Source organism: Pinus tabuliformis, chromosome 5_1 (genome assembly GCF_031772625.1).
Source record: "Pinus tabuliformis cultivar Carrire ecotype Pingquan chromosome 5_1, CPIR1, whole genome shotgun sequence".
NCBI lineage: Eukaryota > Viridiplantae > Streptophyta > Pinopsida > Pinales > Pinaceae > Pinus > Pinus tabuliformis.
In genome coordinates this window covers 847800527-847944705 of record NC_142305.1, presented here as the reverse complement: position 1 = coordinate 847944705, position 144179 = coordinate 847800527, and positions in this window count along the sequence as shown.

Sequence of the window (144179 nt, the reverse complement as noted above, 5' to 3'; positions counted from 1 at the left end):
CAAAATGAATGTTATTCAGGAATTCTTAAATGCTCCTAACTAATGTTTCCACTATTCCCCATATTAGTTTACTGAAAGATCCTTAGTTGCCTTTCACTCCCTGATTTCATCCCATCATATTACAGATTCGAAAAATTGTTCCATAGACACTTGTCTGGCTCTGTAGCATAACTTTTTCTTCAAAACAGACATTTCAAGCAATTAAACATCATGGACTCCATGCCCAATGGCCTAGATCACCCTGCAAAAACATACCTGTTCTGACTGAAATCATCATTCCAACAAGCTTCAAAACAAAACCTTGTGCATCATAACTAGCCTAAAACCTCACCAAAAAAAAGATAAATCAGTAAGAGAGAGCCCTCTCTGGTTACAGGTAGGCTAGGACCTGTGACCAAAAGATTGATTAGTGGTTACCTCGGCTGTATTCCATCGGGAGTCAAAGGGAACAACCTGAGTGCTAACAACTGGCTTGGTTTGAACAATGATCCCCATTATGGAGAATGCTTTTCCTCAAAGACTGGTTACCTTGACAAAAGAATTGTGCTGGTAGGGTTTTGCTAAGTGGCGAAAGGAAAGAGTGGCTATGAAAGTTCATAGGAGTGTAAGAATAGGTGGATTATAATAAGAGTTATAAGAATGAATCAAACTATTGGGCACATTTAAAATGATGATTCGGTAATTACTTCAGCAGATTTTGAATGAGGACATGACATGACTTTTAACTAGTGGATTATGATGTTTTGTTAGGTGACCATCACCCTTAAATTGTTATTATTTCATTTCAAATTTTGATAGTACTATGTATTCTTAGTCATATATGTAATATATCAATCCCTATTGCTAAATTAAAGTAGCACATACCTGTGATCCGCTTTTCTAACCTTGTTTGTTGTTCTAAGATTTCTTGTAGGTGCTTTTCTCTGTCAATTGTCGTTCAATTCAAATCACCAAGTGTCCTTGTAGGCTAAAAAAAAATTATTAGGCTGCAAAAACGTCTCGTAGCTATAGAAACTTGTCCGAGCTGTGGAAAGTTACTGATTCTGTAGTTGAAAAAAAAACTTTTTAATAAAGGAACTTTATTATTTTCTTTTTGAAAGGAAAATTTGAAGTGCCACCAAAAATTGGTTTTCACTCTAAATTTTCTGTATAAACCTGCCAACAACATGTTGTTTTTCATGTTTATACCTTTTATTATTATTATTATTATTATTATTATTATTATTATATATATACATATAATTTACTTATTATTATTATTATTATTTATAGAGAGTAAACTAAGTAAAAATTTGTAAGGTGGAAAATAAGAAGAATTCTTCTTGATCATTTTCAGTTCTGAATTATCTTGGAACATTTTAACAAACTCCTCTTTTGTCAATGGCTTCTGGTACAATCTGAGTCAATGTATTTACTAATAGAGGAATTTTCTCTTCATCAATAGTCTTGATTCTAACTAGACCATTATCAAAAATACTTTCAACCCCATAAGGTCCAAGCAAGTGGGTTTGGAATTTCCCTTGAAAATTCTTGAATTTTGAATCAAAGAGTAACGCCCAATCTCCTGAATGAAATTCCCTTTCTTTAATGTACTTATCATGCCATCTAGATCTCTATTGTTGAACTAGGCTAGTTCTTTGGAGGGCTTCTTGGTTGATTTCATCAAGTTCATTTAGTTGTCTCATCCTTTGTTTCTGTGCTTCTGATTAGTCAAGATTGAACTGGACTAATGTCTTATAGGTCTGGATCTAGAACTCTATCGAAAGTAAGGTTTTCTTCCCATAAAAAATTTCATAGGGAATATCTCCTGTAGTATTTCTCCATGTAGTTCTATAGGCCCATAAAGATTCTAGAAGATTTTCTACCCAGTTCTGTGTAGATGTACAGTCCTAGTAAGGATTTCTTCAATCACCTTATTTGTGGACTCAACTTTTCCATTGGGTTGTGGATGGTATGGAGTGGACTTACGATGTTTGATTTTGTATTGATCCACAAGTTTGTCCACTAATCTGGATGTGAACTGTGTTCCTTGATCTATTACAATTTCTCTTGGAACACCAAAATGAGTAAAAATATCCTCAAAAAGAAATGAAACTACAACATTTTCAGTAGCAAAAGGAAGTGCTTTAGCTTCTACCCATTTAGTGACATAATCAGTACACACCAGAATATATTTCTTTTTCTTTGAAGGTGGGCTAATTGGTCCAACAAAATCTAGTGCCCACTTCTGAAATGGTTCGATGAGTATGGTGGTTGTAGTGGCATTCCATTTGAAAGAGTGGGTTTCCCCATTCTTTGAAAATTGTCGTATCTTTTAACATATTCTTTTGTTTCCCTGAAAATGGAAGGCCAATAATATCCTAAAAGCAAAATTTTGTAAGCAGTCCTTCTATCAGAAAAATGTCCCCCACATGTCTCATCGTGGCAAGCTCTAAGTATTTCTAGTATTTCATCCTCTCGAACACATCTTCTGATGATGAGATTCAGTCCTGTCTTGTATAACTCTTCGTTTATCCACGAATTAGATGTGATATTATGGACTATTCTTTGCTTTTCTCTAGGAGATAAATGAAATGGAATTTTTCATGTAGCTAAATAGTTAGCAATATCTACATACCAAGGTGAACAATGTAAACTTTGAAACGGGAACTGTAAACTAAAAATGAGAACTCTAGCCAAAAAACCCCTTAAAAACATCAAAAACAGTCCTAAAAACAAAAAGTGTTGATGCTGGAATAACACTTTCTTTTTTTTAGGGTAAATTTTTAGTGTGTTTTAAAAATGGCGGTGAAAACCAATTTTTTATGCAAAAATTGTCCCAAAAATGCCCTCAAAACAAAAAGTGTTAACGTTGGAATAACACTTTTTTTTCCCTTTTTTTTCAAGGGTAGTATTTCAACATTTCGAAATAATAGCGTAAAATATTTTATGATGATCCTGAAAAAGATTAAAATTTCAAACAAATAATGAAGACATAAAATAAAATTAAAAATTAAAACAATGAAAAAACACAAAACAATTTTTTTTTTAAAATTAACAAAACATAAATTCAAGCATATACTAAAAAAAGAACATAAAAAAAAAAACAAAAAGAAAAAAATCAATCATAAAAATGTCATAAAAAACTAAATTATAAAAACTAAAAAACAGTGAAAAATTATAAACAAATAAATAATAAAAAAACATTTAAAGGAATGGGAAAAAAAAATAATAATTAAAAATATAAAAAATCCGTAAACAATAAAAAACATTGTCAAAAGAAAAGAAAAGAAACTATATATATATATGGAAAAGAAAAAAAAAAATATAAACTATAAAATTTAGGTAAAAAAAAAAAAAAAATTTAAAACATTATCAAAAAACTCAAAAAAACAAATGAAAATTAAAAACAAACTAAATTTAATAAAGACATAGAAAATTAACAAAAATAAAAATAAAAACTATTAAAACAAACTAGATTTAAAAAAAAAAAAACATAGAAAATCCACCAAATTAAAAATAAAAAACTAGCGAAATTAACATCATAAACATTTAAAAAAAACTAAAAAAATAACAATACACTGAAATTAAAACAAAAAAAATTTAAAAATATGTCTTTTCAAATTTAAAAAAAAAAAACCAAAAAATTCAAAATTTTTAAAGAAACATTTATTTCTCTATTTAAAAAAAAAAATTAATTTTTTTAATACATATCATTTTTTTTAATTTAAAAAAGTATATCTTAAATTTTTTTAAAATTAATTGATAAACAAATTTGGGCTTTTTATTATTATTTAAAAAAAACAATTATTAAAAACTTTATTTTTTTTAAACAATGTTTTTTGTTTTTTATTTTAATATTTATAAAAAAAACAATTATTAAAAACTTTATTTTTTTTAAACAATGTTTTTTGTTTTTTATTTTAATATTTATAAAAAAACAATGATTAAAAAATTTATTATTTAAAAAAAAAACGGATTTTTTCTTATTTAAAATGTGTAAATTTAATTTTTTTTATTTAAAAAAAATTATTAAAAAAAAAAAATTCTTTGCCCCCCGGGCGGCGCGACCCCGGGCGGAGGTCCCGCGTGCACGCCTCCGCCCTGGGTCGTGCCGCCGCGGGCCGCCCGGTGGGCGGAGGGTCGATTCCGGGAATCGACCTTCTGCCCACCGGGCGGCCCGCGGCGGCGTGGCCCAGGGCGGAGGGCCTGCACGCACGCCTCCGCCCTGGGCCGCGACGCCGCGGGCCGCGCGGGGGGCAAATAATTTTTTTTTTTAATAATTAAAAAAAATAAATAAATTTAAAAAAAAAAAAAAAAATTTGTGTTTAAAAATAAATTTTTGTTTTCAAAAATAAATTTTAGTTTTTAATTTTTATTTTAGTTTTTTTTTTTTTAAATAATTTTTTTAATCATTGTTTTTTAATAAATATTAAAATAAAAAACATAAATGGTGTTTAAAAAAAATTAATAATTTAATAATTGTTTTTTTTAAATAATAAAAAAAAACAAATTTGTTTATAAATATCAAATTTGTATAAAATTTTTTATATTTTTTGGGGTGTTTTAAATAAAAAAAAAGGTAAGTTTAAAAAATTTTAAATTTTCTTCAATTTTTTTTTTTTTTTTTTTGTGTTTTTGTGTTTAATCAATTTTGTTTTTTATTTTTTAAATAGAAAATACATAATTCTTGGAAATTTTAATTTTTAATTTTAAATACTAGTTTTTTTATTTATTTATTTTTTTTTTTAAACATATATTTCTAAAATTTATATATTTCAATGGTTTTTTTTTGTAAATTTCAGTGTATTTTTGTTTTTTTAGTTGTTTTTTTTAAATATTTTTAATGTTAATTTTACTAGTTTTTTATTTTTATTTTTGTTAATTTTCTATTTTTTTTTAATCTAGTTTGTTTTCATTTATTTTTTATTTTTTTCTTCTTGTTTTTATTAATGTTTTTTTATTTTTTCTATTTTGACTTACTTAATTATATATATATATATATATATATATATATATATATATATTTAAATTATGTTTTTTTTTTTTGCCAAATTCTTTTATAGTTTATGAAATAATTTTTTTTTTTATTAACATTTTTATTTTGTCTTATTTTATATATGTTTTTATATGACTTTCTTGAAGTAATAAACATTTAAAAAAATAAAAATAAAACAACTTAAAAATTCTTTAAGTAATCATAATTAAAAAAAAAATGGACATAATAAATTTTAAAGTGTGAAAAATAAGTCCTCTAAGAAAAAAAGTATGATGTCTAAAGACGTTTCAAAATCAACATAAAAATCACTAACATTTAAAAACGAATATTTATATTTGATACATGAGAATATTTAAATTGTCAAAAATATGCTCCAAAAAATAATTATTGTATTCTGCATCACCACTTTTTAAAATCGGGTCATGTTTTTACCTCCTCTATGAAACGGGTAATCTTATAGATTATTTAAGGTTATTTAAAGTGCCAAAAACTATGTTCTAAAAAAAATATGTGTATTCTGCATCGCCCCTTTTTAAAATCGAGTCATGGTTTTACTACCTCTATGAAACGGGTAATCGTATCGGTTATTTAAGGTTATTTAAAGTGCCAAAAACTATGTTCTAAAAAAAATATGTGTATTCTGCATCGCCCCTTTTCAAAATCGAGTCAATTTTTTGCTATCTCTACGAAATGGGTAACAATATTAGTTCCCGTTTCAAAGTTTACAGTGTTGGTGATTTACTAGATAGCGCAAAAAGATATTCATCAGGAAAATTATCCTCTATGGGTTGATCATTTTTTTCATTTTCTATTCTAGATAAAATGTCACAATTGTACTCTACTTTCCTGGCCTACCTAGAATGGTTATGCTGAATTCTTGTAACTATAAGAGCCATGTGGTTATTCCTCCATTAGTGATTGGTTTATTCATTAGGTATCTAATAGTAGAATGGTTTGTGTGAACAAAAGTTTCATAGCCAGTTATGTAATGTATGAATTTGTTAATGGCATGAACTACAGCTAAAAAGTCTTTTTCAATTACAGTATAATGTAACTCTATAGGAGTTAAATTTTTACTGGTATAATAAATTGCATAAGGAGTAAGATATTTTTTCCCAACACAACTCCTAAGGTTGAATCTAAAGCATCTATTGAGATATGGAAAGGCAATTTCCAGTTAGGTCCTTTTAAGATAGGTGCTTCAGAAATTCTTCTTTTCAAAGTTTCAAAGGCAGCTTGACATTCAGAATCCCAAATGAGTTCATAGTCCTTGGTGAGCAATTTAAAAGGTGGGGATGCAATTTTTGTGAATTTTTCTATCATTCTTTTATAATATCTACGAAAACTGAGAAAAATTCTAACATCTTTTTGACAACTTGGCACTGATAACTTAGAAATGACTTCAACTTTAGATGAGTCTACCTTGATTCCATCTCCTGAAATATGATGACCTAAAACAATTCCTTCGTTAAACATCATGAAACAATTTTCATGCCTTAATTAGAGATTTGTTTCTTTACATGTTATTAATAGTTTTTCCAAATTCTCTAGTGATTCATTGAGAGAATCTCCATAAACTGTGAAATCATCTATGTACACTTCGACGCAATCATGAATAAGATCAGAGAAAATTCTGAGGACTTCTCTTTGGAATGTTGTTGGAGCATTTCATAATCTGAAGGGAAGTACTAAATAAGCATAAGCTCCCCATGGACAAGTGAAAGTGGGTTTATCTTGATCTTCAGGGGCTACTTGAATCTGGTTGTATCGATTGAACTTGTCCAAGAAGGAAAAATATTATTTTCCTGCTAATGTGTCTAATACCTGATCTATAAAGGGTAGCAGAAATTGGTCTTTTAATTTTTCTTTATTTAGTTCCCTGTAATTGATTCATACTCTCCATTTTCAATTTTTCTTAGGAACGATTACTAGGAGTGAAACCCATTGACTGTCAGATATCGGGTAGATGAAATTTACATTTAACAATTTATGCAGCTTCTCCTTAACAATTTCTTTTAAATTTGGGTTCATTCTTCATTGAGGATGCCTAACCAATCTTGCATTCTGTTCAATATAGATATGGTGTATGCAAGTTTTAGGATCAATCCCTCTCATGTTAGTTTATTCCCATGCAAAAGAAGAAGAATGTTTCTGTAAAATTTCTATCAATTGATTGTTTTGCAGTTCTTCGAGGTTTTCTTTAACATTCAAGGCTTTTCCTGGAAGGAGTTCTATCGAGGAATTCCCAAATTTTCCATAGAGAGCAATGATACATGTTTAGATGAGAGATACTCATTGCGACTATCATCATAATGTGAGGAAGATTCATTATTTTCCAGTAGATTTAAAATTTGGTCTTCCTATCTTACTCATTTAGTAGTAAAAATTGGTTGTATATCGTCTTCATCTTCTATCCAATCTTCAGTTTATGTATCTATTGTTGTTCTTGCAGGAAGATACAATGTAAATTTCTTTGTAGAATTTCTATTTGAGATAAACATGTCACATGATCTACAACCGATCAAAGTATCAGTTGTACCTAACCAAGGTCTTCCTAGAATTAATGGTGAAATCAATAGGATATTACCAAGAATCTATGGATACACAAACATCTTCCAACACACCATCAGGTTTAATCACAGACCTATCTGCTAAATGCAATAAGGTTGGTGTGTATCGAAGGTTAGGAAGCCTAAGTGTGTCCATAACTTGTTTACTCGTTATGTTTATGGTTGCTCCTAGAACAATCAATGTGTTTGGTATTTTAGTGCCATTGCTGTGAAGTTTTACAACGGGGCTTCCTGGATCTAAGTATTTTTGAATTTTCATCTTCCCCATCATAATGTTTGTAATTTTTCCAACTAACTGAATTCTTTTTATGTCTTTTCTTTTCCTTCTTGATTTTTTTGTACTTAGTTCCTTAATTGTTTATTGCAAAAAATTCTATTTCTTTTATTTCTTGTAATAAAGGAATCTTAATACAAACATTTCTCAATTAATCCATCATATTGTAATCAGGCAAGATAATTTGTTTCTCTACTCCTTCATCTTTTTTCAACCATTCAGGGAAAGGTGTTCTAATTGATACCGAGGGTTGCTCTATCATGGGAGTGTTTATCGGAACATCTTTTTTTTGTTTATTATCCTTCTGGGGGAGAGAGGTCTCCCCTTCTTCTTATTGGTTTTTGTGTTTTTGAAGATCAAATCTTGCTTCTTGAATGACAACAACGGTTTTTCTTGGTAACACTCTTCCAATCCTTGATTGGACATTATTTACGTCTAGTGGAGTTATTACATAAGTTTGAGGATTCTTCCCCTCCATGTCCTACACAGGTTGTTGTGGTATTTTATTATTAGGATTTGGAATTGGGTGAGTGGGTAATTGATTTGGTTTTTGTGGAAATGGTAGGGAGAGCTGTGGGTTTTAATTCTAAACTAGAATTTGTGGTAATTGGTTAGCTTGGGGAATTTGATTAGATGGTGGTAGAAATTGTGGTGGAAGGTAGGATGGTGAGTATTGTTGATATTGAGCATAGGATCCATAAGGATTTTTCCATCCTTGATTCCAAGTTTGTGACTATGGTAGAGCCCAAGGTTGTCAGGCCAAATTCAAATTATTTTGTGAAGACTGAGCAAATTGTTGTGGTCTAAATCCTTGTGATTGATTTGGTTGGGGATTTTTTCATGGTGTTTTGGCTATAAAGTAGAGAGATTCTACTAGTTTTGATATTCCTTCATCATTAAATATAGCCTTGAGACGTGGTAAGGATGGAAATTCCTTCGTATCATGATTATCTACACATATGACACAAGTTTCTATGGCTTTTGAATCTAAGGGACACTCTCTTAGAGCATGTTTCCTTCGACATTTGGGATAGAAGATGGATAATGCAACATTTTCAGAATTTTTCTTGTTTGTCTTTAAGGGTGTCTATCTACTCACTTAGGCTCCCTAAAATATCAGTTTTGAAGGGATCAAGCAAATTTCATAATTCTTCCCTGCTGACCATCCTAGCTACAGATTTATTAACTCTTGACAAGAGAAGGTCCCTAGGACCCCTTCCAACTTGTGCTTTACCCCTTGAGATATGTACACATAAATCACAAATATCTGCAAATGGTAGTTGGGAAATATCTTCCTTCCCAGTTAGGTTAAGAATATCGATCGATCATCTTTAATATCTTTGAGTAAGAGGGATTTTAAGGTTTCTTCATCCAAATTATCCATTTTTTCTCTTTTAACATTGTAAACAAACCTTTCTACTAAATCTTCAAGATTTTCATCTTCTTTTTATGTCATTTTGAAGACTTCATTTTTAAGGTTACTAGGTATACAATAATCTCTATATTTGCCTAAGAAAGCCTCTTTCATTTGTCCCCATGTTGTTATAGAATTCACTCCTAGACTCATGAACCATTTTAATGCTGAGACTTTTAATGTAGTAGGGAACAATTTTAACTTTTTAGCATCATGCAGATAGTCATATGGTCTACATCTTACTTGAAATTTGAAGAGAAATGTCTTTGTGTCTTCGTTTCTTTTTTCGTGGAAATTAGGAAGAATTGAGGGTGATATATTTTTCATTGTGAGGGTTGTATCTTCATCAAGAATAGGAAATCTAGAAGGGTATTGGTTTCCTCTACCTCTACCACCTCCTCTATTCCTATCTCCACCTCTACCTCTATTCCTTCCTCCAATCCTATTTTCCTCTCCATGGACATTGTGTACCTTCCCCTTCTTCAGCCATGATATATTCTTTGGAGCTAATATAGTGTTCTTCTGATCTCTATGGTTCCTCTATCAATGGTTGTTCAATATAAGTTTACCATTCCTCTACTTCAGTATGAACTTCTAACTTTTCTCCCAAAATTTTCTCACCAGTGGAGGATAGAAAAATTACTCATGTAGTTGGGGATGTATGTTGGAAATAATACTGAGAGGGGGGGGGTGAATCAGTATTATCTAATTCTTTTAATGAACCTTCCTTATTTGATCTTTGAATTATATTTGCATGTCAGTACCATAAAATAATGTGCATGAACAAAGAAAACAGATAGTCACACCAAAGAACACAAGATGTAAGGTGGAAACCCAATGTGGGTGAAAACCACCTGTTGCAATATGTCTCTATCTTCTTTCAAATTAGAAACTTCTTTTACAATGGTTTTGTACTGGTGCAGTCCTTTACCAGTACGCAGGCTGCAACCTGCAGAGAGCTACAACTCTCTCTCGTTTTCCAGTCTCTCTTGGAAGGGAGCTCCAACCCCCTACTTCTTTTCTTAGAAGGACCACTTTTCATAAATTTTCAAACTGGATCCATAAGCATCAATTGATCATCAAGTCTGAGAGAATCACCCAATCAACTGTAGTAACTAGATCAACAGTAATAGGACCAAACCCAGAACACAACAATGATAAACAAAGATTTTAAGAGAAGGAAGCACCCTGCTCCACTGCTAGCCTGCTTCCGGACTCACCCTGCTCAACTGCTAGCCTGCTTCCCGAACTCACCCTCCTCAACTGCTAGCCTGCTTCCCGGACTCACCTTGCTCAACTGCTAGGCTGCTTCCCGGACTCACCCTGCTCAACTGCTAGCCTGCGTCCCGGACGCACCTTGCTCAACTGATAGCCTGCGTCCCTCGCTCTGAGTCTATTGAACTGCCTGCGTCCCGACGCACCTGAACCCTTCTGCGCCTGCGTCCCGACGCACCTGAACCCTTCTGCGCCAGCGTCCCGACGCACCTGAACCCTTCTGCGCCTACGTCCCGACGCACCTAAACCCTTCTGCGCCTGCGTCCCGGCGCACCTGAACCCTTACTGCACCTGCGTCCTTCCGGGCATAGATGATTTCAAGACTTCAGAAGTAACCCAGACAGTCAGATCTATAGATCTGAACATGCGCCGAAGAGATCTCGGTCCATCAGTAGATTCACCTTGTTTAGATCTAGACCAGATCTAGCCCTCATAAGATATTCAACCAAAACCATGCTTAAACCAAATGATCTCCTTTGCTTTATATAGGAAAGCTCCTCCTCAAATCATGGAACAATACCACGAGCCGACACCATAATAACACAATACCGTCGGCTAGATACCAAGAGTAAAACACAAGAAACCCCCACGTGAGCTTTTCTCTGCCTTGAAATGTGTGCACTGGGTGGACGCACCTCCTGAATGGCTGGCCTGCGTCTCTGGACGCAGTCCCTGCAAGGTGTACCTGCGGGTACGCACCTTCTGAACTGATATCCTGCGTCCTTCTTATTTTTCAATAAAATGAGAGCCTTGTCATGGGAGTTGCCATCAAGTACAACATCTGTAACATATAGCCATACCAGAGAAAATAATGCCAACAATCTCCCCATTTGGACTTGATGGCAACCTTACAATCTTCAGCTTCATTCTCCCCCTTTGACATCAAGGGCAAAGGGGTATGCTCCCCCTAAGATCATGCTCCTCCTGAAAATGAACCAGATCTGCAACAAAGAACCATAATCCACCATGAAAGAGATAGAGACATATTGCAGCAAGATCTCCTTCTGACTATCCTCCATAATGCCAACAATGCATTATATGCTCCCCCTGAACCTGTGACCTAACCATGACTGAACCATTTCCTGAGTCTGTTCTGCTCCCCCTGAGCCTGAGCCAACCATGACTGAACCTGAGTCTGTTCTGCTACCCTTTCTTCATATACGCGACTTTGCAGCCTGTAACTCGCGTATATACGCGACTTGTCTTCATTATATCAGCATATGCAAGATGGAATACTGAATTTCATCACTTTCAGATTCCCCTGTGTCTGTTATGTCCGCTGTCTGAATTATGCCACACCTTTCTGTCTCTGTCTTCTTCAATTCCTGCAACTATGATGATGTATGGTCCTTTTGTTTTGAATTTTGAAATCTGCTCCTGCATTCCCTTGCTTTATGCCCATAGTTGTTGCATGTATAACATCTTACATTTTTCATGTTCCTTCTATCACAATCAATTGCTTTGTGTCCATATGCATTGCAGGCAAAACAATATCCTCTGAAATACCTGGGATGCGATGATCTGTCTTGAACCATTCTACTTCTACATCTGGCTGCAACATGTCCAAGATTATGACATACATAACATTCAACATTTTTTAGTGGAGGAAATAATCGTCTATCATAGTTAGGAGTAAAGGATCTTCCTTGAGGAATTCCTTTCCTTAGTTGTTCCTCATTGAGCATTTCAGATTTCTCATTAGAGTTTCTTGCCTCACCTTGTGAACTAGATTCACCTTCAACATATTCATGAAAACCAAGACCAGTCTTGATAGCAGGAGACCTTTGACTATTAAGAATATCATCCAAGACTTTAGTACTATCTTGAGATCATAAAAGCTTATCCTTTTCTTCTATTTTACCTTTCAAGATATTTACCTCAACTTGATGTTGTTCTTCCTTTTTCAGATATTGATTCCTTAGGTCTTCTTCAGCTTTTCTTCCTTCTTCCACTTGTCGCTTTAGTTTGATCACTTCATGTTCTTGATCTTCAAGATCTTCTCTATTCTGTTCTCTTGATTTTTTAAGATCTTCTTTTAGAGAGAGGATCCTTGATTCAAGTTTTTGAATAGTTGTACTCTGATCCTTTACTATATCCTGCAATTGCTCCCTTACCCTGATTTCTGTCTCCAATTGTTCTTTTAATTTGTCAACTTCTTCAGTTTCTGCATTCTTCTCTTCATGTGCCATGAGACTTTTAATATCTTCACTATTATTGGATGAAGCATTCTTCTTCTTATGTGCCATGAGACTTCTAATATCTTCACTATCATTGAATGAACTTTTAATATGGGTATAATAGCTTCTACCATCTTCTTCAGATATCTTTCCTTTGTTATGAGGACATCTAGCAGCATAGTGACCAACTCTACCACATAGAAAACATTTGAAAGGTAGCTTACCTTTGAACCATCCAGTTCCCCGTTCAAGATTGTTGACAAAATTTACCTCATCTTCTTCCTCTGATACTTCGAATGCAGCCTCTGGTGGTACCTCTTGTCTCATTTCAAAAGCAGTTAAGATCCCATGAAGTTGTGACATGGTGATTTTCTGCACATTCTCCTTTTCTTCTATGGCAGATACTTTAGAGTCAAATTTAGCAGACAGAGATCTCAAAACTTTTTCAACTAAGACAACTTCCTCAAATTCTTCACCCAGATCCCTCATACAATTCACAATCTCATCCATACACAGGAAATAATTAGCTATGCTTTCATTATTACGCATCTTAAGAGTTTCATACCAGATTCTGAGAGTTTGAAGCTTTGCTCTTTTTACCTGATCATCTCCTTCGTAGCTTGTGACGATTTTGTCCCATATTTCCTTAGCTGATTTGAAATGCATGATCTTCATAAATTTTGATTGAGTCAAACTACTCAATAGGACAGTAACAGCTTTGGCATTGAGCTCATATTTTTTTTCTCTGCTGGATCTGTAGGAGTTGCTGATGGGAATTTGTATCCTCCTTCTACGATTCCCCAAACTTCTGCTCCAAGTGATTGTAGATATGCAGTGGTTCTTATCTTCCAGTGAGTAAAATTTTTTCCCGTCAAAGACTGGTGGCCTGATGTGTGCCTCTCTTTCTGGATTAGCCATTCTGATGGATCTTTTCCTTCAAGCGATCAAGCTTCCTCAGAAGGACCTGCTCCGATACCAATTGTTGGAAATAATACTGAGAGGGGGGGGTGAATCAATATTATCTAATTCTTTTAATGAACCTTCCTTATTTGATCTTTGAATTATATTTGCATGTCAGTACCATAAAATAATGTGCATGAACAAAGAAAACAGATAGCCACACCAAAGAACACAAGATGTAAGGTGGAAACCCAATGTGGGTGAAAACCACCTGCTGCAATATGTCTCTATCTTCTTTCAAATTAGAAACTTCTTTTACAATGGTTTTGTACTGGTGCAGTCCTTTACCAGTACGCAGGCTGCAACCTGCAGAGAGCTACAACTCTCTCTCGTTTTCCAGTCTCTCCTGGAAGGGAGCTCCAACCCCCTATTTCTTTTCTTACAAGGACCACTTTTCATAAATTTTCAAACTGGATCCATAAGCATCAATTGATCATCAAGTATGAGAGAATCACCCAATCAACTGTAGTAACTAGATCAACAGTAATAGGACCAAACCCAGAACACAACAATGATAAACAAAGATTTTAAGAGAAGGAAGCACCCTGCTCCACTGCTAGCCTGCTTCCGGACTCACCCTGCTCAACTGCTAGCCTGCTTCCTGGACTCACCCTGCTCAACTGCTAGCCTGCTTCCCGGACTCACCCTGCTCAACTGCTAGGCTGCTTCCTGGACTCACCTTGCTCAACTGCTAGCCTGCGTCCCGGACGCACCTTGCTCAACTGATAGCCTGCGTCCCTCGCTCTGAGTCTATTGAATTGTCTGCGTCCCGACGCACCTGAACCCTTCTGCGCCTGCGTCCCGACGCACCAGAACCCTTCTGCGCCAGTGTCCCGATGCACCTGAACCCTTCTGTGCCTACGTCGCGATGCACCTGAACCCTTCTGCGCCTGCGTCCCGGCGCACCTGAACCCTTACTGCACCTGCGTCCTTCCGGGCATAGATGATTTCAAGACTTCAGAAGTAACCCAGACAGTCAGATCTATAGATCTGAACATGCGTCGAAGAGATCTCGGTCCATCAGTAGATTCACCTTGTTTAGATCTAGACCAGATCTAGCCCTCATAAGATATTCAACCAAAACCATGCTTAAACCAAATGATCTCTTTTGCTTTATATAGGCAAGCTCCTCCTCAAATCATGGAACAATACCATGAGCCGACACCATAATAACATAATACCGTCGGCTAGATACCAAGAGTAAAACACAAGAAACCCCCACGTGAGCTTTTCTCTGCCTTGAAATGTGTGCACTGGGTGGACGCACCTCCTGAATGGCTGGCCTACGTCTCTGGACGCGGTCCCTGCAAGGTGTACCTGCGGGTACGCACCTTCTGAACTGATATCCTGCGTCCTTCTTATTTTCCAATAAAATGAGAGCCTTGTCATGGGAGTTGCCATCAAGTACAACATCTGTAACATATAGCCATACTAGAGAACATAATGCCAACAATGTAGGATTTTCTTCAATTATAGATTCAGTAGAGGAAGTGGGTGAAGTTCTAGATTGGATTTTTGATCTCAAGATTTCAAGAAGCCTTTTTCAACCTCTAAACGGAAATTAGGTTTGAGTAGGTGGTGTGTATTCTTGAAATCGAGGTGAAGTGAGTGGATTTCTACGAATTAAACTTCTTCCTCACCCTACAAATCTACCTCTAGACTCTCTATCCCTATGCATATCATGTTTTGTTTTTTTTTTTTTAACTTCTATTTTTACCTCCCTCGCAACGGTGCCAAAATGTTTGGCTAGTTTAATGTCTTTAAATTTTCAATCATAAATTGTCAATTGTGGTACATATACTGATGAAGTACAGGTGAACTATATGTGCTAGAAGTTATTTCTTATGTCGTTATGTTATTGTTAGTGTCTAAACTTAATATTAGTATGGAGAAGGTGTCATTAATTATGTTAATGTCTCAATCTCTAAAGTTATCAACTAATTTATTAGGAGTTATTCTCTATTGAATCACTTTATGGATGATATGAGAGTGATTCTAGATTATACTTGTGTTAGACTATTTTGGGTTTTTGTCTTGAATTTTTATGTTGCAACTCAAATTTACTAAGTGAAACAGAAATATATTCTATCAAACTATAAAGGAATATTGTTCCAATTCAATTGTTAAGGACAAGACTCTCATTCTTTTACTTATTCAATTTCATCCAAACAAGATATTCTGAACAACAACTATACTATGAAGTAAACACAGTTGGATTACACTAGATAAAAAGAAAATTAAATAACCATGTTGTACCATATAAGAAGCAATTCAAATAATAGATTAAACTATGTATAAAGCAAAGGGAAGTGCTCATGCATATAACGATTCATGGGAGAACTCATCATACTACATTTCTTCACACAAAAACTGAGTATTCAAGGAATGAAAAGAAATCCAATTGCAATTGCTTAAAGACCTATCACTAGTCATAGGGGCCCTCCATGAATCAGTCCATAATCTCCAATAAATGCAGTGCATACACACATAAAGCCAATTCTATTACTTGCAAAACAAGTCTTAATAAATTATTTCAAAAATTACATCATCCGACGTGCAACAAATCACAGTACAGCCAAAGTTTTTATAATGAGTCTTTGGCATAACATTGTGAGCATTTTAATACTAAATATCTTTATTTCAACTAAAATATATCTAAACCTTCTATTTGCTATTATGAAAGAAAATCGATATGGTTTTGATGAAACTCATATTCTATTCCAGCGACAATACTGTAGTTGAATTTGGGGTTTGATCGTGGTATTCTGTGATCATCTTGATGAATTGGTTCAAGGGGATCGGAAGGAATCCTTTAGGGGACCATTCCTTTTCCATCTGTATCCTTCATCGCTGAGCTGGAGCTTCTGAACCTTGCAAACAATGGAGGAAATTGCAGAAATCTAGATTAGCTACGAAAACAGACCAATTATGTAGCCAAATGCATTCTTTAACAAAACAATAGGATATATAGTCAAACATGAAGAAGAAGACAAATTATTCCTTACCTTTAACAAAACCTTGTGTCTATGGCATTATTTAGGTGGTAAGTATAGGAGAAAAGAGGAAATATAGGCAAAAAGGGATGCCAAGGTAAGACAATCTTTGGACTCTACAAGCTCTAGGATTGCGCAATCCTGCTTGCCAACACTCCCATTTGGATTTTTGCAGATTTCCTCAGCAAGGCTGCTCAGCCTAGAATTTTCACAAATATGGGCAACAATTAGCTACTCAGCCAAGAATTCGTGCAAATCTCTTGGGAATCGAACCCAACTCCCAGCCACAAATGTGCATTTTTCTCCAGCGGTTGAGCAGTCTCTTGCATGTGCAGCTGAGTTGACCAACTCCCTCCGAGACTGAGAAAAATAGACTTGCATGCATGGGCTACTTCTCCCAAGGTAGCATGCAAGTGCATCCCTTGTTTCAGGGATCTATGTTTAATAGTCGGAGGTTACATGCAAGGAGAAATTCTAAAACCTCCCACCAAGTGTCGCTTCCCCTAGATTCATGGCATGTGTGTCACAACCTTGATGTTACCAAAACTCATTAACCGTACATTGCAAATCTAATTCCACACATCAACCTTGTAGCTCTGACATCCCACATCACATTTAGGAGTAGTCGGCACATTTAGCTCAGATGTTTTGGTGTAAGCCTGCTTCCCATGCCTTGTCCTGCATTTCTATCACTTTTGTGTTTTCTCTTGTGGGAGTATTGTTTGCTTGATTTATTTGAACGCTTGCTTTTGTTTACATATATACTAGCTTGTCCTAGCTCTGTTTTAGTTTTCTTTCCTATCTCACTATTGTCGCATGCATGAAATTGTTTTGCACAGACATTCACCCAACCAAAGAATTGCCCCACCCACATGCATGTTGATCTGTTTGCTGCATCTTTCATTCATGTTTTGCATATGTTGTCAATCACTTCTACTATCACTTAGTTTTGGCATGCATTTACTGTCTTAGTTTCTTTCAGTTGCTCGTCATCAAGTCAGGCCAACCTTGGCCCGGACTTTGTCTTCACCAAGGCTGCATTGCACAATCTGGGGAAGGAAGGCTCACATTCCTCTCCAGATTTCAACATTCCTTCCTATCACTAGCCTCCAGGATTTTGTGCATTTATGGAGGATAGTGGCTACGTGGCCCAAGAAATTGCACAAATTTGTCCCTCAGCCAATAGTTCTTCTGAGCTGGAATCACGCATTACGCAATCCCAACATTCAGTAGTGAGAATGGACTATGCATTGCATGGTTCCAATAGTGAGTCAACCTCCCAGCAGTCTTGGCAGTTGGTCTCCTGACTTCTAGGCCAAAATTGCACAACATTCATGATCATTCACTGAGGTATGTTGCAAGTTAGTGCTCATGTTCATTTTGGTTTTTGACTGACAAATTGCTTTCCATGAGTGTTTCCATGTCTTCAGGTATCACAGGTGTTCATCTGCCTCTCAACAGTACCAGTACAATGGTTTCCAGGAGAGCAGAGATGAAGACACCATTCATAGCACACTTGGAGATGGAATCGATCAAGTGTCTATGGACTTGCCTACCCACGAAGACATCAAGTTTTTCATAGACAATGACATCAAGATATGATAGTAGCAACATCACAGCAAGTAGCATCATGAACATAAACTAAAGACAACATACGAAATGCAATGAATGCAAGAGGATGGTTGTTGACAACACGGAGGCAAAACAAGGTTGCAAGATCAAGTAGATCCATTTATGATGAAAGAAACTTTGGAGAATCTGGCTATGAGGTGATGACACGACATGAAGATCTTGCAAAGACAGAGAATGGAACAAAGAAGGAGTTGCATGTGCTGAAGCAACAACTCAAGGAAGAACATGAAGTTGCGTAGATAGACGAATGTGATGTAGCAAGGTCAGCAATAGTAGTGGGCACATCGTGCACTCATGGATGAAACTATGCCCGTATAAGTTAAAGATCCATCCTAGAAACTAAAACGAAGAAAACATGGTGAGCAGTGTTTTTGATCACATGCAAGGGATTCAGCAGCATGCATGTCATTGTGCGCACGCATGCAATCTAACCCATTCAACACACTCACCAAGGTAAATACAAGAAGAAAGTCCAATTGGAGCTAAACCTGATCTTCAGCAAGTTGATGTGCATGGCCACCACCAAACACTTGAAGATCAGCATAGACACTATGCATCAATGTGTTGCTGGTTGAGCTGCACCCAAGAAGACCATGCACATGTTGGTAGATGAGTTGGATGAAAGGGTTGAACCAATGTAGCAGTTGAAATGGAGGCAAGAGTTAGCTTCATCAAGATGTCACCATGAGGTGCATACACACCACCATAGATGACCAAGCTTGGCATCAACTCGTCACCTTCACTATCACAAGCATGTCAAAGTGTTTGTCTCTTCACAGCGAACCGAGTGTCAGTGATGTCTTCCAAGGCTTGCTCAAGCCATTTTGTCTTACATGAGTACATGTGCATTGTAATGTTGAGTCATGTCAAGTGTAATTCAAGTGTCAATGGTTGGATGTAACAGTCATAGAGTAGGTGAAGAGTCATGAGGGTATTTGAACTATCACAAAGGGGAATTTCAAGGGTCACCCCACCTTTTGCTATAAAGAGTCCCTCATAACTCATTGTATGGGATTTTGGTCAGCCAAGCTTCTACTAAGGCTATCTTGAAGAAGGCTTGGACAATATTATAACGCACCTTGGCCTCTCTACTTCACGAAGCTAGTACATCTCTTTGGAGGAGCAGGCGGATGTGGCTGTAACATTCGACTATTGGGGCTAGCAGGTTTACATGGATGTATTGTATGATTGAGACTTACACTTCTTTATATAATAACAGCCAACACATTTTCATGAATATGTTGTTATTGTAGTTGGACTGCTCTGGTTTCCTTAATGATATATGTTGCTTAACTTACGTACTTGTGTATGAACTGATTCACATGAAATTATATGAACCTCGTTGTTACTGTGTTGTATATGTTGTTAATGTTGTCAGTGTCTGTGTCGACTACTCTGTTGGACATCAACCAGAACTTTCACATGAACCTTGTTGTAACAACCATAACACTCATCTTATATTGATCTGTGAGTGACGTACATGTTATCCTATCTTGTATGATGTGACCGCCACATCCAAGTGGACTGCTCTGCCAAAAGTTGTGCATGTCCTTTTGTGTTGTGTGTTCCTAGCCGAGTTGGGATTGATTCCTTTCAACCTAGAACTGACCTTCACCTTCTTCTCCCTTCGAAGTGTTAGAACCTCTCATACACCTCCCTTGACTCACTGCATCAGTCACAACCCTCCTACTGATAGAATTATCTTACCTGCCTTTGTGCGACATTGTGGTCAAGGAATTACCTTACGACGCACTACTAGGACTCCTACACCAAACGGTCTAGGGTCTAATTGTGACTTCTTACTGGGGAGATCCCCTTGACATGTTGGTGGGTCCAGCACCATCAACATTTCTGGCACTAAAAGGAGGGCATGATGACAAGATGTATCCTCTCATCCAGTTTTGAACCTTTCCATATCTTTCATGGATTCTTACACTCTTCTTCCCCTGAGGTTTTTTTCGAATCGTGAAGATGTCTCCAGCTTGGCGAAGCTTTTTGATCTCTTGTCCACTAACACATATGATGGTGAAGGAAAAGTGGCATGGCCTAAGCACTTATATAACTTTATTTTCATGATTTACGAGTAATATGAGTTTTCTAACGAACAAGCCAGTTTGTTGCTTGCATACACACTTTGTGAATCTCCATTCCGTTGGGTGCTTAGCCTACTAGCTGACACCGTGCACTCATTTGAGAACTTCTATGATCTCATTGGAGACACGTTCTATCATTTTGATCGAGACTATCTTGATCGGAAATTGTTACAGCAATGGAGGGCTCCACATGAATCCATTATTGATTTTTGGTAGCACTTCCATGACTTGCCGTTTCAAGCTCTGAAGAGCTAGATGAAATTTTTTTATCTTTAGGACTGGTTTGAGTATTGCCTTACGAAATCTGCCCATCCCAAGAGGAAGCTTGATATCAAGCCTCACTCAACATTCTTCATTGATGGAACTGTGCAATCTCATGTGGGAGTGAGAACTGTCTCAACTGACTATTTGCCTCCCTCTCATTCAGCAGCTCCACCACTACCAAATGATGTTGACGATCATGCCCACACACCTATTCATCCTTCACATTCTCCCAACATCACTCCACTCAATTTTTCACAAATTTGGCTGTGATTCCTTCGAGTTCTCATATGAATTCTTTTCTACGACCTTCGTCTTTGCACCTGGGTTTTCCTCTGGATGATGTTGTCTTATGTTTGTCCATTCCAGACCCTTCACTTGTTGTGAACAAGGAACAACCCACTGACGTAGTTGGTGTTGCACAACCAACATGCATTGTCATTCATGAATAGTATGAGTGGGATCTTGAGCATCAACACTCAATGAAGGATGACTACCTTCTATCCAGGCCCCCTCTATTATTTCCTAACATCGTCCGTGAAATTTCCATCCATGATTTCGCATGTGAGTCTTCATCCACGGATGCACCCATTGTTCATATTACGCAAGACATACCGTATGTTAGCCCATTATCCAACAATGGAGAGGAAACATCATTCATTGGAAATCCACTTGATCTTTGATCTGTTTTTTCTAGAAATGTTGAGGGTGAACATCCTTCCTCCTCATATACTCCTCTGTGTAATTCATCAAACCATGAGGATGTCGACGAACATCCTGAGTTTTCTGATCTTGGTTGTCACGATCTCTTCACCTCATCATCCGATCACGACGTTGATTCACTTGTTGTTAATCCGTCTAAGCCACTATGTTGTGGGGAAAAATGCCTATGCAGGACGATCCTATCCACCTAAGGTGTGATAGTGCCTTAGCAACAAATAGAAACAGCTATTCTAGTATTCTTCCTTTATGAATTAAGAATGAAGAGAGATGGATGGACTAACCGGTGTCTTCCGTTTGTCCCTCGATCCGGTTTCTCTTCTCTTTGAGAGTTCCCAGCTACTTGCCTTCTCGCTCGCCCAGCTTCAAGAGGTTTCTGCAAGATCACAAGAAGAGAACACTACACAAGACATGGATTCATAATCATAACTAGTTCAGGATTAGAAATAAACTAAACATACTAATGCAATCATACATCAAAGATACATCAGTATATAGGAGAAACCAAGATAGCTTTATTGATGAATAACAAGGTTCAGGAAGGGATACAACCCAGAGGGCTCCAATCCAGCATCTCCTTCCCAGCAAATGAAATTCCTATCTTCACCTTCCCTCAAAGCATTAAGCACCCAATGATTCCAATCTCAAACCAACAGCAATTCTTTGCAATAACAAAATTCCAGCCTCCAGATCTCATGGAGGAGAGATCCATATATAGATGTTTGGAGAGAGGATGAGTCAGCTTGAGATCTGACTAGTGTCCTCTCCCTCTGTCAGTTCTTGATTCCACTTGGAGGTTCTTGCTTCCACTTGGAGATTGAGAACCTCTAACTCATCAGTAGTCGAATTCACTGAGGCAAGTGTCATTGAGGAAGATTCTGGAAGCTTCCTGGGTCTTGACACCTCTTGGAATGAACTTGTCATTTGTCAATTCCCACTCAGCGCACCCTGGTAGTGCTTCTACCTGCGTTGCAGTGCAGGTAGCCAGTGTTGACTTTGCATTTCAGCGCAGACAGCTAGTGGAGCCACTGAATTGATCCTGAATTGACTTGTTTTTGAGCAGTTTCTGGTGGAGAACTTCTGTGAATTGCTGTGGTTTGTTAGCCTTGTTCCTCTAGGGGTAGGAACAACATGTTTAGGGACTTTGGATCCCTTAGATTATGGACATTTCATGCTTATAGCTGTAAGGCACAAAAATTTCTATAACAGTTGCCCCCTAAAGTATGAGGCCGTTTATCGGGTGAAATGCTTTATCAGGAGGATCCGAAGTTCATTCATTGCTGGGAGGAGACCTGTAATACAATTCAATACAATAAATTATTTTTCATACTGCTTTAATGATCTAGCTGAGGCAGGCATTCCCATGCTCAGCTTTATAAATTCATTTTTCTGTACATAGAACAGACAATCGTCTGATGGTAGACTGATAATTTTGATGAAATTATCATCCTCTAGGTAGGATGATTATCTGCTGCAATGATGTACATGTCAATGTCTTTATCTTTCCTGAATATATATCACAGCTCGGATGGATGAAACTAGATCCGGGGTCTTCAAACTCGTTTGATCTTCACTCTAAGTACAAGTCGATCCATGTGAGAAATGTTCTGAAGTCGAACATGGGAAGACATCGCTTGATTACCCGTCAATGAGGTAAACCGTTAACAAGGGCGAGAGGAATCACCGATAATGATAATGACCCTCAAGGTACTGTAGTACAATTCACGTGGTGTGAATAAAGGACTTGGCGTCGAACACCATGCAAAATCTTTCGGTCGAAGGTCATTGATGTATACCTATCGCTGGAACTGAGAAACTTGCCATTGAGGCATGCAAGCTTCAAAGTACTGAAGGGGTTGTTCCTAGATCAACTTCTTGGATAATGAACTGATGTCGACAAGAAGCAGTCCATCAAAGGAGGGCCTTAATGAATCCCACATCAATGACACGGAACGGAGCTAATGATTTTGATGGAGGTGAAAACGATCTGTGACATATGATTCAGGGTGGCGGTCATGAAAGGATGAAGGATAATGTACGGCAGTCGATGGGACACGGTTGACTTTTTTGAACGACTTCTCTTGAACATATGGCGACACTGATGCGATGGATCGGTAGCATTACCCCAAATATGGATGGTATGGCAAGACCATGGTGATATGACCGGTGAATGAAACAACCCAACCCGATTGTGGTACGGAGGAAAAGTGTCATGTTGAAGAGCGACTTGCTACCATCAAAGTTTTCTTGAGTTTCTCCCAATTTTCCGTACCTCTTTATTTTTGTCAAGCTTGAGGAGGATAACATATGCTTGTTCTATAACTTGCCCTTCGGGCAAGCCCATCGCTATGTTTTAACGAGCCTAGCGATAGTGAAACTCGTTCTCGTCTAAAGACAAGTTTGTCGCTATTTAATGATTTTAACGAGTCTAACGACAAAGATAACTCGGTCCTTTTCATTTTTAGAGAGTCTGAAAAGGTACATAAAGTTAACTCCAAAAGTCCTTTTTCGTCATCTAATCCCTTAGGTCCGAAAAAGTATAAAACAATACAGAAGGGATGAGTTTTCGATAGTTTTAACGAGCCGAATAAAACAAGCGCTCGATCGTTTTGTGCAATAATCCCTCAGGTCCAAAAAGATTAAAATCTAGAGGAGGGATAGTGATTCCTGTCCCTTTAACGAGCTGGAAGGCCAAGGACTCGGCAATCTTTTCATATTTTACGAGTCAGATGAAAAGAGCTTAAAGAAGACTCGTCTTTTGAGGAACGAGTGATGAAACAGGTTAGCAACTGATTCCAGGTACAGGTTGAAATTTTCCAATCACGGCAGTGTCACAAGGATGGGTAGTGAAATCACTCTTCGCAGCTGTTCCTCAAAATGGGTAAATAAACATATGGAGGTGAACGATCGGCCAATGGAAAAGTGGAGGTGACGGTGCAAACATGACCAAGGCTTTAATGGCTGATAATGTTACATTCATGGTGGTTATTTACCAGAAGATAGTTCATTTTTTAACGAGCTTAAACGCAGGTGGAAACATTTGCTCGGATCTGTTTATTTTTTAACGAGTCATGAACTATGGGCTAAAACTGCTCGGATCTGTTTATTTTTTAACGAGCATGAACTATGGACTAAAACTGCTCGATCAATCCAGTCATATGATAAGAATGTCTCATGTAAGATTACATTTTTTATGGAGCTTGCGCCTTACCAAAGCTATGCCCCGCATCCTTTCGTTATGCATGTTCGGAAACGACTAATCCTATGAGTTTAAAGGGTTAGACCTACAGGTTTAAAGGGAGGACCTAAAAATTTAAAAAATAAATAGCCGCCCCTTGCTTGCACTCCGAAAGGTTTGCATGCCCCCAGGTATAAAACAGAGTTTCAAGGTTACCCCTACTTTAGTCCGGCAAAACGATTGCTTTACCGAGAGAGGCCTACCTCTTTCAGGTTACCAAAGATTGCTCCATTCGTGGCCACGAATAAAACAATTCTTCAGCGATGTCTACCGAGATAAACAAAGGTGAGCGACGATGCCCGCCAACTCACATAACTTTGACAAAAGAATCTTATTCTAGAACAACCCCTCTTCCACTCACGGACGGGGTACAGACTAGTCATATTCTCCCGCGGAAACCTACCCTATACCCAAAGTTTTCCTGCCGAAGCAGACCAGGATGCATGCCCCCTGGGTTCCATTCATATCCTCCCGGATTACTCGCGCTCACCAGGAGGACGGATCATGGGTTGAGACACTTCTTACGTGAAGAGACCATTTAGGGATGGTACATGACTATTTGCGATGTGTGATCCGGGAAATGAAAGTTGGTCCACGAGCTTGACCACTCTTCCTTCATGCGGAAAACACATTACTCTAAAGAGTGAGGAGACGATGGCTCCCATGCAATATATATAGTCTCGTCCAAGGAGTAGGTTATAATCCAAGGGTCCTTGAATGACCATCACGTTCATTTGAACGGTCTTCCCTTTCAATGTTATGGGCACATTGGGGAGGATCCCTAAAGGTCAACTGGTTCCTTTATCAAAGCCTTATAGATTTCTCATTTCAGGCAAAAGCACTGGCGAACCAAGCACTTTCCAAGCAATAGAGGAAAGGATACTCACAGATGCCCCTTCATCAATGATAGTGCCAGCCATTACCATTCTGTATATTTGAACGATAATCCTGAATGGTATGCTTGCTGGCAAACGGGGTCTGCCTAGTTGGTTCCAGTCGAACGAGACAACTAGGTTTCTTGGTGGTGGGACCGAATAGACAGCCGGGTATGACTCTAACGAAGTTCCTTCCTGCGATAAAGGAATGGGAAAATTGCCCCCTTGTTCGTCGGAGTCTATGTTGATGAAGAGAATTTGGACGGTGTCGTCTTTATTCTCCTCTGTGATGGTATCATTCGAAGATAGAACCTCTGAAGGTAAAACCGGGTCAACTGCCCCCTCAACCTTTTGACTTTTGTCAGGTATGGATTCAGACGGTTCATCCTCAATGATAGGTGCTTTGGCTGACCACCTGAGCGGGCCAGCCGGGTTCTCAACTGGTGAAGGACTTGGCAGGAGTTTTTGATATCCAGGAGGAAGTTGCACTGGTAAAACCAGGCGATCTTCCACAACTCTTTTAGCCTCGTCTAAGAAGGGACAACGGTGGATGGCATGGTCGCATTCACATAGTTTGTAGGGAAGTCTAGCTTTCCCTCTCTGTCTTGTGACTTCACTTTCACTAGTTGACGGTGAGCTGTCAACATGGCTATCAGAGGTTGACGCCACCGAATTGTGCAAACGGGGAGACCAGTCCCTTAGTATCTGAGGGATGCAGGGACAATCTCTATGGAAGTGGTCTCCCTTGCATATGACACATGGCGATTTAGGCCTAGTCAGTGCTGTGTGTGGATTTTTGTCAGACGCCACTTGTTTGCCCCCAGTCGCTTTTGGCTCCTTCTTCTTCTTCTCTTTCTTCTTCTTTTTCTTCTTCTCCTTAGGAACTTGGTTTTTTGTTTTACCAGTTCCGTCAAGCGAAGAGGAAGGAGGAGAGGGAGAATTAGATGAAGTAGAAGGCTGGTGGGTAACTTTGGTCTGGTCTAACTGTTGATTCGACTGTTCAGGAATGGTGGTGTTCTGAATGACATTGGTTGAAAAGAGCCAGACCGGTAGGCCAATTGTCAGTCCTGGAAGCGACAATGTGTCCATATTGGGCGCACCAACATCTCCCCAAGAGGAGAAGGGATTAGGATTTCCACCAAGGGGAATTCCTTGGTTGGTGTGCTCCATTTTCTCAACCTAAAGATCAACGCAGGAATAGGGGTGATTGTTCCGTTTAAAATAAATTTTAACGACGCTTTAGACACAACTTGCTTTTTCACTTTTAAAGAGTCGAGAAAAAGCTAAAGATGACTCTAGTCTCCTTTGATGTTTTAACGAGCCCGAACTGACAAATGCTCGGATGGACTTTTTCTGTTATAGAGTCTGAAAAAGGCCAAAAGGAACTGCTCTGGAGTTCTAGGTAGAGGGTGTGCCAAACTTTTCGCAAAACCGCAGAATACTTTTTAAGGTACGGGCGGTCGATCTTCCTGAATGCTGTGTTCAATGCATTGCGATCAGTAGGGCGGCTGACACGGCTTCCTAAGGATAAAGGTTTTATGCCTATAGGGGTCTCCCAATATATACGCGACGGTACGTGGGAGCACAATCCGTACTGGCGCTATCGTCCCTCAGGAGGAATCACCCACCATCAACGAGATCGACAGTCACCAGGCTTTACGACGCCGGAACACGTCTCTAGCCTAGACCTCTGTGTTGTGCGTTATGTTGCAAAGCATTGTTAAGTTAATTCAATTTATTTTAGGTTGATCTTTTTAGAAGTTTTCCTTTTGAGGTTCACCACGAGATGTATGATACAATTCCTAAATGCAGTCTAAAGATGATAAGCAAGCTTTATATCTTTTCAACTTTGAAAATCCTAGCTACAAAGGGAAAAGAAAGGCACCATCTTTTCTCAAAGAGCAATCAGCACACTCTAATGCACTTTTCCTAAATCAAACATGCAAACTATCAAGATGCAAATGCACAATGCAGGTGTTTGTTTTCCGCTTTCTTAGTATTGATGCCTACAAAGAAAGCTTTTTGTACAACTTTGAATTTGCTTTTAAATGACAAATACAAACAAGTTTACTTTTTCGAAATCAGAGAGGGTAGAAGAGATTACAACACTTAACGATTTTCGAAATGAATACTTGTTTCGACACTTAAAAGAGACAAACTCAAACCAAAAGCAAAAGTAAATGTATAATCAACTGTAAACAGCCAATGAACTCTCTCCTAAGATCACAATCAGCAGATCTGAATCAAGGGCTACAAGATGACTATTTCACTCTTGCAAAGGAAAACTGTAAATGACGCCACAAACACATAAAAACACTCACAGTCTTTTTGTACAAAAGGAGGCGGAATTTAAGCAAAGAAAAGGAGTTATCAGACAGGTACCTATGCTGGTTACAGGCTGCAAAAATCAGAGATCAAAACAAGGCAAAATAGAGCAGAGAACCCCAGCTGCACAAGGCCTAGCTGGATCAGCGCACCCTCAACACAGAGGTTTTGACATTCAGCACAGGTAGCCTTCACGGGACCTGCGTTGAAATGCAGAACCTCTTCACAGGGTCTGCACTGAAGGAGAAATGAGAGTTTCTCACTGGATTCTGGGTCACAATTTGCTATTTAATCTACAGTTTCAGGCCAAATCAAAGCAACAAGTAAGGTACAATCAAAGGGATGCTTTGAGGAAGGGCTAAGATCTATCACAAAGGATCATCAAATCATTTGTAAGTCCATTGTTCAGATCATAGACAAATCCAGTGATTGGATCAAAGCAGCAGTTGTCTACTTTGCATCTGAGAATAGCAGATGCAGTTCGATTGTTGCTGTTGAGTCTATGAAACAAACAATGATAGATACACAAATAAAATGACTAAACGGATCTCCCCAGTGGAGTCGCCAATTTGTTGTGGGGAAAAATGCCTATGCAGGACGATTCTATCCACCTAAGGTGTGATAGTGCCTTAGCAACAAACAGAAACAGCTATTCTAGTATTCTTCCTTTATGAATTAAGAATGAAGAGAGATGGATGGACTAACCGGTGTCTTCCGTTTGTCCCTCGATCCGGTTTCTCTTCTCTTTGAGAGTTCCCAGCTACATGCCTTCTCGCTCGCCCAGATTCAAGAGGTTTTTGCAAGATCACAAGAAGAGAACACTACACAAGACATGGATTCATATTCATAACTAGTTCAGGATTAGAAATAAACTAAACATACTAATGCAATCATACATCAAATATACATCAGTATATAGGAGAAACCAAGATAGCTTCATTGATGAATAAAAAGGTTTAGGAAGGGATACAACCCAGAGGGCTCCAATCCAGCATCTCCTTCCAAGCAAATGAAATTCCTATCTTCACCTTCCCTCAAAGCATTAAGCACCCAATGATTCCAATCTCAAACCAACAGCAATTCTTTGCAATAACAAAATTCCAGCCTCCAGATCTCATGGAGGAGAGATCCATATATAGATGTTTGGAGAGAGGATGAGTCAGCTTGAGATCTGACTAGTGTCCTCTCCCTCTGTCAGTTCTTGATTCCACTTGGAGGTTCTTGCTTCCACTTGGAGATTGGGAACCTCTTACTCATCAGTAGTCGAATTCACTGAGGCAAGTGTCATTGAGGAAGATTCTGGAAGCTTCCTGGGTCTTGACACCTCTTGGAATGAACTTTCCATTTGTCAATTCCCGCTCAATGCACCCTGGTAGTGCTTCTACCTGCGTTGCAGTGCAGGTAGCCAGTGTTGACTTTGCATTTCAGCGCAGACAGTTAGTGGAGCCACTGAATTGATCCTGAATTGACTTGTTTTTTAGCAGTTTCTGGTGGAGAACTTCTGTGAATTGTTGTGGTTTGTTAGCCTTGTTCCTCTAGGGGTAGGAACAACATGTTTAGGGACTTTGGATCCCTTAGATTATGGACATGTCATGCTTATAGCTGTGAGGCACAAGAATGTCTATAACACACTAGTCTACGAAGATCCATTTGTCAATGAATTTGAAACCCCACAGACCATTGAGGCACTTCAGCCCGAGCTGGTGGTTATGTTAGGCCCTCTTTGTCCCAAGGTTGGTTTCGCTTCCAATTAGGAAATTTTTCAAACAATCAAGGGTCCTCATCACTCATTTGTATGCACTCAGGATCAATCCAACACTCAGATTTTACTTCCTCCACTTGAACTACACAATCCCATTGCTCATGCATTGGAGGAGTCTTACATTGCAACCACTCGTGCATGATGCAAGTTATCTTTGTTTCTTTCATTTACTTGCATGTTATAGTCAAGAGTGTGCTTATGCTACAAAGATCCACGTAGTGTCACACAACATCATGATAAGTCTGTGGACTGCCTGTCATGCACATGCACTCACTTATGTTCCATGGGCACTTTGAATCACGAGGTGTGGTTGTCTTCATTGTTATATATTTCTTGCTTGGTGTTTCACACAACTGAATTGCTCGCAGACCAAACCTTCACCAAGATGGGTCTACCAATGCATGGGTGGCTGCATTGGAAGTATCACTTCGTGTGATTAGGCCCATGTACCGTTACTGTAGGAGTAGGAGTAGTTTTTCCTTTCAGGTTTTTGCTTGCATGCTTGTTTCCTTACGTGCTTTGTTTGCTTGTTTGTTTTCTTTCTTGTTTGTTCACTTCCTTCTCTTTCATTTTTTCATATGCTCTTACTTTGCTTTGTTGATTGTTAGTTTTTTCACTTGTTTCGTTCATAGGTTACTTTTTCATGAAGCCATGTATGGCTCTTGAAGTGAGTTGTGTCAAGTATAAGAGGGCTTGTACAGCTATCACTACTTGGTTAACTGTCATCTTGCCTTTGTATGATGAGAATGTTACTCTTATTCCATGATACGTCAAAGGAAACTATGTACTGTTCGAAGTGAAACTTGGTGTAAACACAATGCTTGCATGCTAACTAGTGTCACCTTCTCTAGTGGATTGTTTTCGCTTAACCCTTGTCAGCCCATTCAAGTAGAGTAAGGTAAGGCAGAAAACCTTAACAGGCACGTTAGAGATACAATAAACTACTTGTCTGCTATAACAACCACTTCTTCTCTCAATAATTCGATGTCCCTCTTCCTCCTCTAAAATGAATAAGTGTTATGCACAATGAAAAGTGAAAAAATTAAATGTCAAAAATTAAAAATGAAAAATGAATAAGGCAAAAGAAGAGAAAGGCTTTCTACATAGGGAGGTGACGCAAGTAACTCTGTCGAGGTACCGACCAGGCTCGCTGGCAGTGGAGCCATGCTTGTGTTCCTATGTGGCTCCACCGAGGTACTGTCCAAGCCTGCTGGTAGTGGAGCAACACGAGAGATTAAACTAAGACTCTGGCAACTATACTGCTTGTGCACCTATATACCTCTTAACCCCAATCGAAACAACTATATTTCCTTGGATTGGAATATGTGTTAATCAACCAAGGGTTTGGCAGATGCTACATCTTACAATCAAGTTAGTGTGAAACCAATATGAGTCGAAAATTGAACAATACTTTCAGAGGTGTTAGACTTTCTTTTCACAAACAAGGTCCATTCAGAGAGCTGGAGTTCTACTAGTGTGTTACCAAGTGTTGTAACAACTACAACTACCCTCCAAAACTTTTCCTTAGCCTCTTTTGGAGCCTCCTTTGCAACATTTACAATAGCTTTCCTTGCTTCATTAAGTTCATAAGCTTTAGTGGCTTTATCGCACAAAATCAACCTATCAGTCACAGCTTGGTCCATTCCGCTCATAGGTTGTTCACCCGCACTTGGTCTAGCTCCAGGATGAGTAGCTTCCCCTTTAAAATTGGGCATTTTTGGACACCAACCAGCCTTCCCTCCAGGAATTGTGTAATCCTCTTTGGCAGCCTACTGGGCTCTAGGATTGCACAATCCTCCCTACCAACACTCCTAGCAATATTTGCACAAATTTCCCTAGGAATGCTACTCAGCCTAAATTTTTTGCAAATCTAGGAAGAAATCAGCTGATCGGCCCTTAAATTACGCAAATCTCCTAGGTATCCAACCCAGCTCCGAGCCTGAAATGCATATTTATCTCCAGCAGTCGAGCAGTCTCTTGCAGGTGTAGCTGAGTTGACTGGTTCCCTCAGGGACTGAGAAAAATAGACTTCCATGCATGGGCTGCTTCTCCCAAGGTAGCATGCAAAGGCATCCCTTTTTTTAGGGATCTATGTTTAGTAGTTGGAGGTTACATGCAAGGAGAAATTATGAAACCTCCCACCAAGTGTCTATTCCCCTAGATTCGTGGAATGCATGTCACAACCTCGATGTTATCAAAAATCATCAATCGTATGCTGCAAAGCTCATTCCTCACATCAACCTTGTAGCTCTAACATCCCACATCACATCTAGGAGTAGTCGGCACATTGAGCTCAGTTGTTTTGGGGTAAGCCCGCTTCCCATTTGTTGTGCTGCATTTCTATCACTTTTTGTGCTTTCACTTGTGGGAGTATTTTTTTCTTGATTTATTTCAATGTCTGTTGTTATTTACATATAAACTGGATTTTCCTCACTCAATTTCAGTTTTCGTTGCTATGTCACTGCTATCGCATGCATGAAACTATTTTTCACAGACATATGCCCAACCAGCGAACTGCCTCACCCACATGCATGTTGATCTATTTACTGAATATTTCATTCATTTTTTGCATGTTTTTTCAATAACTTCTACTATCACTTAGTGTTTCCATGCATTCATTGTCTTAGATGCTTTCAGTTGCCCATCGGCGAGTCGCGCCAACCTTGGCCCCTTCACCAAGGCTACATTCTACAATCTAGGGAAAGAAGGTTCACCTTCCTCTCCAAATTTGCTCATTCTTACCTAACACTGGCCTCAAGGACTGTTTTGCACATTTCAGGAGGAGAGTGGCTACTTGACCCAAGAAATTGTGCAAATCTACCCCTAGGCCAATACTCCTTCCCAACTAGAATTGTGCATTACACAATCCCAATAGTCAGTAGCTAGAATGGGCTGTGCATTGCACACTTCCAATATTCAGTTAGTCTCCCAACAATCCAGACTGTGCCTTGTGTAGTCTTGGCAGTCGATCTCCTAACCTCCTGGTCGAAATTGTGGAACCTTCATGATCATTCACCCAAGTATGTTGCAAGTTAGCTCTCATGTTCATTTTGGTTTTCGAGTGACATATTTCTTGTCATGAGTGTTGCCATGTCTCCAGGTATCGTAGGTGTTCATATACCTCTCAGCAGTACTTGTACAATGGTTTCCAAGAGAGTAGAGACGAAAACACCATTCAAAGAATGCTCGGGGATGCAGTCGATCAAGTGTCTATGCAGTTGCCTACCCATGAAGACATCAAGTTTTTTGTAGACAATGACATAAAGATATGATATCAGCAATATCACAGTGAGCAACATCATGAATAGCAACTGAAGATAGCATACCAAATGCAACGAATGCAAGAGGAGGGTTGTTGACAACATGAAGGCGGAATAAGATTGCAAGCTCAAGTAGATTCATTAATGATGAAAGCAACTTCAGAGACTCTGGCTATGAGGTGACGACATGACATGAAGATCATGCGAAGATAGAGAAATGAACAAAGAAGGAGTTGCATGTGCTAAAGTAGCAACTCAAGGAAAAACATGAAGCTGCATAGATAGATGAATGTGTTGCATCAGGATCAGGATTAGTAATGGGTGCATCATGCACTCACAGATGAAACTGCACCCGTATAAGTTAAAGATCCATTCTAGCATATAACAGAGAGTAGACACGGTGAACAATGCTGGTAACAACATGCAAGGGATTCAACAATATTCATGTCATTTTGCGCACACATGCAATCCAACCCATTCAACGCACTCACCAAGGCAAAGACTTGAAGCAAGTCCAGCTCGAGCTAAACATGTACTTTGGGAAGTTAATGTGCATGACCACTAGCACACACTTGAAGATCAACATGGACACTATGCATCAGTGTGTTTTTGGTTCAACTGCACCTAAGAAGACCATGCGCATGTTAGCATATGAGTTGGATGAAAGGGCTAAAGCAATGTAATAGTTGCAACGGAGGTAAGATTTTGCTTCAAAAATATGTCACCATGAGGTGCATACACACCACCATAGATTACCAAGCCTGGCATTAGCTCACCACTTTCACCATCACAAGCATGTCAAAGAGTTGGTCTCATCATAGTGGATCGAGTATCAGTGATTTCTTGCAAGGCTTGCTCAAGGAATTTTGTCTCACATGAGTACATTTTCATTGTAATGTTGAGTCATGTCAAGTGTAATTCAAGTGTCAATGGTTGCATGTAACAGTCATAGACTAGGTGAAGAGTCATGAGGGTAGTTGAACTATCACAAAGGGGAATGTCAAGGGTAACCCCACCCTTTTCTATAAATAGTCCTCATAACTCATTGCATGGGCTTTTGGTCAACCAAGCCTCTACTAAGACTATCTTGAAGAAGGCTTGGATAGTATTGTAACACGCCTTCGCTTCTCCACTACATGGAGCTAGTACATCTCTTTGGAGGAGTAGGTGGATGTGGCTGTAACATTCCACTATTGGGGCTAGCAGTTTTACATGGATGTATTGTATGATTGAGACTTACACTTCCTTATATAATAAGAGGCAACACATTTTCATACATATGTTGTTATTGTAGTTGGACTGCTCTAGTTTCCTTAATGATATATTTGGTTTAATTTACGTACTTGTGTATGAACTGATTCACATGACATTACATGAATCTTGTTGTTAATGTGTTGTATATGTTGTTAATTCTATCACCGTCCATGTCGATTTCTCTGCCGCACATGAGACATAACGTTCACATGAACATTCTCGTAACAGTCGTCGCACTCGTCTTAGACTGATCCATGAGTGTTGTATGTGTTATCTCACCTTGTATGATGTGACTTTCGCATATGAGTGGACTACTCCACCAGAAGTTGTGCGTGTCCTTTTGTGTTGTGTGTTCCTATCTGAGTTGGGACTGATCCATTTCAATCTGGAGCTCATCTTCACCTTATTCTTCCTTCGAAGTGTTAGAACCTCTCATACATCTTCCTTGACTCACTGCATCAGTCAAGCCCTTGCTACTGATAGATTTATATTACTTCCCTCTATGCGACATCGTTGTCAAGGCATTACCTTACGACCCACTGCTGGGACTCCTACACCAAACAATCTAACGTCTAATTGGGAATTCTTACCGAAGGCATCCCCTTGACATGTTGGCAGGCCCAACACCATCAACAGGTTTCTATACCTTGGGTTTTATAATTTTTATCCCTTGGGTTTATAATTTTTATCCCTTGGGTTTACTATTTCCTTAGGATTATAATATCAATCCCTTGGATTTATAATATCAATCCCTTGGGTTTATTAATATAAGGATTTATATTCCTAATGTAACGCCCTCCTCCCACATCCATCGAAGTAACCATGCCAACCAAGGTAAACATGAGATGAGAGGCTACTATGATTAGATTTGACCTCCTATGTGACCTTAAGGAAGTGGAATCAAAGTAACATCACACACAGTCATCCAACATGAGAAACAAAACCCTCAGGAGATAGGTCATCCACTCAGACAACCTATCCCTGGGTCCCACTGTTGTTCTGGACCTCTTAGGCCATAACCACTCTCATGCTATGTGCAAGGGAATGACCAAGAACCTAAAGTCGCCCTCATGAGCCTGCCTGCCAGTGACCAAAGACCAAAATTGTCAATTCTGTGCCAATGACCCAAGGATCTAAGCCATTTTTTCAAGCCCAGAGTCCAGGCCACTACCCAAAATGAAGTGATAGATTAGAATCAGTAAAAATAAAGGGAAACAATGATAAGAAAATAATAAACTGAACAAGACCATAATTGGACCCCTACTAGCCATGACAGGAATTTTGTTAAACACATCATCAACATGTAATCTACAGGTGTAAACAACATAATTAAGTGTAGGGATATCATAATTATATGAGAATCGCTATGAACCATTCTTTCCTAATGTCAATTATTGCATTATCCTCTACTAGGTCATAGACACATTATCCATTCATATACAAGTAAAAATGTGCTGAGAGCCATACATAGTTGTTGTCATAAAAATGCATATAACAAACATAATAGGAATAGAAATACCATAAACATATCAACCATAAAGATCCACACATACATCATTACATTTAAACATGAAAATTAAGGGAATGAATCTCTCGTCAATGAATGCAATGAACCAATCGGAGATGGGACTACCACATTCCACCTAACCATAGATTGGTTGAGCCAAGTCTCTCTTTAGCCAATCATCCCTATGCCATATTCCAAAAAGGAATTTGGGACTCATAGAACACACCAAAACCACTAATCAACATGGATTCCACCGGAGTTCTTTGCCTGCAACGTGAGGAATTTTATTGCTTCTTGTTCGCTCAGGCTTTACTATGCCTCCATAGTCCGATCCAAGGATCACTAGGCCCTACACTAAGACATACTCTCTAGGATTTACCGTGCATCCCATCCCAGGATCACTAGGCCCAACAGAGATAAAATTCACCTATTGGCTTTACCATATATCCCACCATTCATCAACAAGGATTCGTAGGCCCACCGAGGCACACAGTCTAGCTTTACCGCAACCCACAATTTGGTTCAGGGGTTACTAGGCTGGTGGCTTTGTGATCCACATTCTGTTTTAGGGACTAATAGACTATATGCTTTTCAATTCGTAGATCCACCCCACTTAGCTTCGAACGCAATCCATCCATCCCACATAAACCGTATGATAGAACCCATCTCATTTAAGCTATCAGGAAATGGAAAGCCCAGGTTGAAAATATGGTCACACCAGGAAAAACCCATGCCATGGTAGAAAATAACTGCATGCAATCCCATGCATGCAAAATCTATGAAGGAAAATACACATGCAAGTTGAAACCTACAATGAAGCCTGTTGTTGCTTCTTGATCCTACCTTTGCCTGCTTGATCTTTTCTTCCTCTTGTCTTCTTTGCCTTTCTTGCTCGAATGTCAAAGTGCTCCAAGAAAACTCCAAGTGTCTAAGGCTATGAGAGAGAGAAAGAATAATTAGTGATCTCCAAATATAAATTGACCAAGCCTTGCACACCTATTCTCAGAAGCCTTTTTATCAATGAGGCCTCTATTTTCTTCATTTTCCATTATTTTCCTTCAATTTCTACCTGACATGGAGCCTATGGCCTATGGTCTTCCTTTTCTCCTTTATTCTCATATATAAAATGCCAATAAATTATGCATGCCTTTCCAAATCCTTAACCATTGTGTTTGCCAATTTATTTAGCCATAAACAACCAAATGAACACCCATAGTAGGATGTCTTACCCAACATTCAGCTTTGAATAAGTGTCCCATCAATTGTGGTCTTATATATTTTTACATGGATTTTTTACCAAGGTTGTTATAAAACCCTCCTCTTTGGGGGAACACAATCCTTGATGTTCAATGAAACTTATAACCAGCAAGACTGCTGAAAACAAAGCATAGTTCCCATGGAGCTTTGTAACACAGTGTGTTGCAGTATTTACAATGACCACTGCTAAAACATGAAAACATATCGTTTGCAAGAGCTTTATTACACAACTCATTATAGTAATTACAATAACCACATATACACATACACATTTTATTCAACTAGAAAATAACCATACTCTCTATGGAGCTTTATAAATCTAGCTCGATACAGTATTTACAATAATACACACATATGCACATTTGCTCAACCAACAAATAAAAAGATACTATGTCTTCATCTGTAATAATGGAGTCTATAGGATCAAACTTCCACACTCAATGTAATACCAGGATTCACCTCCTTCCCAGGAATTCCAATGTCAAATCTGCATCCAATGTCTAGTGCTACAATATCGTGCCACTTGTCCTGTTAGTGACCAGTTACTGGCTCATTGTCCCACGGAACACTCGCAATGTGCATCTGATTCCCTCTGGCAATGCTAATGACCAAAACAAATCCATCCCTGGCCTTCCCTTCTCTAATACATAGTTCTTTTGGCAATCTGGTCAACCCCTTCCATGTAGTCAGTCACCTTCCAAGTTCTTTTAACACACCCATCTCAAGCAATCCATCCCTTGGAAAGGCTTCCTCGCATCAGACTATACAAAACCCAAGGCATGTGCCTGCTTCAAACCATCAAACCAGTCATAACATGATCATTGCAATCAGTGGATACTATTGGGTACTAATGTCCCACAATGGCCCTACACTTGAAGTGCATTACCAACATACTGCCACATGTTCTAATTTATTTTTCTATTACTTCTAAAAAATGTATTCATTTTCGACCACCCAACCAGGAATGTTCATGCAATCCTTTGCTAATCACATAACTTCCATTAGATTTAAAATAAACTAAAATAAGTCCACAACATACCTCATTGGTAGCTTGTCAATAAGGTAGACTTGCAATTTTGTCTGCTTCCTATCACAACAAGTCAAACTAACTGTTTGATCAAAACATCATGTATAAATGTACACATCCGGTTATCTAAAAACACAACCATCATAGACATGATAAATCACATGTAACCATCATAAACTAGAACCATAGATCACGTATAGTCATCATATACCATAATCATAAATCACATGCATAGTAAAACTGAAATAATATACCAATACTTATCCTTTAATCGATCCTTACTTATTCCTTTGTTCTTTCTATACACATACCGGTTGATTTCCGCACCCGAAAACACTTAGTGTTTTCTCCTCAACCGTGTACACACACATGTAGTCTACATTACACCTGTATGATCCACACATTACATACAACACCATGCAATACGTGCATCCACACCTGACATACAACGCATAAACCTACACCCAGTGCACAACGCAATACATACACCTACACTGAGTGCACAACACAAAAAATACACCTACACCTAGTGCATAACACAACACAATACATACTCCTACATAAGGTGTATGACACAACACAAGACATATACATACGCAATGTACCTCACAAGACATACATCTACACACAACATGAGACACCACAAAATGCATACACATACACCTGATATACAACACAATTCATATGTCTATACCCGATGTACAACACCACAAAATACATGTATCCATATAGGGTAGAACACAACAAATACACATTTCATGTTACTGTGACTACCAATGCACATACATAATACCATATGCCCACAGCACAACATGTACAACATGCACTCAATCCCACACGTATGTCAATGCTAAATGTACCAAGAAGCACTTGCACAATGTATGCACAACATCACATGTACACGGCACCACCTACACAATGTGAACACAACTCCATATGTACATTGCACCATTGTACAATGTGTACATAATACGGTATGTACACAGTACCACACGCACGACATGTACACGACACGAAATGTACACAATGCCACATGCATGACATGTACAGAGCACCACTTGCACATAGTGCCACTTGTACAACATGTACACAACACCACATGCACACAACACCACTTGGAAAATCATGCACACCACACCATATGTACATAGCACCACATGTACAGCATGCACACAACACCACATGTCCATAACATTGCATATCCAACACATACATAGCATCATCTGTATACAACACTGCATATCCCCCATTTGTAGAGCACCATATGCATACAACATCGCATATATATCATGCACATAATATAATATATGCACAACACTGTATATCCAACATGTACATAACACCATCTATACCCAGCACTCAATATGCAACATTTATACAACATTCTCTGTACCAACACCCTGTACATAACATTGAATAAATAGCATATGCACACATTAAATATACACCACACCGCATGCACACAACATCACAAATGCAACATGTACAACATATACAACATATGCACAACAATAGTACCTCACATCCAAAACCACACTAACTCTACCAAGCAACCCTACTTCCAATGTCTTATCCATGTTTGTCTTAGTATGCCACAGACCACACTGCTTTCCTTTTGTTGTTGTATCCCTCAGTATAACCTGTCCATAACATAAGCATATGAATTATACAAGCATACAATATAAATCCATATTCACATGATATTAACCTCATATATTTGTCATGACTACTCTTCCCACTTGATTCCTCATAGCCAGGAACTTCCTCATGCCATTCTCCTACACAGGCAATCATTTTTCCACTAGAATGATCCTTGAAAACCCTGTGAGATAGTGACATAGATACATAGACACATACATGCATGTACATAAACATTAGCATAAAAAAATATTGGTCCATGACGACCGTATCAGATAACAACTTACATACATACATATATGCATATAATCATTATCGTAAAGCAATCATGATCACAACATAAATACTAGATATCGAGGTCAAGGTTAAGATAACTTCCTTTATTCATACAAGACATATGAAACATTAGGAATTGTTGTTCCTAAAATAGCAAAGGAATATGACACCTCAAATCCATTTACTTTACCTTTTTGGTTACCTTTCTCATGTCTATACTGCCATTGCCCATTTACACTAGTGGAACAAACAAATCTAATTGATTTTCATAGTATTACCTTCTATTGTGCTTACTCATCCACAGAGCTTCATCTAAATATCACATTACCTGTTGGCTACCACACAATTCTCCCTGAGCTCCATCAACTTTCCTCCTTCCTAACTAATTCCCAAGACACAAAACATAAAAAATCAAGACAAGAACAACAAAAAAGAAAACCATGAAGTCCAATAATAATATGACACCACAACAAAGTGGTATGGCCATACACTAGACATAAGCAAAGCCAAAAATCAAGCACAATAAATCACTAAATACGAAAATCACAAGATTGACAAAAAACACCATGACTCAATCCCCATGGTTCCCAAGGAAAGCTCAACCTAAGCCTTCTTCAGAATTTCATGGCAACCTCTCTTGTCATGCAACTCCCTGCATCATGTTGTCATGAAGACATAACTGTTAGTGCATAAATAAACATAAAAATACACCAGTTACCACATCTTGTTGTGCCAAGCACATTTCTTGCAACTGGACACATCCACACCATCTCTTAAGGGACTCCAATCCTTTGACAAATTCACCTGTAACTAAAGACCAGCTAATATAGTTGTCAAGTACATGTTCATGAATATAACATGTATCCACATAATATCAGACAATATTAAGGTTAGGAATACTTCTTGTATGCAAATCACTCATTCATTTGGAATTAGGGTTTTGAAACATAACCAAAGGAGTTCTCACTCAATTCCTTTCTTTTACCTTTACCCTATTTCAATTGAGTCTTACTATGTATTGTCATGTCACTCAATTGTTAATTATATAAACATATGAATTATTACTTCCTCGCGCTAATACTAAGCATGTCTCCTGCAATTGCTCACACATGTCAACCACATGTTCCAAATATCAAGAAAATCATATCTATCACTTTGAAATCAACATTTACCAAGACTAGCAATCATGTCATAATCCATAGTCAAATCATAACCATTAAACATAATGAAACAACTGTCACCCAGTACACTCAAGTACATATCAACTGTTTCAACACACATGTTAGTATTGTCATCATAAAACAAGATCATTTGAACACATACTCATACTATGAATAAATCAAACATTGAACAAACTTGCAAACATACCATGTTACCTAAATTAACTAGATGACCTAATCAAACAGTCAAGCACAAAATATATGACATAAGAAAACTTGTAACTTAATGTATCTCAGGGGAGGCTATCTTGTCTGAATAATCAAGCTAGTTATAATGATATAACTTCTCAACACATTAGCTTAAAACTAAGATCATGATATCCATAACAATCTATAACTAACATGTTCACATCCTAACTCATAAACATTGGTCGTTCATAAATATCAATCAGATATGAAAATTCAATCCAGATTAGTACAACACCATATCAAAAATATGTCGGCTCATACCTAAATATCATAACCATAACCATCTGCATAGGCCAATCCAACTCAGTGTGATACATATAACATCAGAATATAAAATTTATAACCCTAATCATCAAGATAACTATCATTTAACAATAACAAGTTAACCTATAAGAGATTTCCTCAACAACATATAACATAATCATCAGGTTATCTAATATTAAAAAAACAATAGAAATGCATAGAACTAGAGCTTACTATGATTATTGACTATCTGCCACATGTGCATATAACTACACTAATCAACTAACATCTATCATGAATTTAACCATAACATAAACCTAATGTATGTATACCTAATGCATATAACAATCCTTCACTTACATACTTGCATGCCAAACATACAATACTTGTATGTTGATCTTCTCTTAACCCAAAGTCCAATGCTACAACCTCATTGTGATGATCCCCATCTCCTGCTCTGTCTTAGCCAACATATTAGCATCATAATAGCCAATAGAACCATGATGACCTAACTTGCATACCATGACTTCCCAAGGCATGTTTGACCTACTATTCATACATATTATAACCAAGACCATACATGCATAACGAAGGCATATATAGACATATAACCCGTGAGTAAAAAATCATATACACATCATTCTAGCTAGAGTCTAGTCATCAATGCAGGGCCATATCGACTTCACAAACCATGACCTCATGCATGACAAAAACCATTACTCCAACATATGCATTGCCACATGTAACCAACAACATGCATAAGCAATTCATAATCTGCTACACATATGCATAAACGCATGTAGTTGAGAATAAGCGATCAATTCTTGTAATCAAACTATAGGAATGATACATGTAATCAAAATATTAAATAATGTAACCTAACATACAAGGATGTAGGTAGGAGACATAAAATAAATATGTAAGTGACATATAAGCATATACAACCAGTCACATACTCATGACACATGCATTCCACAAAATAAATATCAAATTCTCCATGATAACCATACTATAACCAGAACCAATCATCAAGAAATTGAAACAAGCACTTGAAATGCAAGTGTAAGAGACACACATGCAACTGACATGCATGCATGACCAACCCACATCGCCCATCTACTCCGATGGTTGAACCATTCTCTGATACTCCTATGTGGTATCAAATATAACCCACAAGGAGCACAACCCACTCTGATACCACTATGTAACACCCTCCTCCCACATCCACCAAGTAACCATGCCAACTGGGGTAAACATGAGATAAGAGGCTACCATGATCATATTTTACCTCCTATGTGAGCTTAAGGAAGTGGAACTGTTAGAACATCACACGCAATCATCTGACATCAACAACAAGACCCTCAATATCTAATTCAACCACTCAAACAACCTGTCCCTGGGTCCCACTATTCTTCTGGACCTGTTAGGCCATATTCACTCTCATGCTATGGGCAAGAGAGTGACCAGAATCCTAAAGTCACTCTCATAGGCTTACTTGCCAGCAACCAAAGACTAAAATTGTTAGTTTTGTGCTAGTGACCCTAGGATTTAAGCCACTTTTTTAGGCCTAGAGCCTAGGCCACTGCCCATAATAGAGTGACGGCTTAGAATTAGTAAAAATATGGGGAAAAACTGATGCAAAAGTAATAAACTAAACAAGACCATAACCAGACCCCTACTAGCCGTGATATGCATTTCGTCAAACACATCAAAAACATGTAACCTACATCTGTAAACAATATAATTAAGTGTAGGGATATCATACTTATCTAAGAACCACTATGAACCATTTTTCCCTCATGTCAGTCACTGCATTATCGTCTATTAGGTCATAGACACATTATTGATTCATATACAAGTAAAAACATGTTGAGAGCCATACATAGATGTTGTCACAAAACATGCATATAACCAGCATAATAGGAACAAAAGGACCATAAACATAGCAATCATCAAGATCCACATATACATCAGTACATCTACACATGAAAATCAAGGAAATTAATTTCTCATTAATGAATGTAAGGAACCAAGTGAAGACCGAACTACCATGGTCCACCCAACCATAGATTAGTTGAGCCAAGTCTCTCCTCAGTCAATCACCCCCATGCCATATTCCAAGCATGAATGTGGACTCATACAACACAACAAAAACACCAATCAACATGGATGCCACCAAAGTTCTCCACCTACACCATGAATAATTTGAGTGCCTCCTAGTCTCTTAGGCTTTACGATGCATCCACATTCTAATCTAGGGATCACTACGCCCTACACTGAGACATACTCTCCAGGCTCTATGTTGGGTGTGGAGCATGATTATCTTCCTTATTCAGAGGTATCACCGCACTCTAACCCATTATTATTTATACACGCTACCAAGGGGGTCCAGGGTGGGGTGACGATGATTCTTTAGAGCCCCCTCCTAGCGAAGGATCGGGGGTAGCACCCCTGAAGCTAAAAATAGATGTAAAATTGCATTGTAAAATGTTGTAATTTTGTAGTCAATCTCGGTCGTTCATTAGGTAGAAATATGACAGTAGAAGTTATGTTTAATCTATGGTTTTTTTCCCTAGAAGGAAACCCCTCGCTATTTATGAGGGAATTGTATTGCGACTATGTATATTAGTATTCTGAGCGAGACAGGCAGAGGAGATTGTGTGAGAACGAAGAGTGAATTACAGTGGATCTGTTGTAGGTTGTATCTCTTCATTTTGTTGGATAATATAAAACGAAGGACTGGTTGTTTCTCTGTCAACGTAGCCCAAATTGGGTGAACTAGGTATATCTGTTTCTCTCTTGTTTTATGCATTTTTCTGTGTTTATATTTGTGCAATATTTTATGTGTTCCCTTTCTATGTAATATGCAATTTTCTGACACTTTACCGTGCATCCCATCCCATAATCACTAGGCCCAATGGAGAGAAAATCCACCTCTAGGCTTTACCGTATATCCCGCCATTCACCAGCAAAGATTCTAGGCCTACTGAGGCACAAAATTTGGCTTTACTGCAACCAACAGCCTTCAGGGGTTACTATGATAGTGGCTTCATGATCCAAAGTCTGGTTCAGGGACCACTAGGCCATGTGTTTTATAATGTGGAGATCCACCCCACTCAACTTTGAATCCAATCTGACCATCCCACATAAACCATATCAGAGAACCCATATCATTATATCTATCATGAAATGGAAAGGCTAGGTTGAAAATACTGTCACACCTAGCAAAACCCATGCCATGGTAGAAAATAACCACATGCAATCCCATGCATGACAAATATAACAGGGAAAATACACAAGCAAGTTGGTACCTGCAATGAAGTTTGTTGTAGCTTCTTGATCTTTTCTTTCCCTACTAGATCATTGCTTCCTCTTGTCTTCTTTACCTTTATTTCTCCAATGGCAAAGTGCTCCAAGAAAACTCTAAGTGTCCAAGAGTATGAGAGAGAGAGAGAATAATGAGAGAGCTCTAAAGCTAAACTCACCAAGTCTTCCACATTGATCCTCATAATCCTTTTTTATCAATGAGACTTATATTTTCTTCATTTTCCATTATTTTCCTTAAATTTCCTCCTCACATGCAACCTATGACATTTCATCTTCTCTCCTAATTTCCTTTATTTTCATAAATAAAATGCCAATAAATGCCTCATGGACTTCCAAAACCTTAGCCATTTCCTTTGCCAATTTCCTTAGCCATAAACAACCAAATGAACACCCATACCCAAATGTTCATTCCAATATTTAGCTTGGAATATGCATCCCATCAAACTTACTCTTATATATTTTTACATGGAATTTTTACAAGGGTTGTTACACCTAGGGTTTAATATTATTCCGTCGGGTTTATAAACCCTTGGGTTTTTAGTATTAACCAGTAAGGTTTATTATTCCGTTGGGTTTATAATATTAATCATGGTGAACCATGTTTTATAAATTCAATTGTTGTCAACCATGGTCAAATGTTGGATTGTAACAAATATTGTCTCAATATGAGAATCAACCATGGTCAACCATGTTTTATAAATTCAATCATTGGCATCCATAGTTAATCATGGTCAACCATGTTTTGTAAAATCAAACATGGTCATCCATGGTCAATCATGGTCAACCAATATCGAATGTTGCATTGTCACAAAGTTATATCGATATGAAAATTATCCATGGTTAAGCATGCTCAACCATGGTCCAACATCACATTGTGACAAGAATTGTCTCATTATGAAAACCAACCATGGTCAACAATTTTTATTTGAGAGTTTATAATATTTATATTAAGGTTTATATACCTTGGCTTTATAATATTAGTCCCTTGGGTTTAATACTATACCCTTGGGTTCATAATCTCTTAGGGTTTTAGTATTCATCCCTCGGGTTTATAATATCAATCCCTTGGTTTTATTATTCCCTAGGGTGTATTATTGCCTGAGACTATAATATTAATCCCTTGGGTTTATAATATCAATCGCTTGGATTTATAATAACAATCATGTTCAACCATGGTCTATCATATCCAACCATGGCCAACCATGCTCAAATATAGTCAACTGTGGTTAATCATGGTCAATCACAGTCCAATGTCGCATTGTGGCAAATATTGTCTCAATGTGAAAATCAATCATTGTCTCAACTATGCTCTAATGTCGGATTATGACAAAGAATGTCTCAATATGATAATCATGGTCAACCATGCTCAACCATGGTCAACCTTGGTACCATGGTCAATAATTTTTTATAAAAGCAAACATTGACATCCATGCTTAATCATGGTCAACCATGGTCAAATGTCACATTATGACAAAGATTGGCTTGATATTAAAACCAATCATTGCTAAACATGGTCAACCATGGTCCAACGTTGCATTGTGACAATGATTGTCTCAATATGAAAATCAACCATGGTCAACCATCTTTATTTTTTTGTTTATAATATTTATCTTAGGGTTTATATACCTTGGGTTTATAATATTGATTCCTTGGGTTTAATAATATAGCTTCATAATCACTTGGAGTTTTGGTATTAATCCCTTGGGTTTATTAATCTAAGGGTTCAACCATGGTCCAACATGGTCCAGCATGGTCCAACATCGCATTGTGACAAATATTGTCTCATTATGAAAATCAACCATGGTCAACCATGTAAATTTAAAGGTTTATAATATTTATCTTAAGATTTAATTATGCAATGAATGAATTAATTATGAATGAAATAAAAATGAATTATTTAATGAGTTTACAATATTTATATTTAATATTTAGCAATATTAATATATATTTTTAATTAAATATTGTTATATTATATTGATATTTATATTAATATTTATTAATATGCATATATAACAATATTTATATTTAACTAATAATATTTATATTAATAAAACATTAATAATAATAACAATTTTGTTATTATTATTATTTATTAATTAACTCTGAATAAATTCATTAATAACAATGAATTATTTATTTATTTATTTATTTAATTATTTAATAAATTAACTAATAACCATTCAATTAATTATTATTATTATATCACTAACATTATTATTAATATTGAAAATTTTATTATTATTAATAATATTATAAATAATTATTATTATAGAAAGAAACTATGTTAATAAATAGTAGTATATATTATATTAATAGTGTTTGAGTGGGTCTAATGGTTAAGAGCATGTGTTTCCTCTTAAGAGTTCATACGTTTAAAACCATAGGGGGTAGAGTATGTATGCCTTTGTAGATTTAGTAGTCAAATCGTTGCGTGAATGTGTGTCCCTTGTCCCACAAACAAAAGTGTCTCTCTCACCTCCTTGTCTGACAAACAAGAGTTTCTCGCTTGACCGTGACCTTAAAATTAGATAATAATAATAATAATTAATATTTGTTAATATAATTTTTTTAATATATATTTGATATATCAATGACAATTATATTTTTGAGCTAAGACTTCTGTGATTCATAATATAATTAACAACATCTTTCGGAAAAAATCACATAAGATAGCACTCTAGCAACAAGAGCGATTCGTATTTCAGATCATGATAATTTTGAACAAGAGAAGAACCACCTCTTGGATGTTTTCAAGAAGAATGGATACAAGAGATACCAAGGGATCAAGGCTTTCAAGAAGGTTGAAAATTCCATGAACAAACATCATAGGGATGATTACACTGGTACAGTTCACCTTCCTTACATTCTAGGCACTACTGATAAAATTTCTCACATCTTGAGAAAGAATAACATAAAAACCACCTTCAAACCTTTGAAAACAATTAACAGATGCCTCAAATCTGTCAAAGCTCCTATTGAACCTAAGCACCACAAAGGGGTCTACATGGTCCCTTGTTCATGTGGAAAGACATACATTGGTGAAACCGGCCGATCTATATTAACTAGGATTCAAGAACATGCTGCTGACATTAACCATAACCGCTCCAAAACCTCAGCCTTGGCTGAGCACTCTAGTAAAACCAATCATCACATTTGCATCGAAGACTCCTATGTTATGGCCAAAATTGAGCATTACCACCATAGGAAATTCAGAGAAGCAATTGAAATAAGAAAACACCCTGATAACCTAAATCGTGATGACGGTTGGAAGATAAGTGACAATTGGATTCCCACGATAACAGATGATTCCACCACTTCCTAGTCCTCCTGTCCCCCTGCGCCCCCCCCTAAATCCCTGAGTCAGATTTATCCCCTTCACTTTCACAATTTAAAGAACCTTCTCTATATCAAATTAAATTAAATCCATAATTAAATAAAATCATAATAAATTAAACCAAACAATATATATATATATACATATATATATATATATATATATATATATATATATATATATATATATATATATATATAAATTATGAATTCAAATTTATAACCAAAGCATGATTAGGTTAAATTCATGCTCTAGTTATAAATATAAATTCAAATAAAAATGAAATTATGATAAATTCTAAATTAAAATTAAATTAATTCAATCCTAACTTAATTAATAAACCTCTCCTTAAATCAAGAACTTGTCGGCTCCTCACACTTCCCATCTTAACATTTATTTATTCATCTTCACCCCTCTCTGACTTCTTCACAAATTCTAATCCTGATGATGAACCACAGAGGATGGTTCGAAACGTTGATGCACAAAAACAATAGATGCGATGAATCCGGAAGACACAACCACACAGATATATTATTATCGACGCATTTTGAACCAGCCAGTGTGGTTCATCTTCAGGATAAGATGAGGAACCAAATCCGGGCAATGAAATAAATAGATGTAGAGAGTTGTTTACTAGTTGTTAGCGAGTAATAGCTAGTTTGCGTGGAGGTGGGTCCCTTGTCCCACAAATAAAGGTGTCTCCCTCACCTCCTTGTCCCACAAACAAGGGTGTCTGGCTTGAGCGTGACCTTAAAATTAGTTAGTAATTATTATTGTTATGTATTAACATAATTTTTTTAATATATGTCTAATATATCAATCATATTTATAGTAATATGACTGTGACTGTGCTAGTTATTTCAGAAAATAAATCACCATTAACCTTTGCCTTGACTATAAATATTTTCAAATCTATTCCAATTTAATAACTTATTCCATACAATAATACATTTAATTGCTTGTTTAACTTTTAAATTATTATAATTTGATTATTTTACACTTTTAAACAATAATAATTATAAATTATATATTTAATGTGAGTTTAAATAAACAAAATGGAAGTGAAAAACTGTTAAATCGGGAGAAAATTAGTAAATATCCGTCCATGAATATAGGGAATTACCATCTTCTCAGTTGGCTTAATCACTTAGACCATATGTTTGCCACCCAAAGCACATTCTCTTAACAAACCATTCGCTCACCATTCTACTTCGTCTGACACAAACTTTTTTGCCTTAGGGGGTAGAGTATGTATGCATTTGTAGATTTACTAGTCAAATTGTTGTGCAGAGGTGTGTCCGTTGTCCCACAAACAAAGGTGTCTGATGGAAGTGGGTCCCTTGTCCCACAAATAAAAGTGTCTCGCTCACCACCTTGTCCCACAAAGAAGGATGTTTGGCTTGACCATGACCTTAAAATTAGATGATAATAATAATAATAATAATTATTATTATTATTATTATTTATTGATATAATCTTTTTAATATGTGTCTAATATATCAATCACATTTATATTAATATCACTGTGACTCTGCTAATTATTTTGGAAAATAAATCACCATTATACCTTGACCTTGACTCTAAATATTTTCAAATCTATTCGAATTTAATAACTTATTCCATACAAACTTACAAGAATTCAAGGCACAGGAGTTAGGAGATCTTGTGAACCATGGCAGACTGGGGTTTCTGACAAACCCTACCATAGCAGGAGCACAGGTGCGGCAGGCTTCCAGTGCAGCGACGTAGTCTTTTGAACACTGGCTTAGATGCACTGATAGATGCTACATAATGAATATTCAGATGGGGGAGGCCACAGGGCCTCCCCCCACAGATAACAACGATAACCGAAATAACAATTGGAATAATGATGAAACTGAAAAGCCATCGTCTGGAACAATGCTATAGTAGCAGAATCAATTGGCCCAGCAGTAGGAGGCAGAATATCTGAACAAAGGGAAGGAGAAGACCTCCACTGGAAATGCAGAACCCATGAAGGTGACGTCGTCCACATGCAAGCCCATAGCAACAGATTACCCCAAGATTGACTTACCAAGCCATTGAATCAATGCCCAAATATAGTTTATGAAGGATCATGTGCTTATAGGTAAGTTCATTAGTTTCTGGCCCACCGAGAAAGTCTTGTGTTGAAGCCCCGAAAATCGGGTCTACAACAAGTGGGATACCCCCCCAGTCCGGACCTTGGTTGGCAGCTCCTTTTCAATTTGGTATAGCGGGTCCGACTGGGGATGTGGGACCAGTTTCCCAATTTCGGTGTGTGTGTGAGAAAGATGAATATTTCTATTTTTAACAGTTTCTAAATGGAATACTTCTACTCTAATTCTAGTTTAATAATAAGGAAACTGTATTCTAATAACAGGAATATGTAAATCTACACTAACCCGAGGTGTGATTTTTCTTCTATGCGATCTAAAATGATTTCAAACAACAACTGGTAATAAAGATCATTCAGCTGTTATGAGAAAAGAATTCAGTACAGATAAACTACTTCGTATAAAAAGTTAGACGAAACGGTTGTGTAAAAACATATTGCATAATGAGCTATTCATACACTAAGCATAAATAAATAGCTATCACCGTACAAAAGTGCCAAATGGTAACTTGGGCATCCATACATTAATATATGAATAAATGAACTGGAAATCAATTTAACACAAGGCAGAAGTAGTTAAGAGATAGAAATACCATTTATAACTAGTCCTACTCATGAGCTTCAAGTGATCACGATTTATTTCTCCTTGATCAAATATCTACTAACAATACAAAAGTGCAACATCAATAGCAGATATCAAATGCAAACATTAATAAATCTTGTTCCATTCATTCATCAAAACCTCCTCAGAGGGTACAAAAGTGCATGTTCTGGGGATAAGTTTTTGATAAATTTCAGGACCCTTCTCTAAATGCATGAGAAAGGTTTAAATACTACTAAACTAATTCTAAAAATAAACTATTACAAAAAAGTAGGATGCGGTTTAAATGACCGTCCTCTTTTCAGGAAAATAAAACAAAATTAAAGCTAAAATTAAACCTAATATTAAACTACTTCTGTATTTGGTCCTTGAAATCGCACGCATGCAGCATCTGTTTGAGCAGAGTCGACTGGCTGACTTCCGCTTTTAGCTGAGTTGAGAAAACAGAATCAACTAGATCTGGCGTCATTTTTTCGGCCGAATTGATGATACACTTAACAGTCATCCATTGGCTATGTGGCTTTACCAAGTAAGCCCAGTAATAATCCCATTTCAACCTGGTTAAACCTTGGATTGCTTGTGCCTTTTCTTGAGCTCTCCATTTCCAATCTGCCTGTAGTTTTACTTTCTTGCGTTTTTCGGGACCTGTAGGTGACTGGACAAGTAGCAGCTTTCCTTTTCTAGAAATTTTTCTCAGCGATGTGCGATTAGCGCTAGGCGCTAATCGCGCATTGGAAACTACCTCTGTTTCTTGATCCAGGTTTCCTTGATGCGTTTTTTGCCTTTTGCGCTTTTTACTTCCAACAAATATAAAGTTCAAAATTTGTAAAAATAACACTTCTGTGAACTCTTGACCTTGAGTCTTAAACTATTTGTTTCTGATTTCTACGCTATCCAATATCCATTTGACCATGTCCATGTATGGGAGGATTTTTGGCCTTGCTGCTATCCTGTGTAAGAATGAGCAGGCTAGTTCTGAAAGGGATGCTTCTGAAGAACCATTTGAGCCCGCAGTAGCAACTACTTCCAATACTCTGGGATTTTCCTCTTCGAGAAGATTATACATGCCTTCCCACGTAGCTATTCCTACGTCTCTATTACAGGCCGTGTCTATATATAAGGGCACCATTTCCTTTTCTTCTGAGCTCCGGGCTTTGCCTTTCTTTCCCATTTCAACTTGTGTAATGATTTGTATCAGCCTCTGTCCTCCATTCCTGCAATTCACAAGTGAAGTGAAAATGAATGACAGGGAAGGGTGATGGGAAAAGTTTTAAATTCTGCAGACATATCAAGCATACCACCTTATGTGAAATGATTCTTTCGATAAGCACGCACCCATAATCCATTATAACTGGAAAGCTACCTCATTTATTAGCATTAAAGCGCATAACTAGGTGTCAGCTTAAGGAAAATACTTTTCTTGAATAACGCGCCCGAAAAATCTGCGATGAGGCGATTTTGCAATTTGCTTCGCAACATCGCAAAATCGATCACTCGTCACATCGTATTATAGTATTAACGCCGCATGGCGAAATCGCAATATCGCAAATCGCAAAAATGTTATGTATGACAGACTTCGTTAACCTATTTCCTGCGAGATGCGATCTTGTGATCGGTGTTATTGCATATCGGCAAATTTTAAAGTATTTCAACGTGAATTGTGTCGAATGCGATGTGATATTTGTTTATTATCGCATATCATGATCTCGCAAATGTTGGAAGTGTTCTTGTAAGGTGGCGTCCCGCTATCTTATGCGATGCGATATTTCCTAAGGAAAGATTTTATCGTACCTTATCATAAAACTTAGCTTTTTTGGATTTTCCAAGAGGGTTTCCTAAGCTTATGATGGTAATTTTATTTAAAAAGGAAATTTAGACACTATTTTAATTTTTTATATTTTTAACTAAGGGTCCCCACTTATTTAGTGTTAGGAATAACACTAAATAAAAAGGGGGGTTATTGTTGGCCACAACAATTGGCGATTCGCTTGGAAGAACCAGTTATCTCTGCTGCTTTTTGAATTTTCAAAACTTCCAAAACAGAAAATTTTCTAGAAAGTTAAACTTTATTATAGAAAGATAAAGTACATTATATTCTAACCTGTCAATGACATTTTTTTTCAACTTTTTCAACTTTGATTATTTGCTGCCTCAAGCTAATCCTTGTATTTACATCAATCATTACTTGGATTGTAAAGATAAAACAAAGTCTTCTCTGTAAACTAGTTTTAAATATGCTCATTTTTCTTAGGTAGAGCCTCATCTGCCAGCAGGCGTTTATAGCCTCGACAGGGTTACCTGTTACCCAGCAATGATCCTGTATCCTACTTAAAGAAACCCACAATTATCAAAGAAGAATCCATATCCACACTTTATACTTTCATTTTTCTTTTTATTCTTACAGAGCAATGTCTTGGTTTGATAGCGAATTTATGACACAGTCATTCATTGATTTATAACTTTGTTGAACAAGCTGGCTCGTGATGAGACCCCTTGCCTTTTGATTTCAACAATATTGAGTCTTTTCCCTGTTGTGGTATGCAGTATTGGCAAAGTCGGCAAGTTATAATATCTGTGATTATGATAAGTCAGCTCGTGATGAGACCTCTCATTCTTTAAGATAAAGTGTATCCTTTGATTGTTCCTCTGAAAGTTGTGATTTCCTTAGTAGGGAGGAAGTCATTGTTTCCTTATGATAGCTTTGGATGACAATAGTAGAGTTTTTGGAAATAGCTGTTCTACAGAGAATCTTTATTTTGTTATTGATACTTTTCATTGCACTGATATAAAACAATTTCTCACCAAAGGTTGTTTTTATCAAATTTTATGAAGTTGAAACTAGTATCATATCTAGGCTAGAGTCTTTAACTCTTTCTTTCAATAATAAATATCAATTTTCCAAAAGATTTGCTATTTATACAAGCGAAAGATCAAAATTTGAAAGAGAATTGGTGTCTTTTTCATAAATCCCTAACGTAACCATTCACAACTGGTCTTATTATGAAAAGAAAAACAACTATTCTACAAAAATAGAAGACCGATCTTCTATGGAAAATATTTCTTGAGAATTTGACCATTAACAAGTAAAGAATCCCTCTTCCCTGCTAAATCTTGTAACATGAAGGTTGATGGACCTATGATTTCTACAATTTGAAAAGGAACAAGCCACATTCTTTGAAATTTTGTTTGTTTTCCCTTTTCCTCATGATCCTTGTCCCATTTTAAAACTAAATCTCCTATTTGAAAATATTTTCTGGATACCATATTGGAATCAAAAGAGGCTTTCACCAATGCTTGATGATGAGTGTGAGTAACCTTAGCCCTTTCTCGTTGTTCTTCTAATTTAATTAATTCCAACTACCTAAGTTGTAAAGAAGAAGTTGGTACTTCATCAATGTACTGAACTAAGGCTAAAGAGGGAATTGCCAGATGTGTTGGAAGAACCACTTCTTTCCCATAAACTAAATTAAAGGGAGAAGTGCCGATAGAGGCTTTCTGTGTTATTCGGTCTGCCCATAAAGCATATATTAAAGACTTATGCCAATTTTTATGATTTTGGTCAATGGTTCGCTTGATGATTCTAATTAAGTTCTTATTTGTGGATTCAGCTAACCCATTCCCTTGTGGATAATAATTGGCCGAGTATTTAAGTTTGAAACCTCTTTTGAGTGCAAACTCAGTCATTGCATTACCAGAAAAGTATGATGCATTATCAAACATTAAAGCGGAAGGCAATCCAAACCTGGTGATTATGAACTGATCTATGAATTCAATGATATTTTCAGCATTAGCCATCTTGAGTGGAACTGCTTCTACCCATTTAGTAAAGTAATCTGTCGCTGTGAGGATGTATCTATGTTGTTTAGAAGAGTGAGGAACGATCTCACCTATTATGTCTAATCCCCATTGATTGAAAGGTTGTTCGATGGTAACTGGTTGCAGTGGCAAGGATGGTTTCTTTTGTCTTCCGACAGAAGTTTGACAGACTTGACATTTTCTTACGTAGTTATATGCGTCTTTGAATAATGTGGGCCAGTAATAGCCTACGCGTAAGATCTTATGAGCAGTTGCATCTCTAGCGTAGTGTCCACCTACTGGCCCATCATGGAGTTCCTGCATAACTTTTTCAACTTCAGATTTCTCAAGACATCTAAGTACAACAGAATCATAATTTATTCTGAAAAGAACGTCATTTACAAGTTGATATTGTTTGGATTTTAACCTCAGGGCTCTTTTCTTGGTCTGATCAAGGTTTGGAGGAGCATATCCATTTTTTAAATAATAAATAATATTAGCATATAATGACTTAGCATCGTTTAGGCTTACCTCGTATACTTGTACCTCTTTAGATGGATTTTTGGGCATTAGCGATGCTCCTGCCAACAATTTGCAAAAGCCTTGACCTTTTACAATGTTTGTTGGTTTGACTTCTACGTCGTATTCTTGTAAGGCAGTAACCCAATTTTCCCTTTTATCACCCACATCCTTGTGTACTAGAAGACTTCTTACCACTGGAAACAGTACTATGATCTTGGTATGTGTCTTGAGTAAGAAAGGTCTGAAATATTTAATTACTTTAAAAACATCATAGGCTTGTTTCTCCACATTTGAAGAATTCAATTCAGCACCTTGTAAAGTGGAACTAAAAAAAGCAATTTGGGCTTCCACCTTCTCTTGATTTGCTTGAGTGAGTATCGTAGCATATGATCTATCTGGGGCAAAGGTATACAAAATAAAAGGATTGGAAAAATTTTGAGTTGCTAATGATGGAGCATTGATAATGGCTTGTTTGATCAGATTGAAAGCCTCATGTTCATCTTGGCCCCATTTAAAGTTTGCATTCTTTTTAATCATGGCTTGTAGAGGAGACACGGTTCTAGAAAAATCTGGAATGAATCTCTTTACAAAGTTGATCTGGCCGAGGAAAGATTGCATGGCTTTCTTATTATGAGGTAGGGGAACTGCAAAAATTTCTTTGATTCTGTTAGGATCAATGTGAATTCCAGATTTTGGCACTATGAATCCTAGAAGCTTTCCTTCACTTAATGCGAAAAAGGATTTTTTGGGTTAAGTGAAATTCCATACCTTAAACAATGTTGGAAGATTTGTTTTAAATCCCTGAGGTGGTTTTTTCGTTTCTTGGAATAAACAGTAATATCATACAAATAGATTACTACTAACTTATTAACGAATCCTTTGAATGTGATGTCCATGGCTCTTTGAAATGTGCCACCCACGTTAATCAAACCAAATGGCATCTTTTGGTATGCGTATGTGCCCCATTTAGTTCTGAATGTAGTTTTCAACTGATCCTCGGGATGTAGGAGCACTTGGTTATATCCTGAGAACCCATCCAAGAATGACATTACTCTGAGCCTGAAACTGCCTGTAGTATTTGTTCCATGGGAGGTAAAGGAAAATTATCCTTTTGGTAGGCCTTGTTAAGGTTTCGAAATTCAATGCAGATTCTGATATCTCCATTTTTCTTTCTAACAGGTACCATATTGAAGACCCATTTAGAATGTCTAATGGGAAAGATTATCTTGGCTTTCAATAACTTGTTAAGTTCAGTTTTAATCTGATTTTCTAAATTTGGACAGATCTTTCTCAACTTCTGTTGGACAGGTTTTTCATTATCAATCATTGGGATAGTATGTTGGATGATGGAGGTGTCGTATGTTTTGATTTCATCGTAATTCCAAGCAAAGACACCTTTTTATTGTTTCAAGAGACGAATATATGCTAATTTCTCTTCAGGGGCTAGGCCAAGCCCTAAGTTGATGTTCTGTGGTTTTGCATCAGTTCTTAGATTTACTAATTCATAATTCAAAGTTGAACTTTGGAATTTTGAATTAGTAGATCTTTTGAATCGATCTTTCAAATCATAAAGGTCCTCTAATTTGATTACCGATTTAGGTATAGCATTGTTAGTACTATCCTGTTGCAATTGTTGGTCATGTTGGTCTTCGTCAATTATTTGATTGGTGTAGGATCCTTCAGATGTGAGAAAAATCACGATATCAGGATCGTCATTGAAAATCCTCCAATTGGTGATGTTATCAGGAATAGCTGGTCTAAAAATTAACTCAATTGAAAATCAGTCGGGGCTAAAATCTTCTGAAGGAATGAGGTTGGAAGCTATGTTGGCTAAGAGGTCTGTGCTAGCATTCTGGAGTCTGGGAATTGACGAGATATTAAATGCTATAGAATGTTCAGTCAGATCTTGAACTAAAGATTGGTAATGATTTAAATGACATGATAAATAGTGTATAGTATTGCGTACCTGTCTAATTATTATTTTAGAATCTCCGAAAACTTGCACGTATTTGACGCCTAATCCGATTTCCTTGTACAGGCCTTGGACTAGAGCTTCGTATTATGCAGTATTGTTGGTACACTCGAATTCGAGTCTACAAGTTGACATGGTTTTATCTCCCTCTGGGCTTACTAACACACATCCTGCTCCTGCTCCTTCGTTAGACTTATAACCATCAAAAAATAATTTCCAAAACAAAGATTTATTTACAGGACTATCTATAAAATTAATGCATTTAGAACTATCTGTTTGAGAAAAAATTTCTACTTGAGACAAAACAGAATGTTCTAAGTAAGGTGAAGTATGAGCATTAAAATTTCCTAAGAAAGAATATACTGAATAGTTGCCAATAATGTTAGAATTATATGATGCTGGTTCATTTTCTCCCTCGAGTTCTGTTACTATGCATTTCTGATGTCGTTCATGTTCAACTTTTATTTGGTTTGGTTTACCATTATAAGGCAGCCACATATGTGACTAGTCAGTTGCAAAGTATCCATGAAGTTTTTCTGATCAATCTCTGTTAAGGATTAAGCCATAAAATTCAGGAATATCAGCAACCAAAATGTCGATAACTTGACATACCTTTGGATTGGATGACAGCCTTATGGTAACCTAGTTTAACTCACCAATCACTTCAACTTGTGATCGATCTAGTTGAACTATGTGCACAGTAGATTTTTGTGGTTGAACATTCAATTTTGCACAAATTGATCTTGGAAAAATATTTGATGAAGCTCCAGAATCCACTAAGCAATTATGCACATTTTTATTGAAGATTTCATAAGTAAGGAGAAATGGGGGAGTATGTGATCTCGATCTTCCTCCAATTAATGCGATATCATTTGGATCAACTTTATTTATCGTATTAGTTGGAGGTCTTCCCATATCATGGGAAGCTTGAGAGGTTACAGCAGCTGGTGGGCTCCAGTATTGTAGCAATAATGCTACAACTCTTGGAACTCCCTTCTTTAATTTTATCAACCTGGTAGTTCGTAACAAACTTGGAAGCGACGGTGCTGTATGCACAAGTACTAGCTCTTGTCGCAGCTGTCACTTGGTCAGCTGGCACAAGTCCGCTAGGGCTCAAGCCAACTTCTATATGTTCTCAGAAGAAGCTTTCTAGATGATGAACGAAGACTATCTGAAAGGAAATTAACCTACTTTGCAAGAATGAACTGAAAGCCAACAGAACATGGAAACCCTAGTAAACCCTAATCTGACTAGTCTAATCTCTATGATGCAATGGTGGGAGTGCAAACTTCTAGAAATGATGCCATTACTTCTAGTGATATGAGATGCATGAATTTAAACTACTTCTACTGAAAAGAACATTGTTTTTGTATTTTTGCTTAAGTGGTTGGAGTTATTATGAGTTTGTTTCTTATTAGGGTTTGACTGTGCAGGGGTAGTTCGAAGGGAAAGAAAGCTTGGGAAAGGTCAGGAGGGCTAGGAGAGGTTCTAGGGGATCCAAAACATCATTCCACAAAAGTCCACAACGTTCAGGTGCTCAGCAACCGAGTTTGCAGGCTTCTACAGGATGTCTGCAGGGGATCCTACAGGATGTTCAGAGATTTCTACAGGATGTTCTGAAATGGGATTTTGGAGCATGGGTGAATGAGGGAAGATGCATGAGTGGATATGGAGGTAGGATAGGGGTCTGAGGTGGCCTAGGAACTGATGGATGGAGCTAAGGAATGGCGAGGATGGTTCAATTTGTTCAAGGGAGAGTGAAGCAATGTTGCACAAAAAATTAGGGTTTTGGGAGCGAATGGGAAACGTGAAGCAAGGGTTCTAAGTAGAGGGTGGAGTGGATGGTGCTGATGGAGAATAAGCAGATGAAGGAGTGGTATAGGCACTCTGCAAGTCGTTTTTCCAATCTGAACCAACAAAGACTTATGAATTCAAAGACCTAGTTACGTTGACCTAATTTGCTAGCTGTTAGTAAAGAGAATGAACAGAAGTGTGACCTGCAATGAAACCATGTATTTTAACTCATGAAAATAAGAAAATGAAAGTTTGAACTTGTAACCAACTTCTACACATGAAAATCAAACACTAGTGATTGCATGGCAAAGCAAAATCAGTGTTTTTGTGGGCAGCAAAGTCATCCTAGTCACAGCTCCTGATCCCACTGAGGGAGAGGTGAAACCACAGATGTTTGTTGGCCCTTTTCTTGAAGCTTTTTCTGTTAACAACCTATCAACTAAATCTGAGCATGAAAAGCGGTTTTACTCATCAAGAAAAACAAACTAAATAAAAAAACGAGATTTAGCTCTAAATAACAGAGTTATTCTAAGAATGCAGCAGAACACATAAAGATAATCAAAGGAGGTATTGGGCACTTGAGATGGGCCCAACCCTAAGAGCTACAACCTCCTAAGAGAGATTTAGAGCTGGTGCAAAGCTGGATTCATCTTTATTGATCAAGAAATGAAGAGTTACATCAAAACTGTCCACAAGGAGAACTTTAAAATGAGCTGAAAGAAAAGCTAATCTATTGCCTCAAAATCGAAATACAAACTAGCTAACTTCTGCCTACAAAAATGACTAACCATTGGCTAACTACTAGCTACAAAATTACTAACCACTAGCTACTATCTACTAGCTAAAACAAAATGACTAACTGGCTAACCCAAATGAGGCCCTAAGCCTTCTTATTTATACAAATTGAGGACCCAATAGTCCTCCTAAACTTTAGGGACTCGGCTGCCCAAAACTTAGAGTTAACAGCAGTCCAACTTGACTTGCTTGGCTGCCCTTGTGCTGATTGATTCGGTGGCCCTTGAACTCTGAGCTGATGGTGGAGAATTCGAGGTAAGGGCCCATAAATGAAGGGGACACCTTCCTAGAAATCCTCTAGCTTGTTCTCCCACGAATTTGGCTGCCAAGTGCTCATTAAGACCTTCAATTTTGTCTCCAAATTGACCACAAAGGCTACACAAAGCACCCATTAGACTTGTTGGCATAATGACTAACCAAATTCACTCTATTAACATAAATATAATCAAAAACATGCAATAAACCAATGAGAATGATGGATTAAGTCAACTTAGGAGGTTGAATGAGCCCAAATAATTGTCCTTTTTTGGGGCTCATCATCACCCCCCTACTGAAAGTGTTGCTCATCCTCTGAGCAACCAATCTCTCTCCTCATATTTGATGGCCCTCGTGGCTTCTTTGGCTAACATCTCGGCTGATTTCTCCTTTGGCTTCCCTCTTTTCAAACTTCCTGTAGAAACAGTTCTCTATCTTCCTGTAGAAACAGTCTGCTAACAGTTCTCTGTCTTCCTGTAGAAACAGTCTGCTAACAGTTCTCTGTCTTCCTGTAGAAACAGTCTGCTAACAGTTCTTTGTCTTCTTGTAGAAACAGTTGGCACTGTCTTGGTCTGCGTGGCTGGGGGTGTCTTCCCTTTTGATTTTGGTGCGGTTGCCTTGGTTTTGTCTTCACTTGTTTGGACTTTTTCAGTCCTCTCTGCCCTGCTTTGCAATTGTTTCTTCCGGGGTGTTTGTGTCTTTATTTCACCTGCAGCTTTGGTCTCAACAGCTGGTCCTTTTTCTTGCTTTTTCTGTGGCTTCTCCTGTGATTTTTCATGTGATGGTCTGCCTTGGGTTTCCTTACCCTTATCTTTCTTCCCCTCTATTTTCCTCTCTTCCTCGATGTGCTCCTTGTCCTCGCTGCTGGGTGAGGTGAATTCTTTGGCCAGAGACTAGATGTCATCACCCTTGGACATATTGTGGAAAACCTCCCAAGAAATAGGGACAGTATAAGTATGGAGGGCATCTTCTACAAGGATCTTGATAAGCCCATGATGGGCCAGCTGGTCTGGTGCTCCCTCCTTCAATTTCGTGCTACACTCAACTAATGACTATAGGAGGAAGTATGGAATGCTCAATTTTTTTGTTTTGAGGGAAAATACATTGTGTGCCTGAGCTCTGTTAACAAGCGGAAGTGATAACCATACACAATGCTAAATCGCCCATCACAGGTAATATACTTCATAATTTGAAGGCTGACCTTGCTACAAAAAGGATGTAGGATGGTTGGTCTGGTTTGGTGAGAGTGCCCTGTTTCAATGCTCTGAGAAGAAAGGGACTGCTTTTTTATGCTTTCCTCTTTTGATCCTCAGGACAAGATTTCTCAGGTGTTTGTATTTCAACTTTGCACCAATTCCCTGGTTATAATGCTTTTGCTGCCCAAACCCGACTGTCAAAAGGGAATCAGGATCCCACAGACAAAGTGTACAGCTTCATCCTCAGCATGCATACAATCACATAAAATTCATATTCCTCATGCGTAGGTTAACCCTCATAGTGGTTTATCATTTCTAGCAGAGGAATTTCTTAACATGAACTGTGGAAGAGAATTTGACGCAGAACCAACTAAAACATTCCATGTAACACACAGGAAAACTACTATTCTGGATTCACAAGCAGACTTGTTTCATACATTCTTATTCAAAACAATTTAATTCACCACCTTCCGAAATATCATGCATGGGAATGGTGTTTTCCAGCCTACCTTTCTTCAATCTCCAACTGGATGAAGAAAAACTCGGGCTTTTCTACTCTCGACGACTTTGCTATACTTTCCTGTAGGACGTCTTCCTGTAGAAACGCCTGTAGAGTGCCCCTGCGCCTCTGAGTGAGCCCGATACACTGGAGAATTGTGAACCAGGCCACAAATCTCAATGGAGGACGATGTGTTAATCATTTTGTGGAAGCAAAGGATGCATACTTCAGTTGAAAATGTTGCAAGTGCAAGTTAACAGTAGTTTGTGAGTTTCAGCTGAGCGTTCGTTAATTGCTGCGTGATTCACGTGAGAGAGTGAAGTGGCCAAGTGTACGTGGCCACATGCAACTGGAAGTGTTGTTCCCGAACTGCATGTTTTACCCCTGTAATCACTGTCGTGAATTGAACTGAAGTTTAAATGGCCGACACTCCTGGTTGCTTTAATTTTTGACGTAAGTCAGCTGTCCATGTGTACTGCGTGACTTCCAGCTTAGTGCTAGAGAAGGAAATTGACTTAAACTTGCTATATTCGTGGCTTAATTCCACCATTCCATCAATTCATGCAGTTTTCAAATTAAATTTATGCAATAGAAGAATGAGTTTGTCACATACCTCGAAGTTGAATGGCTGCCGTGAGCTGATGTGGCCTGTCATTGCTGCATGCATTGGTTTTTCTGATTGCATGTGGCTTGGCTGCTAATATTTGATTTCTTTTCCTTGTGCAGGTGTCCTTTGGCCAGATCTGAGCTGCATGCAATTGTTTCCACGTTCAGATCTGCACCTTCAAGCTGTTGCTGCTGCATGGTCACAAAACCAGAACTTGTTTTCGCCATTTCTCTCAAACGGTAAAGAGGATCGATCGGAAACTTGCTGAGCATGTTTCTATCATCATTATGCATCTCCCATAGCAAAATCATGATCAATGGATGCACGGATTTCGAGAAAAATGGAAAATGGCTGAAGATTTCAGAGCTCGATTTCTCGGAAACTGTGCATCGGAATCGGCTGAAACTGCTTGGGTAGGTTACCATCACTCATATGCATATCCCCATGAAACATGTTTTGAAACGGATGCACGGATATGGAGAAAATGCAAAAATGGCTGATGGTGATGGAGGCTGATTTCTTGGAAACCGTGCACCAGAATTGCATGGAACTGCTCAGGCATGTTTCCATCAACCTTGTACAATTCCCCATAAAACGGTTTGTCAAATGGATGCATGTTTTTCAAGTTATGGCAAAAACAAATTTTGTTCTATGTGTTTTTGCTTCAAGGCACTTTGCATGTGTTTGCATGGAAGGGAAAACTGAGCTTGGGCTGTGATGCAGGTATGGAGATGGTGGAGGAGGAGTTGGAAGATTGCATGAGGGCTTATGAGCCCTTGAGGAAGCTACAATGCTTGCCAAACCACTTTTTGAAATCCATGTCTAGTTTCCCACAATTTCTACAGGAAGTTCCTGTAGAAGCACAATGAGAAGCACAAGGAGGTGGAAAAAATGATGGATGAAGGCAAGGGATGGACACACAAGTGCTTGTAGGCCTAATCAACAGATTCCCACCATTAGATTCACTTTTGAAATTGGATTTGGCTTGTCCAAAGGTTCTATAGGATGTTTCCTGTAGAAATACAGAGCTTCCTGTAGAAGCACAATGAGAAATTCCTTTGATCTTGATTTGAGTGCTCCTCCTGTCATGAAACGTCCTTCTTGCAACCTGCAATTATCCAATGGAAATTAGTTTTATTTTTCTTTTTCTTTTTCTCTTTTTTTTTTTTGAAAAACAACTAGGGCGCCTCATGGAGGTTTTCACCCTAATTGCCTGCCCTGGGCGCCTCCAAGGGAGGTTTTCACCCAGAGATCTTATTCTCTTTTCTCTTTTTTTTTCCAACCCATTTACCGCCTCATGGAGGTTTTCAATCAATGAGCCAATCTAAGGCGCCTCCGAGGAGGTTTTCACCTTAGATTTCTATTTTCCTCTTTTTTTCATTTTTTTCTTTTTCTTTTTTTCTTTTTTTTTTCTTTTTTTTTCTTTTTTCTACCCTACCCTACTTGAAACACAAAATCATTTTCAAGTATAAGAATACTTCCAATGGAACCATGTGCACATCGAGATTAGAGACAAGATGATGTGAAGGCTCGAAATGCATGCTTGGATAGGTATCCAGATCTCAGAGACCAAATGATCTGGCTTTGAAGGGATCAAACATAACTGAGGAAGAAAGTACCGCTGCAACTTAGTGACCTTCTGAAACCATATCTCAATATAGCTTTGATATCCTTGGTCATCTTCCTGATTTGGATCATTCTTCATGTCACCTTCTATCATGACCTTCTGATCTTCCTCTTTTTGTTGATCTTTCTCTTGAGTACATGGAGGATTTGATGATAACCATGAGGGAACTCTCTCGATCTCTAATTTAGATCTCTTCTCTTCATCAAGTGCAGCCCATGGTTCTTTGATATCCTCTTTGGAACCTTCTTTTTCCTTTGGTCCTTCAATGTTGTCAATAGATTCTCTCTTTTGCAACACTCTTCCTGAGCTTTGGTGAACATCATTGAGCTCAAAAGGAGTCATTTGCACATGTTATGCCTCAGCTTTGCAACTGGGTTGAGCTACTCCATTGTATGGCTTTAGAAATGGTAGGGGTAGTTGAGTGGAGGTGTGAAATTGAGATGGAGATGGATGGCATTGTGGTTGGGTAGGCATTTGGGGTTGCCTTGGTGGAGGAGGAGGTGATGGCTGTGAATGAGCAGGTGGTGGAGGAAAATGAGCAGGATGAGAGTTGTATTGGGGCCTCCACTCATGATAAGGTGCATTCCACTGAGGCTGTGGCTGAGCATAAGAGTGAAACGAATGAGCAGCTGGTTGGGTATAATATGGATCTATGAAGGAACAAGGAGGATATGACCAAGGAGGAGGTAGAGACCAGGAAGGATGAGCAGGGGGACCCCAAGAAGGCATGAAAGTGGCTTGATAGGGGTCATAATAGGTCTCGGATGTCCCTTGCACTTCCTGCTGATAAGATCTAGGTTCATGTGGCCAACTTTGGTTCATGTAATAGAGTGATTCAGTGGTTCCTTTGGCTCTCTGATATGCAGCTTTGAATCTGGGTAAGGAAGGGCACTGATCTGTAGGATGGTATTCTTCACATATGAAACACACTTCTAGGGAGTGCATTGGACATTCGTTCCTAGGATGCTTTCTAGTGCACCTAGGACAAAAAATGGCCAAAGCCCTCTTGGCTTCTTCTTGCTTCTTTTGGATCCGCAAGGTATCCAGTTGCATGGCAAGAAACTGCCTCATATCACTCTTGAAATCTTCGATCTGATTTTCAAATTCATCTTTGGACAAGATGTTGCTCCCAACATTTCTGCTTGTAGCCATTTGCTCCAGAGGAATGGTTTCTTCTTCTTCTTCCCTATAGGTTCTTTAAATATGCCTTGATGTCCACCCAGGGGTTCTTTAATCACAGCCATCGAAGAAGAGATAACGTTGGCTGTGTGAAGCAGTGGGGGTGTTGTGCAATCATTTTTCTAACTTATCTCTACTCCTACAAGGCATGAAATGAAATATTTTTGGTTGATTTTTGCTTTTTTCTACTTCTACTTGCAAAACTGAAATAGATTGAACTGCAACTAACTATCTTGCTAAAATGAAAATGCGGAATTGAAATGAAAGCAGGAAAAGACTAATCTATTTTGCTCAAATGAAATTGCAGGAATGAAATGCTAGTCTACGCTTGCGGAATTGAAATGCTAATCTACGCTTGCAGAAATGAAATTGCGGAATTGAAATGCTAATCTATGAAAGCAGGAAATGCTAATCTATGAAAGCAGGAAATGCTAATCTAGGAAAGCAGGAAATGTCTATGCTACTTTTGCAGAATGGAAATGAAATAAACTACTTAGCAGAAGATTGTAGTGGAAAATAGAAGAAAAGCGACAATCACCAATACTCTGACGCTTCCCCGGCAATGACGCAAAAAAAATGGTGGGCTCCAGTATTGTAGCAATAATGCTACAACTCCTGGAACTCCCTTCTTTAATTTTATCAACCCGGTAGTTCGTAACAAACTTGGAAGCGACGGTGTTGTATGCACAAGTACTAGCTCTTGTCGCAGCTGTCACTTGGTCAGCTGGCACAAGTCTGCTAGGGCTCAAGCCAACTTCTATATGTTCTCAGAAGAAGCTTTCTAGATGATGAACGAAGACTATCTGAAAGGAAATTAACCTACTTTGCAAGAATGAATTGAAAGCCAACAGAACATGGAAACCCTAGTAAACCCTAATCTGACTAGTCTAATCTCTATGATGCAATGGTGGAAGTGAAAACTTCTAGAAATGATGCCATTACTTCTAGTGATATGAGATGCATGAATTTAAACTACTTCTACTGAAAAGACCATTGTTTTTGTATTTTTGCTTAAGTGGTTGGAGTTATTATGATTTTGTTTCTTATTAGGGTTTGACTGTGCAGGGGTAGTTCGAAGGGAAAGAAAGCTTGGGAAAGGTCAGGAGGGCTAGGAGAGGTTCCAGGGGATCCAAAACATCATTCCACAGAAGTCCACAATGTTCAGGTGCTCGGAAACCGAGTTTGCAGGCTTCTACAGGATGTCTGCAGGGGATCCTACAGGATGTTCAGAGATTTCTACAGGATGTTCTGAAATGGGATTTTGGAGCATGGGTGAATGAGGGAAGATGCATGAGTGGATATGGAGGTAGGATAGGGGTCTGAAGTGGCCTAGGAACTGATGGATGGAGCTAAGGAATGGCGAGGATGGTTCAATTTTTTCAAGGGAGAGTGAAGCAATGTTGCACAAAAAATTAGGGTTTTAGGAGCGAATGGCAAACGTGAAGCAAGGGTTCTAAATAGAGGGTGGAGTGGATGGTGCTGATGGAGAATAAGTAGATGAAGGAGTGGTACAGGCGCTCTGCAAGTCGTTTTTCCAATCTGAACCAACAAAGACTTATGAATTCAAAGACCTAGTTACGTTGACCTAATTTGCTAGCTGTTAGTAAAGAGAATGAACAGAAGTGTGACCTGCAATGAAACCATGTATTTTAACTCATGCAAATAAGAAAATGAAAGTTTGAACTTGTAACCAACTTCTACACATGAAAATCAAACACTAGTGATTGCATGGCAAAGCAAAATCAGTGTTTTTGTGGGCAGCAAAGTCATCCTAGTCACAGCTCCTAATCCCACTGAGGGAGAGGTGAAACCACAGATGTTTGTTGGCCCTTTTCTTGAAGATTTTTCTGTTAACAACCTATAAACTAAATCTGAGCATGAAAAGCTATTTTACTTATCAAGAAAAACAAACTAAATAACAAAACGAGATTTAGCTCTAAATAACAGAGTTTATTCTAAGAATGCAGCAGAACACATAAAGATAATCAAAGGAGGTATTGGGCACTTGAGATGGGCCCAACCCCAAGAGCTACAACCTCCTAAGAGAGATTTAGAGCTGGTGCAAAGCTGGATTCATCTTTATTGATCAAGAAATGAAGAGTTACATCAAAACTGTCCACAAGGAGAACTTGGAAATGAGCTGAAAGAAAAGCTAATCTATTGCCTCAAAATCGAAATACAAACTAGCTAACTTCTGCCTACAAAAATGACTAACCATTGGCTAACTACTAGCTACAAAATGACTAACCACTAGCTACTATCTACTGGCTAAAACAAAATGACTAACTGGGTAACCCAAATGAGGCCCTAAGCCTTCTTATTTATACAAATTGAGGACCCAACAGTCCTCCTAAACTTTAGGGACTCGGCTGCCCAAAACTTGGAGTTAACAGCAGTCCAACTTGACTTGGTTGGCTTCCCTTGTGTTGATTGATTCAGTGGCCCTTGAACTCCGAGCTGATGGTGGAGAATTCTTGGTAAGGGCCCATAAATGAAGGGGACACCTTCCTACAAATCCTCTAGCTTGTTCTCCCACGAATTTGGCTGCCAAGTGCTCATTAAGACCTTCAATTTTGTCTCCAAATTGACCACAAAGGCTACACAAAGCACCCATTAGACTTGTTGGCATAATGACTAACCAAATTCACTCTATTAACATAAATATAATCAAAAACATGCAATAAACCAATGAGAATGATGGATTAAGTCAACTTAGGAGGTTGAATGAGCCCAAATAATTGTCCATTTTTGGGGCTCATCAGCAGCTGGTAAAGGCGCAACTGGCACAACATGTAATTCTTTCAAAAGTGCTTTCTACTGGTGTTTTAACTTGCTCAATTCAAAATGAGTAATATTGGCCCTAGTCTTTTTCATGTCTTCAGCAATGTTATACTCCATTTCATCTGAAACGATTAGCATTTTAGATGGAGTAGATGTGTCTGTTTGGACTGGGCTGGTTTGAGTCGCTTTAGGTGATGTTTTCTTGGCTGTGACTTTATCGTTAGTCATTGAGCTTGCGCTCTTTGGCTTAGGCGTAGGTTGAGGAGGATCAAGTTGATTTCCACTACGAGTACTAACTGGGAATACCTCTTGATCTTCTTCATTTGGGAGGATGAAATCCCACATACCTTGTAATTCTACAACTTCTTCTTCATCGGTATGCTCTTCAGTAGCATTTTCCTCTTCTTCTTCTTTTGATTTAGCATTTGAAATAGTGTTAGGGGATTTGGAATCAGTTGAAGGATTTATTTTAAAAGGCCTGTATGGATTTTTAGAAGAAGTTTCTACCACTTGTTTCTTAATGTCGACCATTTTGTTAGACATGGTCTTTAAAACTTTTTGTAATCCTTCTAAATCAAATGGATCTTTGGGTTGCTTTTTCTTGGGGTCTTCTTTGAAAGAGACCTTCTTAGATTTCCATTCTTCCATCGCATTTTTATTTTCTAAGGCCATAATACGTTTCTCTACTACTATTGCTTCTTTCATATTTTCAACTAAGGTTGTTTTGTTAGCCCTATCAACAAAGATTGCTAAGTTTGATGGTAAAGCAGTAATATACCATTCACTTCGTACTTCTTCACTAGGCTGAGAAGCAGTAGGTATTTCGTTTAGGATTTTATTGAAACATAAATTGAAATCTTTGATAGGTTCTCTTGACTCGGCCCTAAGGTTAGACAAGTCATTGATCAATGTCGCTGTAGACCTGTCATCACCAAACTTGGTCAAAAATTGTTCTTGGAAGATGTCCCAACTAGTAATAGATCTAGATGGTAATGAGAAATACCATGATCCGGCTGTCCCTTGCAAAGTATAAGGGAAAAGTCGAACAACAGCATCCTCATTAACAACTCCATTGAGATTTATGGACAACATAAAGTTATTTATATGTTCTTCTGCTAGCATACCTGCCTCATGGTTAAACTTAGGCAGCCATTTTTCAGGATGGACTGGTATCTGACTCAAGGGTGCAGGCATTAAGACTGCCCCTGGGTTATGCCATGGAGATTGGGACATTGCTGAACTACTAATAGAAGAAAGTGCAGAAGATGATCCTTGTGGTTGAGAAGATGAGGATATTATAACTCCAGATGTTTAAGAAGGAGTTGAGGAAGTTGCAATAGGCTGATGTACAATGACCTAAAGTGGAGGAGTGGATGGTTGACTTCGCGGTGAAGAATTTGAGATGGATGATGATGATGAAAGAGTCTCACTATTGGATCCTTTAGGATACTTCCTTGCTCTCTTCCTAGAGGGTAGAGGTAATTCAGTTGGCTGAACACCAAGCTTTTTGCTTTTCAGTCTGGTGAGAGGAAGAGCAGGGTTGTATTGCGAAGTCACGCTGCCATGAGATTTATCAGATTTCTGAGGAGATATAGAAAATCGCTGAAGTTTGTGAATCAAAGATTCAACTTCAGGAGGTTCAATAGTAGATTGTTCTGAAATGTCACAGTTTGTAGCAGCGGCTATTGATCCAGCGACTTCTAACCTTGGATTTGAAGTTTCTGAATGCAATGGAGATGTCGGAGGAGATTGTGAGGGAGATTTACTCTTAGAATGGTATTTAGATTTGGATTTTCTTGCCATTCATAGTTCGGAGGCCCTCCTTCTAGCACCAAATACGTTGAAGCCCCGAAAATCGGGTCTACAACAAGGGGGATACCCGCCCGGTCCGGACCATGGGATAGCAGGTCCGACTGGGGATGTGGGACCAGTTTCCCAATTTCAATGTGTGTGTGAGAAAGATGAATATTTATATTTTTAACAGTTTCTAAATGGAATACTTCTACTCTAATTCTAGTTTAATAATAAGGAAAATGTATTCTAATAACAGGAATATGTAAATCTACAGTAACCCGGGGTGTGATTTTTCTTCTATGCGATCTAAAATGATTTCAAACAACAACTGGTAATAAAGATCATTTAGCTGTTATGAGAAAATAATTCAGTACAGATGAACTACTTCGTATAAAAAGTTATACGAAACAATTGTGCAAAAACATATCGCATAATGAGCTATTCATACACTAAGCATAAATAAATAGCTATCACCATACAAAAGTGCCAAATGATAACTCAGGCATCCATACATTAATATATAAATAACTGAACTGGAAATCACTTTAATACAAGGCAGAATTAGTTAAGAGATAGAAATACCATTTATAACTATTCCTACTCATGAGCTTCAAGTGATCACGATTTATTTCTACTTGATCAAATATCTACTAAGAGTACAAGAGTGCAACATTAGTAGCAGATATCAAATGCAAACATTAATAAATATTGTTCCATTCATTCATCAAAACCTCCTTAGAGGGTACAAAAGTGCATGTTCTCGGGATAAGTTTTTGATAAATTTTAGGACCCTTATCTAAATGCATGAGAAGGGTTTAAATACTACTAAACTAATTCTAAAAATAAATTATTACAAAAATGTAGGATGCGGTTTAAATGACCGTCCTCTTTTCAGGAAAATAAAACAAAATTAAAGCTAAAATTAAACCTAATATTAAACTACTTCTGTATTTGGTCCTTGAAATCACATGCATGCAACATCCATTTGAGTAGAGTCGGCTGGCTGACTTCCACTTTTAGCTAAGCTGAGAAAACAGAATCGACTAGAGCTGGCACCATTTTCTCGGTTGAATTGATGATACACTTAACAGTCATCCATTGGCTATGTGGCTTTACCAAGTAAGCCCAGTAATAATCCCAGTTCAACCTGGTTAACCCTTGGATTGCTTGTGCCTTTTCTTGAGCTCTCTATTTCCAATCTGCCTGTAGTTTTACTTTCTTGCGTTTTTCGGGACCTGCAGGTGACTGGACAACTAGCAGCTTTTCTTCTGAGCTTTTCTTGATTCGGGTTTCCTTGATGCATTTTTTGCCTTTTGCACTTTTTGCTTCCAACAGATATAAAGTTCAAAATTTGTAAAAATAATACTTCTGTGAACTCTTGACCTTGAGTCTTAAACTGTTTGTTTCTGATTTCTACGCTGTCCAATATCCATTTGACCATGTCCATGTATGGGAGGATTTTTTTCATTTCTGCTATCCGGTGTAAGTATGAGGAGGCTAGTTCTGAAAGGGATGCTTCTGAAGAACCATTTGAGCCCGCGGTAGCAACTAGTTCCAATACTCTTGGATTTTCCTCTTCTAGCAGATTATACATGCCTTCCCGTGTAGCTATTCTTGTGTCTCTATTACAGGCCATGTCTGTATATAAGGGCGTCATTTCCTTTTCTTCTGAGCTCAGGGCTTTGCCTTTCCTTCCCATTTCAACCTGTGTAATGCTTTGTATCGGCCTCTATCCTCCATTCCTGCAATTCACAAGTGAAGCGAAAATGAATGACAGGGAAGGGTGATGGGAAAAGTTTTAAATGCTGCAGACATATCAAGCATACCACCTTACATGAAATGATTCTTTCGATAAGTACGCACCCATAATCCATTATAACTGGCAACTACCTCATTTATTACCATTAAAGTGCATAACCAGGTGTCAGCTTAAGGAAAATACTTTTCTTGAATAACGCGCCTGAAAGATCTGCGATGAGGCGATTTTGCCATTTGATTCACAACATCGCAGATCACAACATCGTAATATCACAAAATCGATCACTCGTGACATCGAATTATAGTATTAACGCCGCATGGCAAAATCGCAATATCGCAAATCGCATAAATGTTATTTATGACAGACTTCGTTAACTTGTTTCCTGCGAGATGAGATCTTGCGATCAACATTATGGTATATCGGGCAAATTTCAATGTATTTCAATGTGAATTGTGCCGAATGCGATGCACTATTCATTTATTATCGCATATCGCGATCTCGCAAATGTTGGAAGTGTACTTGTAAGGTGGTGTCCCGCTATCTTATGCGATGCGATATTTCCTAAGGAAAGATTTTATCGTACCTTATCATAAAACGTAGCTTTTTTGGATTTTCCAAGAGGGTTTCCTAAGATTATGATGGTAATTTTATTTAAAAAGGAAATTTAAACACTATTTTAATTTTTTAGATTTTTAACTAAGGGTCCCCACTTATTTAGTATTAGGAATAACACTACATAAAAAGGGGGGTTGTTGCTGGCCACAACACCTTGCAGGGATGGATTACTTCAAAATGGAAACCAAAAGGACATGTTACCCTATAGATAGGGCCAAAAGGTTTCTTCACTGCTATATTTAACTACATTGAAGATAGGAACATAATCGTAGACGGTGGCCCTTATTTCTTCAATGCAACGGGTCTGTATTTAAGGAATTAGATTGAAAGATTTAATTCAGATACAGAGGAATTCAGTCGGGCACCATTCTGGATTCGAATGTACTCCTTGCCTCTAGAATATTGGGATCAAGAATCACTAAAAGCTATTGGCAACGGACTAGGAGAGAATTCATAAAGATTGTAGAGGAGACAAAGCTCTGAAGATACACCTTGTATGCTCGCATCTATGTCCACATGCGAGTCAACAAATTCCTCATGGATTCAGTAAGCCTTCTTCATGATGACTTTGAATAGATTCAATCCATCAATTATGAACATGTGCCCTTCAGATGTAGAAAATTCCATGCTCATGGCCATCTATTCCATGACTATCCATTAAACGCTTCCCCCAAAACCAGTAATAACTCGGAAAAATTTGACTTTGAAGGATTCACCAAGGTCACCAATCAAAAGAAGCACACCGAAAATCCCCCATCTATCCCCAAAAACCCCTTTCCCACTTCCTCTGCACCCTCCACCAGTAATATCTTTGACATTCAGTCACAACATTCTGTGCTTGAAGCAGATTTGTCCAAATTGGTTGAACCATCCACCATGCCATCCACCTCACCTCCACTTAATGAATCTAGTATGCCTTTGCACGATCAAAAAATCAATCCAAAGTAAGCAACCTCTCCATCCATCCCCATCCAAGAGAAATACATAGTACTTGGCAAGAAAAAGGAATGGATATCAACAAATTTTCACTAGATCCAGCCAAGACAACTAACTCAATGCCTGAGAGCATCCAACAAAGCCACATGGAAGAAGAACCAAAGATCTTTGACCTCGGAGACCTAGACATCTTTAGTCTTGAAAAAGCCTGCAGAAAGAAAGAGTTTGACAAAATTCCGGACAGGCCACTCGAAAATTTGGAAGTAGTCCTTTCAAGAGTGCATCAGCAGAGAACCTTAGGCATACAATCAGGTAGCAGCTGGGATGGAGAAAACATCCACAAATATGGTAAGAAAAGGGGAAGAAAGATAGATCCGTAAAGAACCATCATCATTGGGAAAATTTTGGTGGAGCTACACAGATGATCCAAGTTAACTAAGTACTATAGACTGCTACCCACTAGTCAACCATGGAGCTCATCTCATGGAATTTAAGAGGGCTCAATAGTCCTAGGAAATACAGAATGATAAAAAGCATGATACAGCATGAAAAACCTGTTTGGCCCCTATACTACTAGTGTAACCCTTTATTGTTATTAGTACAACCCCCTTATTATATTGTTGTACCCATGTAGTCCCCATATTGTTACTATTGTGCCCCGTAGAAGCCCACTATTTTTATTATTGTGCCCTTACATTATTATTGTTATGTCGGCTCTCATTATATTATTACCGCTTAGACTCATATATATAGAAAGGAGGTATTTTGATTTGTATCATCTAAGAATTGTTCATTTGTGTAATGTAAAGGAGGTTGCCCCCTCGAAGAGGCTTATTTCTAAGGTGTTGATCTATCTTTTCTATCTTTTTTTGAGCTAGTTTCATAACATTTGGTATTAGAGCTTTGGATTCTACAGTTTCACTGCTCCAAATAGGTCATCGTGGCATTTTCATTATAACCTTTTTCTGAGATGTTTCAAAAGCAAACAAAAAAAAAAAAACCATTTGAGACTAAATCATGTTGAACCTCGAGTCTGAATTTCAAAGCTTTTCGCACAATATTTGCAGAGACATGATCTGAGGAATTTGGTCTTTTTACAGACTCCTAAATTACATTCCAAACAGCTGACCTTGGCAAAATCGTCAAAAGTTTTGTTTTGAACATCAGATTGCAATTTTGTAAGAAGGATTGTAGTTTTTTGTGTATATTTTTTTAGACCCAAAGGTCAAAACAGTGACACATGGCACTTCATAAAATTTCGCTCTTCTAAAAAGGTATATAATCAGGTCGTCTTGGGAGATTGTGCATAATTCTCTCTTGGAGAATCTAAATTCGATCAGACTACTGGCATTTGATAGAGGACACAGAGGGATACTGCAGGTCGCAATTCAGAACCGGAAGAACTGAAATTACAGAGTTATAGTCGTTTCAAGATCGAGCTTCTAAAATCAAGAAAAGGTGATACGAGGAAGTTTGATGGCAAGGATCCAGTAAATTGGATACTTCAGATGGAGCAATATTTTGATCTAAATGGTGTACCGCTGTTACAAAAGGTATGTATTGCATCTTCATATTTAGAGCCAGATCAATTTTTATGGTATAAAGGGCCTTTTTCTCGTAAACAACTTGTTATGTGATCAACTTTCACGGAGGAAATGATAGCACATTATGAGGATACAAAGAGAAACACCTTATTTAGAGCAACACCACAACAATTGGAAAGAGTAAAAGGGCTTTGTTACATAGTGGAAAGTAAAATTATGGCAATAAGGAAGACTACCCCTCACAACTATAAAGATGGAAGTGTTGTTTCTCCTAGCCTTCCGCAACCTACAAGGGTTAGACCATAGAAATTGGAAGAAAAAGGAGAAAAAGGGCTTTGTTACGATTGTGATAGCAAATGCACTAAAGGTCTTAAGTGTGCTGAGAAGAAGTTATTTTACATAGACTATGAAGAGGAGGAAGTAAAGGATCAAGAAACATCAAAAGAAGAGGATATATGTTAGGACCCAACCCCAGAGAAGGAATAAATGAATCTGGCCATATCTTGTAAAGCATTGGCAAGAATTACTACTCCTCAAACTCTCAAGATAGAAGGACATATCAAGAAGAAAAAGGTTCAAGAAGTGAAAGATCACATCAAGAAAGAAGAAATGAATCCAACCATATATTTTAATGCATTGGCCAGAATTACCACTCCTCAAATTATCTAGATAGAAGGACATATCAAGAAAAAAAATGTTCAAGAAGTGAAAGATCACATCGAGCATCAAGAAATGAATCCGACCATATCTTGTAAATCATTGGAAGAAATTACCACTCCTCAAAATCTCAAGATAGAAGGACATATCAAGAAGAAAACGGTTCAAGCAGTGAAAGATCGCATCGAGCATCAACAACAAGTTCTCCAACTTTTAAGGGATAACACCACTTTGGTGCAAAAGCAAATGAAACAATAGGTAGATCAACATCATAGTGAAAAATGTTTTGATGTAGGTGATTGGGTATTTTTACTACTACATCTCAAGCAAGCTATATATGAGAAGCAAATGTTGCCAATACTACTTGCACTTAAGAAATGGCGACCTTACCGAATGGGAAGACACTTCAAGGTAAAAATGGATCATGATAGTCTTAAATACTTTTTAGAACAACTATTATCTTTAGAAGAACAAAAAAAATGGGTCACAAATATGTTGGTTTATGACTTTGACATCGTCTATAGAAAAGAGAAGCAAAATTTTGTTGCAGATGCACTCTCAAGAAAGGATGAGTATGTGGAAGCATTGTTTTGTGCTATTTCTATCATCCAACCAAATTGGATAAACAAAACAAGGGATGAATAGAAGAAGGATGATGAAGTATGGCCACTCACTAAAAAGTTGTTGAAGATCCCAATTCAAACAATATTGCCAGAACATGAAGAGGAAGGAAAAATCATATTGTAACCTGGAGCAAGCACAGAAACAAGAACCCGACAGCTATGAAATCAATAAATTTTAGAGTATCTCATCAAGTGGAAGAACTTACCCACTAAAGATTTCACATGGGAGGACAAGAATTTTATACAGAAGCATCAAGAACTACTCAAGCATTGAGAAAAACATTTTTTGAAGGAGAGGGGCATGTTAGGCCCCTATACTAATAGTGTAACCCCTTATTGTTATTAGTACAACCCCCTTATTATATTTTTGTACCCATGTAGTCCCCATATTGTTACTATCATGCCCCATAGAAGCCCACTATTGTTATTATTGTTCCCTTACATTATTATGATTATGTCGGCTCTCATTATATTATGACCCCTTAGACTCCTATATATATAAAGGAGGTCTTTTCATTTGCATCATCCAAGAATTGTTCATTTGTGTAATGTAAAGGAGGTTGCCCCCTCGAAGAGGCTTATTTCTAAGGCGTTGATCTATCTTTTCTATCTTTCTGTGAGCTTGTTTCATAGCAAAACCACAAATCTTCTTCATGCAAGAAACAAAATGAAGTAGTAAAACATTGAGTTCTACTCTATCCAAAGCTTGGCCAGGATGTCAATCAGTTATGGCGGATTCTTTTGCTGCATTGGGAGGACTCGCCATCTCTTGGAATATGCAAGCTATCTTACTCACAGACTATCATGCCTCTCATCATCTCATACATGCTACTTTCCTTATCATAGGAACTAATATACATGGTCATCTGTCAAATGTATATTTTTCTCAAGACTCACTACAAAAGATCGCACTGTTAAACACATTGGAAGCTCTCAATTCCACCAGAACCCACCCACAGTGGATCACAAGCGGGGATTTCAACATGATTACCAAACTAGAAGAGAAAAAAGGAGGCAGAGTCAAATTGGACAATGAAAGCAACTGTTTCTGAGATTACATACAAAACAACTGGCTGATAGATTTGCCATTCAATAATGGAATCTATACTTGGAATAACAAAAGGTCAGGCTCCCAACAAATTGCATCTCGGCTGGATATATTTCTCATTTCAGATAATGCCATTCACCTAGTAGGAGACATCACAGCCTCAATCTTGCCTCTGTCAGGCTCAGATCACTGGCCCATTTCACTTTAGTGGCAAAGACTGGGAGACTCTACCAGAAGGCCATTCCTATTTGAAACTTTCTGGCTTTCTCATCCAGACTTCAAAAATATAGTTAAAATAGCCTGGGAAAACTTCACTCCTCCTGAAGGATCAATAATTTTTCAATTCCAACAATGACTAATGAATCTCAAAAGGAAAATTAAGCAATGGAATCACTCCACCTTCGGTAATATCTTTCAAGCTCATAAAACACTTGAGCAAAGCATGATTGAGCTCTAGCAGAAAATTAATGAGGAAGGGAGAACTGAAACACTATCAAATCAAGAGCAAGATCTTCTCACTAAGCTAGAAGATAGAAGAAAGCAAGACGAGATACATTGGAAACAAAAATCAAGAATCATGTGGTTAAAAGAGGGGGAAAGGAATACCGAATTCTTTCATCACACAACCATCCATAGACGAATGCATAATCACATTGCACAACTTCAGAATCAGTAGGGAGAAAGGGTAGAGTAACATGATGATATTGAAAGAGAACTCCTCACCCATTTCAAATCTGTTCATCAAGAGCCTCAAGTAAACAGGCAACTGGCCATAAACAAAATTCTTCAGCATGTGCCAAAGATTATAATAGAAGAGCACAATCAGTTATTAATTTGACCGTTCACTCTTTTGAAATTCTAATTAGCAATAGCTCAAATGATAGATGGGAAAGCCCCTGGACCTGACAGGTTCACATCCAACTTTTTCCATCACTTCTAGGATCTCATCAACCTAGAGGTCTGGAAGGTGGTGAAAGAATCTTGAACAATGCACTAGCTTCTTCTGTCTCTAAATGCAACCTTTATAGCTCTCATCCCCAAAGAATAACAACCAAACACTCCGGAGAAGTTTAGGCCCATAGCACTTTGCAATGTTATATACAAAATCATCTCAAAATTCATCACCAATAGACTCAAGCCATTGCTCCCCTTACTCATCTCATAGGAACAATCAGGATATGTGGAGGGATGTCAAATCCTAGATGGCATATTCCTTATGCATGAGATCATTCACACACTAAAGCACAACAAATAGGTAGGTATGCTTCTCAAAATTGACATATCTAAAGCATTTGATAAATTAAGCTGGACATATATAAAACAAATGCTTACAGCTTTTGGCTTCAGCCCAACCTAGGTCAGATGGGTTATGAATCTCATATCATCCACCTTTTTCTCCATCTTGGTAAATGGCATCCCCTCTCGCCCTTTCTCCCCCTCTAGAGGCATTCGACAAGGCAATCCCCTCTCCCCCTTTCTTTTTGTCCTCATGGTAGAAGGCTTGGGTTGCCTTATACAACATGCTCTTCATTCTAAAAACCTTAAAGGCTTCTCTATCCATAGAACCTCAGCCATCACTCATCAATAATTCATGGATGATAATATGATATTTGGGCACCCTTCAATCCAAGAAGCCCAAACACTCAAATCCCTATTAGATACCTTCTTTGAGGCTTGAGGAACCTACATTAACTCTATTAAATCTCAAATCTTCTTCTTTCACACTCCCCTAATAACACAAAGAAATATTGCTAGAATCCTAGGTTTTTCTATTACCAATCATCCCTCCAAATACTTGGGTGCACCATTGATCGACTATGCCATAAAGCAGGCATCTTGGCATCTACTCCTAGAGAAACTTGAACATCACCTATCTTTATGGACTTATAGAACCCTCAATATGGCAAGCAGGCTTGTTCTAGTCAAAGCAGTACTACAAACTATGCCTCTATACCTCTTCTCTGTTCTCATAGCGTTGAAATGGGTGCTCAAAACGATCAAGGACCTACAACGTAACTTTCTATGGGGATCCTCAAGGCACAATCGCAAATGGGCCCTAGTTAAATGGTCGATAGTTTGCACTCCAAAAAATCAGGGAGGCCTTGGATTGCGGGATCCTCATCATAGTAATGCAATGATGGGGGAAAGATTATGGTGGCAATGGTTATCAACCCCACACACACCATGGGCTAGATTATGGGCTACAAAATATGCAAATAGTCGATTGCCGGAAGAGCTTATCAGACTCACAAATGATGATGCAGCCTCTCTAATTTGGAATGCAGCAAAACAGAACAGGGAAACGATACAACAACACAATTTTTAGGAGACAAGAGATGGTGACACTACCTGTTTTTGGGTTGACTCATGGAAACAATGACCCAAACTATTAGAAGCAATCCCTTCCCGAAATCTTGAGGAAAATGCTAGTCATCAGAATGAAACACTCTCTCAGCATTGGACTCAGCATATCAATTAGGGATACAGGCAATGGAAAAAGCTCGAATAGATCATTCATCACGAAACAGAGGACTTCTACAAAGAAATGCACACGGATCTCAATAATAGGAAAATGAGATATTCAGACAAAAAAGACATTTTAATATGGGGATACACCTCACAGGGAATATTCTCAACCAAGGAGGCATATGGGTTGATGAATCAAGCTCAGACACCAGTGGACCTAGTTTGGGAATGTATGTGGACACCAGAAATATGGCACAAAGTATCTATGTTCATATGGCTACTTTGTCATAAAATAGTTCTCACATGGGACAATCTCATTCAAAGAGGGTTCCAAGGACCCTCATACTACCCCAATTGCAAGCAACAAAGAGAAACCATTCAGCACCTCATGGATTCTTGCAACTTGGCCAACAAATTATGGGAAAATCTCAGTTTCAGATGTCAAAAAGAGCCTGCAGAATCTTAGGGGACATTACAAGTACCATCTGTAACTGGGCCTCCACTCCCTATACTAGCAAGCTACTAAATTCTCTATGGCAAATCCTTCTAGGGCTGTTTCTATGGACAACTTAGAAGGAGAGAAATAAACGAATATTTAAGAACTAATGTACCCCCTAGATATTATATGGACCAATTTCTACCAGAACATTCAGGAAACCTTGGCTCTCCAGCAATCGCAGGCCGATGACCTTCCCACTCACACACAGGAATGGAATATTTGGGAGAATTGGAACATCCAGATTCTACCAGTTCAAGATGATCACAACATCTCTACCACCACTTCTAGGCCTTCCACTCAATGGAGTTCCCCTCCAACAGGTGTGATCAAATTAAACTTTGATGGGGCCTCAAAAGACAACCCGGGGAAGGCAAGCTATGGAGGCATATTCAGGAATCATGAAGGCACCCCTCTTCTACTATATTTGGGATTAATTGGTCGGGATACGAATAACTCAACAGAACTAGAAGGACTATGGCAGGGACTATGTTTGGCTCAACAACATAATTTTCACACTGTTATAATTGAAGGGGATTCCCAAATCCTCATCAACATGGCTACCCAAATTCAAATGGGGACCCTGGCTTCTAAAGTGGCTACTAGTTGGAGACTAGTGGCTTTTTTAGAACTCATTGAGCAAAGGTTAAAAAATAGAAGAGCTATGACCTTCAATCATGTCAAGAGAGAAGGCAAAAGGGTAGCCGATCTACTGGAAAATACATTGGTAGACCATGATCAAATACTTAGATGAGGAACACTCAACATCCTTAATGATAGCACATAATTGCAAGAATGCACTGACCTGATGCACAAAGAAGCAAAACTCCCAGATGTGGTTGTACACAACGGATGACATGAAAGCGAAAGAATGGACTCGCAAGTGCCATCGCCACATAGCCACCCATAGGCTCAGAGACAGAGTATTAAACTTGTCTTATGACAATAGTAAAAGCCATTCAATGCGGCACTCAAACCAATTCACCAGTGCCATCCCACCTTAACTTTGCATCATGGAAACCTCAGGTAATATTCGACCCACGTCCTCTGTTTTTATCCCTCTTCCTATGAATTGCAATTTCCCTCTAGCCGTAGCAAAGCCAAGCACATGCACTGCAATAGGTAGGAATTGCCATATTCTCTGTTGCATAGAATTTGGAATAGGCAACTATTATTCTTAGAGTCTCATATGCAACCTGACTCTCGCTTCTGAGCCCTCTGAGCCTTCTGCCTCTCACTTTCGCTCAGTACTGACATCTCACAGGCAGTCCCTTCCACCCCACACCATTATGCCTTAACTGCGCCAGTGAATGCATAGAAGGAGCGGCAACAACATAGGCATATTGCTCCATCCTCCGCCATCAACGGTTTCTGACTCCTCTTCCCCCTCGTCTAACTACATCTCAGCTTATTATTCTGGTACATGATAGAGGCTGCACTCATGATGTTTGCACCTAGCCCACACAATCCAGTCCATAAGCTTTAGCTCCCCCTCCTAGCTTTCATCATTCCAACCATTCGGCCCAATTCACTTACCATTGCTCTCTAAATCGACCTACTAACACGACCACCATTATAGTCACATTTCAGGAGGAGCCTTTCAGCAATGAAGGACATCCCACCTATGCTTCGGAGAAGAGTGACACTACTCAAGGTCAGCCACTTGTAGCAGAGCCAAATTGTGACACTCTAGTGAAGGAAGCACGGGTGAGCACCCAAAAGATGAGGACCTCGATGCCTACAGATGTCTGATTATTGCAGAACACCCATCGGCTTCAAATGACACCTAAAAAAACATGCGTCTTTAGGATTCAGGTTCCCAGATACCATGTCTATGGATTTACTTTTGCATTTTTGAGCAAAATAGCTACTTTTGAAATTGAATTCAATAGAATATCACTTTCTCTCCATATGTTGGTTTCCCCTGCGAAGGCAGCGAATTTATTTTGGATTGGACTAGCTTCCCACTTCTAGGCAGTCTTCATTATGTTTTTGTTGCAATATGTCATGAACCTTGGCTAAGTACTATAGGGGCCTGAGCCTTCTTGTACCATTTTGTTACAGTAATAGATTTTAGACTTATTTAGAAAAAAAAATAACTTATTCCATACAATGATATCTTTAATTGCTTGTTTAACTTTTAAATTATTATAATTTGATTATTTTATACTTTTAAACCATAATTATTATGAATTATATATTTAATGTGTGTTTAAATAAACAAATGGATATGAATAACTATTAAATCACAAGAAAAATAGTAAATATCCATCCATGAATATAGGGAATTGCTATCTTCTTAGTTGGCTTAATTGCTTAGACCGTATGTTTTCCACCCAAAACACCTTCTCCAAACAAACCATTGGCTCACCATTCTACTTCATCCGACACAATTTTTTTTGACTTAGGGGCAGAGTATGTATGTTTTTGTAGATTTAGCAATCAAATCATTGCAGAGAGGTAGGTCCCTTGTCCCACAAAAAAAGGTGTCTCTCTCACATCCTTGTCTCACAAATAAGAGTATGTGGCTTGACTGTAACCTTAATAATGATAATAACTATTATTTATTAATATAATTTTTTTAATATATGCTTAATATATCAATCACATTTATATTAATATGACTATGACTGTGCTAGTTATTTTAGAAAATAAATCATCATTATATCTCGATCTTGACTATAAATATTTTCAAATCTATTCCAATTTAATAACTTATTCCATACAATAATACATTTAATTGCTTTTTTAACTTTTAAATTAGTATAATTGGAATATTTTATGATGATGATGACGATGATGATGAGGATGGTTAACGTCCACTAAGACCAACTTTGGTCGACCAGACCTAAAGACACAAATTATTTAATTTGATTTAAGATTTTATTCCTATGCTCAAAAAGCCTGGAGAGAAGCCTCCCAAGTTCACTATAATTTTGACATCGTAAAAGGCTAGGAAGGTTAGTATTGTGACAAAGATTATGAAACTGGGATCTAATGTGCTTGTACGCGGGGCACTCTAAGAGGAGGTGGTTTTCATCCTCAATGTTCCTATTCTCGTAGAGATGGCAGATCCTTTCCATCCATGGGGTTTCAGGAACTGCCCAACGACCTGTTTCACTATGGAGCTCATGAGCATTCATTCTAATCTTCGCTATATTAATTTTCTTGTTTGAGCTAGCTAGGACAGAGAGATACTTTTAAACAATAATTATTATAAATTATATATTTAATGTGAGTTTAAATAAACAAATGGAAATGAATAATTGTTAAATCAGGAGAAAATTAGTAATTACCCATCCATGAATATAGGCAATTACCATCTTGTTAGTTGCCTTAATGGCTTAGACCATATGTTTGTCGCCAAAAACACATAATCCTAACAAGCCATGCAACCCTTATCTTGATTGCAGGTTCTCATTACATACTTACATGGTTATTTGGGCCCACCTCTCCATCTCTGTTTACAAAGATGGACATTGAGATTCATTATCAGAATTGTTTATCGTCTAAATGGTTTTTTTTTGTGGCCATATCTTTACCTCTGACAGCTGTCATTGTCTCCACGTTGTCTATTAGGAACTAGAGGCATGTAAATCAATTCAACCTACCCGGCTACACTGACCCATAGATAAAACCTGTCCAAAGCAATAAATGCACACTCAAATAGTTAACGCATTGTAATTTATGTGAACAAATAGTTATCATACTCCATAGAGTAGTTGGCTTTAACACTCATGGTAAGTCAATTTATTTATAATTATTAGAATTTTTATAAGAATTAATTGTATTGATTTAGGGTAACGTTAGATTTTAAAAAAAAATTATAAATATTAATATTAGAGAAATAATTATTTTAAAAGTTGTATTTAAATAATTTTATATTTTGAAATTAATAATAAAAAATCAATTTAAAAGAGTCACAAATATCATTTTTTATATATAAAATTGGATTTTTTTTTCAAAATTTTAAATTAAAAATAATGTTGATCATAATTAAAATAAAAATAAACATATTTATCTGGTTTGTGGTTTTTAAAATTAAATACGTTATAAAATATCAATAATCTTACTTTCATTGTGTTTACTAGATTTTTTGTTGACATTACAACTAAGAAGATGTGGTAAGAATATTTCACTATCACTCTCAACCATAAATAAAAGACAGTCTAACTAATAGAGGAAATGAATATTTTAGATATCAATATATATATTGAGATGTTATTTGAATGTATACACTAGGTATATGTATGGTATATATACAAGTATATATACCAACTAGAACAAAATGTATATCCATAACATCATGTATTTAGTGATAGATTACAGCGGCTTTATAGAGCCATTTTCAATGATTCTAGCCACACTATCCACCAAAATATGTGACCATTGAACAAACTTGTTTAGGCAATGAGTTATTATATTAGGCCACATCAAATTGAGCACATGTATAAACTGATATATTGTTATAAATTGATGTATTGACATATTGATATCGATGTGTTGTCAGTATCTATCTATCTATATATATATATATATATATATATATATATATATATATATATATATATATATATATATATATATATATATATATATATATATATATATATATATATATATATATATATATATATATATATATATATATATATATATATATATGAATTCATCAAAAGATTACACCATGGATGTCCAATATTCATTATTCTTTCAGCCTCTCTCCTCCCTAATTTGTTGGCCATAAGAGAAGCATAAAATCTAATTACAAATTGTCAGAATTGGCTAAGAACCCAAAAATAGAAAGACCATAATGTCCAAAAGACCCCTAAGATAAAGACAACCCATGTAAATCAAGGTGTAGGAGGTCTAACCAGATGGTTACCCAATGAATTTGGATTCCTAGGTTCCCCATGGACATGGAATTCTAAATGAACCAATCTCCCATCCATGTGTTCAATTATCTTAGATAGTCTCCTCTAGCTCACCAAAGTGAAGCCAAATGATCCTGAATATTTCAATTCTGCTACAAATTATTCATGAAACTTATGACTTAATTACGACCATCATGATGGTTTTTCCCTAGTTGTTCCAAGAGTAGGGAAACATACAGCAATTGGTACTTCAAGGTGAAAAAACATGAAGGAAGAACTACATGACCAAGAGAAGGGTTAGATTATGGGCTACCCCCTCCTTTAAATCTACTTCCATTCCTCCTTCTCCCGCCATCTCCATAGTTTCCCACAGTGTTCTCAACTCCTTGGCCTCTTGGCCCTATCCCTTTCTGCACTCTATCACATTGCTTGTACATTTTCAAACCAACCTCAACCTGTTGATACCAACACCTTACCTCCAGTGTTACACGAAGATCCGACAATACATCCAAACCCCAGTACCCGACAGTAAAGTTCTGGAAAAGACAATTCCATACCTCTCTTAAGAAAGGAAACTCACAGCAAGAGTTGTTACCTTTCTTTGTCAAATTTCTTTCACGGGTTGGCAATGTCCTCTTCCCCCCAATGACTTCGTCAACAACCAAATTAATAAACAACCCCTAAAATAGAAGTGTTTATCTAGAAGCTATGAATACAATCTAGATGAGGGGGATCTACAACCATCAACACTAGGATGGGAAGTCCCGCTGGCAGGATAATTGCATAAACATAAATACAACTGGAATAGAACATTGGTATCCCTACGCATACCACCATGTCAACCACTATTTCCTCCCTCAACTAGAGGGCCTTGAAGCCAAACCAAACTCCCATGTAGCGAACTCAAACCTCGGGGACCAAGCATATGCTTTTGGCCCTTAATTGCAACCATAATTGACCTTGTTTCCTCCAAAACCCAAGTTTCCCTCAACAAAAAATGGGAGTGTAAGATGAAAACATAGTTAAATGACTCCACCCTCAACTAAAAAAAATAACTACACTATGAATGCCAAAGGAAAAATCAAGGAATCTTACTATATTGATTGATAAAGAACACTAGCTTAGAAATGCCCCACTAGTTTCGAATTTAGAGTGTGCTTTCCTCGCTCTAAACTTTTCTAGTGGAAACATGAACCCCAGCTATTAGCCTCACTAAGGTCCTAAACTTGGTATGATTGGCCTCCAACAATACCAAAGGGAAATCCCCAGTTGCATGCAATAATCTTTATTGCAGAGTACCATTATCTAAGGAGCATGCACAGGTTGGTGACCTACACAAACTCTTCACATCCTTTCCCACCATCACAACCATCCATACCCAAGCTTGCAAACACCAAGATTAATCTCGCCATCCCGCATATAAGCCTACCACCCAAGATCTTGAAACTTCCATGTGTTATGTTAGGCATGTTGCTCATACACCACATATACCCTAGTTCAAATAATGAGAGGGAATGAGCCCCTCCCCCATCCCCAGTATGACCTTGTTCATCTACCTCTATTCGGGGCTTTGTGTCACTCTCTAGGATACTACTCAACTACTCGGTTCAAATATTGAAATTTTGGGGTAGCAAATTCTAAGTGACCTCCAGGGTAGAATCTTAACTTCCCTAATTCACCAACAAATCTGCTGTTTTGTTCCCCGGTCATTTTGAATGTGTCATGATGACATAAGGGAAGGAGAGCACTAGGTTTGAGAGCTTTGAATTCTACCATGTTATTATTATCCAACATAAAACCTAAAACTATGGTCGTGATCATCACGAAATATTCCCCCATACCCAGCAGACCTAGGATATTCATTAGAGGCCCATAAAAATTAAGTTTGATAAATCCCTATGGAGGAAGGGAAAATGTTGTTGGAGACAAGCCAAGACCACTAACTCACTGATCGTAAAATTTGAACTTCCTTTCCTTCCAGATTCCAATCGTCTTCAGCCTACTTCTTAGTCCGTATCATTTCTTTCATATTAAGCTTCATGTACTGCCATATAAAATCCTCTCTATTATTTATATCCTTGAATATGATTCTATTATTTTGTTTCCGTACGGTCCACAAATGGAAACCCAAAACCAAACCATAGGCCCTATTCATAATCATATTTTTGAGAAGAGAGGGGTGCCAAGATTCAATTGTTTCCCACAAACTCTTAGGGGAACAATCTAAATAGCCAAAAAGGCTACACATCTTGGACCAGAGAATTTCCATGCTTGAAAAGTGTTTAACATATGGTTAATGCTTTCCTCATATTATTGAGAGATGGGGCTCCACGATGGTCTTATAGAGCCATTTCTCCTTAAAAGGTCCCATGTTAGGAGTCGACATCAACCAACTAACCAGAGGAAGCTTGCTACCTTCAACCATAACTTTCCCTCCCAAATATTGCATTGGAGGGGATCCTTTGGGATTTCTTTGTGATTTTCCAAAATTCCATAAGTCTCTTTGATGGTGAACACAACCTATGTTTGATATCCCCATCTCATCTTGTCTCCCCCTCACACTACTTGAATCTTTCTATCTTTTTTTGTGTATCCATAATTTTTTATTCCTATGAAAAATGTTCCTCATCCAAGTTATCTTGTGTTTCCATTCTCACCACTAATATCGCAAGGATATTTATTTCAAGAAATTAGGGACCACTACTTCCCTTTTCCTTGTGGTGTACTCTTTAATACATCTTAACACCTCTCCTCTCTCCAACCTTGGGATTCATTGCCAAGAATTCTCCCAAAACACGGTTGTTACACCATCTCTAATCTCCTAGAATAGGTGATATTGTATAAAAGGCTTTTGTTCCAATGTTATATTGCATATTAATGACCCTGATGGGAAATCTTACTATCGCACTTTATTAGCTTGAGCGATTACTAGGTTGCATTTCCTATTGCATATTAGTTTCCATAATTCTTGACCTCCCTAGAGCCATCTCCAACATAATTTGGTTCCCATGGTTTTATTAAGAGTTCTAGGGTCCCTCAAACCAATACCACCTGCCCATTTTGGCATATAGACCTTCTCCCAAGACTCTAGAGTCCAAATTTTAGCATGTTGATCCCCTTCCCACAAGAATTTATGAAAACTAGAAACGGTGTTATTATATACTCCCTTGGGTGTAAGTAGATTGACAACTGATAAATTAGAATGGCTTGTAGAACAACCTTAATTAGACTAATTTCAATGGAAAGATTTAATGCTTTGAAGGTCTAGTTTTCCAACCGCCTAGAGACCTTTTCCTTGATCTCCAACCAACATGAAACTTGCATTTAATTAGCAACAAGAGGGATGCCAAGGTATTTGCTTCGTAGGGAACCCATTTAAAATTCAATATTTCTCACCGGATTCCTTTGCACCAAATTATTGGTATTGAATAAATACATGCTAGATTTCTTCCCATTTATCATCATGCTAGAGGCCACTGGAAAATTTGAGAGGATCAAATCTAATGCCCATATCTCTTGAATAGTTGGCTAAGTAAATAACTTAATATCATCCATGAATTATTAATGAGTGATGGGAAAATTGTAAAACTACTACAAATTCTACTAAAATATGATGACCTAGTGTTGGACATTCAATAGAATTATATCGTGACTCTGACAAGCCTCATTTTCCAAGCTTCTCGAAGGAAATCGATACAATAATTGGTAGGATAAATGGCCATAAAATATCTAATTATAGCCTTTATTCGAATAAACGACGACAAGAAGATGAATAATGTATCAAGCATCTGATGCAACTTCTATCGGATAACCCACGACATCCTACCAAACAATCCATAAATTAGACAATCAAAATCCAACAACGAGGCATCAAATAGTAGATGGTAAATATGTCATCCTATAGTCATATAAATGAAAAATAACAAAAGAATACTCTGTTGTGTATCTGACCCCATGCTCACTGGGAGTTCCACAAATTCGACAATAAGATTCCAACGACATCCGTCAAATAGTTGATGGACCTCTCACGGTGAACCAAAGGCCAAGTTGCACATCCCACTAGGTTTTTTGACGTGCCATTAAGAAAACACCAATGGATAATCTAAAGGATGTGATTTATTTATGATGACCAATTATGATCTTTAGAGGTCGCAAAATTGGCAACTACTATTTTTCTTTCAAATGTTGCGCTATACATCCAAGGACCACTTCTGACCTTTTTGTGTCAGGAAGCTGATGATTTTTCCAGTGACCTAGATTTTTAGCCAAAAGAATAAATGGAAAATCCAACATTTCCTTTGTGTATCTGACAAGTTTTTCATCAGAAATACGATGGTTAATGGGCTACTAAGAAAAATGATATACAGAGAACCAAGATTCCTAGTTTCGATAGGCAGTGTCACACCGATCAAGGGGTGGTTTTTTGGGCATTCTTTTATGCCCAATACCCATCATCACGACACCATGTCAAACCAACAATGGGGCTAATGCCTCCCATCAGATTGTTCAACCATTTCTCATATCTTTGCATCCAATATCATGAAGCAATTGTAAATCCCTCAATCCTACGGCTTAGAAGGTACATTACCCACGAACCCACACACATTTCAATGCTCTTTTAACTCCCAACATGATCTGACAACCCAAACTCATTCCATCCAATGGTCAGTGTGTCACGTTGGATGAGAAGATGAGGCTTTTATAATGCCTTTCCTTCGAGCAATATGATCCAACAGTTGTGATTGATGCATATCAATGACTTCCATGATTTACGGGAATGTCAGGTGTGTGGGAGTTAAAGACCCCGACTTGACCCGATATGTTGTTTCTACTACCTATAGCAACCGAATTGGCCAGCAAATACAAAAGGTTTAATGAAAGGGTTAAATTCAGAACTTAAGTCACATTCTAATTGATGATATTACATTTTCAAACCTTCTGGACTGTGACAAAAAGGCAAGTGACCGACCTACCCAAACTTCCACCATTAGATAATTTTAGCATTCCTATAACTTGTCTTAATGCCAATTTAGGATAAAGGGATGAGTCACGGCCCTTTAGTTAAAATCCTTGTCAACCTGCTAGTATATTGGCCTTCTCTCCAAGTCATGTCGGTTGATTAGCAAGGGAAAACTACTACTATAAGAAGCTTGACTTTCATTCTAGGCACAAAATTTGGCATTTCATCTGAAGTACAAAAAAAAGAGCAAAAAAGAGAAGTAGAAGCCTCTCTTCCAGCACAAGAAGAAGGAGAAGAATTTGAGTTGTTTAGGCACTATTTTGGTTACTTGTTCCTCATACGTGTGGCATATATTAAAGGTTTTTTAATAGGATTTCCTTAGTCAGTGAAGAAGCCAAAAAGACTATCTTTATCTCGGCATATATCACAGACGAGGTCATAAGATTGAGTCTCTTAGTTAAGCGAAGAAGGAAGATACCTGCAAACAACTCACATGTGAGAATTGAAAGTGTATAAGATAAGCTAAGGTTGTATATCTATGGATGAAACCAAAATTGTTGTAGTGCAGACAATTTGACTTGCGTTGACCATACGAGAAGGAAAGAACAACAAGAAGGATTTGATCAAGGAAGGTATGTGGCTTGTTCTTGGAGTGGAAAAAAGGTCCAGGGTCTTGGTCTTGATAATCGTCAATTGGTATCTCTATAAGAAGAAGAATTTCTTCATGTTTTCCACTCAAGAAGGAGAGGTTTTGGCCCTGGCTGATAGCCTATATTCTGTGTCTCTTGTCTCTTTATGGTTTATGCTTTGGTAGTTGTTTGATGAACAATAACACTATAATAACAGAAGTAAAAGAAGATCATAATCTAAGAAGTAAAAAGCATTCACGAGTAGTTATCAAATTGAAGAGAAATAACCTAATCTCAATGCCTAAGATTTCTCAACATAGTCATTCTTTGGCATAACCCATGTGCTAACTTTACAAAAGGTAACTCTTGTGTCCTTGTATTTAGAACCTAATCAATCTTTTTTGGTATTGATGGAATTGGGAATGGGAAAAGGATTATATTGTTCCACTCTAAAACCATAAAAATGGATGATGAATAATATATTGATTGAATCGAGATCAATATAAGCAAACTTATATTGAAGATACAAAAGAGCATGCTTTTTTTATGCTCTTTTGTATATGTGCACTTCCATATATACATTCACGTGCAGAAGATACTTAAGAATCCATATATGAAAAAAGAGTGTATACAATTTTTTATATATGCACAATTTTGTATATTTTATATATCATCATACGAATCTCCCATATAACCAACTCAAACTCTCAGGACCAATCATATGTTTTTAACCCCCAATTGCGATATATATTTTGTATATCCACGCATTATGAAATTTCTTTAGGCATTGCTAGGGGTTAAAATAAAATCACCTTAAGTGGTACTGCATGTGGGATGTTGAAAGAAACAGTGTAAGAGAAGCTAACCTCATCAATCCCAAGATAAAAACAAAGAAGAGAAGTGTGAATCCCACAATATTGTCAAGAAATAGCTATATAGAAGGGATGCATATACAAACATGGTGCATTCTGTACAAGATGGGATGCCTTCTACACTCTTTCATATATGCATAATTTTGTATATTATGTATATGTACACAGATATAGAAGCCACACATGTATGGAAGCAAGATTTCATATATGGAAGCAATGCATATATATAGCTTCCATGAAGCACATATATGAAAGCTTGGTTCTATATGGAAGTCGTGACATATATCGAGGTGGCACATATGTAAAAGCGCCAAATAAGTGGAAGTGAATATAGCTTCCATGTGTGCATATACAAAAGATTTCTTCCACTAATACCAAAAATATTGATAAGATTCTAAATATAGGTATGCAAGGGTTGGAGTGTGTAAAGTTAGAACTTGGGGTATATTAAAGAATGGTTACACACAGAGTATAAATTTTAGAGCATATTTACCATCGTTTTTTTCTCAAATCAATCTTGGTAATCACATAGTTCCTTGGTGTTGCATTGAACACCCATTGATGTGGATCTTTCACTGATTAATGATCTTGGGACTTAATCTTTATGTTCTCGACATTTGTTAAAATATAACAAATGTAAAATATGGGATGGCTTCTAAAAATTGGTATTCATGGTATATATGGGAGACAAGGGATACACAAAACCAACCAACAAGGATAAGACTAATTTAACAATATAAATGGATATTCCCAGGGATACACCTCACAGGGAATATTCTCAACCAAGGAGGCATATGGGTTGATGATTCAAGCTCAGACACCAGTGGACCCAGTCTGGGAATGTATGTGGACACCTAGAATATGGCACAAAGTATCTATGTTCATATGGCTACTTTTTCATTAAATAGTTCTCGCATGGGACAATCTCATTCAAAGAGGGTTCCAAGGACCATCATACTACCCCAATTGCAAGCAACAAAGTGAAACCATTCAGCCCCTCATGGATTCTTGCAACTTGGCCAACAAATTATGGGAAAAGCTCAGTTTCAGATGTCAAAAAGAGCCTGCAGAATCTCAGGGGACATTACAAGTACCATCCGTAACTAGGCCTCCACTCCCTATACTAGCAAGCTACTAAATTCTCTATGGCAAATCCTTCTGGGTCGGTTTCTATGGACAATTTGGAAGGAAAGAAATAAACGAATATTTAAGAACTAATGTACCCCCTAGATATTATATGGAGCAATTTCTACCAGAACATTCAGGAAACCTTGGCTCTCCAGCAATGGTAGGCTAATGACCTTCCCACTCACACAAAGGAATGGAATATTTGGGAGAATTGGAACATCCAGATTCTGCCAGTTCAAGATGATCACAACATCTCTACCACCACTTCTAGGCCTTCCACTCAATGGAGTTCCCCTCCAACAGGTGTGATCAAATTAAACTTTGATGGGGCCTCAAAAGGCAACCCGGGGAAGGCAAGCTATGGAGGCATATTCAAGAATCATGAAGGCACCCCTCTTCTACTATATTTGGGATTAATTGGCTGGGATACGAATAACTCAACAGAACTAGAAGGACTATGGCAGGGACTATGTTTGGCTCAACAACATAATTTTCACACTGTTATAATCGAAGGGGATTCCCAAATCCTCATGAACATGGCTACCCAAATTCAAATGGGGACCCTGGCTTCTAAAGTGGCTACTAGTTGGAGACTAGTGGCTTGTTTAGAACTCATTGATCAAAGGTTAAAAAATAGAAGAGCTTTGACCTTCAATCATGTCAAGAGAGAAGGCAAAAGGGTAGCTGATCTACTGGCAAATACATTGGTAGACCATGATCAAGTACTCAGATGAGGCACACTCAACATCCTTAATGATAGCACATAATTGCAGGAATGCACTGACTTGATGCACAAAGAAGTAAAACTCCCAGATGTGGGTGTACACAACGGATGACATGACAGCGGAAGAATGGACCGGCAAGTGCCATCGCCACATAGCCACCCATAGGCTCACAGACATAGTATTAAACTTGTCTTATGACAATAGTAAATTCCATTCAATGCGGCACTCAAACCAATTCACCAATTCCATCCCACCTCAACTTTGCATCATGGAAACCTCAGGTAATATTCGGCCCATGTCCTCTGTTTTTGCCCCTCTTCCTATGAATTGCAATTGCCCTCTAGCCGTAGCGGAGCCAATCACATGCACTGCAATAGGTAGGAATTGCCATACTCTGCTGCATAGAATTTGGAATAGGCAACTATTACTCTCAGAGTCTCATATGCAACCTGACTCTCGCTTCTGAGCCCTTTGAGCCTTCTGCCTCTCACTTTCGTTCAATACTGACATCTCACAGGCAGTCCCTTCCACCCCACACCATTATGCCTTGACTGCGCCAGTGAATGCATAGAAGGAGGGGCAACAACAGAGGCATATTACTCCATCCTCCACCATCAACGGTTTCTGACTCCTCTTCCCCCTCATCTAACTACATCTCAGCTTGTTATTCTGGTACACGCAGTGACAGAGGCTACACTCATGATGTTTGCACCTAGCCCACACAATCCAGTCCATAAGCTTTAGCTCCCCCTCCTAGGTCTCAGCATTCCAACCATTCGGCCCAATTCACTTACCATTGCTCTCTAAATCGACCTACTATCATGACCACCATTACAGTCACATTTCAGGAGGAGCCTTTCATGATGAAGGACATCCCACCTATGCTTCGGAGAAGAGTGACACTACTAAGGCTGAGCCACTTGCAGCAGACCCAAATTGTGACACTCTAGTGAAGGAAACACGGGTGAGCAGCCAAAATATGAGGAGGACCTCGATGCCTACAGATGTTTGATTATTGAAGAACACCCATCAGCTTCAAATGACACCTAAAACAACATGCGTCTTAAGGATTCAGGTTCCCAGATACCATGTCTATGGATTTACTTTTGCATTTTTGAGCAAAATAGCTACTTTTGAAATTGAATTCAATAGAATATCACTTTCTCTCCATATGTTGGTTTGCCCTGCGAAGGCAGCGAATTTATTTTGGATTGGACTAGTTTCCCACTTCTAGGTAGTCTTCATTATGCTTCTGTTGCAATATGTTCTGAACCTTAGCTAAATACTGCAGGGGCCTGGGCCTTCCTGTACCATTTTGTTACAATAATAGATTTTAGACTTATTTAGAAAAAAAAATATCTTATTACATACAATGATATATTTAATTGCTTGATTAACTTTTAAATTATTATAATTTGATTATTTTATACTTTTAAACCATAATTATTATAAATTATATATTTAATTTGAGTTTAAATAAACAAATGGATATGAATAACTATTAAATCACAAGAAAAATAGTAAATATCCATCCATGAATATAGGGAATTGCTATCTTCTTAGTTGGCTTATTTGCTTAGACCATATGTTTGCCACCCAAAACACCTTCTCCTAACAAGCCATTGGCTCACCATTCTACTTCATCCGACACAAATTTTTTTGACTTAGGGGTAGAGTATGTATATTTTTGTAGATTTAGCAATCAAATCATTGCATAGAGGTGGGTCCCTTGTCCCACAAAAAAGAGTGTCTCTCTCACCTCCTTGTCCCACAAATAAGAGTATGTGGCTTGACTATGACCTTAATAATGATAATAATTATTATTTATTAATATAATTTTCTTAATATATGATTAATATCTCAATCACATTTATATTAATATGACTGTGACTGTGCTAGTTATTTTAGAAAATAAATCATCATTATATCTTGACCTTGACTATAAATATTTTCAAATCTATTCCAATTTAATAACTTATTCCATACAATAATACATTTAATTGCTTGTTTAACTTTTAAATTATTATAATTGGATTATTTTATGATGATGATGATGATGATGATGATGATGACGGTTAACGTCCACTGAGACCAACTTTGGTATACCAGACCGAAAGACACAAATTATTTAGTTTGATTTAAGATTTTATTCCTATGCTATAAAAGCTTGGAGAGAAGCCTCCCAAGTTCACTATAATTTTGACATCGTAAAAGGCTAGGAAGGTCAGTATTGCGACAAAGATTATGAAACTGGGATCTAATGTGGTTGTACGCGGGGCACTCTAAGAGGAAGTGGTTTTCATCCTCAATGTTCCTATTCTCGTAGATATGGCAGATCCTTTCCATCCACGGGGTTTTAGGAACTGCCCAACGACCTATTTCATGATGGAGCTCATGAGGGTTCATTCTAATCTTCGCTATATTAATTTTCTTGTTTGAGCTAGCTAGAACAGAGAGATACTTTTAAACAATAATTATTATAAATTATATATTTAATGTGAGTTTAAATAAACAAATGGAAATGAATAATTGTTAAATCAGGAGAAAATTAGTAATTACCCATCCATGAATATAGGGAATTACCATCTTGTTAGTTGCCTTAATGGCTTAGACCATATGTTTGTCGCCCAAAACACATAATCCTAACAAGCCATGCAACCCTTATCTCGATTGCAGGTTCTCATTACATACTTACATTGTTATTTGGGCCCACCTCTCCATCTCTGTCTACAAAGATGGACATTGAGATTCATTATCAGAATTGTTTATCGTATAAATAGTTTTTTTTGTGGCCATATGTTTACCTCTGACATCTTTCATTGTCTCCATGTTGTCTATTAGGAACTCGAGGCATGAAAATCAATTCAACCTACCTGACTACACTGACCCGTACATAATACCTATCGAAAGCAATAAATGCACACTCAAATAGTTAACGCATTGTATTTTAGGTGAACAAATACTTATCGTACTCCATAGGGTAGTTGGCTTTAATACTCATGGTAAGTCAATTTATTTATAAATATTAATATTGGAGAAATAATTATTTTAAAAATTGTATTTAAATAATTTTATATTTTGAAATTAATAAAAAAAATCAATTTAAAAGAGTCACAAATATCAATTTTTATATATAAAATTGGATTTTTTTTCAAATTTTTAAATAAAAAATAATGTTGATCATAATTAAAATAAAAATAAATATATTTATTTGGTTTGTGGTTTTTAAAATTAAATACGTTATAAAATATCAATAATCTTACTTTCATTGTGTTTACTGGATTTTTTGTTGACACTACAACTGAGAAGATGTGGTAAGAATATTTCACTATCACTCTCAACCATAAATAAAAGACAGTCTAGCTAATAGAGGAAATGACTATTTTAGATATCAATATATATATTGAGATGTTATGTGAATGTATACACTAGGTATATGTATGGTATATATACAAGTATATATACCAACTAGAACAAAATGTATATCCATAACATCATGTATTTAGTGATAGATTAGAGTGCCTTTATAGAGCCATTTTCATTGATTCTAGCCACACTATCCACCAAAATATGGGACCATTGAACAAACTTGATTAGAAAATGAATTATTATATTAGGCCACATCAAATTGAGCAAATGTATAAAATGATGTATTGTTATAAATCGATGTATTGACATATTGATATCGATGTCTTGTCAGTATATATATATATATATATATATATATATATATATATATATATATATATATATATATATATGAATTCATCCAAAGATTACACCATGGATGTCCAATATTCACTATTCTTTCGGCCTCTCTCCTACCTAATTTGTTGGCCATAAGAGAAGCATAAAAACTAATTACAAATTGTCAGAATTGACTAAGAACCCAAAAATAGAAAGACCATAATGTCCAAAAGACCCCTAAGATAAAGACAACCCACATAAATCAAGGTGTAGGAGGATTAACCAGATGGTTACCCAATGAATTTGGATTCCTAGGTTCCCCATGGACATGGAATTCTAAATGAGCCAATCTCCCATCCATGTGTTCAATTATCTTAGATAGTCTCCTCTGGCCCACCAAAGTGAAGCCAAATGATCCTGAATATTTCATTGATTGTGCTACAAATCATTCATGAAACTTATGACTTAATTACGATCGTCATGACGGTTTTTCCCTAGTTGTTCCAAGAGAAGGGAAACATACAACAATTGGTACTTCGAGGTGACAAAAGGTGAAGGAAGAACTACATGACCAAGAGAAGGGTTAGATTATGGGCTACCCCCTCCTTCAAATCTACTTCCATTCCTCCTTCTCCCTCCATCTCCATAGCTTCCCACAGTGTTCTCAACTCTTTGGCCTCTTGGTCCTATCCCTTTCTGCACTCTATCTCATTGCTTATACATTTTCAAACCAACCTCGACCTGTTGATACCAACACCTTACCTCCAGTGTTACATGAAGATCCGACAATACATCCAAACCCCAGTACCCGATAGTAAAGTTCTAGAAAAGACAATTCCATACCTCTCTTAAGAAAGGCAACTCGCAGCAAGAGTTGTTACCTTTCTTTGTCAAATTTCTCTCACGGGATGGCAATGTCCTCTTCCCCCCAATGACTTCATCACCAACCAAATTAATAAAACAACCCCTAAAATAGAAGTGTTGATCTAGAAGCTATGAATACAAACTAGATGAGGGGGATCTACAACCATCAACACTAGGATGGGAAGTCTCGCTAGCAGGATAATTGCATAAACATAAATACAATTGGAAAAGAACAGTGGTCTCCCTACGAATACCACCATGTCAACCACTATTTCCTCCCTCAACCGGAGGGCCTTGAGGCCAAACCAAACTCCCATGTAGCCAACTCAAACCTCGGGGACCAAGCATATGCTTTTGGCCCTCAATTGCAACCATAATTAACCTTGTTTCCTCCAAAACCCAAGCTTCCCTCAACAAAAAATGGGAGTGCAAGATGCAAACATAGCTAAATGACTCCAACCTCAACTAAAAAAATAACTACACTATGAATGCCAAAGGAAAAATCAAGGAATCTTACTATATTCATTGATAAAGAACACTAGCTTAGAAATGCCCCACTAGTTTCGAATTTAGAGTGTGCTTTCCTCGCTCTAAACTTTTCTAGTGGAAACGTGAACCCCAGCTATTAGCCTCACTAAGGTCCCAAACTTGGTATGATTGGCCTCCAACAATACCAAAGGGAAATCCCCAGTTGCATGCAATAATCTTTATTGCAGAGTACCATTATCTAAGGAGCATGCACAGGTTGGTGACCTACACAAACTCTTCACATCCTTTGCCACCATCACAACCATCCATAGCCAAGCTTGTAAACACCAAGATTAATCTCGCCATCCCGCATATAAGCCTACCACCCAAGATCTCGAAACTTCCATGTGTGATGTTATGCATGTTGCTCATACACCACATATACCATAGTTCAAATAATGAGAGGGAATGAGCCCCTCCCCCATCCCCCGTATAACCTTGATCATCTACCTCCATTGGGGGCTTTGTGTCACTCTCTACGATACTACTCAACTACTCGGTTCAAATATTGAAATTTTGGGGTAGAAAATTTTGAGTGACCTCCAGGCTAGAATCTTAACTTCCCTAATTCACCAACAAATCTGCTACTTTGTTCCCCGGTCATTTTGAATGTGTCATGATGACATAAGGGAAGGAGAGCACTAGGTTTGAGAGCTTTGAATTCTACCATGTTATTATTATCTAACATAAAACCTAAAAGTATGGTCGTGATCATCACGAAATATTCCCCCATACCCAGCAGGCCTAGGATATTCATTAGAGTCCCCATAAAAATTAAGCTTGATAAATCCTTATTGTTAACGGGAAAAGTGTCTGCTTAGAACGCCCCTATCCCACTAAGGTGTGACAGTACCTTAGAAACGAACAAGGAAAACTACTTTCGTATTCTTCTTTATGAACTATAAATGAAGAGGAATAGGATGAACCAACCTGTGTCTTACGCTAGTCCTTTGATCCAACCTCTCTCCTCTTTGACAGCTTCCAGCTACCTGCTCCCTTACTTGCCCAGCTTCACCAAGTTCCTGCAAGATCACAGAAGAGGAAAACTACTTAAAGACATGGATTCATATTCATAAATAGCTTAGGATCAGATTTAAGCTAAACATGCAAATATAACAAAACATCATTGATACACAAGCATGTAGGAGAAACTCAAATAGTCTTATTGATATAACAAGAAGGTCCAGGAGGAGTTACAACCGATGATTCATGATCCAGCATCAACCCCCCAGCAAAGGAATCCCCTCTTCACCTCCAACAAAGCATAAATCACCCAATACACTGATCTCTATCTCAAAACCAACAACAATTCTCTGCAATGTACAAAATTCCAGCCTCTGGATCTCTGGGATGAGGGATCCATATATAGATGTATGCAAAGAGGATGAGTCAACTTATGATTTGACTAGTGGCTTCTCTCTGTCAGTTCTTGCTTCCACTTGGAGACTGAGAGCCTCTTACTCATCCTTGGTCGAACTCAGTGAGGCAAGTGTCATTGGGGAATATTCTGGAAGCTTCCATTGTCTGTCCACCTCGCGGAATGACACTGCCATTTGTCATTTCCCGCTCAGCGCAACCTGGTAGTGCATTTAGGTGCATTGCAACGCACCTAGCTAGTGTACTGGGGTCCTATGCAATGCATCTAGCTAGTGGAGCAGCTCAAAATGATCCTGATTTGACTGATTCTGAGCAGTTTCTGGTGGAGAACTTCTGGGAGAAGTTGTAATTGGTTGACCTTGTTCCTCTAGGGGTAGGAACAACACTTTTAGGGACTTAGGATCCCTTGGATTATGGACATTTCATGCTTAGAGTTGTAAGTCACAAAAATGTCTATAACAGTTGCCCCCTAAAGTATGAGGCTTTTTATCGGGTGAAATGCTTTAATAGGAGGATCCAAAGTTCTTTCAATGCTGGGAGGAGACCTGTAATAAGATACAATACAATACATTATCTTCATACTGTTTTCATGATCTAGCTGAGGCAAGCATTCCCATGCTCAGCTTTATAAATTCATTTTTATGTACATAGGACAGACAATCGTCTGATGGTAGACTGATGATTCTGATGAAGTCATCATCCTTTTGGTAGGATGATTATCTGTGCTGCAATGCTGTACATGTCAATGTTTTTATTTTTCCTGAATATATATCGCAGCCCGGATGGATGAAACTAGATCCGGGGTCTTCAATCTCGTCCGATCTTCGCTGGAAGTACAAGTCGATCCATGTGAGAAATGTTTTGAAGTGGAACATGGAAAGACATCGCTTGATTACCAGTCGATGATGTAAACTATTAACAAGCGCGAGAGGAATCACCGATAATGATGATGACCCTCAAGGTACTGCAGTACAATTCACGTGGTGTGAATAAAGGACTTGGCGTCGAACACCACGCAAAATCTTTCGGTCGAAGGTCATTGATGTATACCTATCGCCGGAAGTGAGAAACTTGCCATTGAGGCATGCAAGCTTCAAAGTACTGAAAGGGGTGTTCCTAGATCAACTTCTCAGATAATGAGTTGATGTCGACAAGAAGTGATCCGTCAAAGGAGGGCCTTGATGAATCCCACATCAATGACACGGAACGGAGCAAGTGATTTTCATGGAGGTGAAAACGATCGATGATATATGGTTTAGGATGGCGGTCATGAAGGAATGAAGTATAATGTATGGTAGTGGATGGGACACGGGTGACTTCTCTGGATGACTTCTCTTGAACATGTCGGCGAGACTTATGTGATGGGTTGGTAGCATTTACCCCAAATGTGGATGGTATGGCATGACCATGGTGATGTGACCGGTGAATGAAATAACCCAACCCGAGTCAGGCACGGAGTGGAAGTGTCATGTTCAAGAGCGACTTGCTACCAATAAAGATTCTTTGAGTTTCTTCCCAATTTTTCCCTAGTCATTGTTGACTAGTACCTCTTTATTTTTGTCAAGCTTGAGGAGGATAACATATGCTTGTTCTATAATTTGCCCTTCGGGCAAACCCATCGCTATGTTTTAACGAGCCTAGCGATAGTGAAACTCGTTCTCGTCTAAAGACAAGTTTGTCGCTATTAATATTTTTAACGAGTTTAACGACAAAGATAACTCGGTCCTTTTCATTTTTAGAGAGTCTGAAAAGGTACGTAAAGGTAACTCCGAAATTCCCTTTTCGTCATCTAATCCCTTTAGTCCAAAAAAGTATAAAACAATACAGAAGGGATGAATTTTTGATAGTTTTAACGAGCCGAACAAAACAAGCGCTCGATCTTTTTGTGCAATGATCCCTCAGGTCCAAAAAGATTAAAATCTAGAGGAGGGATAACACTTCCGGTCATTTTAACGAGTTGGAAGGCCAAAACTCGGCAATCTTTTCATATTTTACGAGTCAGTTGAAAAGAGCTTAAAGAAGACTCGTCTTTTGAGGAACGAGTGATAAAATGTGTAGCAACTGATACCAGGTAAGGTTTGGAATTTTCCAATCACGGCAGTGTCACAAGGATGGCTAGTGAAATCACTCTTCGCAGCTGTTCCTCAAAATGGGTAAACAATCAAATGGAAGTGAATGATCGGCCAATGAAAAGTCGAGGTGACGGTGCAAACACGACCAAGGCTTCAATGGCTGAAATCTTCATTGACGGTGGTTATTTACCGGGGAATAGTTCATCTTTTAATGAGCTTAAACGCGGGTGGAAACACTTGCTCATGTCTTATGTTTATTTTTTAACGAGCTTGAACTATGTGCTAAAACTGCTCGATTAATCCAGTCGTATGATAAGAATGTCTCATATAAAAATGACAACTCTTAGATTTTGCCCCACATCCTTTCTTTATGCAAGTTAGGTGACAACTAATCCTACGAGTTTAAAGGGTTAGAGGTCCTAAAAATTTAAAAAAATAAATAGCTGCCCCTCGCTTGCACTCCAAAAGGTTTGCATGCCCCCAGGTATAAAACAGAGTTTTGAGGTCTCCCTCTATTCGAGTTGACAAAACATTCGTTTTATCAGGAAGGGTCACCCTTTATTCGAGCTGACAAAACATTCGTTTTATCAGGAAGGGTACTAGCTCTTACAGGTTACCCAAAGATTGTTCTATTTACGGCGTAAACAAAACACTTCTCTCGCGATGTCTACCAAGATAAACAAAGGTGAGTGGCGGTGCTCGCCACTTACATAACTTTGACAAGAGAATCCTGTTGTAGAATAACCCCTCTTCCAATCACAGACGGGGTACAGACTAGTCATATTCTCCCGCGGAAACCTACCCTATACCCGAAGTTTTCCTGCCGAACCAGACCAGGGTGCATGCCCCCTAGGTTTCAGTCATATCCCTCCGAATTACTCGCGCTCATCGGGAGGACGGACTGGAGATTGAGACATTTCTTGCATGAAGAGACCATTTAGGGATGGTATATGACTATTTGCGATGCATGATTCGGGAAATGAAAGCTGGTCCGCGAGCTTGACCACTCTTCCTTCGTGCGGAAAACACATTACTCTAAAGAGTGAGGAGACGATGGCTCCCATGCAATAAATATAGTCTTGTCCAAGGAGTAGGTTATAATCCAAGGGTCATTGAACAACCATTACGTTCATTTGAACTGTCTTCCTTCTCAATGTTATGGGCACATTGGGAAGGATCCCTAAAGGTCGACTGGTTCCTTTATCAAAGCCTGTCAGATTTCTCATCTCAGGCAACAGCGATGGTGAACCAGGCGCTTTCCAAGCAATAGAGGAAAGGATACTCACAGAAGCCCCCTCATCTATGATGGTACCAGCCATGACCATTCTATATATTTGAATGATAATTCGGAATGGTATGCTTGCTGGTAAGCGGGGTCTGCCTAGTTGATTCCAATCAAAGGAGACAACTAGGTTTCTTGGAGGTGGGACCGAGTAGACGGCCGGGTATGGCTCTGATGAACTTCCCTCCTGCGGTAAGGGAATGGGTAGATTGCCCCCATGTTCGTCGAATTCTGTGTTGATGAAGAGAATTTGGATGGTGTCATCCTTGTTCTCTTCAATCACTGTATCATCCGAAGATAAAACCTCTGAAGGAAAGACCGGGTCAACTGCCGCCTTGACCTTTTGAATTTCATCTGGTATGGATTCAGATGGTTTATCTTCAATGATAGGCGCTTCAGCCGACCACTTGAGCGGGCCGGCTGGATTCTCAACTAGCGACGGACTCGGCAAGAGTTTTTTATATCCAGGAGGAAGTCGTAACGGTGAAACCGGACGATCATCCAAAACTCTTTTCGCTTTGTCTAAGAAGGGACAGCGGTGGACGGCATGATTACCTTCGCACAGTTTACAGGGAAATCTAGCTTTCCTTTTTTGCCCTGGGGTTTCACTTTCGCTAGTTGATGGTGTGCTTTCAACATGATCATCGGAGGTTGATGACACTGGATTGTGCAAACGAGGAGACCAGTCCCTTAGTATCCGAGGGATGCAAGGACAATCTCTGTGAAAGTGGTCTCCTTTGCAAATGACACATGGTGATTTAGGCTTGGTCGGTGCAGTGTGTGGATTTTCGTTAGATGACACTCGTTTTCCCCCATTTGCCTTTGGCTCCTTCTTCTTCTTCTCTTTCTTCTTCTTCTCCTTCTTCTCCTTAGGAACTTGACTTTTGGCTTTGCCAGCCCTATCAAGCGAAGAGGAAGGAGGAGAGGAAGAATTAGAGGAAGTAGAAGGTTGGTGGGCAACTCTAGACTCGTCTAATTGCTGATTCGATTGTTCAGGAATAGTGGTGCTCTGAACGACATTGGTTGAGAAGAGCCATATTGGCAAGCCAATTGTCAGTCCTGGAAGCGACAATGTGGCCATATGGGGTGCACCAACATCTCCCCAAGAGGAGAAGGGACTAGGATTTCCACCAAGGGGAATTCCTTGGTTGGTAGACTCCATTTTCTCAACCTAAGATCAACGTAGGAAAAGGGGGTGAATATTTCGTTTAAAATAAATTTTAAGACGCTTTGACACAACTTGTTTTTTCAATTTTTAAGAGTCGAGAAAAACAAAAGATGACTCTAGTCTCCTTCGATTTTTAATGAGCCTGAAGTGACAAGTGCTCAGATGGACCTTTTTCGTTAAGGAGTCTGAAAAGGAACGAAAGGGACTGCTCTGGAGATCTAGGTAGAGGGAGTACCAAACCAATCGCAAAACTGCAGAATACTTTTTACGGTACGACAGTCAATCTTCTTGAATGTTGTGTTCGATGTATTGCAATCAGTAGGGCGGCCGACACGGCTTCCTATGGATAAAAGGTTTTAAGCCTATAGGGGTCTCCCAATATATACTCGAAGGTACGTGGGAGCACAAGTCCGTACTGGCACTTATCGTCTCAAAGTGGAGGAATCACCCAACCATCAGTGAGGACAACAGTTAGCAGGCTTTACAACGCCGGAATATGTCTCTAGCCTAGACCTCTAAATGTTGTGCGTTAAGTTCCAAACCGTTGTTAGATTCATTCAATTTATTTTAAGTTGATCTTTCTTAGAAGTTTGCCTTTTGGGATCACCACAAGTTGTAGATGTAACTCCTAAAATGCAATCTAAAGATGATAAGAAAGCTTTTATCTCTTTTCAGCAATGAAAATCCTAGCTATAAGGGGAAAAGAAAGACACAATCTTTTCTCAAAGAGCAAAGAGCACACTGTAAATGCACTTTTCCTAAATCAAGCCAAACAGACTATAAATATGCAAATGCACATATGCATGTATTTGTTTTCACTTTCTTAATATTGATGCCTAAAAAGAAAGTTGATGTACAAATCTGAATTTGCTTTCAAGCGACAAACACAAACAAGCTTATTTTCGAAATCAAAAGGTAGAGAAGATTACGACACTTTATGATTTTGAAATAAACACTCGTTTCGACACTAGAAAGTGACAAATTCAAGCCAAAGGTAAAAGTAAAAGCATAATTGACTGTCAACAGTAAATAAACTTTCTCCTAAGATCAAAATCGACACTTGCGACAGATCTAAATGCAAGGACGACAGAATGACTATTCTACTCTTTCAATGGAAAAATGTAAATGATGTAACAAACGCACAAAGAACATCTACAGTCTTTTTGTACAAAGGAGGTGGAATTAAGGCAAAGAAAAGGGGTTTTTAAACAGACACACACTGATCACAGCCTGCAAAATCAGAGACAAAACTGAAAAAAATGAAGCAAAGAACCTCAGCTGCACAGGGCTAGGCTGATCAGCGCACCTGTTACACAGAGAAACTGAATTGCAGCGCAGGTAGCCCTCTCGGGAACTGCGTTGAAATGCAGAATCTCTTCATTGTGCCTGCGCTGGGGCAGAAACGAGACTTCTAGCCAGGTTCTGGGTCACGGTTTGCAGTTTAATTTATGGATTTTGGCCGAGTAAAAGCAATCAGTAATGCATAATCAGAGGGTGGATTTAAAGGAGGTCTAAGAGCTATCACAAAAGGTAATCAGATCATTTGTGGATCAGCTGTTCAAATCATAAACAAATCCAGTGAATGGATTGAAGTAGCAGGTGTCTACTTTGCATTTGATAATGGCAAATGCAGTTCGATTGCTACTTTTGTGTTTATGAAACAAACAACGAGAGAACCACAAACAAAATAACTAGACACGACCCCCAGCGGAGTCGCCATTTTGTTAACGGGAAAAGTGTCTACTCAAAACGCCCCTATCCCACTAAGGTGTGACAGTACCTTAGAAACAAACAAGGAAAAATAATTACATATTCTTCTTTATGAACTATAAACGAAGAGGAATAGGATGAACCAACCTGTGTCTTACGCTAGTCCTTTGATCCAATCTCTCTCCTCTTTGACAGCTTCCAGCTACCTGCTCCCTTACTTGCCCAGCTTCACCAAGTTCCTGCAAGATCATAGAAGAGGAAAAATACACAAAGACATGGATTCATATTCATAAATACCTTAGGATCAAATTTAAGCTAAACATGCAAATATAATAAAACATCATTGATACACAAGCATGTAGGAGAAACTCAAATAGTCTTATTGATATAACAAGAAGGTCCAGAAGGAGTTACAACTGATGATTCCTGATCCAGCATCAACCCCCCAGCAAAGAAATCCCCTCTTCACCTCAAACAAAGCATAAATCACCCAATACACTGATCTCTATCTCAAAACCAACAACAATTGTCTGCAATGTACAAAATTCCAGCCTCTGGATCTCTGGGATGAGGGATCCATATATAGATGTATGCAAAGAGGATGAGTCAGCTTATGATTTGACTAGTGGCTTCTCTCTATCAGTTCTTGCTTCCACTTGGAGACTGAGAGCCTCTTACTCATCCTTGGTCGAACTGAGTGAGGCAAGTGTCATTGGGGAAGATTCTGGAAGCTTCCATTGTCTGTCCACCTCGCGGAATGACACTGCCATTTGTCATTTCCCGCTCAGCGCACCCTGGTAGTGCATTCAGGTGCGTTGCAATGCACCTAGCTAGTGTACTGGGGTGCTATGCAACGCAGCTAGCTAGTGGAGCAGCTGAAATGATCCTGATTTGACTGATTCTGAGCAGTTTCTGGTGGAGAACTTCTGGGAGAAGCTGTAATTGGTTGACCTTGTTCCTCTAGGGGTAGGAACAACACTTTTAGGGACTTAAGATCCATTGTATTATGGACATTTCATGCTTATAGCTATAAGGCACAAAAATGTCTATAACACTTATGGAGGAAGGGAAAATGTTGTTGGAGACAAGCCAAGACCACTAACTCACTGAGAGTCAACCAATGCCATTTTTCAAGATTTCTAAGTCTCGTAAAATTTGAACTTCCTTTCCTTCCAGATTCCAATCTTCTTCTGCCTACTTCTTAGTCAGTATCATTTCTTTCATATTAAGCTTCATGTATTGCCATATAGAATCCTCTCTATTATTTATATCCTTGAATATGATTCTATTATTTTGTTTCCGTACGGTCCACAAAAGGAAACCCAAAACCAAACCATAGGCCCTATTCAAAATCCTATTTTTGAAAAGATAGGGGTGCCAAGATTCAATTGTTTCCCACAAACTCTTAGGGGAACAATCTAAATAGCCAAAAAGGCTACACATCCTAGACCAGAGAATTTCCATGCTTGCAAAAGTGTTTAACATATGGTTAATGCTTTCCTCATATTGTTGAGAGATGGGGCTCCACGATGGTCCTATAGAGCCATTTCTCCTTAAAATGTCCCATGTTAGGAGTCGACATCAACCAACTAACCAGAGGAAGCTTGCTACCTTCAACCATAACTTTCCCTCCCAAATATTGCATTGGAGGGGATCCTTTGGGATTTATTTGTGATTTTCCATAATTCCATAAGTCTCTTTGATGGTGAACACAACCTATGTTTGATATCCCCATCTCATCTTGTCTCCCCCTCACACTACCTGAATCTTTCTGTCTTTTTGTTGTGTATCCATAATTTGTTATTCCTATGAAAAATGTTCCTCATCCAAGTTATCTTGTGTTTCCATTCTCACCACTAATCTCACAAGGATATTTATTTCAAGAAATTAGGGACCACTACTTCCCTTTTCCTTGTGGTGTACTCTTTAATACATCTTAACTCCTCTCCTCTCTCCAACCTTGGGATTTGTTGCCAAGAATTTTCCCAAAACTTGGTTGTTCCACCATCTCTAATCTCCTAGAATAGGTGATATTGTATAAAAGGCTTCTGTTCCAATGTTATATTGCATATTAATGACCCTGATGGGAAATCTTACTATCGCACTTTATTAGCTTGAGCGATTACCCAGTTGCATTTCCTATTACATATTAGTTTCCACAATTCTTGACCTTCCTAGAGCCATCTCCAACATAATTTGGATCCCATGGTTTTATTAAGAGTTCTAGGGTCCCTCAAACCAATACCACCCGCCCATTTTGGCAGACAGACCTACTCCCAAGACTCTAGAGTCCAGATTTTAGCATGTTGATCCCCTTGCCACAAGAATTTATGAAAACTGGAAATGATGTTATTATATACTCCCTTGGATGTAAGTAGATTGACAACTGATAAATTAGAATGGCTTGTAGAACAACCTTAATTAGACTAATTTGAATGGGAAGATTCAATGCTTTGAAGGTCTAGTTTTCCAACCACCTAGAGACCTTTTCCTTGATCTCCAACCAACATGAAACTTCCATTTAATTAGCAACAAGAGGGATGCCAAGGTATTTGGTTCGTAGGGAACCCATTTAAAATTCAATATTTCTCACCGGATTCCTTTGCACCAAATTATTGGTATTGAATAAATACATGCTATATTTCTTCCCATTTATCATCATGCTAGAGGCCACTGGAAAATTTGAGAGGATCAGATCTAATGCCCATATCTCTTGAATAGTTGGCTAAGTAAATAACTTAATATCATCCATGAACTATTAAAGAGAAATGGGAATATTGTAACACTACTACAAATTCTAATAAAATATGATGACCTAGTGTTGGACATTCAATAGAATAATATCGTGACTCTGACGAGCCTCATTTTCCAGGCTTGTCGATGGAAATCGATACAATAATTGGTAGGACAAATGGCCATCAAATATCTAATTATACCCTTTATTCGAATAAACGACGATAAGAAGATGAATAATATATCAAGCATCTGATGCAACTTCCATCGGATAACCCACGACATTCTACCAAACAATCCATAAATTAGACAATCAAAATCCAACGACGAGGCATAAAATAGTAGATGGGAAATATGTTAGCCTATAGTCAGATAAATGAAAAATAACAAATGAATGGTCTGTTGTGTATCTTACCCCATGCTCACTGGGAGTTCCACAAATTCGACAATAAGATTCCAACGACATCTGTCAAATAGTTGATGGACCTCTCGTGGTGAACCAAAGGCCAAGTTGCACATCCCACTAGGTTTTTTGACGTGCCATTATGAAAACACCAATGGATAATCTAAAGGATGTGATTTATTTATGATGACTAATTATGATCTTTAGAGGTCGCAAAATCAACAACTACTATTTTTCTTTTGAATGTCGCACTATACATCCAAGGACCACTTCCAACCTTTTTGTGTCAGGAAGCTGACAATTTGTCCAGTGACCTAGATTTTTAGCCAAAAGAATAAATGGAAAATCCAACATTTCCTTGGTGTATCTGAGAAGTTTTTCATCTGAAATATGATGGTTAATGGGCTACTAAAAAAAATGATATACAGAGAACCAAGATTCCTAGTTTCGATAGGCAGTGTCACACCTATCAAGGGGTGGTTTTTTGGGCATTCTTTTATGCCCAATACCCATCATCATGACACCATGTCAAACCAACAATGGGGCTAACGCCTCCCATCAGATTGTTCAACCATTTCTCATATCTTTGCATCCAATATCATGAAGCAATTGTAAATCCCTCAATCCTACAGCTTAGAAGGTACATTACCCATGAACCCGCACACATTTCAATGCTCTTTTAACTCCAAACATGATCTGACAACCCAAACTCATTCCATCCAATGGTCAATGTGTCACACTGGATGAGAAGATGAGGCTCTTATAACGCCTTTCCGTCAAGCAATATGATCCAACAGTTGTGATTGATGCATATCAATGACTTCCATGATTTACGGGAATGTCAGGTGTGTGGGAGTTAAAGACCCTGACTTGACCCGATATGTTGTTTCTACTACCTATAGCAACCGAATTGGCCAGCAATTACAAAAGGTTTAATGAAAGGGGTAAATTCAGAACTTAACTCACATTCTAATTGATGCTATTACATTGTCAAACCTTCTGGACTGTGATAAAAAGGCAAGTGATCGACCTACCCAAACTTCCACCATTAGATAATTTTAGCATTCCTATAACTTGTCTTAATGCCAATTTAGGATAAAGGGATGAGTCACGACCCTTTAGTTAAAATCCTTGTCAACCCCCTGGTATATTGGCCTTCTCTCCAAGTCATGTCGGTTGATTATCAAGGGAAAACTACTACTATAAGAAGGTTGAATTTCATTCTAGGCACAAAATTTGGCATTTCATCTGAAGTACAACAAAAAGTGCAAAAAAGAGAAGTAGAAGCCTCTCTTCCAACACAAGAAGAAGGAGAAGAATCTGAGTTGTTTAGGCACTGTTTTGGTTACTTGTTCCTCATACGTGTGGCATATATTAAAGGTTTTTTAATAGGATTTCCTCAGTCAGCGAAGAAGCCAAAAAGGCTATCATTATCTCGACATATATCACAGACGAGGTCATAAGATTGAGTCTCCTAGTCAAGCGAAGAAGGAAGATACTTGCAAACAACTCACATGTGAGAATTGAAAGTGTATAAGATAAGCTGAGGTTGTATATCTATGGATGAAACCAAAATTGTAGTAGTGCAGACAATTTGACTTTCGTTGACCATAGGAGAAGGAAAGAACAACAAGAAGGATTTCATCAAGGAAGGTATGTGGCTTGTTCTTGGAGTGGAAAAAAGGTCCAGGGTCTTGGTTTTGATAATCGTCAATTGGAATCTCTATAAGAAGAAGAATTTGTTCATGTTTTCCGCTCAAGAAGGAGAGGTTTTGGCCCTGGCTGATAGCCTATACTCTGTGTCTCTTGTCTCTTTATGGTTTATGCTTTGGTAGTTGTTTGATGAACAATAACACTATAATAACATAAGTAAAAGAAGATCATAATCTAAGAAGTAAAAAGCATTCAGGAGTAGTTATCAAATTGAAGAGAAATAACCTAATATCAATGCCTAAGGTTCCTTAACATAGTCATTCTTTGGCATAACCCATGTGCTAAATTTACATAAGGTAACTCGTGTGTCCTTGTATTTAGAACCTAATCAATCTTTTTTGGTATTGATGGAATTGTGAATGGGAAAAGGATTATATTGTTCCACTCTAAAACCATAAAAATGGATGATGAATAATATATTGATTGAATCCAGATCAATTTATGCAAACTTATATTGAAGATACAAAAGAGCATGCTTTTTTAATGCTCTTTTGTATATGTGCACTTCCATATATACATTCACATGTAGAAGATACTTAAGAATCCATATATGAAAAAAAGAGTGTATACACTTTTTTATATATGCACAATTTTGTATATTCTATATATCATCATACCAATCTCCCATATAACCAACTCAAACTCTCGGGACCAATCATATGTTTTTAACCCCCAATTGCAATATATATTTTGTATATCCACGCATTATGAAATTGGCTTAGGCATTGCTAGAGGTTAAAATAAAATCACCTTAAGTGCTACTGCATGTGGGATGTTGAAAGAAACGGTGTAAGAGAAGCTGACCTCATCAATCCCAAGATAAAGACAAAGAAGAGAAGTGTGAATCCCACAATATTGTCAAAAAATAGCTATATAGAAGTGATGCATATACAAACATGGTGCATTTTGTACAAGATGGGATGCCTTCTACACTCTTTCATATATGCATAATTTTGTATATTATGTATATGTACACAGATATAGAAGCCACACATGTATGGAAGCAAGATTTCATATATGGAAGCAATGCATATATATAGCTTCCATGAAGCACATATATGAAAGCTTGGTTCTATATATGGAAGTCGTCACATATATCGAGGTGGCACATATGTAAAAGTGCCAAATAAGTGGAAGTGAATATAGCTTCCATGTGTGCATATAAAAAAGATTTATTCCACTAATACCAAAAATATTGATAAGATTCTAAATATAGGTATAAAAGGGTTGGAGTGTGTAAAGTTAGAACTTGGGGTATATTAAAGAATGGTTACATATAGAGTATAAATTTTAGAGCATATTTACCATCAATTTTTTCTCAAATCAATCTTGGTAATCAAGTAGTTCCTTGGTGTTGCATTGAACACCCATTGATGTGGATCTTTCATTGATTAATGATCTTGGGACTTAATCTTTATCTTCTCGACATTTGTTAAAATATAACAATACAAATATAACAAATGCAAAATATGGGATGGCTTCTAAAAATAGGTATTCATGGTATATATGCGAGACAAAAGATATACAAAACCAACCAACAAGGATAAGACTAATTTAACAATATAAATGTAATAACTAAATGCCAAAATCTTAGTAGGATCTCAAGTTATTATAGTCCCATTTTCAATCATGAGCAAACCTCAATAGCTTTGATGAAGGGGAATCCTCATTAACACTAATGGGGGAAATCTCATGTTATTGTGGTTATTCTTTTAGTTATGAGAAACCCTTATATACATTGATAAAGAAAATCTCACAACATTACTACACCATTCGGAATTATTATCAACATCATATGTGTCAACCCATATCAAACTTCTTTTTTGCATTATTTCAACATTGATTATGCATGGTGAAAACTTTAGAATAGTCTTACCTTTTTAGCCTTCTAAATAAATGCATATTGTTGACATAGATAGAGACCTCATGTTTATGAGACAAGGCTACACATATTGCTTACATTCAAAGCAAGCCATATGGCTAACCTTAAAATTATGTTAAAATTATGTTACATTATAGTGACAACAATAAAGAAATTATGTTACATTATAGTGACAACAATAAAGATGGGGAGAATAAAAGGAGATAGAAAGGTTACAATGCTTTGGAAGTTACTTTCATTTCTCTTATTTTACTTTGCTATATTTATTTTATGTTAAAAATAAAACATCCTTCCACTTTAAAAAAGTTTTTAAAATAATTTAACTATAATATAATTTTTCTTCAATTTAAAGATCAAATTTTTAGAACAACTATTTTGTTAAAATCATTATTAAAATTTTCTTATTGAATTTGATAAATATTATTATTAATTTTTTCAATATCAACATCATGTATAACTATATGTCATTAAAATATAATACACAACATTACTAAAATTTACAAATATTTATTTTCTTAAAAATAGTTTGAATTTACAGTCATTTAAAAAAAAAAAAAAAAAATTGTACAAAACATAATAAATGTGTAATTTCCATAAGACATCACATTATTTTAATTTTAGTTTGATAAAATTACCATTATTTAATTTTCTATTCCATGAATTATGCAAAGATATATAAATAGAAAGAAATAAATATAAATAATTTTTACGCACACAATAATAATAATAATAACAATGTGTATAAGAAATGTGCTTCTCAATGTAATTAATTAAAGAAGCATAATTCATGAACTGAAAAGCATGAATTCTTTACAAAATTATTTTCAATATAAATGTTGTAATTCTAAATCAAAATAATAATTTAAATAATTAATATTTAAAGACAATTATTAAATTAAACAGGTTTATAATTTATACTTTAAAAAATATTTCAATCAGATTTATTTTTAAATAAATGTTATAAATTAGGCATGAGGCAAAAAAATTCAAATTCTTTTTAAATAAAACCAAAAAAATTATAAATAAAACAATAATTAAAAAATAATTAGTATTACTCAATAATATGAGATAATTTTAAATTCAAACTCACACCAAAATTTTAAATAAACTAAACAAAATATTGAATTTCAATGGTTAATTAATATCTTTAAAATAAAATAAAAAATAGTTAATTAATATCTTTAAAATAAAATAAAAAATAATGTTAAGTAAAAAGATAAAAAAAAATTTATATTATGTCGTAATGATGATTTTCATGTAATGAGGATTGCCCAACAAACATCGGTCTGTCCACTATCAGTAAAATAATATGAAACCTAAAAGAATATATGATTTAATATCACGCAAACAATAACCAGCGACTTCAAATGAAATGAATAAATCTGATCTCCGAAATTTACAATAAGTCATTACCTTTTTCAATCACATGGATTGGCTGCTTCACAACCTTACTTGATGGACATGATTTTGTATAGAGAAAGACGGCCGTTAGCAGTAAGGGGGCTCCAAAATTTGCTATTTCTCCCATTAGAAACAGCACCATTGGTACTCAGTGGCGAAGTAGTGGCTCGGCCTTATTACAAAAATATCATTCTTGCGATCACTTGTCATTTCAAATCCTGATCTAACACGCTTTAGGCTATTTCTTCAAGGTTGTGGCTCTATGTTTGACGGACCTTGAATATTTCAATAGTAAATACATGGGAAACGGTGATATCTGCGTATTAGTATATGTATTTAATAATTAATTTTTAATACAAATCAAAAACTCAATTTTGTAAAGTCAAATCTGTAATAAGAAGAATGCTATCCGCCATTTCCATCTTTAAGCGTTTGGTAAATTCTAGGAAGATAAAGAAATAAACAATGTGTATGCCACTGATCACGGTGGGATACAATGGATTTTCTGAAGCATAAATAAGTCAACGATTATTTATAAATTTTAACTTTCAATTATATATGGTATAAAATTGAAAGTAAAGTTGTGTGGGTGCCTCAAAGTGGATGAGGCAACCATGAACATGACTGGGGAAAAGATATTTATATTTCTTATGTATAGACACTATGACACAATAACTAGCGAAATTCTATGTATTAATTAATTTAATTAATCATACAGATTAGATTTTAAAATTCAAAAAAACTTTGGAGATTTAACAGAGCTATTCTCATTCTCACCATTTTTTCTCATTCTCCAATGCCTCTGGGTCTTCTATGGCCGTCTCACTTCAAATTTTTCAGATGCACAATAACAACTCCCAAACTTTGTTAAACCCAGAATCCAAAACCGTTGGAGAAGAGAAGAGATTCGACATGACCTTCGGCTCAGTTATCTGTTATTGGCAGCTCAAGATCGAAACTCTTGAAGAATATTAGGAGTTTAAGGTACACCCCACCTAACATGACCCGCCAGGGAAGAATCCAGTGCTTCGAGGACAACTTACCAGGATTCAAAATACTCGACTCGATTTTGGGCCAAAGTCGAGGCCTTCTTCATGCCATGCAATCTAAGCGTTTACATCACTTAAGATACCGCAGATCGAATACTTCGGCTATCTGAAGCGGCTATCATGGAGAACGTCTTCGACTGCCTGTTCATCATATCTTGCACGATGGACTGCGACGCCAGGGAGCATATTTTTCGGCCATTCAGAAGTCAAGGGTTTCGTGTCATGGCAGCAGTGCCGGATCTCATCAAACGAAAACCCCATTGGAGAAATGGTTACAGCAGCCCCTGATCTTCGCTATCAAAAACCCCATTGGCGAAATGGTTAAGAAAGATTGAAAGCGGTGTTATCGATCCCAAGGATATACAGATATTGAACATGGGTTGCCTTGGGTACTGCTACAATGGGGACGGTGCCCACGCTGATGCGCAAGAGGCTGAACTCACGACGAAAAATAAAGCAAAAAGTCATTGCGTCCCTATTCAACAACCTGTTGCGAAAAATCGGCGCATAAATTTTCAATTTGAAATTCAACCAAGGATTTGAAATACTTGGTCTGGAGCATACTTACCAAATTCGGCCGAATCGAGCCGTAGAATTCGAAAATTCGGCAATTCGGTCCGATTCGGCCGTTAATACGATGTAATTGTTCTCTCCCCATTTTTATTTATTTATTAATGTATTTTTCAACAAGTTGTTCGTACTCCATTTTCTGTGCCTTAGTTTAGTTGTAGATATTGAACGGTTGAACGTAATTCTCATGATTAAAAACATTGAACACCTGAAACTTAATTCTCCTTGTTTGTTCTGCAATATTGAAAAATTCATGGTTCTAGTTATATCAAAGTTATTTTGATGCGTCACTAAATTTGTCTTACTATTAATTTTTACATTGTTAGTTTGTTTAATTTTATATTAAAAATAAAAAATTTCTCTAAAATTATATATAAACACTAAATAAATAGTTCGTTTATTAAATTTTTATTTTCACAATATATCTATATATATATTATTTTATCTCTTTCCTATAATTCTTTGACTAGTGAGTAATGTAATTAGAATTATTTATTCATAATAAAATTGGTTGTAATTTAGTTTTTTTCTTTTATAAGGAAAATATAATATTGTTTCTAAATTTTTTAAACAATTAAGATAACAGCAAGATAGTTGTAATTTGATGATCTTTGATAGTTCTAATTTAATGGCTTTTTATTTATATTTTATTCACTTAGTAATTATGAAACTGTCTAAATATTCGTCATTAAAAATTAAAGCATTAGTTACTATCTTTTGGTACAATTACGAAAATAGCAAAATAGTTCTAATTTGATGATTCTAGATAGTTATAATTTAATGATATTTTATCTATATTTTATTCAGTTAGTAATTAGGAAATTGTCTAAATATTTTTCATTAAAAATTACAGCATTAGTTACTATTTTTTGATTGACGAAGAGGAATTGTTTCTACTAATCCAATATCTCATTCACATCTATTTGAACAACTAGAAAAAAAACAAGAATTCTAATTTGATGATTCTGGATAATTCTAATTTGATGATTTTTTATTTATATTTTATTTTAGTAATTAAGAAATTGCCTAGATATTTATCATTAAAAACTATAACATTAGTTACTATCTTTCGATTGACCGACTTACAATTTTAAGGCTTCTTTTTTTAATGTTAAAGAGTTTATTTTCCCCTTTGTATCTTATTCACTTCCATTGAAGAGGAGTTGTTTCTACTAATTTCAATATCTCATTCACTTCCATTAAAAAAGAATTGTTTCTACTAATTTCAATATCTAATTTTATTTGCAACTTCTATAATATAATTAAATTGTTAATTTAGATTATTCAAAATTTAAGAAAAAATATTATTAATAATAGTGTAAAATGTATATTTGCGTATAATGTAAGATGTATATTGGCAAATTTTTTCGGTACTGAATTTCAGAGAATCGAATTTTTTTCTATCAAATTCGTATTAGAATTCAAATTCAAACTTCGTAACTATGGTGTGAAGGCAGCAATGAACTTATCAACAAGATGCATTGGCCAGTGGGAGCACATTGGCGGTGAGCAAGTTTTCCGAACTTCGGGGGTACGGGTCTCTCTGTTTATCTAAACGGACGGCAACGGAGACGGAAAAGGGCCCGTTGGCCACGTCGACGAGCCCAATAAGCTCGGCGAACAAACCATTGGCTCACCGTTCTACTTCATCCGACACGGACTTTCTTGTCGGCGGGCGAATTTGCCGCTGCGTAGACTACTTTCAATAGATCTTCCTGCACCTGCACGTCATTATCGTATATTTGATGAGTGAACCATTGTCCTTTGTCTAACATTTCACAGGTATCTCGCCGTTTAAATTGAATATTGGATTACCAGTAATTGAGTCACCAAACCCACGCCTGACAACTGGATAGCGCCCATCCCTGACTGTGGAGTGGTTGTGGCAAAGATAATGACGTTGGTTAATGTTTAAAAAGATGATGCTGTTTTAGGGTTAATATTTAAAAAGATGATGCTGTTTTATGGCTAATGTTTTTATTATTAAGGAGAAATTATAAATTTATATAAAATTTTATAGTAAAAATAATTTTACAAAGTCAAAAAAGTATTGAATTCCTTAGCATGTAAATTTTTTTAGTGTCAAATTTGTAGAAATATTTGTAATTCTAGAAATTTGAGCACTCTCTTCGCTTAATAAGATGAAATAGAGGTATCTTAATACATTTTCATAATGTTTATATTATATGTAAATTTCACATTTTTATATATAAAAGTATTTTTATTTTTAATTTATAATAAACCCTACCTATGTTACATATATGTATGTGTAGGAGATGATAATAGATATAACTATAATGTAAAATATTGTCCTTTTTTTCTTATATGTTTATAATTCTTTTAATTTAATTTTTTTAAATGTCATATATATGTGAGTAGGTTAGAAAAAGATAGTAAATATTGAATTCTTTTATTGTTAATTAAATTTAAATAACCCCAAAAGTTAGCTCAATCAGTTAAATTAGTACCTCACCAATCGGGAGGTCACAGGGTCAATTCTCGAAAGCTCTTGGAGTCAGGTCAGTAAATAGGCCGAGGGGTGTTGATCCCCTTCAGGTAGGGTCCACTTAGTGCTGAACAACGCTGGACGTACCACCTGAAGGGGATCAACACCCCTTGTGTCACGCCCCCAATTCTTTTTTCCTTAAATTGGCTGGGTGCGGCACCGCCTAAGTTACCAACTCTTTCCATAGTTAGACTAACTTTACGAACTACGCCTTCAACAATTCATAATAACCATGAATTAACATTATTAATGTGCGGAATCCATTAATACTACATGAACATCAATAATAACCCAACAATATGCAAGAGGAAATCTTCTTTTATTATATATGAAGAGATATTACAATGACCGGGAGCGAAGCTCCACCGGCATTTTTACAACAAGGTTGGGCGCCCGCCCATGCAAAAGCGCACGGTGGTCTCACCACGACACTTCACCAAGTCATACAACATACACCGAATTTTCCAAACGGGCGGGGGCACCCGTGCACTACCTGCGCCCGTTTACAACCCAACCGTGTACCAAGTGGGCGGGCAGGCGCCCAACGCACTCCACCCGCACTACCAACCGACTACACAATCGTGCCTTGCCTTGCCCGACTCGGCGGGCGAATCAACACATGCAAGTTGTGGTTCCAAGTGTGACCTTCGCACTTTTCCTTGTGCGTCCTTCGCACCTCTTCCTTGTGCGTCCTTCGCACCTCTTCCTTATGCGATGAGCTATGCGAAGTTCGTTGGTTGAAATGAGCGCATATCCCATATGTTTATACGCTTCTCCAATGTGCGTCGACCACCAATCGGTCGACCCTCCAAACGCCCAGCCAGCGCGCCCAAACGACATTTGAAATGCTCCTCCATGAGTCAGCCCATCCATCGTTTCGCACGCCCAACTCGCCTATAAACGATGGTCACCCAAGCGCTCTCATAACATATGTCGCACCTTGGTCGCCATCGCATATTTTCTGCCTTAGTTTGTTTTCGCGGAGGTAGGCGCGCGCGCTCGGTCATCCAATAACCGCAGGTCATCACATCCTCCCCGACTGGAAATCATTGTCGCCCTCGACAATCCCGACTGCCTCAGTATCTTCCGTTCATACTTCGCAATCTTCTTCTTCCATCTCCAAAGTGAGTCCTCCGATTCCCAACTTCCCCCACTCTCTTCTTCACTCGGAACGGTCCCTCATTCTTCCGTGTCAGTTTGCTCGCAGTCCCCTTGGCTGGCTGAAATTGCTCCCTAGTAATCCTGAGAAACACCATATCTCCCACACTGAAGTGTGCATCCAGTCTTCCTCGATCAGCATATTTCTTCATCCTCCTTGCAGCATCGTGCAAGCGCAACCGTGCTAACTCCAAGGTATCCTCCCAAGCCTTCATGAACTTCTTCGCATGAGGACTCCTCAAAAACCCCCCTGTCACTACAGTGTGCGGTGCAATCGACATCTGCCCATTCACCAACCCATATGGACTATACCTCATCGCAGAACTATTTTGAATATTGTAGCTAAACTGAGCAATATCCAAGAGTTAGGCCAATTTTTCTGATCAGTCATCACATAATGTCGCAAGTAGTCCTCCAACAATGTGTTGATCCTCTCTGTCTGCCCTTCTGTCTACGGATGGTAACTCGAACTCATCAACAACTCTCTCCCGACTAACTTGAACAATGTGGTCCAAAATCTACCTGTAAAACGCGGATCTTTATCCGACACAATGCTCAATGGCATCCCCCAATACTTCACTATGTTCTTAAAGAACAACTCCGCAGTTCGCTCGGCTCCACAAGGCATCTTGGTAGGAACAAAGATAGCTTACTTGGAAAAATGATCAACCACAACCATAATCCCATTATACCCCTGAACCTGTGGCAACTGAGTGATGAAGTCCATCGAGACACTCATCCATGGTCTCTCAAGAATCAGCAAAGGCTGCAATAGTCCTCCTTGTCTCTAAGTATCCGACTTGTCCTGTTGACAAATGATGCACGTATGTAGATACTCCTCTACATCCTCTCGCATCTTCTCCCAAAAGAATCCTCTCTCCAACAATGCCAAAGAACGACGCATCCCTGGGTGGTCAACCCATGGCGAGTCGTGGCACTCCTTCAAAAGGTGCCTCCTGAGTCCAGATGACTTTGGAACATAGAGTCTGTTTCCAAAGAACAAGAACCCATCTCGTAGAAAGAACTTTCGTGTCTTTCCCTCCTTTATTTGCTTCACTATATTCTGCGCCAAAGTATCGGTTTCAACACTTTCCTTGATCTTATTCTGCATCTCTTCTGACATCTGAACTCGACTCCTACTCCTAGCTGCCTGGTCATCTCCCTCTAATGCCACAAGTTGTCCCTTCCTGCTAAGGGCATCTGCTACCGCATTGTGTCTTCCCGGTCTATACTCGATAGTCATGTCGAATTCTGCCAAGAAATCCTGCCAACGAGCTTGCTTCGCAGAAAGCTTCAGTTGTGATGCAAAATAACTTGCTGCAACATTGTCAGTCTTGACAACAAACAACTTCCCAATCAGGTAATGCCTCCACACATGAAGACAGTGAATGATGGCAGTCATCTCCTTCTCATGAAACGGATACCTATGTTCTCTATCCTGCAACTTCCGACTCTCGTACGCCACTGGATGCCCATCCTACATAAGAACCCCTCCTATGGCAAAATCAAAAGCATCAGTGTGCACCTCAAATGGTTTCTCGAAGTCAGGCAACTTCAGTATTAGTGTTGTAACCATCCTCTTCTTCAAATCATCAAATGCCTATTAACATTTGTTTGTCCAACTCCACCTCTTGTCTTTCTTCAATAGGTCTGCCAGTGCCAATGTCACCTTGGAGTACCCCTCTACAAACTTCCGTTGGTAGTTGGTCATGCCCAAGAACACCCTCATCTCATGGACATTCTTCGGTTCAACCCAGTCCCCAATTGCCTTCACTCTGCTCGGCTCCATCCGTATGTACCCTTCACCAACAATATGCCCAAGGAACGGAATATCGATCTGAGTGAAGACACACTTAGACTTCTTCAAGAACAACTTATTCGCCCTCATTGCCTCGAACACCATCGCCAAGTGCTTCTTATGATCCTCCATGTTGTCACTGAACACCACTATATCGTCCAAGTAAACTACTACGAACGAATCCAAGTATGGTCGTAGAACATCATTCATCAAAGCGCAAAACGTAGCAGGAGCGTCACACAACCCGAATGGCATAACAAGGAACTCAAAGCTACCATACCTTGTTACTATCGCGGTCTTCTTCTCATCTCCTTCAGCTATCAGCACTTGATAATACCCATGCCTCAAGTCCAGCTTGGAAAATACTCGAGATTTCGCAAGCTTGTCAAAGCAATCAACAGCCAATGGCAAAGGATACCTGTTCCTTACCGTTTGCTTGTTCAATGCACGGTAATCACAGCACATCCATAGCTCATTCAAATCCTTCTTCCGTTGGAACAATACCAGAGCTCCATAAGGGGACCTTGAAGATCTAATGAAACCTGCATCAGCTAATTCCTTTAGTTGTCGTTTCAATTCCTCCAACTTAGTTCCTGACAACCGATAAGGTGCTTTAGCCGGGGGTTGCTTTCCTGGCTCAAGCTCAATGCTATGGTCCACTTCACGCCTTGGTGGAAGCTTTTTTGGTAGCTCATCAGGCATCAAATCCGCATATTTGGTCAGTACCTCAGAAATCTCGGCTGGAATAGGCGTCCCCACTCCATCACCTTCGACATCCTTGAACATCACCGCATATGTCTCCATATTTGATTCCTCCATAGCCTTCTCCAAACTCATTGCCGAAACATGCTGCACCTTGACTTCCCCCCTTTGCCTATGAGTGGGCAAAGTCCAAGTTTGTGATTGTCCAACCAGCACCACCTCATCACAGAAGGGGACAACAATAGCCTTGTTGCCCTTCAAGAAATCATGTCTGAGTATCATATCAAAGTCGTTCATCTCCATCACTGTGAAGTCCAATTGACCCTTCCAGTCTTTTATCTGCATAGGTACTTCGTGTACCAAACCCGCCACTTTAGCTCTAGAGTTCACTGCCTTGACTTCCACATTCGATGGGAAGATCATCAATCCAACCTCTTTTGCCAACCATGTCGTCATGAAGTTATGAGTGGCCCCCGTGTCCACCACAGCTTAAATGGTCTTGCCATGAACCATCAAGTGCATGAAACCCAGACTGTTAATCCATGATTTCTCCATAACATTTCCCTACATACATGTCTATTCTTTGCGTTCATCAAGCTTCTTCAACCCTGAATCAGCTTCACCTGTCATGAGCAACCCTGCTCTGATACCAACTGTCATGCCCCCAATTCTTTTTTCCTTAAATTGGCCGGGTGCGACACTGCCTAAGTTACCAACTCTTTCCATAGTTAGGTTAACTTTACAAACTACGCCTTCAACAATTCATAATAACCATGAATTAACATTATTAATGTGCGGAATCCATTAATAATACATGAACAACAATAATAACCCAACAATATGCAAGAGGAAATCTTCTTTTATTATAAATGAAGAGATATTACAATGACCGGGAGCGAAGCTCCATCGGCGTTTTTACAACAAGGTCGGGCGCCCGCCCGTGCAAGAGCGCACGGCGGTCTCACCACGACACTTCAACAAGTCATACAACATACACCGAATTTGCCAAACGGGTGGGCGCACTCGTGCACGACCCGCGCCCGTTCACAACCCAACTGTGTACCAAGTGGGCGGGCGGGCGCCCAATGCACCCTCCACCCACACTACCAACCGACTACACAACCATGCCTTGCCTTGCCCGACTCGGCGGGCGCATCAACACATGCGAGCTGCGGTTCCAAGTGCGACCTTCGCACTTTTCCTTGTGCGTCCTTCGCACCTCTTCCTTATGCGATGAGCTATGCGAAGTTCATTGGTTGAAATGAGCGCATGTCCCATATGTTTATACGCCTCTCCAATGTGCGTCGAACACCAACTGGCCAACCCTCCAAATGCCCAGCCAGCACGCCCAAACGACATGTGAAACGCTCCTCCATGAGTCGGCTCATCCATCGTTTCGCACGCCCAGCTCGCCTATAAACGATGGTCGCCCAAGCGCTCTCATAATATATGATGTGCCTTGGTCGCCATCGCATATTTTCTGCCTTAGTTCGTTTTCGCGGAGGTAGGTGCACGCGCTCAGTCATCCAATAACTGTAGGTCATCACACCTCGGGGTCCACTTAGTGTTGAACAACCCTAGACGTAGCGGACCCACTGACCATGGGTATCCATGAACCAGAAGTGAAAATATATATATATGAAATTTTGAAATATTATGATTAGACATTTAATTATAATTTTTCCATGTTATATTATCAAATATTCTTATTATTATATTTAAAAAAAAAACTAAAATAAAAAAATTAATTAAAAAAATATTTTAGTCGTATAACCTTCCTTCATTTATATATATCTGATTTACATTTTCTCATAAATCACACATCCATATAAGAAAATTTAAAATACACATTTATTATAATTCAAAAATGGTTCATCTAAACCATATTACCCATCAATGAGAATATGTGGTTTACCCATCAATGAGAATATATCATATAACATGGATACCATTCATTTTATCTATTTCAAAATGGAAAATGAAATAAAGTGTTAGGGCATAATTCATAAAAGTAACTGTTAAATTTTATAGAGTTAATACATCATTTTTTATTAGGACCATATGAAAGGGTTAATCACTACTTGTGTCGTAAAAGCAAGAGGTTACCTTTATTTTTTATATCATTTATATAGAGTAAATAAATGTTTTTTTAATAAAAAAAATAATATATATATATATATATATATATATATATTTTGTGTTTTATAGAATTTTTTACAACCATAACTATTTATTAACAAAGGCTTCGTATTTCAACTTAGGTGGAGAATAGTCTATTGATTTTTTCTTATCTTTTAATTGAGGGTTTAGATTAATTTTCAAAGAAATATGTTTAGCATATCCTTAGTCTTAATGCTTATCAACGACTATAGTGTATTATAGAGTTTGTGACTCCTCGCCCACCAATCTCTTAGGCATTTGAGGTTGTTCCAATTCTAATAAGCTCCTCCATGATAAGTTCCACAATATTATTTATAACATTCATTTATATATAAGAAAATTATATTTAGCAAAATAATCCATTATTTGTAATAAATTTAAAAAATTATATTCATGGCTCCCCGCCCAGCAATTTCCTAGGGATATGAGACTATTCTAACTAATAATTTCCTTAATGATAAGTTCCTCATTATTATTTATAACATTCATTTATATATAAGATAATTATATTTAGCAAAATGATCCATTTTACAATAAGATGTGTAATTCATTTTTTCTCTCAAGTTAAATTTGACCATTAACATTTTTATACATGGTTAATCACGTAAATGTGTGCATTAGTAAGGCATTCTCTGTGTTGCAATAGTTTTTTTGGTTGTATTTATGAAGTCTTCGGCTATATCATCCACATTAATATTTTTAATGTGGTTGTACTAGTAGTTATGAAGAGACGAGATCAATCATGCACAAACATCTCATCTAGTAATTAAATGATTCTTTTATTCTTAATCACTTCTTTTTCAAAATTTCTTTCTATCTTTCCTATTCTTTATTTATTTCATGAATAATACATACTATAAAGAAAACTATCTCTATAAGATTAGGGTTATTGTCTTTCCTTTTGCATATTTTGTCACATACCCCGGTAACCTCATGTAAAAGCAGGGAGGTAGAATTTTTTTATACAAATTACCCACAAGTAATTATCAGATTCACAACTCCATAATTCCTCATTAAGCATTAAATATTATGTTCATTAGTACATCAAGTAAATTGCAATAGAAGACAGTAAGTTGCATAACCATTGCATAACCATTAACCACCATTGTGGTAGTGTAATAACATAAACTGTCTCATGAATCCTTGCATCCATTTCTTGATATCCTTAACCATATTAAATAATCATGTGCTAGGACATTATGATTATCACATCAAATAAAGAAACATCATCATCAAGGATTCAACGTCATCCAACTGAAACAAAAGGCAATCACACCAATCACACCATTGAACATTGATATACCCTGGAAACCTCGTAGGGTGAAAACCAACAAACTTTTCATCTCATTATTAAACGCTCATGAGGGATTTCACCCCTCACTCAATGGCTTATAAGGGATTCCATCCCTTAACCATTGTTATAAAATCATTACAATGAATTATCATTAAGTTGTCACATAACTAGATAAAAGCAAATACAATTTCCATGTAATCTTTTACTTACATACCGCCACATACAACATTCCTTGTGGCATGATTGTTCTAGCAATGTACAATCCTGCAACTCGAACTCATCTGCATGGACCATTAATCACTTTCCTGCCACAATGTTAACATCACTTTTCTTTGGCACCAACCGCCATCGTTTCCTGTCAATATTGTCATCAACAAGCTTTGGCAACAAGATTAGATACCATATTAATGAATCAATAATCAACCTCTAAAAGAGATCTTTTAACATCTACTCATATGCATGAGCAAGCATGACATACTATTTAACTAGTACATATACTCAACTAAATATTGTTTGACCTCCACAATGTTTATTTACACTAATGCATATTTCTCTTTAAGAGATCGAACCCATTAGTTCTACTAAAATGTATAACCCAATCGTTATATCTTCATACATGTAATAAACTGTTGATCCTATGCCTATGCAGATGTGTTCTTTTCACATAGCTATTTTTCGAGAACTCAACATAGTTCCTCTAACATAAAAAGAACTTATCTTTATATCACAATGACTACCTAGTGTGCATACGATAGCTTATCATAATAGCCCTTCTTTGATGTATGCAACACTTATTCCCTTCACTAGAATACTACCATCATTTCATGCAACAAACCACATACTTCTTTCTTAAAGGAAGTCATTATAACCTCAATTCTCTATCTTCCTATAAGTAAATTCGTCATGCTTTCCTTTCGAGAAATTATTAAAGATATCCATCTTTATGCATAAAAATCAAGATACAAAAACAAGGTTAACTTACCCTTTATGCATAAAAATCAAGAAGTCAACACAACTCATCTAACAAGACAATCTTTTCAAGAGATTATATTTTTCAAGAAAGTTAACATGATCACTTTCTCTATGTACACACAAAATCATATTTCCAAAATGACAATAGCTACCGTTATGTGCATGCAACATGTGTTTTTTCCTAACACAATTACTTTCACTTCAATGCACATAGTCTTTTCATGAAACAAGTATGGATTCTTGCTCTTGCATGAACACTATTCATGTGTGTCTTTTAAGGCAAGAATCTCTATCTTTGTTTTTCAAGAAATCTCTTATAAAGTTATTATTTTCATGCATGAAGAATGCTCTCTTTTTCTAAAAAGACACTATATTTGTGTATATAAAACATACATTTTTCTTCAAGAAAGTTAGAATGATTATCGATGTGCCAAGAAGCACATCATATAGCAATTTCTATCATGCATACAATGCATAAATTTCCCACAAGAAACTTCAAAATTAATTAGTATCCCAATGCAATAAAGCATATATCCCTTTTCAATAAAATCCAACTTAACTTCTATTTCATTTATATGCATTCTTTTTCCATAAATGCAATATTAACTTCTATTTCTTTAATATGCATTCTCTTTTCAATAAATGCAATATTAACTTCTATTTCTTTAATATGCATTCTCTTTTCCAAAAATGCAATAGCTATTGTTTGAATATGTATTCTCCTTACCCAAAATAACTATTTTTATGAGCAAAATAACATATAATTATCTCAAATACTAACATAAACTCTTATATTTTCCAAGATTGTCATAAATACTTATCTCGACAATGGCTCTCTCCATGCTTCCATCACCTGCAACAGGGAGAAAGAACCTCCCTCGGGGAGGGAAACTCTAACATGGACCCAATCCATTAAGCTTGCTAGATAAATCCACTCGCTAGATAAATCCGAGCACTAATAGGCAGATAATAAAAGAGCGGGAAGCTCTGTTCTTAAGCAATCAATGCTAATTTCTTCTTAACTTATAAACCCAACTGCAGAAAGGAAAAATAATCTTTAAAACAGTGAACTCAACATCATGAATGAAACGATTCACTTGCTTAGCAGAACACAAAATTTCATGGCAAAAGGAAATCTAGACAATCTACACTGAATAAGTCTAGAACAGAAGCGTACTCGCAGAATCGAGAGAAGTCTGCGCATATCAATATAATCAATAGAGAATTGCAATTCTGTGCATAATCTCTAAATAAACCAAGTTACCAGGAACAGTCCACCCAATACCTGGTGTCTGGTTCATTCCTACGCAAAACCTCCTTCCATATTCCATGAGAGGTTTCTTTATAGCCGCCAACACAAACTCAACGCCTGATCTTTGAAATTCATGTTCAGGCATCCAAAGTTACCAGATGACAACGAATACATCTAGCAGAAAGCTTTCTTGCTGCCACCTTTCCCTAAACTTCACAGCCATTAATGAGGTGTAACGTATACCCATGAGCATAGTTATACATTTATTGAAGGGTGTTATAGTTGGAAGAATAAGTTGTTAGAGGCTTCCCTCCATTACTTGAGCTTTTACACATATCAAAAATCAGTTTTGTAACTGATATATAACTCTTAAAATTACTATACATAACAGATTGATTTTACCTTGAGTTATTACAGTAAGGATATTACATATTTAAATTTGTTATCCACCACAACCATTATCAATGGAGATTTGCTAACCTTTGTTGTAGACTAAGAATATATAGTTGAATCTAATAGAGATTTGAATCATCTATTAATACATTGTCGTTGTAAGGTAATGTTCAAACCCCGCTTTCTCTATTTTCCCTTTCTTCTTGACTTTTCAGGGTTTTCTTGCTTTTTATTACTTTCAACATCGTTTTTTAGGAAACAGTGAGTTAAGAGTGCTCAACGTTTCCTAGAAAACTATATGCTAGTTATTAGGAGACTTATAAGAACCTACGCTCTGTCTGGGGTCAAAATTTGTCTTTAATAATGTAATTTCTAGGTAGTTATCATCATTGTATTACAAGTTTGTTAAGGGTTATCTCCAAATAACTAAAAAAATAGAATAAATTTTGTATTGGATTTAAACATTAATATTTTAAAATTTTAACATATAATTTTAGTTTTTTAAATTTACATAAAATAAAATAAAAATAAAAAAATGGATTCTCTCGGAAAAAACCGTGAGTTTCTAACACCTTCCGCAATTAGATTTTTTCTTTCATATTTGTTTTAAAATAGACTTAAATATAGAACCCTATATTGTTTTCATTAAAAACCCTTTCTTCAAATGCATCAAATGAAAAAAAAATACATTCTTTCCCTAGTATTTTTCGTAGTGGTCAATTTATGTAATAGGCCATTACATATTTTCTTCCAGGGCATTATTTTCTTTATATTCGTTGTACATCATATATATTTTCTATTTTAATTAGGTATTTATTTCCTATTATACAAAAAATTGGTGAAATAAAAGAGTCAATGTTCATAGAATTTTACTTGTATTTGAAGGTTGCTTGTTGGGAATTATTTGCTTTGTAAGTCTTCGATTATAGTAGCTTGTTTTGTCCTTGAAATATATATTTGCAATTTTATTTTTGTCTTGGAAATCTAATTTACCTAACGAAAAGGTTTATTTAGTCCAGTACTTACTTTAAATTGGTTGTTTACTCAGAAACTTAGATTTAATTTACATTTTACTTTAATTGTTTCCTTGAGTATTTGTTTTAAATTGATTATTTTCTCAATATTTTATATTTCATTTATTTATATTCTAGGTTACTTTTTAATCAAATTTATTTTGAACTACACAACACACATTTCACACTTTTAGTATATGCTTGGTTCATCCACCAAGGTTAGTCTAATAATTAATCCCTTAATCTAACACATTTAGGCCTGTCTCGGCCGAAAAAGGATATTCTAGTTAGGCTAGGACTTTGGAAATGGAAATCAAAACAATTCCCCCTTGTCGTTTTTCACCAAAACATAATGGTTCAATATTTGTAATTACAAAATTATGTCTACCAAACATGGTTAAAACCAACATAGTAACAAGTGAGCTCTTTTAAGTGGATAATGCCAAGGTTGGGAGTGGAGATTCATTAAAAATCCTTGCTCTTTCACTTCTAAATATCCCCTAACTACTAAATTCTTAGCTTGAAATCAAGGAAATTGTGTATATGAAGAGGTTGATCAATGACCATTCTACTAGGTATCTTTACCTGGGTTTTACTCAGATGAAGGAAGGAACTTGAAATATATTTTTATGAGCCTTTGGATCCTTCACAATGCATTTCACATAGTTATAACTATCCCTTTCATAAAACTTTTCTCAAAAACTATTTTAACACAATCAAAGCCAACGAAAAAAATCGAGTGATTTAGTAAGTTATAGGTTCAAGTAATATATTTATGTAATATTTAATTCAACGGTTCTAAACGCGTTAACCATAAATTATAAATGTGATTTTACCCAAATAAATTTCTCATAAATAATTTATAATTTAATAAATCTTAAAATCAATTAAGAATAATAAAAAATATCATAGTATATTTATAATACAAATTATGTCAGTGGACCATTCAAATAATTAATAAAAAATATAACTATATATTAATGATTTAATAAATTCAAATACAAATATGTTCTGTACAAAAGACCCATTAAACACTTTAACAATAATTATAGTAAATAATATATATGAAAATATCCATATACAATAAATAAACAAGTCAGGAATTAAACACTATAATTTATAATTAAACACTATAATTGATAAGTGGATTAATAATTTTTTATGAAGATTATGAATTAAGTTTGGGTGTTCTACTTAATAGATGAAATGGTTCTTTTAGGGGATTTTTTTTTGGTGAATTTTATTTAGAATCCAATATATTTTTTTAAAAATTATATATTTAGGTTGCCTAATTTGCAAAGATCAAGTACCTCAAAGGGTGAATCTATTTATGCATTCAAAATTGTATTTTAAACAACAAAAAAGCATAATCTTACTAGAAAATTGTATTTCTAGATTATGGTCAAAAAACCATTTCATCTATTAATATGGTAGAGATGTTATAATGTAATGTTGCTATCATGTCAGACCTAAGCTAAGACTGAGTTGTAACAGAAAAGCTAAGTCTGAGGTGTAACAATGAGAGTAAATACTTCGTTATTAAATAAATAAAGATAATTTAATCACTTGGAAAATGAGACACAAAGAGATGAGATTCTTTCCAAATGAAATCACATTGGTGAATGGGAATGGATAACTCTTTCATGATAAGACTTCTAGATCCAATTCTAGATAAGATCAATGGATTCGGAGATAAATAACCATAAAGTTACTTAACTGGAGTACAATGCTAAGTATAAGAAAAACATAAAAGCCTTGCAGGAGATAAAGGAAAGATTTTATGAGGAAAATCCTCACGAGAGAGAAAGGTAGGATTTTCTGGGAAAAACCTAGGCAAATGGAGAAAAAAGATCCATGAAAGTAGGATGCCACTAAAGGAAACAATATCATGAAAGAGGGTATTAAATACCCATTGAAGAGATCAACAAGAGGCAGTTGATCCATGGCAAGAACTCTCGGCTCAGGGGTGAACTAGTGGAAGTCAGTTCTATGTTGGGAGGCGATGCTCAATTTTCTAGGTGACATTCTTTCCACTAATCCATGCTGATTTAAATGCATCGCATGTCTTGTATGTTGGCTCTTTTCTCTTTATGTTATGTTGTCAAATATTTAAGCATATGAGTATAGTTGCATGTGATATCTTTGTGTGTAAATGATTTAATACTTATGCATGTGACAACTATTGTACATATAAAATAAATCACAATTAGATGTAGTGATTGGATCATCTGTAGGTGGTTTTTGATATTGGGTGAAGGAGGTATGTGACAAATGGTATCGTATCCCTAAGTTTAAACATTGCAGCCTATGGGCTAATCCACCTCTGTATAGTCGATGGCTCATGTTATCTATGTTACACATTATGCATCATGGTTTGAATTACATCCACAGAGGCTCGTGCTAACTATGATACACATTATTCACTACGGCTTGTATTGCAGTAATACCTTCGACTATGATAGTAGGACTACGAACATGATATATGGCAATACTAGCTACAATGTAGTTATGACAATGTAGGCATGGTGGGTGACAGTTTATCCATTGAATATGAATTTGTGGTTTGTGTGGAATGCATTAATTCTTGTTTTGGTCATCAAAGGAATGAAATAAAAATCCCTAATCTTACTATGTTGAATTCCGATGTTGATTCTTTCCTCTAGGATATAATGTATGCATAGTAAATGTGAAGTGTTGATTTGGAACGTAGTAGATAAGTCTATTAATTTGGACCTAAAGGTCCGCATTGTTGATCCATTGTATCCATCATATGTATGTGTGTGTGTGTGTATATATATATATATATATATATATATATATATATAGAGAGAGAGAGAGAGAGAGAGAGAGAGAGAGAGAGAGAGAGAATACATATTTTAGTGATCAATGCAGTGAGTTTTAGAACAAATAAATGATTACTGTGTGCATGGATCACTAAAAAATAGTGAGGGTCGAAGTGTTATGAGAATTATGTGTATGGTTAAGCCTAAAGGTCGATTGATATCTTATTTTTCAAATATCGACATAAACGATATATGTTATAACTATATGTAATGGTCAATACTTGAAGGGTATTACATGAAAACAAAACAAGGAGAAGAGCCTGACGAATTATGTTACCACGGGTACCTACCCTGAATAATCAATATTACGCTCTGCCCTGTAGCCTTGAGACCACAAATCGATTTGAGTAATTGGATTAAGAGTGTTATCAAAGAAATTTACAATCCAAATGACTCATGTATACCATGGGTATATTTTCTTGTGTCTGCAAAACTTTAAAAACAATTGGTGAAGGTGGGCGAAAGTTCATTGGGACATGTGAAGTTTATGTTTCTTATTAAAACTTCCTTTCATCTAAAATTTATCTCTTGTTAAGGCTTGGTGGTAGGAAATTCATCATACATTTTCTTACAAAGATGGATGATGTTGAAAGTACAGAAGATGAATGTGCTACTGTGAAAGTTAAACAGATCTCAATGGGAGAATCTCGTAATCTAGTACTAACTAGGGATGGATGTGTTTATGCATGGGGAAAGGGTATGTTTGAGCATCTAGGGACCGGTAGGGTGAAAAATGAGCTTCTCCTTGTAAATTTTCCTATAGAAATGGATGGAAGAGAGAGAGAAACTCCATCCAACAATACAATTTTAGATAATGTAAAACAACATCGAGACGTGAAAATGCTGCAATTGCAGCTGGGGCATACCATAACATTGTCACATGATGGACCAATTTGGTCATGGGGTTATAATGCCTATATGTGTTGAAACCTAACAATGAATTGGCCTATCCCTCTGTGGCACTTGAAACAGAGTGGTGCCAATAACCTCGACCCGAATCGTGGAGGCCATGACAAGCCACAGAGAGACCTCCAAGACATTGTTTAATTAATATATACTTCCACCTTTTGGAGTTATTGTTTCCTAATTTTCTTCAAAACCCAAGATCACTAACGTCTATGGAAACTTGTGATTTAAATAAAACGACATCTTTCCAGTTTGATGATCGAAGAAAAGCTCATTGTCAACTATTGTTTCCCTTTCAATACTGATTTTTCCGCTTGCTTTATTCATTGAGCTAGATATGTTTGATAATGAGCATACCCATTGGATAATGGTTATCCTTATGGACATGATCATAAAATCATTTAGTGGATAATTCTTATCCATGTTGTCACGCCATCAACGCATTTTGTTTGGGGAATGGTTATCTAGTTTTTCTAGCTGACCCCATATTGTAACTCTATCTTATCTTTATGTTGTATAGTTGGGATTGGAAATATCGTTTTAGAATCCCCCAATATCCATATGAGTTATCAACATCGGGTTCCACCCTCTTTCTTAAGGAAAACATGTAGAGTACATATTCAGTGAATAACTCATTCAACTTCTTTTGTAGATGAGTTTCTTCCACCAAGAATAGAGATGGACGATGTTCATCATGAATGTAACAGACTATATAATTTATGTGTCCAGTTGGCTCAAATAGATGCGGTTCATTTTTTTTAAGTTGCACCCACATTGCATCTTTCAAAGAGCTTTTCAATCGTGTACATTACCATGGATTAAATTTTTAGAAGCCACATTGGTTCTCATTAAAATTTATCAAGTACCCACATGGCCTTGTATCAGTATATATCAAGTAGTTTAATTCAAAAGCTTTAGGATTTGGTGCAGGACAGGCAGAGGCTTGGTATGGTTTAAGATTGCATCAATCTAGTAAGTGGTGGAGACTTGAATGAATCTTATTTGTATAGTAAACTTGGTTTTGTCTACGGTTGTGGGATAGATTCTATTCAATCCACGATTATTACAACCAATGACAGCATTTTAGGAGGGTTATCTCTATGGGAACATCATTTTAGACTATCTTTGTATCTCTTCCTTCACACATAATGTCTCACAATTTTCGATGTTTGGGTTCTCTTTCCCCAAGGCAGAAGCCATGTTAAAGTTTGGTTTTAAGGCTCATCCAAGTTTTGGGTTTATCAATATGAGAAAGAGATGTTACCCAATCGGCTTGCGTACACTTATCCCTTTAATATAGAAGGATCAAGCACTTGCACATGGGGGATTCGCAAGATACATATCACATGATTTATGAATTTGACTTGGTTACCCACCCCTTTATTTGGCAAGTTAGGTTTTAAAATACAAATGGAATATGGAGATTAAAGTGTTGTAATGCTTGAACTATATTAACTAGTTTTGTCACAATCCAATGTCTGATTTGTTGTGTATGGATAGGATTCACTTTTACAATGTCTCCATTACAGTCATTAAAAAGGCATCATAGTTCCTACTGAAATAAGAGGTATATTCTTACGAGTTAGAATTTTTTTTTTATTTTCATGGGTTTGTAACTAACTTAAATCGTAAGGTATATTGGAACAGATGATTTTAAGATATTGTTATATAATATAAAGATTTTGAGTGTTGTAATGGAGTAGGAAGTAATGCAAATACATGGAAGATGCCTATTGGTAGTTGTAGGTATTGTATGTATTGGTGAGCACTTCCCTACACATATTTTATTTGTACACATTAATGTGTGAAAAACACCAAAACATGTATAACCTGGTTGACATATTTGTCATGATTTCCTTGATGGCAACGATACTGTTTTTAGATTATTATGACAATTATTTTAAGTCATTACGTAAAAAGAATATTAAAAGACGTGTCGACACTTTGTGTATAAATGAACTACACAAAAGAGTGTGTACAATTTTATATGAGATATTTTTTTTATGTGTAAGGAATCTCCTAAGAATATGAATACTTTCTCCTTAGAGTTGTTAATTTACATTATGCTTGAGGGATGTATTTTTAACCCTCCCAGTACATACGATGAGTGAATAATGTCCCAAAATGATGATGTGATTACATTCATGTGCTTACATATATGTATGGCTCGCATGTATGGCTCAGCTACATGGAGGGTGTGAAACTTCTCACTAATTACAATGGTTTAAAAATTGGTTTAATTTTAGATGGTTATATTTGAGCTTGATTAATGAACAAATTTGTAATATTTGTAAAGTATGGTTATTGTATTAAAAGTTGTTGGTGTGGTCATCATGTCGTATAAATATGAATGCATGTGTTGAAAGGAGAAATGGTGGATAAGAAAACTTGAATCCTATGTTTAATTGTGTGCCAATAAGTCTCTTCTTCCCTATTATCATCATATTACCTGCTCATATAAAAATTAAATTATGAGTTGTACATTGTCTAAAAAAATTCAACCAATGTTGATAAAGATAATCTATCCATGGACATAGCTGAATGACATTAAGTTTAGACTTATAGCGATCTTGAGAAGAGATGAGATATGAAGGGAAGAAAAATTGAACTCTTATGAGGTAACTAGCAAACAAAGATAGATTAAATAGATAAGTTTTCTTTTCCATATATCATGGACAACAAGAGGAAGAATAAAAAGCAAAAGTATATAGATGGACTCTCTATAATTCATAAGAAATAAGTTCATGATATTCTATAAAAAGTGTCTGAAATTGATGGTTGAATTAATTGAGTTCCATCCTAGAACAAATTATGAAGGTTTTCCTTAATTGGATCTTTTCATCAAATTCCCATGAAATATCATTAAGCTCATGAAAGATAGGTCCTTTTACGTGGTATGAGACTATTTAAAATTGTATTTCCATTTAATATTTTTGTGTTGATTGGTGCATCCACAAGTAATGATGCAATTCATTTTTGGATATGGTTTTTTCAATGGTGGATTTGTTTAATTCACCATTATTGTGTAAATGCTCCAAATATACACTATTTAAGGGAATCAAATTTTACCAAGTCATTATTCAGATATTCAGTAGCAACATGCATAGATGGAAGCTACAAGTTCCTTTTGAGTAAAGAAATATCTAAATAATTATAACTAAGATAGATAAGAGGCACAAATTATATTGAACGAGGGTCAGAGTTGTGAAGCATATGCACACATGAATACAACTCACTGTATACATGTTGAAGAAGACATTATACATTAAAAATTTTATGACCTTCATACGTAGGTCAATGGGACTAGCGCACAAACTTACTTATAGGGTAAATACATATTAGGGGTATAAAAACGGCTCCTAGTGCTTCCCAATTAATAGAAGTATTGAATACAAGCTCAAAGAAACATTCTTAGGTTCACTCAAATTCCAATGTGTAAATTATTGCAACTGAAAGTATGTAGCCTCAAACTTCACAACCTTGAAGATATAGATGGGGTTCTGTTAATATTGCACAGATAGGGAACTTTCAAATGTACATCAAGAAGAAGATACTTCTAATAGAATGATGGTAGGTCTTACACATGTACTTCTTGTGGGAAGTGATAAGATGAAAATGATTTGTGTTCTTCTACTATATATAAACAAAGTATACATGCTTTACGAAAACATAAATGACAAAATGATTAGATATGGTGGTACTTGATGCATTTGGAATACAAATAGAGAAATTCAGAGCAACCTAATGACTAACAAGAATTGTACACTAGATTTGGAACATGACTTGTCCAAATTAATAAACAAATTTTTGGTAAACCAAAAGGTTTCACATTAATATAAGGTATGATGATCTAAGGATCTTATGCTAGTAGTAAAATAATACATGCACCAAGTAAGGTGTGACATATAAAAAGTTCTAGGTGATAAAGAGAGAAGATAACAAATAATGCAACAACTCATTGTTAAATTAATAGGATGCTTTAACCATATTGATGGCTAACTAGTGCTAGTAATCAAGATTGTTGTGTAAAAAGATAATTGGTTTCGAGAAAATGATATATATCAATCTATTCAAATTAATTGACAATCATACAATCTAAGATGCATATTTTGTACCACTATTTCCTATCAAGCCATATGGGAGAAGTCTACTTGTCAGATTGCATGGATATTGTTGTCTTGGTTTGAATATGACAACATAACAATTATTGCATCAACTATTTATTTAAATAATTTGATAATTGAATTGGTTTCAAAGAATTCATTTACATTCTACCAGGTAATGATCTAGTGTTAAGGTATATTAATGACCTAAGTTCACACCCTAGTACACATAGTACCCTCGAAATTAAGATATTTGGAAATGTGAGAGCATGGTAACCTTCGTTTATGACTCATGTATGGGAGGTGTATGTACTTGCATAATAATTGTCCCATTGGTGGGGAATATACACTAAATTATTCATGACCAACAAGGTGTTGGAAGTAGTGTTAAAAAGAGAAAACAAGGAATCATATGACATAGCCAGTTTATATGTGGAGTACTTTTGAGTACCAAGTAATTATTTTCTTGGGAAAGTTAATAAACTTCAAATATAACATTGAAGTCCATATTGGACTAACTATCGTAGTCAATAGTTTTCTTTATGATTAAGCAGAGGTAAAATTCTGTTGTTATTGAAACCTTGTCTAAGGAATAGATTCAATCCAAAAACTCAAAGTTATTGGTATGGTAAAAATGTATTATACATAATTACCTTTGTGTTATCATTTTTTGAAATTTTCCTGCAGTCAAAAGATACATGAAGAGGGTTAGCTAAATAAAAGCACTTGAATATTTTGACATAAAAATTGCAGTTATGCTTTGGTTGTAGAAGCTAAATAGGTCCATGAATTCCTTAATCTCCAATCAACAAACCAAGCATGGTTTTGTTGGACTTAGCTAAAAGTAGTGTGAATGAAAAATTGAAGGAATTTTTTTGTCATAATACTATCATGGATGAAAACATGTGGACGAATTATATGTTGTGCAGGTGATGCTATGGGAAGTTTCTATCACGTACACATTATACAAGTGGTATTATGTACATGCAGTAGATGTGGTACTAGTATGGATGCATGTATTACATGATGTTATATGACAAGTATAGTTGTATGTTTGTAATGCACATTATTTGTATGTACACATGGTTGAGGAGAAGGCACTAGGTGATTTCTTGGTGGGGAAACCGATTTGGAGTATGTACAGAAGAAAGACCAAAGTGGAAGCTAAGGATTGATTAGAGGATAATTATCTGTAGTTATTCAGTTTAGCATGCATGTGATTTATGATTCTAGTCTATGATGATTACATGTGATCTATGATTGAGTTTATGATGGTTACATGTGATTTATGATGTTAATGCTTATGTTTTGAGCTAACATGCTCTGATATATTTATACATGTTGATTGATAAAACATATTAGTTAAGTTGTTGTGACTATTGTAGGGAGACTCCAAGAAGTAAGTGTTCGGAAACAACATAAGTGCATGGGAAGAACGTGCATTCCTTCCTATAATTTACAAACAATGAAATTGAAGATGAGGAATCACTATTAAATGGCGGGAAACATTAACTCGTAGTCACTCAAATAGTAGTACTGTTATATCAAGTTATGACATTACCTGTGGCAAACAAAATTGAGTTTTGCATCTAAAGTCTCTCACAAAATTGATGGAAACAAATGTTATAGGTAGCAATGGAAGGAGATTTGTTGGTAGAACTCCTTTGTAACCTATATATTGGAAGATCTCATTCATGTGGCAAGGCCATGAGAACCTATAGTTTCAGAAAGAACTACCTATGAATGAGGAAATATATTGTAATATGAAGTAATAAACTGAGGACAGTGTAAATTTAAGGGGGGAGTATGTAACACCACTCCATTGTATGTAACAATTTGTTGCTACCATGTAGACCTAAGATAAGACAAAGTTGTAACAGAAAAACTAGTTGTGAGGTGTAACAATTAAAGTAAATACTTCATTGTTAAATAAATAAAGATAATTTAATCACATGGAAAACGAGACACCAAGAGATGAGATTCTTGCCAAATGAAATCCCATTGATGAATGGGAATGGATAATTGTTTCATGATGAGACTTCTAGACCCAATTATAGATAAGATTAATTGATTGAGAGATAATAATCTATTAAGTTACTTAGGTGGAGAAAGATGCTAAGTTTAAGAAAAACATAAAAGCCTTGCAGGAGAGAAAGATAAGATTTTATGAGGAAAAGCCTTGCGGGAGAGAAATACGAGTTTTTCTGGGAAAAGATTAGGCAAATGGATAAAAATGATCCATGAAAGCAGGACGCTGCTAAAGGAAACCGTATCATGAAAGAGGGTATTAAATACCCATTGAAGTGATCAATAAGAGGCAGTTGATTCATGGCAAGAACTGTCGGCTCGGGGGTGAACTGGAAGAAGTCAATTATAGGTTGGGTGGTGGTGATTCATGGCAAGAACTGTTGGCTCAGGGGTGAACTGGAAGAAGTCAATTATAGGTTGGGTGGCGGTGCTCGGTTTTCCAAGTGACATTCCTTCTGCTAATCGGAGTTGATTTAGGTGCATCAAATGTTTTGTATGTTGGCTCTTTACTTTTGATGTTATGTTGTCAAATATTTAATCATATGAGTATAATTGCATGTCATATCCTTTTGTGTAAAATGATTTAATACTTATGCATGTGACAACCACTATATATATAAAAGAAATCAAAGTTAGATGTAGTGATTGGAGCATTTGTAGGTAGTTGTTGATATTGGGTCAAGGAGGTATGTGACAAATGTAATATCATGGAAACAATTTGACTAGATCAAAATAAAATAAAAATAAAATAATTATTAATTCTAATTATCAATAAAATATTTTAACTTGGCCAAATTACATAAAAATAAATTGAAAACAAAACAAAACAAAACAAAATAAAATATTAAATTAATAATTATAATTATAACTATAATAATTAATAAATAAACAAAACTAGATGCATATTCATTATGCATTACCAAACCTAGAAACATCAACTCTGTCATCATACAAATTATTCTTTTGAGTGAAAAAAGATTTGATCTTTCTCTATAATTGATAGATCCAAAATTAAAATAAATCTAAATTAGTTAAAAATTAAAAAAATACAAATATTTTAAAAAAGATTAGCAAATTAGATTTTACATAATTTAATTTTTATTTTTATTTAAATAAATTTGAATTATTAATTAAAAATAAAAATTATATATATATATATATATATATATATATTATATTTTTTTTTTCCAAGGAAAAAAGCGGTAACCTTTTATTAAAAAATTAATGAAAAGTTACACTAGCACATGCAATGAAGCATTCAGTATGTTGCCACATGGGCTCACAGCGTTAGTAAACTAACGTGCACAAAGAATAAGAAGGAGAAGAGAGAAGAGAAAGAAAAAAGGGGAAAAGAGCCTGACTTCTTCAGGTTTTTCGCCCCTTTTTCTTTTCAACCTTGCGCCACTCTCCCACAGTGGGCTCGGTCGAAGCAATGACTAACTGGGTTGTTACATTCTGTTGCCCTGTTTCTTTGTCTGAGTCTGACGTATCTGAGTGATGCTGTCGTTTGATGCCTCCCATGCTTTGATCCACGCTTGTCATCTCTGGCTGATTTTGCTGGGTCTCTGCCTGAATTGAGTGTGGTTGTAGCTCCTCGTTGACTGCTGTATTTTCCTTCTGGTTCTCTATTTCAACCTCCTCTATGGTGGTATCATCCTCCTCTGCTTCTGTTTCTTCGTCTTCTGATACTATAGGGGCTTTCTTTTCTGCGGTTCTCTTCTTTATGACATTATCTATGTTCTGCCATCCTTTGTGCTTCCTTTGTTGTGGCTTGCTCTTGTTAAGGCTTTTGCATGCATTGAACAAATGACCTGTTTGTTGACATCCCCTGCATCTGAATGCTGTATTCTCGTAGTCCAAGGGTTGTTTCCATTGAGTATTGTTGAAATTCAGGATGATACTTTCCGGTAACCCTTTGCTGAGATCTACCTCGACACAAATTCTAGCAAATGTAAAAATTCCTTTTAAATGTCTCTCTGTATCAATCTTTAACATTCTTCCAAGGGTATTCCCTATAGCTGATAAGGATGTAAAGTGCCAAAAGTGCATCGGAAGATTATGTAACCTTACCCATACCGGCATCCTTGACACCACCATGGTATTTGGATCAAACTCCGGGAACCAAGGGGTAACAAATAATCCCGCACTACCCCAGAACCATGGTCCTTCGGTGAGAGCTTTTTCCCTCTCTTCTTCAGCGCAAAAGACTACTATGAAGAAGCCTTTCGAGCATAGGTGGATCCGGCAGTTTTTTGTCCATGCCGTGTGAATCCATTGATACAAAGCGTCCGATCTAGGCCAGAAACCGTTAAATCTACAAATGACTGCATTTTTTTGTAGATCTGAGAATATGCACTTTACCTCTGGGATATCCAACGGAATGGAGGGACTCTCTGGTACTTCATCCACGATATACTGCCCTGGAGGAGAATTAACAGTTGCATGTTCTTTCCCCTTTGGAGATTCTTTCCCTTTTGCTGCATCTCTGTAGGATCCTGTAGGTTTTGATGTAGATCCCTTAGATCCGCCTCGCAGTCGGTGATTGAGGATAACAGTTGAGTCCTTTGCAACCCTGTAATGCTGGAGTGTGTGTTGATCCTGCATGCAGAGCCCTGAAAATAAAAGATTTTGTAATGCAACTGGAGTACCCAGTTTGTCCTGGATCTCTTTTTTTAATTCCAATACAGTCATCCATTCCCAGATCTGCACACAAACGTGCCTTCCTTCTGTTGATCTGATAAAAATTTGCTTCAGATCTGCTGTGTCTTCCTTGTTCAGATCACATTTTACTGGTTTGGGTTCTGGGTCTGGCTGGCTTCCCTCTGTCTTTTTCCTAGATCTGACCAGATCCGATCGTTCCACCCCGGAACTATAGCGATTGGCCCGTTCTGGTGAGCCGTTTCCCATATCAGGGCATCTGAAGATATGCTGGGGGCTTTGTATCTTATACCAGATCTGCGCAGCATAGAGCAGTAAAAACTTTTCACCTCGAGGGACCAGGTTCAAAGCCCCAAACTCTACTTGATCTTCAACCATATCAGTTAGCAGCAACCCTTTATCAACAAAATGAATCCACTTCTTATCGAAATGGACCATGAAAAACATGCACCTCTGTTTCCCATTGACAGATCTGCTAGATCTGTGCCATGCAGTCGCAAGGAGGGGCGCATCCCAGCACGACAGGGTAAGAATCGTTTGAGTTTGGGTAATAACCTCCGATTGAAGATCTGATGCCGCCCTGAGGTTGTCGTCCTGCTCCCGGCGTTGGGCGTAACGTAATGCTTCTTTCCCCTCGAAAAAACCAGCCCAGAACCGGAGGTATTTTGTGTCTCCAGCAATCCGATTCCTGGCCGCTCCATAGCAGAGCAAGGCTCCAGGTATCGCGTCGGCGCATTGTTCAGAAACCCTCGCCTGAGTCGCCTCCATGATCCTCGCTCTCTCCATATATAATATTTATTTATTTATATATCTAAATTTATAAAATAAATATTTAATGTTAAGAATAAATTTCAGAGCAAAAACATCTGCAATGTTCACCCATCCTAATTCTACTTATTTAAGAGATCCTGAATTAATGAATTCAACCTTCTTTTGTTAACTAACCATATAATAGAGAGACACTTGAAAGGTTATCAAAATACACGTGATTTCACACCATTCATTGCAGCAAAAACTAAAATATGGATTACAGATATGAACATTTCATTTAACAATATTTGTTTTGTTCAATTATATTGTTTTTAAATTTAAACAATTTAAAAATAAGTTTTTTTTTCGAGTGAATCAGTAAATGATAAAGAATATTATTATAAATGTTTTCTTTTATTTTGGTAAAATTTAAAAAAAATTATTTAAAATGTTTGGCCTTTTATTTAGAGTTTTATTTTTTAATTATTATTTACACGATAATAATGATTGTTATTGATGTGCAGCAGCCCTGCTAACAGTATGTATAGTGTGACAGTGAGCGAGTGATCTCCTTCTTTGTCCATGGTATCTTCTATTCAAGACCAGAAGTGAGGAAGGTCTTGGACGTCCATATGGGACACCAAAACACAGTACAAATCACGTGACAGTCGCAGACAAATCTGTCATAATTTTGAAGTGTTGACGCTCATTTTTGGACTCCAGCGCTGTCGAAAGCACTATCGGTACTGTCCTCCAATCAGGCACGGACTATATTGTTCCTCCTTTGCGATTTCTAAGAGTTGCATTGAAGTTTGACGCTTCAAGTTTTCTGATTTCTATCAATTGCATTCATGTTTTCTGATTTCTATCAATTGCATTGAAGTTTGATGGTTGCAGACTTCTAATTTTCGAAATGTAACCAATGAAACGTAGCCATTCTGCAGGTTCGTATACCCTGAAACGCAGGGATGAAGGCATTTCTCGGAAATGTACTGGAACTTTAGCCAACCCCCGTCATGAAGTTTGTTTATACAAAACGACAGTCCCTAGAATATACTTTGCCATCCAACCTCATGGAGTTTGTTCACACTATCTACAAAACGACGGCGCATAAAATTTGCTATATGCTCCTCTCTCTTGTGAATGGATGAATATTAGAGTGTTGTATTATAAAAAACGTAGTGTCACTTGAGTCAACCCTCATGCTGTTTGTTTATACAAAACGACAATCCATAGAATATACTTTCCCATCCAACCTCATGGAGTTTCTTTACACTATCTACAAAAAGACAGCGCGTAGAATCTGCTATCTGATCCTCTATCTCTTCTGAATAGATGAATATCGGCCAACAGCTTATAAAATTCCATATATTAACCTTGCCTATGTTTTATAAAATTTATTTGTTATTTATAGAATTTATATTAGTTATTTATAATATGGGTACTGGCCACTTGGATGGTTTATTAATTTCTTTTATCATAATTATTTTGTTATTGGGATAAATAACCATGTTTTTAGTAAAGTTTTCTCTCATGTTATTTATATCACATTATAGTTATCATTTCAAAGCTTTTCTCATTTTATAGTTGGTAAATATCGAGGGAGGTATTTGGAAATAGGAGGAAGAGGTAGTTACCAAGGATATTCCTTTGTATCCACTTCCTTTGATAATAAGTTTTTATCATCCTCTTAATATAGGTATTAAGCCTAAGAACTTAATACATTTATCTGAATCCATGAGATTATATCTGACTTGGTTCTCAAGGAAAGAAATTAAAAATAGTGAAGCAGAGGTGCTTATAGATGACATTTTATTCATAACCTGCATGTCAAGAATGCTACCAAAGGTTGGATACCAAACATAGCTCCCTCTTCCCACTCTCAGTTATCACAGTATATGCAATCCTTCAACATCTACTACCACACCAAAATCCTTACCCACAGAGTCTTGAGTGATCGTGATGATACACAAAAGGAGAATGTGATTAGAATCAAGGAAGTGAAAGACATGTTACATCACAAAGACTACAAGCTCACTATCCTGGCTAAACAATTTGTAGACATTATCTTCTCATTGAATGATGAGGATGATGTGATAATCCCTAAGTTGGAGTTTATATTGTAAATATGTATATATGATTTAGTTTGGTTGTGCTTTAACTTTAAATACTTATCTGGAAAGAGTTTATTAGTGTTATTAAACTGATGAAGGTTAAATGTAAATTTGTAATTATTATTATGTTGTTAATAGAAATAAAAATC